Here is a 144,179-nt window from a genome sequence, read left to right as displayed (position 1 = left end):
GAACTTCAAATCATTTCTGACAAATTCATCAGGCACTGACCTTCACTTTAGAAAGTTGATATTTTGGATTATAATATGTGTAACGTAAACTGTAGGCCGAACGCAACTTTTTTTTGTCAGGGCAAAATGGAGGCGTAATCCAGAATACTTCAGTACAGTTTCGCAAGAAAACAAATAGCAACAAGATAATGTTGATAAAAAAAAAATCCGTAGGGAGGACAAACACACCTAAGAAACAAGCGATCAATGTTTTGAGTATTTTACGATGGCTGCAGCGGTCCACGATATGAGCATGCTTGACTGTCCGAATATGCACGTCTATTTGCAGGAAGAGTATCGTTGTAAGCTAGGTTATATGGCACGCGAGCGCTAATAAAAATATTTCTTAACAATGTGTTAAGAAAGAAGCTCAAATATTTTTGCCACTTCAACCTCAGTACAAGGTAAATAAAGTAAAAGGAAGTGTGGAGGGCAAGTGTTGTGCGCTTCTTTTATGCGAAGAAAGCTATCGTAAAAAGCAAAAAAAAAATGCTGCTTTTAGCAAGCATCTGCGCACACAAACTGGACTGAGGCAGCGATGTTTACCATCGACAGAAAATGCGAAGGCAATCAAGGGCCCGTGTTTACCTTGTAGCGTACGTGGTGCTCGCCGGCGGCCTGGTTTAGGGCGCTGGTTCTGCGCTGCGTACTCGACTCCGCGAAAACTCTGGGAGCCCACCGGTGTGTGTGTGTGTGTGTGTGTGCGTGTGTGTGCGTGTGTGTGTCTGTGTGTGTGTGCGTGTGCGTGTGCGTGTGCGTGCGTGTGTGTGTGTGTGTGTGTGTGTGTGTGTGTGTGTGTGTGTGTGTGTGTGTGTGTGTGTGTGTGTGTGTGTGTGTGTGTGTGTGTGTGTGTGTGTGTGTGTGTGTGTGTGTGTGTGTGTGTGTGTGTGTGTGTTCTTGCAATAAATAAGTTTGCAATTCAAATACTGGCGGGTCAAGCCAACCCTTCCCTCCCTGCGACGTCTTCCGTCCTCACTGGGGGTCCTGCGACCAATATCGCAAAATTTAGTAAAAACGCCGCCGTCGACACCAGGAGGTGCTGGTTTCCGTTTCTTGTTTTTTTTGCTCGAAGACTGAGGTGAAAAAAAAGCTTCAACCACAGCACGGTGAACTCAATTAGTGAACAGTACGCATATGGACGCGACAGCTTCAAAGACCCGATCCACCCGGAAACCCAGCGTTGGCGTTGTCAGCGAAATCTTACGCGCAATGTTCCGGCAGGTGGCAGGTGGCATGGTCATGCACTGGTTAATATTCGGGTGGCGTGACGTCACGAGACCGTGTGACATGGCCGAATTGGCAGAGGCTGGCCACTAGTGCTTCACCTTTGAGATAGAAAGGCGACATCGGAATTCAGCACGCCAGGACTTTTCGATCCCGAGTTACACTATCCCATGTCCGCACGTTCCTTCCGCTTGGCTAAGGAGGGGATTTATATTTACGTCAGGTGGTACTCTATCTAAGGGTAGGGTGGAAGGACGATTGCATGGTAGTAAGTACGTGAGACAGAAATAGGCGACTACAGATTAACCGAGTAGCGAAGAAAATGGACGCGAAGGAGAATCCGCAAGGGGAGCCGGAAAGCGGGAGCCATTAACGCTGTCTTATCGCACCTCTAAAGGCGGAGCTTAAGGGCCTTTTAGAGGCTCTTAAAGAAACGGCAAATTCTAGGCGTCACCGCGTCGAAGCTCCACAAGCACTATGAGAACCAGCGAGGAGTGCACCGAATTAGTTTAGAGCACATGGGGATTTTAGGTTCGCTAATGTAGCGATGGTGATGCATATAACATCCAGCGAAACACACCCAGCGCGGCCCAGATTCAAGAGTGCGACCTTGGATTCAGCAGCCAATGGTCATTAAAGGCTTTTAGGAGACATGACGCGTTTTAGACGCACTGTGCTTATATTAGGATGGCAATTTGGGCTATTTGGTGCCTTGATTCGCAAGAATCACAGCAGGGCCACGCGTACAGATCAACACGCGTGTAGTGGTTTTGTTGTTTCCGCTAGTTTCGCTTCTTGGTCTGTTGGCGCAACGTGATATTTAGCCTAACAGTATAAACTAAAGTTGCACGTGGGAACGCCTTTGCACTCTGGAGCTGCTTGAACCTGCCTTTACTTCTGCCTTCGAGACCTAACTGCACTCCTGCACCGGGCGCACGTGTATTCAGTTCCTTGGTCTACAGTCTGCAGTAGGGTTATAAGTACCTCGTGCTCAACACAAGCAAAGCTGTAGCGCCCGAGAGTATCGCTAACGTGTGTTGTACGCGATTGCTACTAATTGAAACAAGTGTAATGCGTAAAGGTAAATGCTAGTATAGCATGCCTATTGGTAAGGTCCCAACTTTGCACCTGATGAACTAGCAAGATAAGGGGAAAGAAAGTCATTGCCTACAAGAAAGCCACCCTGTGCTGACGCGCAAGGTTTGGAATTGTTGGAAAGAAACGAAGGGTCATTGGGAAAAATGCTGTGGACATCTTAATGGCTCTCCGAGCGTATACCAGGGCGAAAAAAGAGGAAGTTTAGGGCTGTGCTCCACCTCTGTAAGAGGTGGCGACCGCTCATGTTAGTGCTCAGAGGTCCCTGGCTAGAATAGTTAGTGTGCTCGAAGACCAGGTTTGGTCGGCACACAACAGAAATGAGTAAAATGGCTAAACATAAAAAAACGCGCGTGCCCAACTCGACAATACCATTTTTCTCGGGCAATAGGCTATACCCAGGTTATAAAAGAATAAAATGATACGTGCGGAACGCAGGAATAAACCACAGTATGTATACATACGCGAATGAGATAAAGTATTAAAATTTACCGTTTTTGTTTGAAACTTTACATCGGTTTTTGTTTTAATTCGATGTGCCATGTCGGCGAAGTTTCTGCAGGTGAAAATTACAGCCGCTAGCTCCAATTCGTGAATTGGCCGCGAATACCCGGAAAACACCTCTACAACTATACTCGTACTACAACATGGCATACTTGTAACATGGATCTAACAAACGATTATTTTTTGAACAGGGAAACAATTGGAGCTTTGAAGAAATACTCCTCCCCTCCCCCCTCTCCCCTTTCCAAAAGCAAAATGCTCTGTAATCATTTTCGGGCATCAGTAAAAAACCGACATCAGTACAATTTGTTTATTGGTGAACCAGGGATAAAAAGCAATTGTTTAGATCTTTTTTGCTTTGCATTGACCCCTGAGGGCATCAATACAAAGGAAAAAGGTACTAAACAAAGCAAGAGCATTGCGTTTTTCCGTGAGGGAAAACAGTTTCCACGATGGATCCCAACGCTGCGAAGACGCCGGAATCCGCTTACACGGGGGGGCAAGGAATGCAAGGGATATTCACCCGTCCAGGCAGTTCACAAGGCCGTAAGCAGAGATCAAAGGTCAATACAATTTCACCCACGAGTGCTCAACCTTACAGGCACTAAAATAGATGCTGAGAAAACAGTGCAACGACGTCGACAGAAACACCATACTATAAAGAAAAACAAAAAGAAATGAAATGATGGGGACCATTGTTAACATTCTCTTCATTCTGGTGAACGGTACTCCGAGTAAAGTGAGTGCATGCATGCTTCGAGAAAATCAGGCTTAGGAAAACACAGAGCTGCATTGGCTCCACTTCACTGATTGGCTCCAAGATATATGTACATATTCCCACCAAAACAGGACCGTAAAGCGGTACTATATGGATTGGTAGGTAGGAATTGTGATACACCATGTCACGGCAGAAACACTTTCGCACCAAAGAAGAAGAATAATGCAGAGGTGCTGAAGTTGGCGAATATTAACCCCAGCGCAAAAGGTTTGTTTTTCGATTTATGTAGTGATTTCATTGTTTCTATCTTCGTTGCACTCGAACAGTGTCACAAATAGGAATGTTTTTTGTCGACAACCGCATAGGAGGGACAAGTGCAAGATATGTACATTTTTGTTTCATTCTTCGTGGCTGTGGATAAGCGGTTGGGACACTCGACTGCAGAACTCAAGGAGGCGGGATCAATACCGGCAGCGGTGGGCGATTTTAAATGCAGGCGAAATGCAAAGCGTCCGTGTACTGTGCACCGTCAGCGCGCGTTAAAAAAACCTCAACTGGTCAAAATCTCCAATGTTTCTCTCTACGAGGTCTTGCCGATGTCGTTTGGGGGCATTCATTCTTATAAACCATCAACGATACCATGTTTCTTTATTTCTTGTCTTAACTTGCTATACATTACAAGCTATTTTCTGTTCACACTGTCCCCTTCCATATTTTTTTTCGTCGGGTTCAGCGTGGCTGCAAATTAATGAAGCGCGCCACCGATTCAATGTTTAAAGCAATGAAGATTTACGCAATGACTGAGAGTAAAAAGTGTATCAGAGGAGGTCCCCCCTTTTTTTGTAGCGGATGGTCAATGTTGTATGTATTTCTCCGATAATTCGAAACTAATCATGATGCAGTTGATGACGTGTATCAATGACTCATTTCTTTCTCTCCTACTTCATATCAGGGAAATTGTCGTAGGATAGTATCTAGTCGCCTTTGGAGCATGCAGCCGCATTACAGTGGTCGTTTGTTAAAGTGAGGCTGTACTAAAAAAGCTACTTTATAGCAATAATAATAAGGTAAGGTAATAAATGGCGTTGAAAGGAGAGATATAAGTATAATATTTCTCCATTGGTGATTTACCTAGCCTATTGATACTTTGCCGACAGATACGACAGGGCTCGTTTTTTTTTCTTTTTGCGTCTGCAGTCGCGATGAGGTTGGACATACAACTTCGCAGCACTAGCACATACGACGACGGTCAGGGCCTGTGAATGTAAGATAAAGTTCAATAAATTAGATTGCTTAGTATTCAACATGTCCACGAGCAATAATATATTGCCTTGTTGAAAATGAGTCCCATCGACTCTGTTTGAAGTCCGCTGATGTAATATGAAAAAGAGATTTAAACCACCGCCCGCATATCGCCGTAAATTTTCCCCTTTCAGTCTTGCGATAAATCACGGTAGATGATGGGAACATGGCTACAAAGATTGTTAAACTGAACAATGATTAAGCAGCAGCCTCAATTCGCATGACAAGCCGACGTTTCAACAAGGGGACACGTGCGACCAAAGAAAGGTCCCCTTGTCGAAATGTTGGCTTTCCTTCTAAAAAGGAGGCTCCCCCTGAACCCTCTTTCGGTTCTGTTTCAATCAGCATACTCAGCCATGTAAAGAATGTCGATAGGCAAATTTATTCGCTGTTACTGCTGTTAGAATTTCTTCAGCGCATGCTTCAATCGTTTTAATAACAAGAAACGTAAGAATTCTTAAGTTTTGATCGACTCCTGTTGTTAATTAATACGCACCCATGACACAAATACTTGCCGCTCTGTTAAGTTCTTCTCACTTTGCGAAACTGTCCGTTCTCAGCAATAAAACGTTTCAGCTGATCCTTCTTAAAGATCAGGGCCTGCTATAGGGGTTCCGGCTTTTCATGTGTATACAACGCCTACCTCTAGTCCTCTCAAAATTGTCTTCCCTCCATAAATTGTTGCGAGCGCTTGTTCCCCAACACTGCGAAAAAGCTAGCTCCACTGGTTATATAATGCTTCCTGCCTACTAGTTAGTTAGCGAACAGTATCATTACTAGCGTTACGTACGAGACCACGCCTTCTCACTGCTTTTTCCTCAATACGACGGCGAGAAACAAGGCAGACGCGGCGCTATCGTGTTCTCTGTCTGGCACAGACACAGCGCGGTAGAAGCAAAAGTTGAGCAGCCTCCCGGGCGCTGTAAGGACAAGCCTAAGGTCTCTGGACGCCACACTTCAGAGCTGCGCCTATAATCACGTACAGTGCCCGGCGGGCCGACATGATTAGTGGTGTTTGCGCGCAAGCCTTGCTCGCTTCTCCGCAATTTCGCGCCGCTTCGCTCTTTATCTGCGGCCCCTCCCCGCACCGCTTGCTGTATCCAGTTGGCGTCGTTCATCTCTGATTTCACTCAGGCCGCTCTCGGATTACGACGCGAACGTGAAACGCCTACTCCCGTGCACGGCGCTGCTCTTACGGAGGCACCGTCGACTAGGAGTCCTGTTCATCAAATGTGTGCAGCACCGCCGAAGCTTCTTCTGGTGGAGGCGCGCACTCCCTTGATCGTACTGCTGGAGTAGCTCAAGCGTAGAGGAAGACACATTAGGGTTGATAACGGCGCAATGAAGGGTACGCTTATTCATTTGATAGCACCTACCACTATTATGCTTTAAGGGTGTGGGTTTATGGTTCGGCGTGGAACGCGGGGCTTGAAGTCCGGAAGCGAGTCGTGTTATGAAGGGGGCGCGACTGTAGTGTGAAGCTCCCAATTATTTGTGAACGTCCATATATCGTTAACGCACACTCCCATCGTACAGCATACGACCCCGGTTTTTGCGTTTCGGCTCCATCGAAGAGCGATCGCCGAGGCCGGTGCGCACTCGAGTACCCCGGCTCATTAGCTCGGCGCTCTTACCATCGAACCGCTCTGGCGGGTTGGTTGTGAGTTATAATAAATCACGACGTGGTTATGCTGTGGTTATAACCAGGTCGGAATATTGTGCTGCTGGGTGCAACAATGATGGCGAAATAGATAACGGCACTTGGGCATTCAGAACTCTCAGCGTTTCGGATATCTACTGACGCACAGCGCGATCTTCTGTTGTAAAAAGAAAATTATGCCATCACAGGTTCTAGGGGACGTGATATATGTTTAGAGCTAGTACCTTCTCATTCTACTCATTTCAGTGCCCCTTCGTATGCTGCGTTTTCTGTTCCCCAGTTATAAACTATAGGAAATACTGGGAGCAAATTAACCTCGAACAGTATGGCTTTGTGAGACAAAACAGACAGGACGTTATACTGCGCAGTGTACTGATGAGAAGAGACTAGATGTGGTGCGCTTTCACGGCTGTAATTCCAGGAATGCCGCTTTCACTGCCGCAGCACGCAATTTCTTTCAAACCAAGGCTATCGTACAGTGAGAGGGCGCGGCTGCTCCTCATTCGCGCGGAAAACAAGCTAAATCACGCCGGCTCCAGAGAAGCAAGGAGCGAGAAAGAAGCCAGATACTTACAAATAAATAAAGGACTTGTTCTTCCTTTCGCTACACTCTGCCTCTGAGCTTCGCGTGAAACTTTACCTTTGCACCGCTGCAGCCTTCATGGTTTCGGAGAAGTGTACGACGCCGGGCTCAAGGGCCGGCGTTGTGTAGCGGCGCGCGCTGTTGCGTCCCTCGACTCTACTGCTTTCAGGCCTCCCGCACTGCTCTCGAGGAATCCGTGCAAAGCGGCTTTTAAATATGAATGCCGAGCCGTTTCCGAAGCCGTGTCGCCGCGCATCACGCTGCTGCTGCTAGGATGTTGCGCGTACCTTCTCCACCTCGCCTAATGTTTCTAGCTGCGAAAAATGTTTCGTTTCTTTTTTTGTTTGCTTGTTTCTGCCGGGTTTTCTCTACCACTCAGCTTCCCTCAAACTGCGCTTTCTGCCAGAATAGACAGCCCTCCGGCCCAGCCCAGTCCGTGCTTTTGTCGGTCCATGCACTCTTACGTTCAGCCGCTTTTCTGCGAACTGCGCTTTTTGTCCTTGCATTTTGAGCCTTTGCTGTTCTCGCCTAGCTGCTGTTTCGGTATTTACTTTATGTTTTGTTCCTTCCCAGCAGAGTTCGTTCCTCGATGCCACGGTCGGTGTTCCCCGAGGAAAGCAGGTATAGCATAAGAGGATTGGAGTCGGTCTCCCCGTTGCCGCTGGTGAGGACTTTGCCTCCCTCCCCCTCCTCTCCTCCGCTTCCCTCAGCGCGCACATCGAGCACGACCGGTCTGCCTTAGGCCGGGCGTTAGCTTGGAGGCACAGACCCAATCAAAGCAAAGTTATAGGGGCATGCACTCCGTGGCGGGTCCCTGCCAGGCGCAGCTGCCCCTCGCTCCTTGCCTTTCACCGCATTTTCTCCGCGTTGCTTATTTCTTGTTTATACATCAGAATGGGCATCCATTTTCATGCCGTGCACCTTCAGCGTGAAGTTGCCTGGTTAAATCTCTTACAATTGTTGTTTACGCTAGGACAGGGGCTTATTTTTTTCTTTTTTGTCCTTGTTTGATTTCTCCCGTTTTCTTTATTCTAAGGAGAAAGCAGCTGTTCCTCTCATCCTTTCATAACAGGCTGTGGGTGTTTGTTTTCTTTGAATAGTTTTACCTAGCGCCGGTCTTCTGTTGCGGATAGCCTTCGCCCAAGCCTTTAGGCATATACGCATTGGCTGCATTATCTGCGTGTAAAAGTCAAGTAAACTGCCGGTAAGTGCCGCCCGGAAACGCTGGAGCACATTTACATATACCCGACTCAATATATTCGATTGACATTTGCTCCCTGCATTTCCAACCAGAAAGAGAATATTGCTGTCGTCCTGTAAGCGATATATTAGGGCAAGAGAAGGAGGAGAACCTACCACTCACAAGTCCCTTTTTTTGCTTCTCTACCCCCTCCCTTCCCCTCCTCCCCTAATTTTATTGTCACCTCCACATAGGCGTCACGTGTATGTTTCCTTTTTTATTATTAACTATTTCTCGTCGCCTCTCAACGCTAGCCACGCCTAACACTCGTAACGCACAAGTTTCCTTTGAATTTCTTGTTAAATTTCTATCCTCTATAACTGTTATATATATTCACGCTTCTCATTTGTTTTTGTTTTCTCAGAGTTAAGCTGATAGTATGAAAAAAGCTGGAATTTCTGTTTTATTACTTTTTTTTTTGTAAACACAACTCATGCTCACTGTTATTCGGCACTCAAACTCAGGCAGGACTTTACTGCCTTTGCAGATTTACTTCTATTGCTTATATATTCTAACATTTTTGCTCTAATGTGTCTTTTTTTTTTTTCATCTTTAAATTGCTGCTACTTTCATAACCATTGGACATCGTTTCTTCATTTTTTGTCAAACATTGTTTCACGACGAGGAAACCCAACCTGGGAGTGCTTTAATATCAGCGTGCTGAAAGCGTGACTGGTTGAAACTCCATTTAAGCCAGTGCATGGCGAGCAGCGTAGCTTGAGTTGAAGTTATTAAAACCGAGAACAAAATACCTTTAGATAAATAGAGTAACACGTGTTTAAAAATCACAAATCACGTGTTCACAAATCACAAATGATGAATGCGATTCGAGGAGCAAGGTTTGCTGACAAGGCCCGATCCGTGAATTGCCTTGAGGGCCGCTGTAGTCCTTTACACTTAGTCGAACCCTCGACTCTGACTGGCGACTGTGGTGTGCCACTGATCACGCGTCGCCTACCAGTTGGAATGAAAGACCCATTTGCCAGGCAATTCTCCTCAGCCAAGGCGAACACCGGGCCTGGGGAAAGATTGTACCGATTGTGTCACAGACAGGTACCCGAAACCACTGGAGATTGAAACCCACACCTGCCGCGTGTGAGGCGGACGTTGCTTTCCTCTTGCCTATATGAAAAGATAAGTGGCCGAAGCAGGAAGGTGACGGCTGTGGAAGAACAACTAACTAAGGGGAAGACAGCAACGTGTAAAGAAGAGTGGGATGTGATTTCGACTCAATTTAGATGTGATAACGCTCTCATTGTTTGTTACCCAAAAAGAGGTAATTCTGTGAGAAAGATGGGCTGCTATTAAAAGCCAAGCCGATGTTAAAACAGCCTTCACTACCAGAATTGCTAAGCCCGGCAACTTTGTTGTTGCTTGCCTAGCTCAGAAGTTCTTATATGCTCGAAGCATCCATGGACGAAAATCTTTGCTTTAAAATCAATCATCACGTTCTATTGCTTATTTTATAAAAGCGACAGGTAAAAGGGAGACACTGATGACATATAGGTTTCGAATTTTGGATTCGATAGGGTACTTCAAAAGCAGACATCATCATCATCATCATAATCATCATCACCCTCAGCCTGACCATACCCACTGCAGGGCGAAGGCATCTCCCAAATTCCTCCAATTAATCCGGTCCTGTGCGAACTGCATCCACTTGATCCCTGCGAACTTCTTAACCTCATCCGTCCACCTAATTTTCTGCCGCCCCCTGCTACGCTTTCCTTTCCTTGGAATCCAGTTTTTTACCCTAAGCAACCATCGGTTATCCTTTCTCCGCGCTACATGTCCTGCCTATACAATAGGTAGAGTTTTCAGAGCATGCGCATATATCAGTATCGCGTACTGCACTTTAATAACCCGCTTTTTTTTTTAGAGCGATATCTCTACTCAACGCAAAAGCCAATGAAATTTCATGTCGTGCCGCGCATTTGACCCTCAACCGGCAAGGATGTCAAGCCTTCCCAGTGAAACGACTGTAACACCAGCCTATAACCATGTCCTTGACGAAAGAACGACTTCCGAGTTTAACTTGTAACCCTAAGTGCTAGATTTATTTTCACGGTGGTATTGGCAGGTGACACGGCTAACCACTGCGTAGTTGACGGGTTGTGTGACGTAACGGTAACACATGCTGTCACAAAGTTAGGAAGAGCTGCCGACTCGGCTTACCCCACTGAGATAGACATGTAGGAGAGGAATCAATTTTCCAAGGCTCCAATGATGGAGAATCAATTACACTACTCCTAGGCCATGTCACCAAAGATTTGAGTAAATCGGAGCAGTATATCACTTGTGTGGTGATCGCTTACCGTCGGGAGCTTGTTAATGGGGTAGATGTGGTAGCTGACGACTATCACATTAATACCAGGAAGCTGCTAATGCCACAAGAGCGCGGGATCTCTTTGTTTACACAGGCTACAGAGCCTCTGCCTCACCACTCACGAATAAAGAGCTGAGGACGCCGAATCATGAGGCTTACAATGCTGCTAATGAACAGCATCACCAACTAATGGCATGTATATCCTTCTAGAAATTGAATCGGCGAAGCAGCGACAGCGAAACCAATTCCGTAGAGACAGGGAAACTTCAGTACAATGAGAAGCATGACTCGCAGCTAACGAGGAGTTGACCCGTGAACGAAGCTGCGTAAAGCTCGCCGCAGAAGCTGTCGCTCAGGCCAGCGCGCAAGTATCTTATGCCGCCATATAGTGGAAAACCTATCCCATAAACACGATAAGCTATCGTTCGACCTTTGGTTTCATCAAGTTGAATCGCAGCTACGTTTTTTTTTTCTTTTTTTTTTTCATAAGTGTAGACCCCATGGCCTTTGCGGAAACAAGGGACGTCTCATGCGTACGGAAATGGGAAATATCACGCAGAACGTTTCAGGCGATAACGCACTTTCTTCTCCCACTAAGGCAGCAAATGAAGAACTGGAACAGAGAGCACATTTTGTTTTGATACACATTTGGGGCTGCCATTGCGGCCAGGCCGCCGCAGAGATAAATTCCAGACTCGTCCCTCAGATGCGCCCACTATATAACTGGTTTTGCCTTGCGGGCTAGGAGAGATACATTTACAAGGTTCTCACGGTGCACAACAGCTCGACAATGTTTGCACTGTGCACAAACGCTACGCTGGAAAAGCCTCCAGCGAAAGGACCATGAGTTCAGCGGTACAGTGGACGGAAAAGATGGGTAAGGAGAAGAAAAAAATTACAGCGCTCCTTCAAAATGACGGCGAGCGAAAAACAGTCGAAAGGGATATGATACACGAACATCACATTTCGAGGGAGAGACAGGACGGTGTGTAACGGTGCGTGCTGGGAAGTGAGCCTTCGTGGAAGGGACGAGATAGCAAGACAGAAAGAGTGAGGGAAGAGCGACGGGAGGAGCGTACAGACTAGCAGGTTGGATAAGAAGAAGAAAGAATGAAAGAGACAGAGCGAGAGTGAAGAGAAAGTGTGGCATGAGTACGCGAAGAGAGAGGAGGGAAGCGTTGATAGAGTGACTGCCGCAGGCGCCTGGGAGCAGCAGCAAGCCGCGTGCGCGTGGCGGAGAGCGTCATCATTTATCCTGATTTAGTAGCCCTGAAGGATGTTAATGCATCCCGCAGAGAGAGATTCACCTCGGCCGCCCACGCACGCACGCACCAGCGTGGTGCCCGGCGGCGCCGGCGTGAAAAGCAGGCGCGGTGCCGCCAGCGCAGGGACGCCGCCGCCAGCGAGATCGCGAGAGGCTCGCGTTGCCGGCAGCTGCGGGGAAGCTCCTCTGCCGTCCGGCGATGCTGGCAGTGGCGCCGTGAGGAGTGGGCACCGCCGCACGAGGTGCCCGCGGAAGCGAAAAGGCGCCATCTTCATCGTCTCGTTTCGCTGCCCACAGCAGCGGCGAAACACGCGTTCTCCCTTTCTCGGCTCTTTCGCTGGCGAACAGGGAGTTTGGGCATGTCTGTTCCCTGGCCTAGAGCTTTATCTTTTTCTGCGCTATTCCCTCGCTTCTGCTCCATCCCTTTGTTCTTAATTTGTTTCGGGTCCAGTATCAGGGAATACCGAAGTGATCACTACGGTCCTTTTCAACAGGCGTCTAAATATTGTTACGTAGAAAAAATGAAGAATCAAGACAAGTGAGTAAAGTAAAAATAGGGACGATATTTTGATTTTGGTTTGTGGGGTTTAGCATGCCAAAACGCAGAGGTAATGGAGGGGCGGTAGTAGAGGGCTTCGGAATTTCTACCGCCTGTTTATTTATTTATTTATTTTTTTTTACGTGCTTTGGCATTGTACAGCATACGGGCGCCTTGCTTTTCGTCTCCAACGGAAAGCGGCCGCCGCGGTCAAGATTCGATCTCGCCTCCTTGGGCTCAGTAGTTGAGCGGCCGAATCACTGCATCACCGCTGCGGGGTCAGAAAGGCGTTATAATCGGCGCGCTTTTTCCTTAAAGGGCAACTCTGGTGCTTTTTTTTTTTTTTTGTCGTCATTTCAAGTTATTGACTGCATTACATTCCTGGATGTGTCCTGCCTCCGACAAAAAAGGCAATTTTCGAAATTTTAATCAGAAGACCTTTTTAAAATGAAACAACAGCAAATCGAAGCCGAAATTGGTTTCATGGCCAGAAATGACGTTCCTATTTACGAAACAGTGACGTCACAAAGAACCTTGTAAAAACACTAGCACGCGCGTTGGGGTCTGGAAATAAAGCCTGGAAATCAGAACGCACTACATGATATGCTCGAGATAGCCTAACACACGCCTCAAATATTATGATCACGCGGGTAGCGGTCAGTAACACGGATAAACTGTTTGCGACGTCACAAATGCAGTGCTGTCCGCAAAAATCGTCTGAATTAAGACCACGAAAACTACAGATTTTGAAATCGAGTTGCGCGGGAATGATTTGGCGTACGACGCCCAAATGTGGCAGAATTCTTGAGGGTGGAGAAGAAAACCTACAGTAAACATCTCGCTTGAATACGCAAATGTCGAAAAGCTTCCGGAGTTGCCCTTTAAGCTTGGATCAAATGGTTCGGTTTAGAAGACTAGCTTGATCGGTTTTGGCAATGTTGACTTGGATGGTAAGCAAGAATAAGCTCCGAAATACTGCGATCACCCCTTTGTAGAGTGTGATCAAGCGATGCAGCAGCTGAAAGGCAGACTTATTTTACTGGTGAAAGATACCGGTTTCCGCGGGGAAAGCAGGGCTACCAAGAATCTTCTTTTCAATAAATGATGATGAAAATAAAACATTCTCTACGTTACAAAAATTAAGTGCGTTTAGTAGTCACTCAGTTCCGTTACTATTGTGTGAAAAGCAGTCAACGAAAAGAAAAATATTAGTAGTAAACTTGCCAGAAAATTAAGATATTGTTACCGGGAAACGCGGAACCAAAGTGATGTGTTGACTGACAAAGACGACGACCGAGGAACGCGGGCACGACGAAGCGTTGAGAAAGAGGACGACGCTGTCAGAGTGGATACTGCAAGGCTACTGGAGTCTTAGCGTCGAGTTCAGCCCATCGCAGTGCCGTTACATTAAGTACATCCCCGTAACAATATGTTAATGGGCAGTCGCCGATTAAAGTTTTTAGTTTTGTATGTTATTATCACCAGAGTACATATTTATGCCCTTAGTGCAGCGTGGCCGCAAGCATTACCTTTTCTGCTCTTTTAACGTTGATGCAGATGTTTTGTTGTTCTCCCAGCATCAACCGTGTTAGTTGAGGAAGGATGACGCGCATCAATCTACCTTTTGCAGCGAAAATGTGCTATAAATACGCTCCGGAGCGCAAAATATATTACCGCAGGGGTTGCTTTGGATGTTCCTGCAGCAATGCTACTGCTCCCTTCCCTCCACCCGGCTAAAATAATTGTTTGGCGCTAATGAGAGGAAACTACGTATTTCTGAAATATTTTCCATTAAGAAATGTCATATGCACGGGCACAGTGTAGTTGGAGGAAGTGCCTCGATTTCTATGGTGGCGAAGTGCAAGGCATTCTTGTACTGTGAGATGCCAGGGCTCGTTTAAGATGTCCACATGATAAAAATTAACTCTGAGCTCTGCAGTGTGATGTACGTCGTAACCCGAGCCGCTTTTATTACAATCAGTCCAATATACCGGTGTCATGTACGACTGCTGCTCTCATTAGGGTTAATAGCATAGAAGCGAACAGTAGTTGCTCGCGAGCCAGAAAGGAAGAAGGAGTGAGAAGCATCACGAAGAAAGTATTTACGCTTGCTCCTTATTTTGCGGGCGTCAGTAGGGACTAGCATCATGTTACTAATTTCTTTCTTTCATCTTGCTCCTTGTCGACTCGTCGGCAGTTGCTTTGAAAATAGTGACGAAATTTCACGCACTCAGTAGTGCCTTGCCGCAAACAAGCATTTCCTGCCTAGTATGGATTGCGCACTCTATACGTATCTAACAGCAACGCTCAGCGGTGCAATTGCCAAGAAAGCGAGACAGTGTCTCCCAGGTGGGATCAATACTCCATCAGCGGAGCTCTCGTTTTGTTCAGCGCTATCTTTTCTTTATTTCCTGGACCGACACTTGGAAAGGAAAGTCGTGTACGCACAAAGCTCCTCATGAGGAATTCGATAGTAGCGATCCTTCTTGAACAGCTTTGCCTGCCGCCATTCTTTGTTACCAGGCAGGAAAAAACGTGTGGGAGTCGCTGGTAATATGAGCTGTTGTTTTATTTTAGCTTCTAATCATTGTCACCTATTCGCAGACATGGAAAAGAAGCAAAGGCTTCTTGTGTCGCAAATAGAGAGGAGTTTCTTGCTGTCAAATACAATGTTCTATGTCGGCAACAAGTACTGCTTTCAATTACCTCAAAGCAGAATTTAGGCATAGAATAAGCTGAAACAGGTATATAAAAGTGATTATAAGTATTTCCAGTGTTTCGGCAACTGTTATTACTATCAGGTATTTCTTAGACCCCTGAGAAGCTCCCTAATATTGTTCTGACGCCTCTAACTGACGACACCTAAATTCTTGTAGGATAATTCAGATGATTCGTATACTGGACCGAAGACGTTCAATCCTAAAATAATCTTACAACCTATGCTTTTATGAATATTAATTCCACAGAAAAAAAGGGAGCATTGCAATGTATTGATTGAAACGAGTATTAAAGGTAGTATTTTTATTTCATGGCCGCTTTTTGATGCGCCATTTGTCGAAACTACTCAAGGTCTTCTGAAAGTTCCGCACCAAAAAAGTGCGCCATGAAAATTGACTTTTCTGCTCTAACTTCAGGCTTCAAAAAATCGCCAAATTCATAATCTCATGTCTTTTTTTTATGCTTTCGGTGTGACTATTACTCGACGCTAGAAGAATTCAATAAGATGTATTTACGAAATATTAAATATTTTCTGACATGGCCAGTGCTTGTGTTTTTTTTTTTTTTTTCTAGCAGTTGAGTGCGGAAAACGTCTTGCTGAGAGCAATAATATAATTCTCACCTCAAAAAAGTCAGAGTGGGGCGGTGCAAACGCTTGTCTACTCTGACAATTCAATGCCTGTACTCATGGTTAGGTTCAAAGCTAGTCTGCGTTTTTTTTTTTTTTGCCGTAAATTAAGCATTAAGCAATGCTCGCGCTCGCGCAACAAATAACAGAACACGAGAGGGCGAACTATAGGCAATGTAGAGAAGGACGCCTCTCTCTCACGGCGACACCGCGACACGTTACGCGGTCGCAACGAGCAAATACAGTGCAGAACAGGGCCCGGAGTAGCCGTAATACAGATCCTGGCTCTACACGTCGCAAAGCGCCATTGGGAAACGGGCAAGAAAAAGGCGGCTTAAGCGCCGCCTTTCGCGTACCCGCTTTCCTCTGTGCGCACTACTGTAACAAACAGACAATCGCGTCCGCTATAAGCCTCCGCTTAGCCAGCTCTGCTTGGGTCAGGCAAACACACATGCAGATATAAACACGCACCCCCTGCCCCCTCCCTCGCGCACACACTCATACACACGCACACACAGACACACGAACACAAATGGTAGCATCCAGTGTCCGCGGCGGGTTGTCGATAATGCAAGTCCCCGGGCCGCTTCAGCAACCCATGCTCTAATGGATTCCGCGCGCCCGTGTTTGGTCAAGGGATCGCATCAAAACCTTGCCTTTGCCTTCCTTTGCTTGGAGATTAGATTGCGCATACGAGGTATTCCATGTCGATCCACGGCTAGGCCCCGGGCCAGGACCGGCGCGTTCTGTATTAACCACCGGCTCCTGGCTGTCTTCAGCCTTTAATCATGAATGGACGATGCACATAGGGCACTGGAATGCTTTTCTGCCGATGGCATCTTTTATTTTGGTTCACTTGCCTTTTTTTCTCCCTGCGTTCGTCGGTGTTGCGAGATCTGTATAGCGCAGCCAGAGACTTGTGTCTGTTTATAGAAGACGTCACGTTCAGGACAAAGGTTCCTAAATAGACCGACTAAGTCCGTTGTCCTTTTGCTCAATACAAACAAGTCTCAAAAAGTGCATTGTGAGGATTTGTTGGCTGCCTGTCGGGTCGAGCTGAATATAGGCCTGTAGAGTGGTCATCGTATAGGCTTCGAATAAATGAGTCGCAAAGTTTAAGAAGCGCAGAAGACGGTCTCTAAAATCCGTGCAATGCTATTTAAAAACCATTTAAAAAAATGATAGGAAGATCTCGTTGAGCTTTCCAATTTCGAACCAAGGAGGCTTGAGCACAGATTAGCCAACGAAACTCGAGCTGCTAAGACTGTCGCTGTTTTTCTCGTTCACTTTTTGCCTAGTGCGGATGGACTGCGGAACGCTTAGCTTAGGAGCAGAAGACGAAGCAATTTTCTCAACTTGGCCCGTCCCGAACAAAAGAGCTGAAGTTTAGCTTAACTACTGGAAACATTTTTGAAAAGGAACTGCAATTACCTGAAATGTGTAATGCTAAACATCCACCCCTAAAACGCCTCACCACTCCTACGTGGACAGATATCGAGTGGTAATAAAGCACGAAATTGAGCTTGATAAAAAAAAAAAATATTCACTGCATGAAATTTTGACGCACAACAAGAGACATTATTTGGAGCATTGCTTTTAATTGCGCCCTCATCTTTGCTTAGGTTATACTCTGGGTATCCTTAAATTACCGTAGTGCCCCGCCGTGATGGTGCAACGGTTAGGGCGCTTGACTACTGCGCCCAAAGATGCGAGATCAAATCACGGCTGCGACGGCCGCCTTTCGATGGAGGCGACAAAGCACGGCGCTAGAGTGCTGTGCGATATCAGTGCACATAAAGAACTCTTAGGTAGTCGAATTTTCCGGAGCCCTCCACTACGGCGTCTCCCATAGCCTGAGCGGCTTTGGTACGTTAAATCCCCACCATCCAAATCAAACCAAACCTTATAATGCAGTTGTATTAAAGTCCCAATCGACAGTGGGATGAGGCGTCAGAGCCAAGCAAATTCATTCAAAATAAAACTCGCTGGACAAATGCTGGAATCAAACATCTTTCCCTTACCGTGAGCTACCAAGGAACGCCGTCTCTTAGCAATTCTAAGGTAATCCTAAGTGTACTCCTATTTTTTTTTCCTTTCGCATGCATCCGTATGATAACCTAAGTAGTAAAACTGTTCAAAGAACGTCATAGACTCGACTCGGGATTCAACTTAGCATCGCTAAAAACGCGATTTGTCGTAGTACTTTTGCTTTTAGTGCTTAACGTCCCAAAGTTACTCAGGCTATGAAGTTCACCGTAATGAAGGGTTTCGGATAATTTCGACCATCTGGGATTCTAACGTGCACTGGGATTGTACAGCACACGGGCGCCTTGCTCTTGATCTCCATTGAAAAGCGGCCGCCGCAGCCAGGTTCGAACCAGCGTCCCCAGGATCAGCAGTCGAGAGCCATAATCACCTTCCACGCGGGGCTCTGAATAGGTAAACGGCGAGCCAAAATAAAAATTAAGCCTTGGCTTATACCTCTAGCTCGATTTAAATAAATAAGGTACTTTCACTGCCTAAGATGGCGCTTGCACTTATTTAGGTCGGATATTTAGGGGAACCCCTTCATGGATCACTGCCTTGTCGTGGCGGCGGGGCTTGCGAAACTCGATGAAGTCGTGAGCTCTGCTGTGTAGGGCCACCCAAGATAGACAGGTCACGGCAGAGAGTTCTGACAAAATGTGATTCACTGGAGAAGGTAATGGCAACCCACTCCAGTATTTCCTGCCAAGAAAACCCTATGGCCAGTCACAATACCATTAATGATATGGCGCCGGAAGATGAGCCCCCCAGGTTGGAAGGCGTCCCACATGTTACTGGGGATGAACAAAGGGCGATTCCTAGTAGCTCCAGGACGAATGAAGCGGCTGGGCTAAAGCCAAAAGGACGCTCAGTTGTGGATGTGTCAGGAAGCGACCGGAAAGTCTGATGTTGCAAGGAGATGTATCACATAGCAACATGCAATGTAAGATCTATGACGCAAGGTAAACTGGATATCGTCAAGCGAGAAATGGACAGATTGAACATTGATATCTTGGGTATCAGCGAGCTCAAGTGGACCGGAATGGGAGAATTTAACTTCGGCGACCATTATGTCTTTTATTGTGGGCATGAATCCAAGAGAAGGAATGGGGTCGCTCTCATAGTAAACAGAAGAATGGGCAAAGCAGTGCTAGGGTACAACCCCAAAAACGACCGAATGATTTCACTTCGAATCCAAGGTCACCCTTTCAACATAACAGTTATCCAAGTCTATGCACCGACCACTACTGCTGAAGAAGCTGACGTTGAGAGATTTTATGCGGACCTACGATGCCTTTTAGACCGCACCCCATCATAAGACGTCGTTTTTCTCATAGGAGACTGGAATTCTAAGGTAGGAAGTGAAGAAATATCCGGAATCACAGGCAAGTTCGGTCTTGGTGAGCCAAATGAAGCTGGGCAGAAGCTAGTAGAGTTTTGTCAAGAAAACAACCTGACCATAGCGAATACACATTTTCAACAGCACAAGAGGCGCCTGTACACATGCACTTCACCGGACGGTCTGTACAGGAATCAGATCGATTATATAATTTGCCGGCAGAGATGGAGAAGCGCTATACAAGCAGTAAAAACAAGGCCTGGGGCCGATTGTGGCACCGATCATCAGCTTCTTGTTGCCAAGATTAACCTTCGATTGAGGAAAACGCAGAAAACTAGAAGGCCTTTCAGGTATAATCTGGATCAAGTTCCATTACAATATACTGTGGAAGTGAGGAATCGATTTCAAGAATTATATCTAGAAGACAAAGAGCCCGAAGAGATGTGGACTGATGTTCGCGATATAATACAAGAAGTTGCTACTAAGGTAGTTACAAAGCAAAAGAAGTGCAAGAAAGCAATCTGGTTATCTGAAGAGGCTTTGCAAATAGCTGAGGAAAGGAGGATGAAAGGAACAGGAGGAAAGGAGGAAAGGAACACAAGAGCTCTGTATAAGACAATCAAAGATATCAAAGGAAGCTTCTGTGCTAAGCTGGGCATGATAAAGGACAAACAAGGCAAGGACCTCACTGAAGCCGCAGAGATAAAGAAGAGGTGGCAGGAATACACAGAAGAACTGTACAAGAAGGACCCGAATGTGCAAACCCAACATAAGACGGTTGTGATCACTGATCTCGAGCTGGGCATCCTGAAGAGTGAAGTTGAATGGGCCTTAGCCAGCCTTGCTAAGAACAAAGCTAGCGGAATCGATGGCATTCCAGCTGAGTTGCTTCAAAACCTCAACCATGACACTGTTAACATTCTGCATACATTATGTCAGAAGATTTGGACAACCCTGCAGTGGCCACAGGATTGGAGGAGGTCAGTTTACATCCCCATTCCAAAGAAAGGCAGTGCCAAAGATTGTTCCAACTACCGCACGATCGCGCTTATTTCGCATGCTAGCAAGGTGATGTTGAAAATCCTCCAAGGTAGGCTGCAGCAGTATGTGGATCGGGAGCTTCCGGACGTGCAAGCTGGGTTTCGCAAGGGCAGAGGAACTAGAGACCAAGTTGCCAACCTTCGCTGGATCATGGAAAAAGCAAGAGAGTTCCAGAAACCCATCTACTTCTGCTTTATTGATTATGCGAAAGCGTTTGACTGCGTAGATCACAGCAGATTGTGGCAAGCTCTCCAAGAGATGGGAGTTCCAATTCACCTCATCTGTCTCCTCAGGAACCTGTATGAAGGGCAAGAGGCCACAGTCAGAACTGGGCATGGTCTTACTGATTGGTTTCCGATTGAGAAAGGAGTGAGGCAAGGCTGCATACTGTCACCCTGCCTATTTAACCTATATGCAGAGTGCATCATGAGGAAAGCCGGTCTGGACGAGTCTTCAGCTGGAGTGAAGTTTGCTGGAAAATGTATCAACAACCTTAGATATGCGGATGATACCACTTTAATGGCAGAAAGTGAAGCGGAACTCAAGAGACTTCTGATGCGCGTACAAGAAGAGAGTGAGAAGTTTGGGCTTAAACTGAACATTAAAAAGACGAAGATCATGGCGTCTTGCCCTATCAAGTCCTGGAGCATCAAAGGACAAGAAGTGGAAGCTGTGACAGATTTTCTTTTCTTGGGCTCCAAGATTACCTCGGAAGGAGACTGCAGCCATGAAATTATGAGACGCCTGCTTCTGGGAAAGAGAGCAATGGTTAGCCTTGACCGCCTAGTAAAGAGCAGAGACGTTAGTCTGCCAACCAAGATCCGTATAACTTGTGCTATGGTCTTTCCAGTTGTGATGTATGGATGCGAGAGTTGGACTGTGAAAAAGGCTGACCGCCGAAGAATTGACGCGTTTGAATTGTGGGGCTGGCGAAGACTCTTGAGAGTTCCTTGGACTGCCAGAAGATCAAATCAGTCGATATTGTCGACCATAAACCCTGACTGCTCATTGGAGGGTCAAATTCTAAAGTTAAAGCTCAGCTACTTTGGTCATCTGATGAGAAGAGAGGAGTCGCTGGAGAAAGATTTGATGTTGGGAAAGGTTGAGGGTCGCCGGAGAAGGGGTAGGCAGCGAACGCGATGGTTAGATGGCATCCTCGAGGCACTGCAGATGAAGTTATGTGATGTTAGGAAGATAGTGAGAGACCGGAAAGCGTGGCGTGACATGGTCAATAGGGTCACGAAGAGTCGGACACGACTGAACGACTGAACTGAACTGATTTAGGGGAATCTCTCAAGGTTGAGTAGATTTCTAGTAAGGGAGTAATTACTCACTGACATCCACCCGAGCGCAGCCATACGGCTGCAAAGGAAACTTACACAGCTTTCTCAGAAACGTCGTAGTTAAAGAAAAATGTTATGCCAGTTGTTCGTACTGCCTAGGTTTCACGACTGTCTTGCAGTCCTATGGCACAACTTGATGGCTGGCTGGCCGACCAGCTATGCAGCAGTGTCTCTTTCGTGTATTATAAGCCGGAGATTACAGACTGTTCTGTTGAATATGTAAGGCTTGAAAAATCAAAGGGGTAAAAAAAAGCAGGGAGGTGAATAATACCTTAAAATGGGTGTATCAGAGCGTGCTGTCAATAGACCTTAGGGTTAAGACCACGTAGTGTGTGCTGTCAGCACCATAGCAAAAAGAAGATGACAAAGAACTTGCTGTGTGCTTTGCCTAAGTTAAAGAAGAATGACTCCAGCCCAATCCTCGGTGGCCAAAGATCCGCAGTACGTACGACATCTTCCAAAACAAGATAGTTTTAGAGGGCGTGAGCCAATTTCCACAAAAATGCTCTTCATACTTCCCCGCTACAAGAGAGTGGAGGGCAAGTGTACTTCAATGGCCAATCACCCGTGGTTACGCTCTCACTTGATTGGCTTCGCCAATTATACGCCTAGAGGAGGTTTACGTGTATACGGCTTCTCTGAATTCCTTTGCTCGCCGGATGTCGCTGTATTTTACGACACATTGCTGAAACCACAGAGTGTGTTTCTGCATTTGGATTTGCATTTAAATGTTGTAGCTGTATTTTTACTTCGCGACAGAGCAAGTGGGACAGATGCTGCGCCTTTCCTTTCTGTCCCCCAATTACATCTTCTATTGTGATCGTGTTTGTGGAGTAGCGCGTTTGAACTGCGGAAGGGGCATTGCTTGCCGTACAGTATAGCGTGCTCAACCTGCAAGAAACCTGTAATGTGCTCAGAAATATACTAACATAGGTTGACGCGGAAAAATATGACAACTGGCTAACTGGCTTGAGAAGCATGTTATTGAAGCGTGAGGCTGCATGGAAAAGCTCGTCTGTACAACGGTGTTAACACGGCCCTTTTCCATTTCTCCTTTTCTACAGCTTTGTTTTAGAGTCGTTAGTAAAGAAGCTTCGCACTTCCCTCCAATATCAACTAAAAAAAATAAGCTTTTCTTTTTTTCTTTTTCTTGGTAACAAAGAGAACACTAGAGGCTCTAGGAAGCTGGTTTGGTGCGCCTCAGGCTATGACAGACGCCGTAGAGTAGGACACCGAATTTCTACCACCAGAGGTCTTTTAACGGGCACTGACATCGCACAGCACATTGACGCCACTCCGTTTCGCCTCCATCGACATGCAGCCGCCGGCGTTCCGGATCCTACTCAGGTACTCCGGCACAGTAGTCTTAACCACCGCACAACCGTGGCGGGTCATCTATTCATCTAGGAAGCTGAATATTTAAAAACAAATAAGGAGGGCTTAGTGAATAGTTAAAATTAAAGCATCCTGAGGGGACGCAGTAGGGTCATGCAATTATTATGAATAGTTTCTAGCACTTCGTCGCGCTGAGTATTTTATTGTGCAGTGATATTAGGCAGAATCAGTCATAATAAAGCACTTTCCGTGAAGTAATGAAGGTTATAGCTTTAATTTTTGTATTTAGTACCAAGCAGTTTAATAGACTATGTAACTGAAGTAAGCGTGGGCAATTAAAAAGAAATAAAATAACGTTGCCCAGTCTGCACCGCCAAAAGCACGACGGATTGAAACCAGTATAACAAAAGTAAGGTATAAAAACTTGCATTGAGAAAAATAAACAAAAAGAAGGAAGAGGGGAAGGGGAAGTACATGAAAGCTATGAAAGTCTACATGAAGTCTACATGAAAGGTGTTGAACGACAGTGTTAAAATTTCTTAACATTTTTCTTAATCATCTTGCCCTCTCTCTTTTTCATATCTTGGTTGCCTTCCCATTTGTTTATTTTGCCATCATTTGATAATTTGCCCTTTGTATGTTCTAGAAAAATGGACTTTAGATTTATTACCATTGTAGAGCCACTATATGTCTATGCAAATTGATTATTACTGAATGAAAAGAGAGGCGATCATTTAGTTATACCCTCAGCATTTAATTGTTCTTCTAATATGTCTCGTTGCTTAATATGTCTCGTAGTACGGCAAGAGGTTCTGAATCGTTACTCTATTACTCAATGTAACTTTGGATCCGAGAGTATATCTAACTAGTGGAACCATTAAAATGTAACTCGAGCCCCGATGAGAGCGCTTTTTTATGGTGGCGCAAGCACGTGGTGGATGTCGCCGAGCAGCGCTGCAACTTTCAATGTGTAGTGCAGCTAAGATTTCCTGTGCATCGCTGGCTATGGTTTCATGCAAAAGAATAGAAACTGGGGCAAGATTGTGTCTTCTAGGGGCTCATTATTAAGACCCTCACTTTCTGCCATTTATATGGATCATTTGACCAATGATGTAGGCAGTTATATATATCATTACGCCGAAGATGCGGCTGTTCTATCCATGGCAACTGATTAGTGTGATGCAGCAGCTTCCTACAAACTAAGTCAAATATAACTGTGAGCTCGTTCGAGGCTCATTTATTCCGCATCAACCCCAGTAAAGTACGTCTGGTATGTTTCCACATAACTATATATCCATGAAGGAATTATCAAATTATTGCTGTTATCTCTCCACACCTTGGAGACTACGCATGGACTTAGAATACACTTAAATACGCGTCTTAAGTTAAGTATCTGGAGTTGTTTTTGGCGGTGTTCTTTTGGCGGAACTGTAATTTGTTTCACAGTGTGAAAGGGTGAGAGTGGTTTCCAGTGTAATATACAACATGCGATGCCTCATGCCAATCTCCATGCGAATGATTATCGTTTATTCTTGAATTTAGAGCATGCTGCACTATGAGTTGACTGTTTATGGTCATTGTATACTATCGAATAGAGTTCTAAAATTACGTCATTTTTGTTGTCCGTGTTCTTGACAACCGCATGCGATTTGCACCCAAGCAAAGATACAGATGGGTTAAGGTGGCGATTGTACTGAGCTTTAGATTCCTGATTTTCAAAACTGCTTGTAAGTTTCACTTTTGAAATAACGGTTAGAAGGAACGGTGCAAACAATCTCGTTGCCCAAGATTCTATAACATCATCCCTAAGACTGCAACAAAATACGGCAGAGGAATGTGCCACCAATGGATTTGGTTTATGGAGCTGAACACCTCAATGCGACTCAGGCGTCAGGCTATGAGAGATGTGCTGTAGTGGAGGGGTGCGAAATTTTCGACCATTTGAGGTTATTTAACCTCAACTGACATCGAAGAGTACACGGACGGCTTCCCCTTTCGCTTCCATCGAAACGCAGCCGCCGGAAGTAGGGTTCGAACCTGGGTACTCCGGTACCGTATTCGTGCCTCCTAACCAATGTATCTCCACCGCGTGGCTATTTTTTATTTAGTGCAAAAAAATCTTCAAGCCCTTTTCGAACACTGTTTTATTGCTGCGTACGCAAGTCCTTCTAAGAAACGCAAGCACAGTACCAGCACAGAAGAGCAGAGTTATTATACTTAAATGTTTTTTCATATTTTCCTGGCGCCTAAAATGGACACGTAAATATGACCAATTTTAACGCGCAAACATCCCTGGCTTAAATAACAGAAAAAAGCAGCGTGGTGCGTATTTATCCTTCACTGAAAAGCGGTCGCCATGGCCGGGATTCGATCCCTTATCCTTGGTCCCAGTATTCTAGTGCATTAACCCCTACGTTACTGCGGCGGGGAAGGTGCCAGTATTACATATCTGCCGTAATTAGTAAATTACCCGCACGTGTCCTAAAAGCAAACTTAAGACATGCAATTAAGAAAGAACTCGAGGCAGCGCTCACAATTTCATGCTCCAATAGATCTGCCTGCCCACCGGTGAATGCAGACCAATAGGAGTGGTGATCGTGAGGGTCCTGAGGATCGTTTTGTATCGCTTCGTGCTGATAGTGTTTTGTAATATAACGCGCAGTCCTTTGTCACCGCTCAAGTCGTCTGTGTGTTTTTGTGGATAATACTGGCGATATCCTAGCCACCACCAGGCAGTACTGAAATGGTTCTCAGTTGAAATGTGGACTCTTTCGTCACTCCAATAAGCCGTATATATGCGCAAAATCTCTAATTGTTGTTATTATTTTCGACAAAACCATCACATTCTTGATCATAAGCAAAGGTGAATCGAGAAAAAAAAACAGATAAGAATTAAAAAAAAAAGCACTTCTCAGGAAAGTTGATTATTTAAAACCAGTCAGCTTCCAATTTCGTACTCTTGCATTCCAAAATCCTTTTACATTTTCTTCTGCATTCAGAAAGGTTAAGGGCCTCTTCGCAGTAATCAAGGGTATGGAAAAGGTGTGTTCGTTTGTCGACAAGTTTGTGTCCGCGCGAGCATTATCAGAAAACGACATCTTACATCCTGAAAAAACTTCAACACATAGCTGACATCAAGTCATTTTTCACGCACATCAAGGTAAAAAAAACAAAAACAGAGATGGCACTAACGATTGTAAACGATCGCGAATTATTTTCTTTTAGAGCTAATCGGTCCTCGGTCGTTTTTGGATAGCATTAAGTTTTAAAGCATTTTACTGCTTTTTTTTTTCCGCCCCCTGAGCCTGAGAAGTTTGAATGCTCTTGGCACCAAAGAGGAAGACTGCATGCTCGCAATTAGCTAAGACATGCTAAACTTGTAGTAATTAACACGCAGCATAACATCTATAGTGTGACTGCATCTTACAGCCACATTAACTAGGACGCGGTTAATGTGGAAATAGTATTGGGATGCTGTCATAAAGCTATCCCGAACAGCACACTCGCATCCAATAACTTCTTATGCAGCCTTGTCGTATAATAATACAAGCCCCCTTAACCTCGACGCATGTTGATCGTGCAATGAATATTTGTGCGGTAGTTATTTTCCAGATATTTGATAGTTTTGCACCATTGCAGCTCCACTACTAAGCCACATTCAGTTCCAGAGAGATGATATCGCGAATCAAGTTCACATCAAAGCAAGAAAAATATATTTTTTGCAAAACTTCAGAAAGCTCTTCGAAACGGCAGCGTGCCTAAAGCTTCTTCACTTTGCTAGCTCGTGTGCGGTGCGTCTTCTGATGGTTGTATCCCCCTTTGAACGCATGTGAGGCGCTCTGCGAAAATCAATGGTGACGGCGTCCGCCCGATGCAGGATGCCTATAAATGGCTGCCAAGAAAGCGGTTCTCCGCTGTCTCACACCTGTCATGGATACATTGGCATGAAGACTTCTCCATTATATTGAGTACATGAGACAGTTTCACCGGTCGGGCAAGGGGGTACTAGAAAAAAAAAAAAAGCAAATATAAGCCTTAGGCAATAAACTTTTATATACCAATATCAGTCCAGAAAAGAAATGAGAAAACGCACACTGAGAGGTATAACCGCCTATATTTTTTGCGCTGCATTCTATGTTTAAAATAAAAAAATAATGTGATATTTTTGTTCTGATATTTGAAGGTGTATGTATTTTGTTAAGGCGTGCACTTGCGTACTGCTAGTAGGTGACGCTAAAGAAACGAAAATACAGGACGTGACATAGATACAGAGGGTAGTTGAAATATTATTCAGGGGTTCAACAAGCTTTGCAACATTTTTTTTTTAACTTCTACCGCAGTTGATGAAATCACGCGGTCGTTTGGTTTCGACAAACAGAAAAATATAAGAGATGCGTTAACAGGGAAGGCCTCGCCCGATGGCCGCCGAAGCGCGAGTTGAAGAGGCATCCGCTTTCGGAAATGAAACTAGAAATAGAACAAGCAGCTTTCGAATGCAGATGCTTTCCACTCCTAGCCTCTACTACACGCAGTCTTATAGCTAGCGCAAGGAACGTGCGAAAAAAAGAATAAAAGGTGACAGAGAAGGTGCAGTGCGTTGATGTGTAAATATCGCGCAAAGTTTGATTTCGTGGTGCATGTTTCGGCGAACAAGAAAAAAAAAAACTGTTTGACAATAACGGAGCCGATTAGTAAGCAGGAGAATGGCTCAGCGTGAGCAGCCCGAAAAGTAGAAAGACGAGTGTGATTCTGTTGTCACAAATGGTGGGACAGGAACACTCGGTAACACAATAGTTAGGCAGGGAACGTGAACGCTTAGTTAGGATAGAATTAGGCCGGCACAGTGGGTTCCCCTTTCTCTTTCTCTACCAATAGAGTCATGTTGCAACAGGCCCGTGCAACAAGATGCGTCGGACGTTTTGATTACCCATTCACGTGGACGGGCGCACGTCGGACTCAGGTGTCACCCGGAAGCAAACAGTGTCACGCTGCGAGGAAAATAATCAAACAGGGCTGTGGGTTGTGTTTTTCCGGGCCATGACTACGGGCCTGGATGAGTTTGCAACCTCGCAGCCCTTCCATATAATGAGGAGATGGAGATTTGTTCTGTAGCGGCGTATAGTAGCGCGACTACGAGAGAAGTATATCTTGCTAATGAAGGTCTTTCTTTCGTAGCACAGCACCGCCTGTGTACACAAATCATAGCAGAATGGAACTGGCAAGGCTTGCATATACACAAAAAAAAAACGCGCCAGCGTCCGAAACATTAACGAAAGCATAAAATTAAGCACTCGTATTAAGGAAGAACAGGTGCAGAGATAACAAAAAATGTAAAGTTGCTGCCCTGACCTGTTGGGGAACCGGAAGGACTGTATACTCGACAAACTTTACCCGAGTGGAAAGGAATCGTGCAAAGATATATAAAGAGATTTAACAGGTGTATCTTTAGTTGGGATTTGGCAGTTACATTTTTGACGTGTACGTAGTTGTTTGTCAAAATGGAAGGGGACTGTTTTGTTCTATCCATAAGAGTGAGAGACTAAACACAGTGTGCTCTGCGCATTCATCAAACTGGCAGTTTCCCCGCATAGAAAAAATAGTGTTATCATTGCACTAAAGTATCCACTAAACAACCTTCAAGTCAAGAAGACATAATAAAAAGCGGCTTTGAATGCTCGGAAATGTATTAAACAGGAATAGCATCGTTTCATCATCTTTCTATTTAGGAAACGTGCACGTAGGACTTGCAAGTTTATCCACATTTTTGTTTTTATTTTTTGATTCGCTACATTTGTTCTTATAAAGAAAGCACTTCGTTCGCAAAAAAAAAGCAAATATCTTAAAAGTTGAGGGTGCGTTGATCAGAGATTTATAGAATCTTCAGGAAAGAGTATGACGCGGTAAAAAACTGAACAAGATGTATTGATTGATGATTAATTGATTGACTGACTGGGTTTAACGTCCCCAAGCGACTCAAGCTATGACAGGCGCCTTAGTGAAGGATTCCGGAATTTTTCGACCACCTGGGGTCCTTTAACATGCACTGAGATTGCAGTGTACACGGTCACCTTGCTTTTCGCTACCACCTAAAAGCGGCTCTCACTGCCGAGATTCGATCCCGCGTCTTTCGGTAAAGAAAGGGGACAAAGAAGACTGGTGGGAAATAAATGATGAAGCGGTAATACCATACATTATAACCCAGCGTCTCTCAGATTTAAAAAAATAAGGGCGCATCTGTCTGTACATTATCGGCGTGCTAGAGCGTTGTGAACAGATACCCTCTAAAGAATCACCTGCAACTCGTGTATGGACAAGCAGTGCTATCCAAATTTAGCATAAGTTAAATTTACTTGGTACTACTTCCAGCAGACAGCGCAAAGCCCGTTAAAAATGATAATCTGCCTCAATTCTTTTATTATTGTTTACCAAACAGAGTATATCCTTGGAACCAGGCGTAGTTTCTTCGTGTTAATGAAAAACAAATGTTCTTCGCGGGCTCTCCAGCCTGTATAACGAGATGGGGAAGCGTTGACTATCATCATCAGATGCCTAGATGCCAAACCAAATGGGCATGCTTATTACACGTGGGAAAAATGTTCTACTTATTCCATAACCAAAGCAGGAGGGTTGGGATTTCAAAATTAGTACATAAGGTCGAAAGGTAACTTTATATGAACGCACTGAAAATTTCGGAGGCTCATCTAGGGTTGACAAGCGTCACCTTGTATTTCGTTGGTTTTTAGCACAGCACAAAACAAAAACTAAAAACAAAAAAATAGACGGATTTCACAGACTGATATGTAGAGCATAAGGGTCCTTGCACTGTTGAGATTTTTTTATGCAAATAAAGCTAAAGCAAAGAAGCGCATCATATGGAAGTATTGAACGCTGCTTTCATGTGCCGCGGGAGCATGTTACCAGCAGATCAATTAAGTGGAAATGAGGGTGCTCGTTATAATACATGAAGGAAAGAAAGCCAACAGTCGGCGAGGCCAAGGAAAGCGTTGGGGATGTTACTTTATGTCTTTTTTTTTAATGTTTACTTGGATAATCACAGAAATTAGTAATGTAATCTTGTTTAGGGGAAAGATAATTACACACAAAGTAGAAGAAAAAACAACGTTGTTATGCATCGTCGCCGACAACCCTGTAGTGACGCCTTCGTGTCAGTGGTGTGCAAACGGGTTCTCCGAGTACGCATATCTCGAAGTATCCCGTCTCCTACATGATGATACGTTGCTTTTCCTTTACGTTTAGTCACTGCTTTCGCAGAAAGTTGAGAAAAGCGACAAGAACTATATAAACATCGAATCATCGCCTCCTTTCAGCGCCAGCATCTTAAGGAAGAGCTCTACTCCACCTTTGAACACCGGGTCTCCTCTCGAATACAGCCTAAAAACGCGAACCGGCGCTCGCTAGAGCGTGATCCGAAGATGCACGTACTCGGAGCTCGGCGAGCGCTAACATACAACGCGCGTTTATACGAGCAAACACGCACATTAGGGCCGGGATAACGCTCTTCAAAGCATTTGTGCTCAAGAAAGCTCGAACTTCGTTGCATCGTGTTTTTTTTCTCGCCCGACCCAACCGGTTGCCGTGCTGACACTCAATACGCCATCCTTCCCCCCCCCCCCCCCCCCCTTTTTTTTTTCCTCTCTTAAACTGCGATCGCTCTGCGCGCCTGGAAACCTGAAGTTAAAGGCGCGCACGGTCCTCTGCGCGACGTAGTCGAAGATACAGCTAGGAAGTGGTATCGAGAGGCAGGACTTTTAACGAAACAGGGAAAAAAATATGGGGGAGTCAGGTAAACTCAAGATGAGGAGAAGGAAATAACACATTGTTGGGCAAAAGGAGGCAGAAGGAGGACAGGCCGCTCGTCCCCGCGCGTGCAGGCGCCACGAGTGGAAGGGGAGTGAAAAACAGAGCGTGTCAAAGTGCCCAGGCCCTTTACTCGCTACGGGCTCTCCTCCCCGGGGGCAGCTCGGTGGCAAAGCAGCTCCAGCACGTCGCGGGCCTGGCGGCTCCAGATAGGACTCCGGTGAGCGCACCGGTGCCGTGGGAGACTTGCCTGTGGCACAGCCTATGCTCAAAAAGTTCGCTCTTTAATTCTTGCTTGCCATTGTCGGTGCGCCTGCCTTCCATCTAACCCTTCCCCCTTTTTTACCCTTTTGTCATTTATTTTAAGTTTCGACTGCTGATGTTAGGGCAGGCTTCATAACACCTGGAGGCATCGGTGCGGGACCCGCATTGCGAGTTTCTGCGTTGCGATGCAGTAAAACCTAACGGCTTTCGAATGTGTCGCGTTGAAGTCAGGTAGAAAAGTTCTCTATTCTAGTCTCTTCTAGGCCCCATAATATAGAGCGTAGGGAAAGGAAGGAAGAGGGGGTAGGGGGCACAAACCTCGCGCCCATGAGACGCAGCTTATAGAGGTCACCTTTTGTGGCATCGAGCAGGCAAAAACGAAATTCCAATTTGAGCACGAAGAGCAGCCTAAATTTTGCGTGTATTTTAAATATGATAGCATTCAGGCATCGCGACTGCAGTGTAGCATTAAGAGATAGGAAGCGTGCAGAGTGGGTCAGAGAAATAACTCAAGTTCCCGACATTCTAGCGGAAATTAAGAAGAAGAAATGGACATGGGCAGGACATGTAGTGCGAAGAGAGGATAACCGATGGTCGCTGAGGGTAACAAACGGAATTCCAAGGGAAGGAAAGCGTAGCAGGGGGCGGCAGAAAGTTAGGCGGGCGGATGAGGTTAAGAAGTTCGCAGGGGTCAAGTGGATGCAGCTAGCACAGAACCGGGTTAATTAGAGAAATATGGGAGAGGCCTTCGCCCTGCAGTGGGTATAGTCAGGCTGATGGTGATGATTATGATGACTGCAGTGTCATGTAAATTGGAGTGTTTACCGCTCAAGTGCTGAATAAAGTAGCTCATCATTTTGATCAACGTGCGTATCGACGTGCTTAGGGAAGTCTCGAAGGCGGAGTAAGTAGGAAACCTTAAGGATTACCTTCGAAGGTGGAGTAAGTATGAAACTTTGGAGCCCTATGGCTATGCTTTGACAGATGCATATGAGCAGTTCTTCTTTACTTCGAAGTTTATATGTAGTAATTTCTGCTCATTTATATTCCATATCGAATTCCCGCGTTAAACTGAGTTTTCGGGCTCTGTAATTCATTTTCCTGCTCAGACCTGCAAATGAAGGGATGGAGAAATGCTGTTACGATTATGAAGTTCGCTGTAAAATGTTTAATGCTTGATTTTTTTTTTTATGAAGCCTTTGAAATTTGTAACTCAAAACTTACAGACAATCAGTATAATAGAAAGGCTGTTAAAGCTTTGACAGTATAGTTTGTCTGTCGTTAACGCCTGCAGCAGAGAGTTTCAGCTGCTGAACCACTCACTGGTGCCCTTAAATTTACTTTTACCACGTCTCGGTCTTCGGAATTTTGCCTTGCTTACTGGCGGTTGGGCGGACGCACGTGGGTAGGAGGTGCACCTTCCAGTCCTGAAAGTTGCTCAGAAGGGTCTCACATTGGAATCCCAGTGCCGCAAACGTTTAGCGAATATAGGCGCTCTTTACTGCATTAAAATGGATCACGTATAATTGCACAAGATAGCAGAAAAGTATACATGTCACTGCCAATGCTGCCTTTTCGGGTGCTAATGCAACGCAAGCTTGCCTTCGCAAACAAACCCTGAACTACAATTGCACATACGTGCAAATCGCGTCATGAGGAATATCTATTGAGAACGAACAACCATGTACCAGTCTCAGTGAACAGGTTCCATCGTGTAAACACTGGGTAAAATAACGCATAGAGTTGAATTGACTCCGCGTGCTGTGCCCTGTAATGGCACCTTTACCGACTTGTCCTTTTAGAACTTCATTTATGTGGCTATCAAAAACTATGAATGCCATTTTATTCTGCGTCTTCCAAATTTATAGTGGTCATTGCCAAATAAATTAGCGAATGAAATTATGAATATTGTCTTTTTTAAATCCACAACACATATATTTTAAAAACTTAGCAAATGGTAATATAGCCGCTAACGCATGAAGAAGGCTAAACTAGTTACTCTTACCACTTGGTACTATAACAAGACCGATATCGTCGCCTTTGCGTTAAAGGTGGAAGGTGCGGCGGCGGTATAACATTTGCTATTTATGCGAATGGTGTGGACTTAAGCAGGACTTCCTAAAAACCCTGAAGAGTGCCACTTCGATTCTGGATAGTTTTTCTTAGATGACGTGACGGAAGTATATATTGGTGTGTTATACAAATCTTGGACAGCACAAACTTAAGCAGTAAAGCAGAGTAAAATCATGCAGCTACTCAGTGATGACAATCACACAATAAAATTCACCTATATGTAAGCTTCTAACCCTGCAGAAAAAACTACGCATAATTTGGCTTTTTAGATATGAGTCATCATAATATTAAATAGCACGTAAACTAGCGCTAGGTGCTTAGAAAAAAAAGTCTATAAAGTGCTACTGCATCGCTAAATATGCCAGTTTTCTGTAAACATGTCTTGCTGACCAGATGTATTACGCATAGGTAAATGATCAGAAGTTTACGACACCCTAGGATTAAAAAATACTGGTGTCGAAACTTTTCTAAACTGTTGTCCACGCCTGCAAGACAGTATTAAATAAATCCTTCTCCTTACATGCTAGGCGCCCATGTTGAAGAACCTTCGCATAGCCTTTAGTATTGCAGCCGCACGCAGTTTCTTGGTAATATACATGAGCTATTTGCGGCCGCTGAAACATTTTTCTTTTCCCTGATCACACCAACCCTCGCGAACCTTTTTCTTAATGGTGCTGCGTTTTAGTTTCTCGAGCTGTCCAGCTCAGGAACGAAAATTATTCTGGTCTTCGCAAACACAGCGCTTACCTCGGACACACAGTCGCGGCCAGCGTCACTTTTTGACGCCACGTCATTAATTAGGGATAAATTTTCGACAACATCGAGTACTTCAAATCGCGGACCAAATTGCCTTCCCTCCCCCCTTCTTCTTTCTCCCCTTATGGACATGGCAAGAGCCACGTGCTCGCGACGTTCGAGCCGATGGCGAGCCTCTGCGAATGGCTTGATTAAAACCCACCGGCTCCTACTTCTTCCCGCACTCAGCCTGCGCTTCTGCAGCCACGTACGGCCACCTTTCTCATTAGTATTTTCATTCATCTCCACATCGCGCCACGCGCCTGTCCCAGAGCGCAACCGCCACCGCTCAGCAAGCGGGAACTCCTTCTAATTTTTCTATTTTCGTGACGGGATCTTTTTGCTTTTTTCCCTCGCCTCTGCTCAATGCTTAACTGAAAAGTTTAAAACGTCGGTACTTTAAAGGCGCTCTCCGCCCCGTCCTTTAATTCGCCCGCCGCCTGGTGACTTACGGAGGTAATTAGTAGAGCCATCAGACCTGAAAGGAGCGATGCCGAGAAATCTATGATGGTGCCCTAGCTCCTCCTCAATACGCGATCGTGGCAGGTCTTTTTCTTGTTTCGCTTTTTATCCCACTGCGCCATTTTCGAGTTTGTATGAAAAGCTGTCAGGAAATCAAATTGCGAAAAAGAGCACTAATGCATGCTGAGTAGAAGAAGAATTAGGAAAATGAATACTTGCGCAAACTTTCGACCTCTTTCTTTCCTTCTTTTTGGGAGCGCAGTTTAGAAGACATGAAGAAAAGATGATGATAGGTTAGATGTGTTTCAGAAGTGCACTCCTTGTGCGTGTACATATTCGGAGATTACGCATTTTGCCTTGATGCGTGCAGGGCGAAATTTTTCGTGCGTACTCGCGGAAGCTGGGTGAGGTCAGTCAGCGGCGGCATGATGGGGCGACGAAATTCTCGGCTTTCTTGAAGTGGGAGTTTTGAAACATTTCTCGAGACCTTCTAAAGCAGCCTTCCTGCGAGAGCTTTTGAGCAACCATATGGAGGCACCCCTCTTTTGAGAGTTCGTTGATATGAAGTTAGGGCTGGTTCTGTGTCGAAATCCTCGTCTCGAGGATGAGAACTAAGAATCGCTAATGGGCACCAGCGCTGCAATTCTTACAAAAAGAGAGCGCTGGATGGTTTGTGCAAAGAAAAATGCTCTCGGGTTTCTTTTCAGCCACGTAAGAAAACGGATCTGAGACGGCACTGTTAAGTATCAGGCAGGCTGTTCTGGTGCGAGGTGATTTATTTTTACTTACGCATCCTGTGCAGCCTCACCATAAATCTGCTTCAAGGGTATTGGGGTGTAGCTGAGGAGTGGCTCTTGCAGCTAGTTTTCAACTCAAGATGTGAAGCAGAAACAAGTGTTCTGTTTGTTCTTCATAGGCATGCGACGCTGGAATGCAGAGCAAAGATACGTCATCATCATCATCATCATCACCACCACCACCACCATCATCATCATCCTCAGCCTGACTATACACACTGGAAGTCGAAGGCCTCTCCCATATTCCTCAAATTAACCCGGTCCTTTGCTAGCTGCATCCACTTGGCCCCTGCGAACTTCTTAACCTCATCCGCCCACCTAACTTTCTGCCGCCCCCTGCTACGCTTTCCTTCCCTTGGAATCCAGTTTGTTACCCTCAGCGACCATCGGTTATCCTCTCTTCGCACTACATGTCCTGCCCATGTCCATTTCTTCTTCTTAATTTCTACTAGAATGTCGGTAACTTGAGTTATTTCTCTGACCCACTCTGCACGTTTCCTATCTCTATGGGGCTGAAACGTGGAGGCTAACAAAGAGGGTACTACTTAAGTTGAGGACAACGCAGAGGGCTATGGAAAGAAAAATGATAGGGATAACGTTAAGGGATAAGTATTGGGGTTCAAATAAATTATTGTAATGAGCAGGAAGCCAGATATAAGAAAAATGATAAGAAGAAAGCAGTAAAGCTGTTAATGATAAAATTGCTAGCAAGAAGGATGGACGAATTTATTATAAGAAAAGAGAAATTCGGGATGACAAAGAAGTCGAAAAAAAGATAATTTAAACAAAATGGGACAGCACACACCCTCTTCCTCCCTTTTTTCTTCCCTCCTTCCCTATCCCTCTCCAACCCCCCTTCCCCTATGAAGAGACTTATAAGGCCAGCGTCCTGCAAATCGAAAAACAAGTTCAAACGATAGTGCTTCGGTGAAAGAGAAGAGATTAGACGAATATGCTACCATTAGCAGTGGTACTTGACGCAAACGCTTCCACTCTCAAATGAAAATTTTATACTAGTGTTAGACAGCCCTAAAATTTGAGAGAGTTAGCAAGATAGTGAGAGACCGGAAAGCGTGGCGTGATATGGTCCGTAGGGTCAAGAAGAGCCGGACACGACTGAACGATTGAACTGAACTGAACTGAAAATTTGAGAAAAATACTTTGTTGCGACAGATACTTACAGACGGATGTGGACTGCACAGCGACGTTCTCTATTTGCCGCACATGCATTTCTAGATGAGAGGCCGCTATTCATTAGGTTCCCACGTAAAATAAGTGCTTTGGCTAATCTTCACTTCACAAGAACCTGGATGCAGGCTTTCAATTTTCTTCGACTGGACGCGGAAGATATCGCAAGTTTTGAATTTTGCGACATGGTTTCTTGCGCGCTGAAGCGGTCACGTACGTTCGTTCTTTTGTCCTGCATTTTTGCATTCACTACATTACCAGTAAATACAACTAGCGGAAAAAACTCGCTCTTTGTACGTCCGTGCAGGGCACCCTTCACCTTCTGGTTAACTCCGTTTAAAAAGGCACATGCTCCAGGTCGTCCACCGACCACGCAGTCGCATTTCCTCGTAAGCAGCCCTCGCCGATCCAGATCTGCCCATTACCCAACTTTCAGAAGGCCTCCACTCCCCACTTTCCCAAGTACTCCCTTGAACTCCAGAAGTGACGGCTGACCTGAAGCCGACGACGATGGCCACTTGAAGGAACCAGTATTTAAAAAGATGCACAATACCGCTAACGTAGATTTCTCTTAGCACACTGACTTTTTGATAGAAAAAGCTATGTGATGACTGGCGTATCCACGCGGCCCTAAACGTATCCTGGAACCTAAAGCGCCATCCATAGGACCATAACTATACAATGAAATAAAATTATTTGACTCTTATTAATAAATACAATCAATTGGCTCAAATTGAATAGAATTCAGATTGAAAGTAGATCATATATAAACTACCTATCACGATTAGCGGATGGCAATGGGAAAAGAGGAAAATCCCTCTCTCCACTTGATGATGCCGAAACTCGGCTGCCACGAGAGAATGGATGAAGCCCTCACGGGGGTGAAGAGTGCTCTACCGAAGTGTTGTTGCCTCGGAAACAGCCTGACGGATGGCGACCGTGTAACGTTGAAGTACTTTACGATGATGCCGAGGATGGAGAGAGGCTAACAATTTGTAAAAAAATGCGAGACGTCATTTCGACTGACAAGGCTATCTTCTTTCGTTGCTTGAAGGAATGAATGTTTATGAGCAATGTGTGCGGCTAAATGGATAATCCAAATCTAAAATAGCATCCGCGTATTAATGCGCTTGGCCGACAAGCTAAGCTTTAAAGGTATTTTGTACTGCTCTCGCCAGAAGAATAAAAGAGCTAGGATCGTACGTACGGAGCAGCACCTACGGGTCTCATGGAGCGAGCGCTGCGGAAGCAAGTAAAAGGTCGAAATATCAGATGTCCTTGAGATGAATAACTGGCTTTGCTTGGGATACCAACGCAAGAAAGCATGGCAGCCTGATGCACTAAGCTATAGCCCCAGACATTTTTCAAGGTATTTCCAACAATCGAAGTATCTTGAATATTCATTTGGTGCAACAGGATTCATTTGGTGCAACAGGCAGGCATCAGCTGTCACCTCAACAGCACTTGATTACTTTAGTCAAGCTGTCTTCTGGCTGCTTTCAATTGAATGGATTTAATGAACTATGAGGCATTCTCAGGGACACTAATTATACCCTATCCGTTAGATTATTATTTTACCTGACCTTTAAAACTAACCAAAGACATTTAGATGCTGCAGTAGGCGCTGTACTGCTTTTGTTTTCCAAGCTCTCCTTTTTTTTTCCTTTTTAAATATGTTTCTTTTTTTCGCCCTACCGATTTTTCAGAACTTCGTGCACGATCCCTCGGCGAGTAATTATTACCAGGACACGTTCAGTGGTTTAATACGCTTGCGTTTGCAGGTACCAGCTAGTTGTTCTGGTTAGTGCTAAAAGAAAAAGATAACATAAACACAGGCTAGCATTTCGTGCACCGCATGCTTGCACTGAGTCAATTCTCTTGCTATTCAACAAGTACTAATGAAGATGTCCTTGTCCCCTACCATCCTTCAACTTCTTTTAGCCTCCCTTTTATTTAGTTCATGGCTTCGCCTATATCCCCTGCGTTGAAGCAAGGATCGTGGTAAAGATTCGAATTGTGAGAGAGCTAGAAAAGAAGGACACAAATAAAAAAGGTCGACTTTGTGATAGGGCTATCTGAACAACCTGGAAATTACAGAGCTCACTAATGGGAAAGAAAGAGATTGACGCAGAATGCAGGGACGTGCAGGCGGCTTTTTGTCAGTTTACACGAACTTCCCCCTCAAGCTTGTTGGAGCCTTTTTCGTCCACATGTTGCGACGAATTGGTTGCATTAATTGTCGTTGCACTTAGGTAACTACTTATCTCACCAGTAATTAATAGCCAAGAATAGTCATCCAGTAACAGGAGAACTTAGTTTTTCTGAAAGGTAATGATATTCGAGAAATGTAACGAGCAACGCCGAATTCCATGGTTGATAGCCCCGGCCCCAGATACGAAGGGGAGCCTATGCTGTTTAAAGCTACGTTTTGCTGTATTAGGCGCTCTGAGTATATACGGGGCTCCAGAAATGAGCGATGATTATGATGAACCTTGATATTACCGCAACGCCATATACACTTAACAAATTAATGCTTTAAGCCAGCTATTTCACTACATTTTTTTTCTAATGCTTGGTTACATCATCAACAGCATCAGCAGGACTATACCCACTGAAGGGCGAATACATCTCCCATATGCCTCCAATAGGCTTAACCCTGTGCAAGCTGCATCCACTTGATCCCAGCGAATGTTTTAGCCTCATCCGCTCGCCTAACTTTTTGCCGCTCCTGGCTACGCTTGTCATCCCTTGGAATCCGAGTCCTCACATTTAGCTACCATAGATTATCCTCTCTTCAAATTACATGCCCTGCCCATGCCCACGTCTTGTTGATTTCGTCTAGAGCGTCATTAACTGGGATTTGTTCCCTGACCCACTCTTAACGCTTGCTATCTCTTAACGACGTACCAACCATTTTCCAAGGCATTAATGGGGAAGATTGAAGAAAAATCACAAATAACTTCGAATTTCCGGGCTGTCGTGGAAGCCAACAACATTGCAATAAAATGCAAACGCCCCGGAAGCTGTTGTAATCACGAAGTCGCCTATATAGCATTGCGAGACGAGGCCGTTCGCAGTGGCGTTAGACGGGAGACACAGCAGTGGACGGCAGCCTAGGGGAGGGCGTCGCTGTACGTGCAGCAGGCGCGGTGGTGGTAACGCCCCAGGGGCTTAAGGCGGTCACTAGGCACGAAAGACAAAGCGAGGCCCCGTGCCAGATTACTGTCTTACGCTGGGATTAGTGCACAACGACTTGAACGCGATTGTCCGGGGGCCTGTGGAAGGAAGACAGGTTGTTATCGGGGCCGGCTTCTGGCCAGTCTGACCTGGCAGCTCTGTTCTTGTTTCCCCAAGACAGAAGGTTGGAGCGTAGGGAGGGTAGGGAGGGTGGCGTGTGCTCCGCGCGCCAATCGAAAGAAAATCCGGTAGGGATGGATGAGGAGAGCCACTCGGGCAGCAAACGAAGTAGATACGGCTAATGTGGACCAAAGAAAAATAAGAAAGAAGGAAGGGAAGGTATTTCACCGAGCACAAGACCAGGGGGCGTTTAGTCATGGTTAGTGCAAACAACCTAACGCAGCTGTTAGTAAGCGATGGAAGAAAGGAAACCTGAAATAGAATGAGGGAGATGGAAAACCGAAATTCGGATTTAGGTAGCTAATCACGATCCGACTCAGCATCGGAGCAGCACGACATTTAATATTGACAAGCTTAACTATTGTGATGGCGCTTGCTTTTGGTTATACACGGATGATAGGAGGAAAAGTGAACGTATCTTTTTCGTGTTTGGTTACATTCGTTCCTGTGTACCACCTAAAGTCTGCTCTCTCTGGAGACGTATATCAACACCAATTTCGGAAAGGCTCATCTGTGCAGGCGTTTTCCAGTTTGAAGCATAAACAGCTCCTGTCTTACTCGTCACTTTCTCCGCTCCGTAGTCCGTGATGCGGCTTCCATTTTTTTTTTTTATCGGTACGTAGGAGCAAGGAGTCTGACTAAACAATGTTCATTACCCCTGAGAAAAGGCCCAGGTGAAGATGGCGCTGTGCTGTTTCATATGGGGTCAGACGCCCTGAGTACCATGCTGTATACAATACTGTTTTCATTTGAAGAAACGAATGCCCCGCTGCTAACATCTTGCTGGTGCTCATTGCAAGCCTTTTCACCCTCTGTCATTATGTATAAGCCCTTTCTACTGAAGCAAGAATGCAAGAGTAATGAAAGCCGGCAGATGTAAAGAAATTACCTCGCATTATTGAGGCTGAGGAATCTTTCCTTTACCTTAGATACGTGGCTTCGCATTCGCTGGCTCATACCACTGACTCAACAGGTTATGTTAAAAGATAACCTTCACTTTTCGATGCTTTGATTAAACCAATGCAGATATCTTTCTAGTTTCACCTCTAAACGCGAGTTGGAAGTCGAAATGAGTTGCGCAGGGCTGTGTCATTTATGCCTACTTTCTTCACCCCAGACGGATCCTGTTTAGTACCAATACCCATGTCCCGAAGCAATGCGTATAAGCATAGAACAGCTACTGCTAAAGCCTTTGTCCTGTACATTTACGTGCAAGTGCAGATACGCTTCTACGGATAAAACGTTCCCGCGAGAGCGCCAAAAACACTGCTCATATCACTCTTACGGTAGCTCTCATGATCCGGTGACTTTGCTGTGGTAGAGTTAAACCATATAAAAGGCTAAAGCCACTAACTGAAATTGCCCAAAAGCAGTCTGCATAAAGCAGTCCGCTCAACAATAATACAACCAACCTAAACGCACCCTCGGATCTTATTTAAAATGCGAAATCGCGTCGGTACATTTTTTTTTATTCCCCCTGCTTATTTGTTTGCAGCCTCTTATCTCAGTTGAACACAGCTCGCAGTGAGCGATAAGCTCATAGCACTAGCTGGCGTCAATTAGTCAGGCAAGTGAGTCAGGCGGCTCGCCGACGGTTATTTACATACGTCGGGTAGATCTACAGTCGCGACCCGAAATACGTGCGAGGGGTTTAACTTTGATGGCGTCCGGCGCGATGTCGCTTCGCACACCGAGTGTGTTCGTCTGTCTGTGCGCGAGGGCACATCACAACTCGAGAGGAAGTGGGACGCCATACAGCGCGGCGTTCCAGTGCACCGGACGGAAGGGCGAACGGCGGCGGTCCGGCGCGCGCCATCACGCGAACGCTGTGCAGCTAGCGCGGAGGCCCGTCGAGCTCGTTACGACCAGAGGCCGGACGGTCGCTCAATCATTAGTCCTTTTCAGAGGCCTCACGGGGCACTCGTGCGTTTCGCGCACAACACTCGCAGTCGAGGCGGCGGTCGTCGCGCCCCGCTTGGTAGTGGTTGTGTACGGCGGCGGCGGCCTGCGGCTCGGCTTTCAAATTGCGGCCGCATAAAGGAGCCCGGTGGGGAAACATGCGCGTTGCACTTCAAAGCTCCCCGCTCGGCAGCCGCAGTGGTAGGAATGGCACGGGACGGATGTTAGTCTTGTTGCAGACTCTGTTCTTCACGTGTGGGTGTGCGATAGAGTGAACGGTCCACGGTGATCCCTTTTTTTTTTTAAGGAAATAACCCTAGCTTCTACTAAACAGTCAACTGGATCGGCTGTAGAATAGCAACGTGCTTGCCAAATTTCGGTAACTGCAGCTTCGTTTGATGACATACCCTATAATGACACACACTAACGCATGCACTGCCGGTCTGACTGCGCGTGTCTATGCATTTTGAAACTTTTTTTAGTTCTTCAAGAAACAAATATTCAATCAGAATAGAAGCAGTTCGTCAAATGCGCGAAGCTCCACGCGTTGATGATTTTATTGCTTCAGCACATCAACCCTGACTGGTCTTCTCGGCCTATATTTTGTTTGATATTATTGTTGTTGTTTTTTGCGTGGCGTTCACAAGTAACGCTCGCATTATTACTCATTTAATGAGCAAGCAGCTCGTCGAACTTGCTGCCTCCCTCAGTGCCCGGACTTGATATGTAGCAAGGGAGCATAAAGTTCTCTTGAGCTGCCAGGAAACCTCTGGCTTCCTCGCGGCTTCTTTGCTGTGCCGCCTGTGGGTTGGTGTAGCATTCACAAACTCGCATTCTTTTATGATAGGCGTGGCAAACAGCCCTACATGTACTGTGGATGCGACGAGTCTATAGGCCACATTCTTTGTGAGTGTCCGATATACTGTGAGGAAAGGCAGTGTCTGTGCCGTTCGCTGGAGCATCTAGATGGACGCCCATTGAGTGAAACTAAGATTTTAGGTCCCTGGCAACGGCGATCGTCTGCGACGAAGGCCTCCCAGGCACTGCTCCGCTTTACGAGAAGCACAGGCCTAATCGAAAGGCTATGAGTTTGCTATGACATGACTGTAACGTGATGTGATGTGGCGTGTCTGTTATGTGACTGTATTAACTTCAACTATCCCTCTCTCACAACTTTTATATCCACACATCTCCTTCCCCCAGTGCACGGTAGCAAACCTGTTGCTTTTAGTGGTTAACCTCTCTGCCTTTCCTCTTCCTCCTCCTCCTCCTCTGGCTTCGAGCGCATTTTGGTCTAATGAGAGATTCTGCACTGAAAGCCTGTCTTCTAGTAACATGCACATGCCTTGGCTGCCAGCGGAAAGCATTCACGCTGAAAAGCGTAGAAGGGTTAGAAGGAGCAGAAGACTTCATTCATATTCAATATTCAATATTTCTCAATAGCACATCGAAAAGATGTGAAATCGAGAGCCCGCAATAATGAAGCTGTTGTGTGATCCTAACGTCATCTCGGGTATACTCTTAACCAATCTAAGCCTTGAAATGGATACTCATAAACTCTACAGTATCTGTTAAGAAAGTATACCGGAGTCGGTTTGTAAAAACGAGTTTTGTTGCATTTCTCTCACATTCGAATGCAGCTTTGAAGCCTCATTTTATTTCCGGGAGTTGTATGCATTAAATTTACGTAAACTATTGAAGAGGTGTAAATTTGTACGAGATTGACTGCATGCGAATAACGTTCTCGCGCGTCATTTAAACAGAGGCAAAAGGTTTCCTTGGAGGCTGAATTTTTCCTTAGAGAAATGTGGAACATCGGTGATAACTAGCTCCGTGGCATGAAATGCACAGTGGAATAAACCCGTTCAACGTCTACAACACATAGGCATGAAAGGAAATTTCTTTTAGCACACTGAATAAAGCGCTGGCAAGAATGTTTGCTGTCCGAACAATAAAACCCCATTTGAGATTTTGCCGAAGAAAAAAAGAAAAAGACAGCAGGTATGAAAGGTTTGAACCGCCAATGCATACGCGGGATTAGCAATATAATGTGCACGAAAGCCCATTAGTCGTTAGAGCCTGTGCGCAATGTAGCAGAAACAGGCTAATAATGTACAAAAAAAAGTAAGAGAGTTTAGCTCCCGATCACTGCGAAAACTGACGAAGATTAGCGAAGCAAACGCGTTCAGCTTAGCGGCAACTAGTCTGCCACGTCACCCCGATGCCGCGCTTACCGTAACATAATCCGCTTTTGTACAGTGGCCGTTAGTACTTGATTGGGTGGCATGACAAGGTGGCTGTACACCCCAGGATACAAATAAATCATAAAAACGAAGTCAAATTAATCGGTTGAATTCAAAACGTGCTTTTTCTATTTTTGTCTTCTTTCGCCAGCTCCCTAACGAGAGCTAGACGGTTCTGAGTTTAAGCCATAAAGCTCGTGTTTAACCAGATCGAGCGGAATTTTTTCCGTGTCAATATGGCAGCAGTTGTAGATGCTTCCCACGACAGCTGCCAATAAAAACTTGACGAAGCTAATTCCGACTCTTAAAATAGTGCTGCATTCTAGAGGAAGCCGCACGTGTGTGCGTGTGTGGTTCATCATGACTACTGAGGACAGGATTCCAAGCCAGCTACAAACAGTTTACATGTGAAAACTGTCTTGAGCGTCTTTTTACTAGTTTCCGCCAAACGCTCCCTGAACTTGACTACATGCAGTTCATTTAACGGAGCTATGTGAACCTGCTCATGCGCAGAGTAACAAAATCTATATGCCGCTTACCATAAAACTTTTTTACACAAAATTGGGCACTCACGTATTGCAGTCAAATTAATTGCACTAATATATTTGATTATCGACAATCCTTACTTCAAGACACAGAAAAAAAATTTAAAAGCTCAACGTATACCCAGATTCAAGCGTTCGGGTGTCTATGCTCGCTGCAGATTGAAATTAGATTTTTTTTTTTATTTTTAAGCGGTTAGGTTCAAAAGAAAAAATAAATGTGCTCTGGCCGCTGAAAGATTCTTGCACACTGATAGCAGAAGCAGCAAAGACAGTTTGTAAAAGCGTCCAGGGGATGTTTTCTCACCGACCCAACGGGCCGGGATAATTGTCCTGAATTCCTTCAGTTGCATAACCTCAAGCAAAATGGAGTCGGCCTTGTTACAATTTTCCAAGCCTCTTCAAACAGCCAACATATGAAATACAAAAACAAAATTTCCAAGCATCGGCTCACTGCCTCGTCCTAAATGAAACACCTTACTGCATGCTTATTTGCAGTATTGCAAATGTTTCGTTTCATGGCTTGATCCAACGCGTGCAAGAGCCTAGCTCGGACCAAGGCTCGGGCCGAGGCAGTCTGTCGCCGTCGACGGCGAGACGAAGCATGCATTACGACGGCTTAGCGCTGAAGAAGAATATCTGCTGAGTGGAGCTGTCGTGCGGACAGAAAAAACGTGAACAGGAATAAAGAAAAAAGAAGAATTCGATTGTAAATTGGAAAATATCGCGGGGAGCTAAACGTGCGCTCCATGCCCTTCCACGTCGAGCGCTGACTTAGAAAATGCTCCCTAAACGAAAAATAACCCAATAATGAAAAGAGGCCCTGTACCCCTATCGGCTTCTGCCTCTGCCCCTTGATTTATATTTGCATGACGTTCTTAAGATACGCGTTCCTGCTTCCTTTCTACTTTTTTTTTTGCCTTTATTCTATTGGAGAAAATATTTCGTCTGACACTCTGCTTTTGCTCATGGTCCGCTTTTGCCGTCTTCATCGAGAGAGGAGAGAAAAGTTCTGGATCTGGATTTAATCCGCACAAACCCGTTCCACGTAATGCTAGGCTTCAACATCTGCGTCTGTATACCACCTACTCTGCTGCACGGGTTAGAAGCATAGCAATGCGGACAGATGGGCTTCTGCTTCATTCTGCACTCTCATGGACGTTTTCTTTTGATTTTTCTTTCATGCTAGACTTTCTAGTCAAGTTATAATACTTATATGAATTGAATGAAGGAGCACTAAACGAGGGTAAAGGACTTCTGCTTATATTCGCTTCCTGCGGTGTCTGCGTCCTCTTTCATTTTTTTTTTCTTTCACCGGGACAGCAGAAGCAACAAAGTCTCAGAGTACATTATACTCACTTCCATCTGTAATTTTGTACAGTGCTCTCAGAGCTTAGTTGTCCAATTGGTCAGGTGCCCCTTTCCTTCACTCATTTCTGCAAGCTGCTTTCTTTTTTTTTTTTTGTGCCGTATTCATGATACGACAGCGAAAGCTTTGCATGTAATTGGGTACATAAGCTTTTCCCAGGCTGCCCAATAGGAGAAAAATAAACAAAAAGAGTCGGTGTCTGTAACATTCAGAGCTGGGATTAATTAGATGAAATTTAGTGTTATTCCTACCTTATTGTGCGAAGAGTAAATATGAGGAAGGAAAATGCGTTTTATACAGTGGCAGGTGGAAGACAATGAATGGATCAAGTATAATTATGGAATTGAAAGCCTAGGAAAGTTTTACACTGCGGTAACGGTTATATTAGCTTTCAAACTTTAATAATATTATGTGACATTTTGGTTACGCTGTAAAGAACTGAGCTCCAGTTTTACGTCTTCTGAAGGAGAAATAACGTTAACTTTGGCTTATAGGGAACATTCACTTCAGAATTTCTTGCCAGTTTTCTTCATCTCTGGTTTCTTTGAGAGAGAGGTTGCCCAAAGGAAATGTCTTAACGCGTAAGGCTAGCTTGAAAAGATATTCACAATATCAATAACTACATTGCATAGCGTAACTATGTACATAAATGAAACAAGCCCGTCTTATTAGGATTTCCGTTAGGATGCAGGCGAGAGGTACAGGTAAAACATGAATGAGGCGAAGCGAGAGTGAGCGTTCATAATTCAGAGGATTGTGTCACGCTCTTGAGAAAACGAAGTAAATAAAAAAGCCTTCCTTGTTTGTCTAAGAGGTAATAGGAAACGACTATAAGAGCATGCTTATTCTCAATACGCAGCGGTTGTTCGAGGCAAATATAGGAACGCTTATGCTTACGCTTCATCAGTACTTCCAAGTCGATTCCAGCTTGATATCTCATGTTTTCTGATGACCGCTTGGTTACTCAGCTTTTTTTTTTTTACACAACATGAAGTCACGTTGCATAATGAGCTTCTAATACGCATATTTATTGCAAAGCATAACTGCTAGCTCCGCTATTGAATGAGCTGCCTCAGTGATATTGTATCAGAACACGCACCGTGCAAGCAATCTTACCAGTTTGATTTATCACATACTTTAAAAGCGGTTCGGAGACTTGCGCCTTTGTTTGGCACATGTTGTTTGCAAAAGTGGAGGCTTATGCTTAATATACATTCGAAAAACTCTGCATTATTTGCGAAATTCAGAATTTGCCATTCTTGATCTTCTCGGAGAATACAGAGAAAAATATTATGCTGCGAATGATTGACACATTAAGTACTATCTAGGATAAGTATGCCTTAATATTCCCTTTTTTTACTGATTGCAACAAACAAGAAAAGGAACACGAAGATAAGTGTCCGACGAAATAAGGCGGTCAAGTTGCTGCAGATGCTTGCACATGTTATGTGTGTATATATGATTGTCAACTAGTAATTAGTGTAGGTCATAATACAGCCACTGAAAAGAAAGGTAAATTATGCAAAAAAACACTGGTAACCATAACGTAGAGTGGAAGCTATTGGCGATGACGCACCGTGCGGGGTCTTTTTCGTTCTTCCTTTTGGGTACAGCCCATAACATTTGACACACAAAATAAGCCACTTTTCGCATTTTGTCACATGATGTGCTGTATGTTCAAGTTTGATAGTGTAGCTTTGTCTGGCACGTTTTCTCTCTCTTTCTTTTTTTTTTTTTTGTGCGAAGAATCTCGAATGTGAGCCACGTACGTATTCACGAAACCCTTCATAACTTTCCATAGTGGGATCGGAAAGCAGCAAAGTAACCGCTTGCTACCCTTTCAAGGGATGACAACCGCTACCTAACAGAAAAAAGGGGGTCGTTATATTGCCGGTATTTATTATAGGATTACGGGCACTAACTGAACTGTGCCCGAGTAATTCAATAACATGGCTTTGGCTCGTTGGTGGAGATTTTAAGACTTATTATTGCATGTATATTTGCACGCCTTTCTTATGGCAGCAAAATGAGTTCTGTGTGAAGGCACTTTTTGGTGGCTGCTCTCGACGCGCCATTACAAAAACGAGCTTGGCGCAAGCACTAACTTCTAGAGAGGAAACAAAATATTTAACATTCCCATGAGCGCGATCGATGCTGCTACAGCGAAGCGCTTGACGACAACGTACCATACAGAGCTGGGAAGTTAGACAGAGGCAAAGGAACACGGCAAATACCAGCTATGCGGATTTAAAGAAAGCCTTGAGATCCCTTTGGCGCCGAGCTTGGGGGATGGTCGTAAAAGTGTAGATCGTCCGCTCTTCTAGCTGTAAGAGCTTGTCTTCTGCGTGAGATCGGCGAGACATGGTAATAAAGAGAATAAGGGAACAAACATGGTGAGGCTGCGTTGTGATCCAGAAATTACCGAAGGAAATTACAGCACGCTTCTTGTAACTGGCTGTGCTGTTCCAAGCTCCTGGCGCTCCGCCAACAGAGACTGGGTGGCATCAGCTATTTCCATTGGCGGTACATTTTCAAGCACGCGGTATCACTGAGGTGAGCAACGCGGGAAAGAACGTTGTGCCTACCACCCTCAGGTGAAGGCAGAACGTGAAGGTGAAGGAGCAGCGCACAGAACAGGACGAAACTTGGTAGTAAAAAATAGCGCAGAGGACGGGACAAGACAGTAGACAACACGAGCGCCATATTAACAACTGAATGTATTTAAAGCGAGCGTATGAATACACAAAGCGGCAGATGCGCTGGAATGAAAAAAAAAAAGAAGAAGAAGAATCGCCACAACGTAAACACACACAAAAAAAATGACATGCTAATTATTAGCACTAAAGACAGGCTGTTTCGTTATCGCGCCATGAGATTGCCTATCTTAACTCCTAATGATTAGCATGGCATGTGTACATTAGCATGGTATGTGTGTATGTATTGACGTTGTGGCCCTTCGTCTTCTTTTCCCTCCTGAGCATTTGTCGCTCAGTGCATTCATACGCTCGCTTTATATACATTCAGTTGTTAGTCTGGCACTCGGGTTGTCTACTGCCTTGTCCCGTCTTCTGCGCTATTTTCTACTACCATGATCAGTCACCAATTCGCCCAGCAACACACCTTGACGCAGGACGAAACTTTTTGATCTCTACAGTTAATAAAGTGGAGCCTGGAATAAAAAAAGATTGCGATATCGCCACAAACTCTGCGCCTCACTAATCTAACACTGCGCCGCGCATTTGTTTTTCATAATAAAAACAATATGAATTGCCGTCCTTGGCGAGCCTGCAAGGCCGAATAAAGATTGTTCAAATAAGCAAATTTATTATTATAACATATATAAACCCGTCTTACAAGGCGCTATTCAAGGACATATCTTTTATCATTGATGCACTCATCTTCGAAACGAGCCTCGCCGGAAAGCATGAGAGGAATTACAAGTTTGGACGTAAATAAATGGTGCATAATTTTCCTATCGGCCGTGAAGAAAAAATACTACTCTATGAGCGAGTTCACTGGCATATGCCTCCTGTCGGCAAATACCTTATCTACCTGTTTAATTTAGGAAATACGTGAGAAATGTAAAAGGAACCAGCATCCCATCAAAAAAAAAATAAAAAAGACAAAAAAAAAACAACAGAACCGCGTCAAAAATACGAAATATTCTGCAGTTTGGTCATAAACGGAAACATTTTCGGCAGTTCTGTAGTACTTTCCTCTACCTATGTAATTTATTTTTTTTTTGTGTGGTAATGCTCAGTTGTCTCTACTTCTGCAATACGCTTCTGTTGTAACTACAGAAAATTCTAATCTTAAAAAAAATGTTCTTGCCTCGACAAGTTCAGTGTCAAAAATGGCAAAGAAATTTTGGTGCGACAGCCGAAAAAGTTGTGCCCATTTTTCAGACAGAGATGCGACGTTCCTTTTTCCTGTGATGCGAAGGAAAAGTACATTCAACGCAGTAATTTACTGAGCTATTCGAGCGAATTAGTGTTAAGTCAGTTTTTGGCGTAGAATATATTCCGCCTCACTGTCGTCGTGTCCATACGAGGGGCTGCGATAAAAAAAAAAAAGTGTTTTGTTTTTGTCTAGGCGTATTTACTTACATCTCATCTCTTGGTCCCTGTTTTAGCAAGCCAGTATTCTGAACTGTGCAGAGCTAACAAGATAATTTTAACGCGCGCGTTCACCTGGAACGTGGGACCCGAGAATGCAGCTATCCTTAGCTAAGCTAGATGGAATGTCTAACAAAGAAACAATTCACAGTATCTAGAGACGCACATCTATTTTCCACCGTTGTCAGAATATATCATGCTGCAAAAGAGAGGCGAAGAGAGAGACTATAGATAGGCTAGGCCTAATTGCTTTCAGCCCTTCCAATCTTTATATTTTGTGCGCATGATAGCCATAGTTGCGGCTATGCTTTATTTCCAAGCCCCATATGCTACATTGTCGTTTAGCGGTTCGCCACTGCAGCATCGATTGCTAACAGGCGAATATTTTATATGCTATTTCTTCTGTAGGCGACACATAACTAACTGACCTTCTTCATACTTTCTTTCTCTTCTGTTCACTAAACAGTTAGGTAACACTACCCAACAGATTGCCGACATTTTGGTGGCTGAAGACAGCTTCTTCACCCTCGTGCGTAGTTATCCCAAAACGTATGCAGTAAGGCCTCAAAGATGAATTAAAGATAAATGAAAGGAACCTGTTTCGCAAGAAATAGTACAGCGAAAAAAGAACAAACTTAATTATTCGTAAAATGCACCAGATGGCTATTTTAACAACCAAGCAAAAAAAGAAGTAATCAGCGTGCAGTCTACATTGACTTCTCTGATGTTTTGAGCTGTAGAAATCTTTATTAACATACTCGCGATAGAAGCATCTTTTCATCCGCATATTCCGGATACTCTTCTGGTATAGGTTAGGGGAAGCTTGACGACTACGGAAAATTTGCTTTTTTGGAGACGACCATCGACCGGTACACTAAAAGAGGAATGAACACTGTACATGAAAGACTTGGCTGAAGTTGAACGTTCCTTTGCATAAAACAGTCTGGCTTTGCTTGGGCGCCTCTGCTGTGAATACATTTGAATATTATCAGAGCAGCATGTTGAAAGTTTCCACAGGCCGTCCTTACATCCGTAAGGAAGCGTCTGCTTATCTCTACTTCAGAGGCTGATGAAAGGGTATCTTGCTCTCACTCGCTTTTATTGCGAAATCTTCAAGAATAAGAGTGAAAAAAAAAAAACAAAACTGTGTCTACATTGCTGTTTTGTTTATATTTTGCTGACGACCTCGCCAAGTCTAGGTCACTTGTCTGGAATAATCCAAACTGCGAGTCAATTATTTTATGTGCACATAGCAACAAACGCCGCTTTCTACAAAGTTATTCGTTCAGGCCAAATCATGTTCTTCATATTTGAAATGTGGTTATTATACAAAACGTTAGGCGTTATCATCCAGCGGCGACAGCTGCATGCGACAACGGGGTATTAATTTTACTATCGTATGCTACCATAGATGTGTGGACACGAGTTGCGTAACGTCTGCACTGTTTCGAGACGCAAGCTGAAATGGGTTGCAAGTCAATACTTTTATTCCCAGTGCCTTGCTTTTCTGTTCAACCCGAAGTACTGTGTAGAAGCGCAAAAAAATGCCCTCGACATCTTGTTCCTCAGCTCGCCATGATAGTCACGACTCTGCCTTGCCGCGTCTGTTGGTTGGCAGCTTATAGGTAGTGGAAGCAAGCAAAACTTATTGAAGGCGAAATAACCCAAATTGATTTACACCGTTAGGCCATTAGTTGTAATTAGTTTTAACACGCACAATAGGAGCACCCTCACAGACTGGATATTATTTCCAGGCGTGAAGGGACCGACTTCGCCACTTATTCCTGCCTCTCTACTTGCCGCGGGAATGGAGAAAACATGCCCTTACCGGCGCACGTCGTAAGCATTTACCACGCAGATCCAGGTGGGCGAAAGGCGTCGCAAGACGAACATGCACTTCAATCCTCTGTGCGTTCCAAATCAACGTCAAAAGGGGTGCAGCGTTCGCTCGTCTGTGCGTGCCGATGACGGAATCCCAGTGAAGTTGGGCTGATCGACTCGCGGCGCGTCACCCGACACACGTCAGAAGTTTGGACAGAAACTCTCCTCGCCTCCGTAGTCGTCGCTTTCACGGATGATTTGAGAGGGCGTGCTTTCTTGAAGAACGAAGTGATTCCTCAGCACGAAACACGTGCCTGTCACGAACGCTACGCCCGCCGGCGCAGCCGGCAGCGACTGACGACACCACTAGCCCGCATCAAACTGTCACATTGGATGAAATACCCTCGATATTCAATAAGCAGGTAAACTTCTTCGGGTCCTTTCCAGCGTTCCTTTCGACCCGTTGCAATGGGAAAACAGTCCGCACCGCACACGTTCAAAACAAACGCACAACTTATTCTATGCGGGTCCGTCCTTTGAAGGTGAGAAATTGAGAGAAAGAAACGCCTTTCTCCGCCCTTCTTCTGAGTAGCGCACTGTTTGAAGTAAAGCGAGAAGCTAACACATGCTGTTCAGAAGCTTTACACGATTAGACTCCCACCAGAAGTGTTACTATCGTGTTGCTTTAGCACACGACTGGCTGGCAGCGAGGTCAACGGCACGCAAAAACACAACCACGCACGCACACACTGTGCAGAGGCAGCAACGAGAGCAGCACAGCGCAAGAAAACCGCGGCGACAGCAGCAAAGAGCGGGTTCGAGAAAAGGAGCTCTGGAGCTGGGGGCAACTCGGTCGCGCCGCGCGACTGACGGCGATATCGCGGTCGGGGCCCGGGACTCCGCGATTGGTTGCCAAGTTCGCCACAGAGCGGCGCTCCTCTGCTGGCGCTCGAAGCTAATGGGGATGGAGGAGGATGCTCGTAGCATCCGCCGCCGCCATCTCTCCGCTCCTGTCCCTGCTCCGGCATCCTCTTTCCTTCTTGACCCTTCTCTCCCTCCGTTCCTTCTTTCTTTTTTCCCTTCTACGTCGGCTCTTGCTGCCGGTGCGAACGGTGCTGGCTGGGAGCAGTACCTTTTTTCTGCTCTTTCTTTCCTTCACTACCTCTCTTTCAGTACCTTAGTGTTCTATAGAAGCTTTGCATTTCTTTTTTTTTTTTTTTTTTTTTTTTGCCGCCCGCTTATTCGGCGGAGAAGCATGCAGAGTTGGGAGGAAGGTATGGAGGAGAAAGGACACCTACCACGACGGGTGCACCAGCGCCGGCCACCACTGAATGTTTTTTATTGCGCCACGTTACGCAGCACCCCCCTCCCCCCTTACACCCCCCCCCCCCCCCACACACACACACGCGCACATCCAACTGACGTGGTCTGCCGCCCGCTGTTCATTCTCATTTGTTCCTTTCCACCTCTTCGTCGTTTTGATTCCCTTTAACCCTCACCCACATCCGCCCCACTTCCCAGTGCTTTCCGACCCTGCACGTCTTTCGGTCGCTTCACCGGAGAACTCGTGGCCGCCTTTGCAGTATGCAGAGCGGTGAGCGGCTGCGCAAATGAATGGAAGGCTCTTGGCGCTATTCCGCCTTCTCCCGACATTTAATTTCTGTGTTTTTTCTTTTCTTTTCTGGCCCTGCTCTAGGTGCGCAAACCGGTACTGTTCTTTTCCTTGTACTCATGGACTATTGTTTTTTTTTTTGTGTCCCTTCATCGTCTTGTTCGGCCTCTAATTCGGCCAACCGGCCTCCGCTTCTCCACGTTCTGTCCATCGGTCGGCGCGTGGGCTGTTAACGTTTACTTTCCTGGATTATGCATTTTTATTTTTCGCCTCTCTTTCGAATGCATGAAGGCGCGTTGCGCTTTTGCTGCGCCGCTCGTACGTGCCCGCGAATGTTTGGATCAAATTGCGGCAGGACTGAAAGATACAGAACGAAAACTCAAGATGAGAGGAACAGGGGTAAGGGGGGGTGGGGTGAGTTAGTTTGAATTCTGAGGCATACCACTCACATCATCTGACAGCTCGGCGAGCAAAGAAAAACTGCTTTCGCGTAGGCATGGCTCTCGAATGCGCGCAGAGCTGCTTTTATCGTAATTGCATGGTCAGTGAAGTAGTGAAGTTGTATAGCAATATTGTTTTTTCCTTCTCGAAACACATATAAATAAAAGCACCTCGCCTTGATTGCTATAAAATTGTAACCATTTTCGAGCTGACTAATTAATTAAAAGAAACAGATTAACAGGCGATGAGCTCTGTATAAACTGCGGCATTGTACTGGTCTTGGTACCGAAATATGGGTAGATAAAATGGGGATTCGGTGTTATTGGCTGAAGTATAAGAAAAAGAAACAAATTATATCAATCTCGGGGCCATCAGTAAGCCCATAAACTAAAATTCATAGCACATTTTATGCAATACATAAGCACGTACGGAAATTTCAGTCTCAACCTTGGAGAAGAGGGTGAGGTTAGAGTGCCGCATAATGATGGTTGGAAAGAAACACAAATGTTTTTCTAATGTGATTCGCGCATTGATTTTTACAAGCAAAAATATTTCCAACTGCGTACGCCCTCGTGGCGGATAAAGTTTCCTAAAGTAAAAACACCGCTACATTAAAAACGTATACCTTACGTGACGTCGTAAGAGCAGTAAACTCTTTCTCAATGCCTTTGTTATATTAAGAAACATATATATGTGCTTTCATGAAGGCATGGTGGAAGAAAACAGCTTCCAATTTGAAAGTTTTGTTTACTGTTCAGCGCCACATTTTAGCCCGCTCCTTGCTTCAAATTGTTTTTGCTTTGTTTTGGACAGATGCAGTTACAGACCGGATAAGTAAGGTTCTTTTAAACAACTTTGCTGGTCCCCGCTATGAGTTCTGCACTAATAAGAGGGACAGTTGACAGAGCAGAAGTAAAAAGAAGTGCTAGTGGAATTACTAGAGTTTCTTCTTTAGCAAATGGGTTTTAGAAATCAATTACTTAGGAGACACTAGGTAATCAAAATTAAGTTAAAGAAGTCAAGAGTTGAAAACCTACATCGTGGTCTTCAGGAGCACCGAGGTAGAGGTGTCTAAACCACACTTGACCAGTCGTAATTTTTTAATGTACATGAAAGTGGGCCGTTTTGAGAGCACTTCATTTATACATCAACCGAAACGTGATGACAGGGTCCTGAAAAATGAAGTTCCAGGCGGAGTTTTTACATTTAGCGTTCAGAGTCATAGTGGGTTACTAATGCGGAAGGCTTACTTGCGCCATTAGGAGAAAATTCATCGGAGTAGTTTTTTATGATTGAAAGGTATTCTTAAAGATTTGTTATCAATCAGAAATATGAAGAAAAAATTTTAAGCGTTATAGTCTTGTGACGCAGAACCATCCGACAGAAGAGGCACCGTCCCTTGTATATGTATTTTTTCAGGACTGCGTACCACCACGTAATGAGAGTTTTAATGACACTGATGGCAAAAATTTGGTGCAACCGTTCATTGCACACCATCCTGGGAGGTGTAGTACCACTTTTAGCTTCGTACAGTATTCATCTCCTTGTTAAGTCAGCATTGAAGCCAGATTTTGACACTGAAACATTATAGGAGAGTTTTTCCTTCATTAAACTTAGAGGACGAAATAAATAAGAAATTTTGCATGACCTTGTCGGGTTTGAAATTTTTGTCAGCATCGCTACCGATGAGTTTTAGACCTTTCTGGGGATATTGTGGCTGCCAACGGGCGGATGCGTACTAGCTTTGTTTAAAAATGTTCTGTTTTTAGTTTTTAAGTATCTTTAGGAAGAGGCCTTTGCATCCTTGCTGTTATTCCTAATGCATATATTATAATTCAGTATTCCTCGGCGCAGGCACTCTTAAGTAGACTACGCTTCCTGGGCATTCTCTGCATTTCAAGGTTGTCCAAACGTGCGGTAACACGTGTACTGGCATCTCTCTCGTTGTTCAGGAAATAATTTTTTCTACCTCTTTCCAAGGAAGTGATTTAGTTTTTATTTTTTTTCAAATTGGTTCCTTAATTGTAGCATATTTTTCCGGGGACGCTAAAAAAACAGGGCGCGAGAAAACAAAATCCAGCAGATGAGCATACAAAATGCGGCAGAGCGAGCAACTAGCACCCCCCCAAAAAATACACAGTGACAGGTTAACGCTTTGAAAAATGTTACATCATTTTGCGATAAAGGGCTAGGGGAAAGATAAACTGTTATAGTCACAAACCATACGGCAGCGGCACTGTTAGGTTAGATGAGGTCACCGTAGGCTGAATAAAGGATGTTCTCTTAATTCTCGAAGTGAGTCAAAGTGCTTAGACGACTACATGATAGAGAGAAATTGCGTTTTTTAATATTTACTTTCTGATTGTCTAGAGTAGGAAAGCGCGACATCTTGTTTAAGTACCGATGCGCCAATATCGGACCTTGTAACGATTCTACGCACTGTACTATAATTAAACGGGGAATTTCGCTGCTGTCTTAAAAAACAAATAATAATTCAGCTGAAAATTACTTGCGATGTGGCCCAGGGATTAGAAGGAAAGTGGAGAAAGAAAAGCAGCTTAATGTCCGGGTCTGTTTTATTTTTCAAATATCCAGATTCTGGTGGCGTAATATACAAAAACTAGATCATTACAACCAAGCAAGTGAAGGCTGCAAAGTCAGTTGAACTGTCATAAGCACTATTCAAGCAACGCTTTGCTGTTTCGTGTTTTGCGCGGTTGTGTCTCTGCTGCCTTTTTTTCGCAGTATGGTGTAGCAAGGCTGTGTTTTCTTGTCGCTAATTTACTCCTATGCGTATGCGTTGTGCTAGTCTAAAGCATGCTGTTTATTCGTGTGCTGTCTTTTCACCAGGCCATATCTTTGATTTGACCGAGAATTCTTGCACGTCAAGAGGAAAATAGGAAAAAATGCGTTCCTAGAGCCACTGCTGTACGGAGCGGAGCGCACCGAGAAAGGTACTGCAGCAAGGAAATTAAAACAAAGTACAAATTACACATGGGTATCACTGAGGCTTTTATAAATCTGCGGTACTTGTTTCCGCTTCGACTGTAGCAACTTCACACACTTGTTAATCATTATCAATAATATTATTTTGGCTAATCTAATGCAAGGCAATATGGGATTAAACGAAGAATATGGCAGAGGCCTTCGCGCTGCAGTGGGTGTAGTCCGGCTGATGATGATGAATGCAAGGCAAATTCCCCCCTCTCCCTTCCCCCCCACTCCCTATAGTTCTTCAATTAACGTGTTGGTGTGCCTGCGGCGGCTAACGCATTCCCGCGAACTCACTCCCTAAGGACATACGACCACCTAACATTCTGCCTGCCCATGCTACGCTCGTCTTTTCGGGGAGGTGGAACCCCGTCCATTATACTTAAAGCAATTTGTTTTCAAGCCTTCGCACTAAGTGCACTGCTCATGCTCATTTCCCTTTCTTGATTTCATGCAACATATCATTGACTCACTCAAAACTCGGCTCTCTGCCTGCCGCTAAACTCCAAACCTGCCTTTTCTTTTCCCTAGTCCGCTGCGTAGACTTAAAGGTGATCCCTTTTCGTTAGCCTTTACGTTAATCCATGTTTAGGAATTTTTTGCCACTTCGCGTCTTTTTCCAGCTAAGGTTCACGTGTAAAATGTGCATAGCAGCTGAAGGCAGCGAAATAAAGTTGTACCAACCCCAGACGTGGGATGAAAAGAAAATACTTTACATCATCAGTCTTAAGCACTTTTCTTTTCCGCAACTTATTGCCATAATACACCTATTGTGAGCCTTCTGTGGACCTTCTTTCATTTGTACATGCCATCATCATCTTCTTTCATTTGTACATACCATCATCATCGTCCCGCGGCGCCGGCTCTGGCGCGTGCCTGGGTTGGTGACCGGATTAAAACGCTGGACAAGGCTTCGCTGTGCTTGCCGCCACGACCTCGCCGTCTTGACCTAGCCTTCTTCCACACTATTTTCATTCTGTTCCTAATTTTGCATTTACATCGTTAGGGTTAACAGCAGTAATGCTGACACGCATAGCTAGATCGCGCTGCCCTGTTACTGTTAGCTCCTGTGGAACCTTTGGTTAGCTCCAGTGGTCAGCACGCAGTTCACGTTGGAATTGACTATAGAGCGTGCGGAAAGAAAATTGATAATTAAGCAAAATAAATGCGCAATCCATCCAATGAACAGTTTGTAAAGACACTTCTTAATCACGGTTTCAGTACTATTGATATATGTGCCTTGTTTTCCAGTCCAGATGACATTTTATTTCTTCTATTTTTGTACAAGCTGTGTTCAAGAATTTAGGTATGACATTTCTTTTTGTATTTTTTAGCGAACGGTGAAAAGAATTTAAACAGACTATTTAATTCGCCATCCCCAATATGATCCTTTTATTACTATCCAACAACACACGTCGTTCAGCCCCTTTCTGCATACAGGGACCCTACTGCAGAACAATCGTGAAGATTATGCATACAGTGAGATTGAAAGAATAAGATGGGTAAATAAATCTAAAACGTGAGCACTGCCACCTAGAAACGAATAAAATTGGACCACAGAAAACCAGTTGAAGTGTAAAACAGTTATCAGAAAAAAATTATTGAAACCACAGGCACCAAATGCCAAGGCATAAATTACTGAAAAACCACCCGAGACGCGTTGCGCGCTAGAGGTTTTCGAGTTCTCCTCATACTAGGTACACGAAGGCAGACAACTCATGACAGATAACCCGGACGGGACGATCTATCAAAGTGCACTTTGAATGTTGGCTGACGGTACCACTCACTCTTCGTCTAGCGGGAGCCGAATGTATGGAAATAAAATCACACTAAACCTTTGCGGCCGTGTACTTAACGTAACGCACTCTATAAAATTCAGCGAGTGACGGAAAGTGACATTGGATTTATGTGGCTACATTTGACCTTCGGGGTTACATAGTAAACTTATCTTACAAGCTTAATTTTACAGCACGATATGCCTGATTTTCAATGCTCTCTTTGTAGAGAAGGTGTGACTCGTACAGTAGCCGAATAAAGTCCTTTTTCAGTGAGGATGTGCTGCTACATGAATTGGATCACGTGGAAGAGAAATCTGTCGACGTGATGCTGCCATTGGAGATCAGTCGCATGGCCAGCTCCGTTGAGAGATACCCATCAACAGTTCTTTTTTGCTGATATATGCTACAGAATCTGCTTGAAAAAGAGGAGAATAAATTGTTTGTGTCTACAAAACTTCATGCCGCACTTTAACTATCATGTACTTCAGATTACTTGCTGGTATGTGTATGTTAGGCTTTATTGAACCTATTTGCGGTCACCCAACTTTAGCAATGTGAAACTAAAACTTGGCTATCCCTGAAACTATTCATGTTGAAATTTGTGTTCTCAAATAGCAACCCGGTGGTAAGGGCATTTTAAACATTATAATGCCTGCGATAGCATTATTAATTTTACAATAATTTCAATTTCGGCACATACCTATAACATTTAGGGTGGTATCATTAAATGGTTAATTTGTCAGGAAATCCGGCGTCGGCGCCGGCGCTGTGAGAAAATAGTGCGGGCCTGGCTCTGGCAGGTGGTGGTTGGCAGGTGACATGATCATGCACTGAATGGTCATCACATTGTGTGACGTCATAAGACCGCATGACGTAGTCGATCTGGCAGGCGCTGCCAGATCGTGCTTCGTCTTTAAGATGGGAGCGTGAAGTCGGAATGGAGCCATCTAGGACCCTTGTGTCCCTAGTTTGATTTGCTGGACCACACACGTATGTTTGTAGGATTTGGCTAAAGAGGGACTTTATATATTTTGCGGATGGTCTCTCACTAATGTGGCTGCTTACGACTGTATGATAGAGTATATATGTGTCAGATAATAGAAGCAAAAATTTAAATATTACTAATTAAGCGATTAGGAAAGCGCCTGTAAGCGAACGACTATATTAAAGAGTGCTGCAAAACGGGATCAGTTAAGACTCTAGCGACACAACCGTAAAGGCGGAGATTACGTGTCCCTTAATTTTTTCTCAGCTCGGCGCCTCTCTATTTATCGTTCACTTCGGACGCATCCTAACTTATCAATTGAGACTAGCGCCGCACTTTCTTCGGCATCCCCGTTACTGCATTTCATGTAGGGTCGTATATCTCCCACAAAAGCCTATACACCGGCATATCATGACGCCATTACCATATTCGATTTCACGACAGCGCTCATGGCATCCGGAACCACAGGAGGCATTAAAAGCGTCTTTCTTGTTTATTTGCAAAAGAGAATCCTGCGCTGGCCAGCATCTCCCTTGTAGTAGCGCGCGATGACAGTCATGTATTTTGAATGACATAAAGAGTTTTACCGCAGGGCCAAATGAAGAAATCTAGGCTTTGGTTGGTTGTGTTTAACGTCCCAATGCAACGCTTGGTGCGGCCACGTAAACGAAGAGAGTAAATACTAGTTTACACCGTGAAAAAGAAAACGAAGTTGTGCCACAAGTAGCTGCAACACAAAATCCGAGGCATAGATAGGCTTTAAGTGTAAAAAAAAAAAAAGAAGGCATTAGAGTGCACATTGGTGGCAAGAATGCGAGTGAAGGAGCTACAGAAAGGAATTTCAGACGCTTTCGCGATTGAGCGCCAAGAGAGGTATAAGGCAAGAAGCTTTACTCCTTCGGTGAACTTCATACTGATGTTGTTGATGGCGCGGAGGCTGTTTAAGGATTGAACGAGCGAAGCTTCTATCCGTACTGAGTGTTTATGTACGATGAGAAGGAGTCTACTTTAGATGCAGTTGTGTCCATCAGCACGACAACGCACAAAGTGCGCATATTTTGTGTGGCATCGTGGCATAGAAGTAGAATATATGTTTGGCATGCAAGAAAAGTGTACTTTGAGTCTCGGTGCCGTGCGATTTTCCAACGATTAAGTAAATATTCGCGTGTCGATTCGATAGCATTAGAAAGGCTTGGGGTGCGAATTCTTGCCGGTGAACACCTCCAGAAAACGAATGCCTTCACCAGAACCGAATTTGGCCCCTCTGGTGTACTAATTAGTCACAAACTCCTGTGGAGTACACCGATAACCCCCCCCCCCCCCCCCTCCCCCTTCCCCCCTTACCCGTCCTCGGACTCCAGCGGCTGTGGACAAACCGACCACGGCGGCGGTCAAACCTTTTAACGCAGCGGAGGGTGCTAAGATTGTTTTGCTCCGGACACGCAGCCATTGGAAACGACCTTGACGAGGTTTAACGCTAGAACCCTAGCTAGTGAGGCTAGTTTAGCAGTGCTGTTAGAAGAACTAGCGGGCTTGAAATGGGATACTTTAGGGCTTAGGGAGGTTAGGAGGCCAAATGAGGCATATACTGTACAGAAGGACGGGCATGTATTGTGTATTCAAGGTCTACTGGACAGACGAGAACTAGGAGTAGGGTTCCTTGTGAATAAACACATAACTGGTACATAGATGAATTCTATAGCATTAATAAGGGAGTGGCAGACATTGAAATTAAGCTTCATGGGCGGTACAAACGAAGGTTGTACAGGCCTACTCGATTACATGTCATAATGAACAGGCGGTCAAAAGTGGTTGAAAAGGTGTACAATCAGCAATGGGGCATATAAAAACGCAGTACACTGTACCGATGGGCGACTTTAATGCTAACATAAGCAAAAAAGCAGGCTAGAGATTAAGCAGTGAGTGACTCTGGCATTGGCTCTAAGAATAGCAGGGGGGAGTTATTAGTTTGTAGAGAATGCTAACTTAAGAATCACGAATACCTGTTTAAACAAACGAAAGAAGCGGAAATGAACAGAAAAGAACGAATGGGGAGAGTAAAATGAAATTGACTTCATACAGCGTTATAACCTGACATTGTGCTGATGTAGAGGTTATCGGAAAGAATCCATGCAGTGACCACAAAATGGGCAGGTCTCGAATTAGCCCATTAACGAATTAGCGGCGAGAGAGAAGGCAGAAGAATTCAGGATATCGCTACAGAATAGATATTCGAGACATTCAGCTCGAACCGATGAGGACGGCCTTTGTGTAGGAGCTATGAGTGACACGTTCATGTATATTATCACTCGGTGCACGGTAGAAGTAGGTGGTAGGAAATTTAGAGATGATACCAGTAAATTATCTAAGCAGAGGAAAGATTATATTGAAAGACGCCAAAGTATGAAAGCCTCCCACTCAACACACAGGATAGAACTGGCAGAGATATCAAAGGCAATCAATAGATGCAAATTGGCAGACATAAGGAGGTATAACGTGGAGAAAATTGAACATACTCTAAAGAACGGTGGTGGCCGCAAAACGGTAAGAAGGCAAAAATCAGATGTATGCGCTAAATGAGAAGGCAGGAAATGTCATCGCTAACACGAAGAAGAAAATAAAAGAAGCCGATGAGTTCTACACCTAACTATACAGTAGCCGAAAAAGTCATGACAATAATGAAATTGGAGGTAGTGAAGAGTATTCAGACGATCCGCGAGGGCAGAAGAACGAGGTTAAGAAAGCTTTAGCAGCTATGAAAAGCAGGAACACAGCTGGGGAGAATCAGGTAGCTACAAATTTGTTTAGGAAGGGGGAGAGGGGAAGGGGCATCATGCTAGAAAAACAGGCCAGCCTGTACAGGCGATGCTTGCTGACATCGAGGGTACCAAAATCATGACCAAACGCCAGTATTATCCTTATTTATAAAAAAAGGGGACGCTGACCTGAAATACTACAGGCCAGTCACCTTACTATCTGTTACAATTAAGGTGTTTACTAAGCTAATCGGTAGAAGAATGGGGACAGTCTTTGACTTCAGCCAAGCAAAAGATCTAGCAGGATTTCGGAAAGGGTGCTCTACTATCAAGCATGTCCATGCTATTAACCGTGTGATAGAAAATTTTTCAGAATATAACCAGCCCTTATACAAAGCATTCATCGGTTACGAAAAAGGATTTGACTCAGTCGAAACCACGGCAGCCATGGAGGCATTGCAAAATCCGGGCGTAGATGAGAAAGTATTGGAAGGCATTTATAGTGGCTGGAGAGCACTCAGAGTTCTTCATAAAGAAATACAATTTTCATGAAGAACAACGTTATGCAAGGAGACACGATTTCCCCAGTACTCTTCACAGCTTGCTTAGAGAAAAGTATTCAGAGACTTGGAATGGGAGCGGTTAGGAATAAGGGTTGATGGACAATACCTAAGTAACCTGCGATTTTGCTGATGACATTGCCTTGCTAAGTAACTCAGGGGATGAACTACAAATAATTATTGATTACCGAGACTGGAAGAACAGAAAGGTAGGCTTGGAAATCAATATGCAGGAGACTAAGGTAATGTCCAACAGTCTTGGGAAGGAACAGCACTTTACAATAGGTAGCCAATCACTGGAAGTGGTAGGCGAATATATCCACTTAGGAGAGACATTAACCACATATACGTACCATGAAAGGGAAATAGATAGGTGAATAAGATTATGATAGAGCGCTTTTGGCAAGTACTCGCAGATTATGACCAACAGCTTTGCGGTATCGCTCAAGAGGAAAGTATAAAACAGTTGCATTTTACCTGCACTCACTTATGGGGCTGAAACGTGGAGGCTAGCGAAAAGGGTTCTACGTAAGTTGAGGACAACGCGGTGGGGCATGGAATGCAAAATGGTAGGTGTAACGTTAAGAGATAAGAAGCTGAAATGAACATGGGGAGGCGATATAGTGCAAAGAAAAGATAACCGATAGTTGAAAAGGGTAACAAGTTAGATATCAAGGGAAGGAAAGCGTAGCGGGGGCGGCGGAAAGTCAAGTGGGCGGATGAGGTTCAGACGTTCGCAGGGTTCCATTGGATATGGCTAGGAAAAGCCTGGGCTAATGGGAAGAATATGGGTGAGGCCGTCACCCTGAATTGAATATAGTCGGTCTGGTGGCGATGATGATGATGATGATAGGCCCGATGTTCTCGACTGTCTTTTCTGCTACAGCCAGAGCGGGCTGTTTGGGTATGTTGTAAAATAAGCCCTTCACATTGACTCACTGGCGTGTTATCGCATAGACTTCGCGCATTAATGTGATGATTTCATTTGAATCCTAAGCCTCAAACGGATGTTCTTACTAGCAAAATATACTTATCTTTCTGAAAATACCTTGCATCATGAAACCCCCGAAATCCTGTCTTCAAGAGGAAACGGAAAGGAATGTGTTTTCTTTTCTTGTGAATATGACTTATAGAGTTAAGGATTTACACTACCTCACGTCTTTTGGATGTCTATCAGGGCTTGCTGCCGCTTGCCTCTTTTAAGTAGACCCTGAAAATTTTTCTGAACAGCTTCTGCGACTTTGAGTTCCTTCTCTTCTCATTTGAAAACCATAAAAATTCTATTTATACCTAAAGCCTGTAGAAATTACACTTTATTTACTGTAGAACAGCTGCTCGCCGTTGTTTTCAGTACACTTTGAGGGTGACTACGCCTTTACGATGCTGGTTGCTTGACTATGCCAAGGAGGTGCACTGGTGTTAGGTGTTGTAATAGGAACTTAAGACCCTTGTTGAGGATAGGCCCGACCTTAGATCAGAACGTAATCAGAGGAGGTTCTCGGAGGGTCTAGCACCTCAACAATACTTACTAGAAATCCAGACATCCCGCGCACTAATGTAAGAACTGCAAAACTCCGACAGCAGGCACATGTTTTTTATTCTTCTTAACAGTGGCGGGCCGAACATTTATTCCCGATACATTTGAAAACAAATTCACCGCGATTTGTAGTAATGTGCACTAAATTTTTTTGAAACCAAAGAAGAGTGAAGAGAGGGTTGGGCTACGCAAACGGTAGAACAGGCGCTTATTGTGCACAATAAGCGCCTGTCGCACGCTTGAATTTCTGGCGGTTGGTTTCACTGTGAGTCGCATGTGTAACGTCAAGTACCTGCGGACACAATCGTAGAACTTGGGGATGGCTTGTCGTGGATTGAACAAAAACCACCTTAAAGCGATTTCCTCCAATTTTTATAAAATAATGCATAAAACAAACCGGTAGCTTCAGTGCGTTTCTTTTTTTCTCTCTCTGGACCTTGTCAAACACCGAAAATCGATGTTTTTTTTAAGTCTTTTACACTAAAAAAAAACATGGACTTCGATACTGAGCAGTTTGCAACCCACTTAGCATATAGAAAATGTATGGTCAGGGTTCCTCGCTTCTAGGTACCGTAATTGAGCTGATAATGCTTATGAAAACATCGTACGCAATTTAGCGTGGTTAGACCAATGTGACTTTAGTGCATACACGTCAAGTTTCGCTTCGGTGTTGATTTCAGCTTGAGGCTCGGACAAGCTTCGCAAAAAGATCGCCGAAATCGGTGACTCAGTGGTATCGCACTATGAAATTTTGGAGCCACTCAACGCCTCTTCAGAGTGCGATGCGACACTTCTGCATTCCAATCCCTTGCGCACAGATGGAAGTTGATGAAGATGACAATATATACAAAGCAGAGCGCAAGAACCTTGCACATAAACACTCGGGGAATTAGGCTGTGGTGACATCGTAGCGCTATCGCGTAGTGGCGACCGAAGCTCATCTGTTTGCGCCACGGCAGCATCCAAACCCATTCGCGGCCATGAAGTATTTTATATTTTAAGGTCAAGAAGATGTTTCGGGTAGAAAAACATCGGCGAAACCTGAGTTTAGGGTTTTAGTGGTAGCTCAGCAAAATAAAGTGGATGAAGGCCATAACATTTGGAGAATCGGTGTTCAACAGGATGTTAAGGTGTGCCACCCGTGCGACTGAGTCAGAAATACTTGTTGCTAAGCGTGGTGTAATGTACGCGGCTCCTATTCACGGCCGCTCTACCTTTTCACACTGTTGCGCCCCCAACAGCTACGTCCACGCCAGCGCTGCGTAATGGGCTGGAACTAGAAATCTCAGCTTCGTATTCTTTTCTGCTGTAGTAACCGCACGTTCTGGGGAAAGAAAAAAATATATATTTTAGAGTAACAGAGATCTAGCGCATATTGACGGCCGCTCTAACTACTCACACCGTCGCTCTCCCAACAGCTGCGTCCACACCAGCCCTAATTGGCCGGGAATTGAAAAGCTCACCTTCACATTCTGTACCGCTGCAGTAACTGCACACGCCGGGGCAAGAGATGAAAATATTAGTAGAAGTAACTGAGATCTTGCGACGTTGTCCGCTGAAGGCCTTTCCACAGTCTGGGGCTTTATCATCTACGTTTGTTTCGAAAGCCCATGACTCAAGTTTGGTGTCACAGTTTGGTGTCACAGGCTGGTATATGTAGCAAATGACAGAGACAAATTAGAGTTACTAACAAAAGGAATTTGCATTTGGTGTACTTACAGCCTGGGGATCCTACCACATGATTTACTTTGAGTGGTTGCGCTTCTGAGAATGGGCCACTTACTTTGTTTATAACTGTTTTGAGAGAGCGAGTGCTTCATTTCTACACAGCAGTGCTTCTGGAACATGCTCAAATTCTTATCATACAGTTTGCAGTATTTCGCTGAGCGACATTCATGAATCTGTAACAAAGAATAGCATTGTGAGGATGTGGATCAACCTGTAAGAGGCGAGACTATTATAGTAATAAAATTATATACATCAAAATATCTTTTTATCAGATTCTTCAAGGATATCCGGGGTTACAGTTAAAGTTGTTCAGCAATCTATTCCGCCAAACCTTGGGCCGGTCAAAATGCTGTTTTATATCTCTACACTCATAACAGTTTCCAGAAAGAGGGCAAGCGGGAGGTGAAGTGGAGTAAACCTAATTGTCCTTATATTTAATACCGGGTTCAAACTAAAATAAAATTGACAGCACTAAAAATGCGAACCCTATATTTAGAGAAGGAGACCTCCTTGGATTAGAAACAAAATTCATTATTGAACTGGTTTGTTTTTTTTCGCACACCGTGAATAATATAATAAGAAACCTTATGAAGGAGCGCGAAGGGGTGGTTTTGCAATAATAGCACGTAATTATATCAGAACGAGGCATACGCCGGGTATGATCGTTAGGCAACACATTTCTTACTCAATAGCAATGATGACACGGTAGCCTTAGCGTATTATCGGAAGTAACAATGAGCACTGTTATTACGAAGAAAATTGTGCCGATGTAACCTTTTGTGACGCAATACATTCTGCTGGCTTGCACAATCTAACGACCGAGCAAAATGTGTTTGCTGCGACCTTTCTGAGCTGTCGGGGAGGCTTTCCCGGCAGCGCTTGAATAATGCTTGGACACATTATGTGCTGACGTGGCCGCCTATCCTTTATGATAACAAAGACCGTGCAAACACAGTGGCGAAGGCTCTTTTGTTTCCTTTAATTATGCCGCGACAGCAGGACAGTTGCGGTCAAGCCAGCTTGTTGAGACTGATGCGACTAAGGTTACTCGAACTAGTCCAACGTTGTCTGTTGTGGTGGCACTGAATAGAAGAAAAACAAATCTGTGACAACTTCATTTAAACAGTACACACGAGCGCTTGGCAAGCGAAAACCACGAATACATCTACTTAGTCGTCGTGAAATAAGACAGACACTTTCCGTTCATGTATTCATAAAGAAATTGAGCAAACAAGCGATGAAAAGCTTGCTTTCGTTGGAAAACTGGCGCGTTCCCGGCAGGCAGTCGGGAATCGAACCATACTCCTGCGGCGTATGAAGGTAATGCTCGAACAACTGGGCCACCCCTACAGTAGAAGCAATGCATAACGATTACTAGGAAAGCCCGTGGTCCCATGTTACGCCGCTTGTATTTATGAGCATCACCAGCTTATTGTGATCTATTCGCAATCTATTGATCTATTGTGATCTATTCATTGTGATCTATTCTCAGTCTGTGTGGATCAAGCAAACACTTGGAAAGGAAACACAAACCACACAGAATTGGTAGAGAACTCAGTTTTCCGTTGTTGCTCATTTAAATGTGAAAACAAATTTTCATAACGAACTCACCATTTCAACCTTTTGGCTGGAACAGCTGTGTTTTACAATATTCAGCAGTTCTTTGAGAAACTAGTTTGAGAACACTAGAGAACACGCAAATGTGCAGCATATAGGCAGGGACTTTGACAGCTCTCGCAGTATTAACGTGTAGTCTACCGGAACAAAGTTGCGTAAGCAGCGAAATAAATTAAGTGTTGATAATTGCGATGTAGATAAGGTTGGTAAAAGAAAATCATACGAATTCTAGAGGGCGTGTTAAGAACAAGCAGTATAATTTTTATTGTAGCAAAAAATATCGAACTGAATTAACGCTCGTAAGCTTCTGCATGAGTACTCTTAATAGCTGAAGACAAATGCGAGATGTTTCAGCGGTAGTCAAAATAGTAATGCACGAATGCGTGCAACGCAGTGTTTTCAACGACCTGTGTTCATAAAAAAAATTAAAGGAGTGAACTTAAGCCTCCTTAATTGCGGTAATTCGAAGCACACAGGGACGTCTTGCGTTGGCTTTGGTTGGCTTGTTATTTGAATGCTGAACTGATGTTGGTATGCTTGAATTAGGGCTATCACTGATGTCGCAAGTCATTATGGATTGCCTAAAGGCATTATAGCCAATTAATCACGGATGGATTCAGTATTGCTTCCTATGCGGATTCTGGATTTGATTTTTTGGCTATGGCTTGGATGCGGGATATGACTAATGTAGTTACCATTATCGAATTTTATTAAGGAATTATGGCCAGTAATCGTTGCTGGATTCGGTATTTTGTCTTTTTTTGGCTTGTTATGTGGGACGTGTTGAAATGGCGTTAGACCTATCTTTTACAATACAATACAATGAAATACAATACAATACACGTTATAAACACCGTACCATATACATGTTGAGGTGAAGGAAGAAAAAGCCGCGTGATAGCAGTGTGATGATGCTCTCCATCACCTTGATGTGTTCAGCAGTGCGGGGCTCAACAAGTGACATCCAATATTAGTAATCATATTAACAAAACACCACAGCAACAATAACAACATGATTTCGAAAAACAGAAAGGCTCTTTAATAGAATAAGTACGCAAATTTAGAAGCTCTCCACAGACAGGCACTTTCTGCTCACGCCACTGATGAGCCGAGAAAGGCTTTTGCCCTAAAATGTTTGGTCGGGTCTATTTCCATGCGTCTTCCTAAGGCATGCACAGACGATCGAGTTTCGGCTTAAAAATTAATTAGAAGCTTTCGTTTCTTAGTTATTTTAAGTGTTGGGCAATTATACAGAGAGCTTCAGCTGTTCCAACCAGGCTGTCAAACCACAACCGAGCCTGAATTCGAAACTGGGCTTTAAGCCTGGAACCGGAACCGAACCGAATCCTTATACTATACTCGCCTTCTTCGAAGTGAATATGAGCCGAAGCCATTAAGAAGTACTACTCGAAACCAGTACAGGACAATGTTCACTTTCAACAAAAACAGCGCGCTAAAACAGGACACAGAAAGAATACAACACACAGACACAGCACTGACTAACAACTAAAGGTTGTAAGTCACCTTCAGTTGTTCCTTCAGTTGTTAGTTGGCGCTGCGTCTGTGTGTTGTATTCTTTCTCTGTCCTGTTTGAGCGCGCTGGTTCTGCTGAAAATGATGTACCAATTTGCCCGGCAACTTTCTGTAATACAATGTTTACTCTCACGTTTCGTCCACCAGGACATACTATTTGTGTGTTTTACATTAGAAATAACAAAAGTCCCAACGCATATGTTGATGGTGATGGTGGCCGCAACGTTAAGGTGGTCGCCCTAAAGTCACATGGCGACCACCATCACGTGACCTTTACCTTGATAGTGGTCACGGGCCAATTGGTGGTCTACGTGATTAGGTCTAAGTCACATGGCGACCACTAGGTCACATGACCTGGATCTTGACAGTGGTCACGGGCCACTTGGTGGCATATGTGACTATGCTCCAAACTAACATGACGACTACGAGGCTTAACACAAAATTTCGACCTCCAAATATCCCTCAAGGAGAAACCCGTTCATACCTGACGGCTCCAACTACTTGGCGTAGTGAAGCTTTCACTTAAAAAAAAAAAAAAAACATCGACTTGACTACTAAACCACGGTACCCGGGGTTAGACGCGGTCGCAGCGACCGCGTTTCGGTGCAGGCGAGAGGCAGGGCGTCCGTGCACAGTCGGATATCAGTCCACGCTAAAAAATCTCCTGTATAAGAAATGATCGGAGGCCTTCGTTATGACATAACTCGTAGCCGATGTAGTTTTGAGTTGTTAAACGCCGTGAAAACCTCGTGGAAGCCTGAAAACAGGCGATGACATTTGCTCTCTACTTTTTCATTAAGGTATGCTGCAGGGGCTTGCCAAGGAATACAATGGGCCTAAAATTAAAGCAAGCAGTCATAAAGCCTCGAGATTGCAATAAAACCTTTGTTGTTGTTTTTTTGTTTTCACTTCTTTTTCTATAAAAAAAGCATTCTTTTTCTAAAAATCATGCTTTTTTTTTCGGCCTTCATATCTCTACATGCGCCATGCTTAACAGCTAGAAAACGCTTGTAAATACCCTGTGGCAATTTTGTATTCATAAAGGCGGACTTTGCATACCGGTAGGATTACAGGCTTAGAAAATAAGAGGTCATCAGGGCGTCCATAGCAGCAGCATCAGCTGAACTTTAGGAAGAGCTCACAGAAGTAAATTTCTACAGCGCCTCGCTGATATTTCGTGAATAAGTGTGGCAATTGAACCTCTCGGTCGCGAAGAAGATGCTTTCCGCGATGAAAATAGAGAGGAGCTGTTGTTTGGGTGCCACTGTTTGTCGTAGTCTTGTGGGTTCTTGCTGCATGTTAAGTGCGGCCTGTCGTTTTGCGCTGCCTGTCTTCCGCTAATGGCTAAGACCCTGATTAATGTCTAAGGCCTACATACTGCGTGTCAACTTATCCCGACATAGAGGTCCCAGCGGAAACACGGTTTTTTTCTTTGCGCTGGTCACGCAGACAATATTGATCATGTGGTCACCTACTACCTCAAAGCGGTCCCATGACTGTATGATGACGGCGTGAATCTAGCGGGAAGGGTTTGGAACATAATCGTTCTCCCTAGGACGTTATCACGCTTTAGTGCCGAGTAGGGGCCGAGCCATTACCTCCGGAAAAAAAAAATATTTGTTTGCGGACACTTTAGACCGTAGCGGCATCAGCGCTGCCTCTGACGATACGTGCTTTAACAGGATTTATTTAGCTCTGTGTATTCGAGATCCCCTTCTTTGTCTCTGTTGTTTTCCGCGGCACGAGGTTTTAGTAAGACCTGTAAAGGTCCGAAATGATTTGAGTAAGTTAAAAGGTAAAATCCCCGCCGTGGTGGTGCAGTGGTTAAGGCGCTTGGCTACTGTGCCCAAGGATGTGGGATCAATTCCCAGCCGTGGCGGTCGCTTTTCGATAGAGGGGAAAAGCAAGGCGGCTCCGGGCCCCTTAAAGAACCCTCTGTTCAGTCGTTCTGTCCTGTCCGACTCTTTGTGACCCTATGGACCATGTCACGCCACGCTTTCCGGTCTCCCACTATCTTCCTAACATCACATAACTTCATCTGTAGTGCCTCGAGGATGCCATCTAGCCATCGCGTTCGCTGCCTACTCCTTCTCCGGCGACCCTCAACTTTTCCCAACATGGTCGAAATTTCCGGAGCATTCCACTGCGGCGTCACTAATAGCGTTAGTCGACTTGGGATGTTAAACCTCACAAACCAAACCAAACCAAAAGGTAAAAGTAATGAGAGACGTTGACTGGGCGGTCAAGCACGTGTATAAAATGAATTCTGATGCATGCGGTGACACATACAGCACCAAAACATTAAAAGAAGCCAAGGACACTGTCCAGTTTGAAAAAGGCATGTAAGCTCCTGCATTTGCGAAATAGTCAGGTAACCATGCACGCTTCTCAGCACGCTGAAACGAAAGAGTGATGTTCAGCAGCCCGAGTACCTGGCTAATGAAAGGACTTCAGTGTCTGTGAATAGCCCTAGATGCGTTAGGCCACCCACGAATGCATTTAAACACTTCCATATGCTTTTGAATAGAAACGTTGTGACTTTATGGGCTCTCGTAATATGGAAAATAAATCTTTGAAAGGGATACGTATCGTGTTTAGCAGAATCTCTAGGGTGGAGCGAATTTCGCACGCACGAGCAAGTAGTTATTAGAATCCTCCCAACCACAGCCATACGGCTGCAGATGCCAGCCATGCAGCTTTCTCAGAAACTGCAGAGTTAAAGAAAAAATTGTCACGATTTGGTGTTCCAACTCGAGACCATCGCAGGCTATGGGAAATCGCTTCACCAGCTGAGCCAAATTTATATAGTCTTGATGTTTCTACAAAAGCTGTAAAGATTGTGTTTGCTTGTGTATTGCGGCTCTTAGGTGAATCCTAATGAGCGATTATTTCTTTATTACCATATAAGGGAGAGTTCACATCGTCAACGTTTCTTTATCACCTGGTTTATAACGAGATTAGTATTTCTTATCAGGTGTCCTTTCCAAAAACCCGCTTGTTGCTCTGGTTAACTGATGTCTAATGTATCGATTTTACGATCACTTTCGCGAATACATTGAAGTGAGGGACAATATGTGAATCGGTTAACATCTTGGTAGCCAAGCTGGAGCAGGCCAATCTTAGTGCATATCCATGCTTCCGTAGGGTTCAGGTCATGAAGCATCTCATATACGGGATGATAGTTCGCTTCCTTACCATCGTTGCTTTCATCTTCTTTCTTCTTTAAAATACCCCGAAATGTTTATGCATATTTCTTAGGTTCTTTCGAGCACACGAAGTTAGTTTCCAATTGTTTACAATTTTCTATTTAGTGCGTTTTACGGCATCTTATTACGCGGGTAAGTATATCATTCGTGTATAGTAAAGATTAAAACAATAATAATAACACAATGTTTGTTTTTGCATCAAAAAGATGAAGAGGGCCGTAGGTAAAAGCTGCTAAACAGCTGGCACTGTCTCCCGTCTGCGCATTTTGCGGTGAACAAGAAACATTAGATCACTTTTTATTGTTTTGCCGCCGCTTTACTACGTTGAGAAAACAGTTGATGGAAAGGCCATTGCAACAGCTTGGCCTTAGGTTAAGCAGCCCGACATTGTTATCATTTGGCGCCACCATCCTTGGGCACAGTCACAGGTCTGTTTTTACCGCCACGCAAAATTTTTTTACTGGACTCAACTCTTTTGCCTTGCTAAATATTTAAACATCAGTTGTTCTACAATTATAGTGTCAATCTCCCGTGAGTGTTACCACTTTTCATTTTATATTTCACTTATTTCCCGTTTTGTTTCCTTTCGTCTACCCCTCAAATCATTTTTTTATGCAAGTATATTTAAAAAAAGAAAACTTCTTTGCTACCCAATTCTTGGCCGATCCCCCTCTGTGGGTATGTGCCATAAGCTTTTTGGACAACAACACCAACAACGACAAGAGCCCACGGTCCCTTCTAAAAGGCGACATAAAGGGACACGTGAACACAGACAATACAAATGTATTATTTATGGCTGAAAAAAAATGAAAAAAAAAAATAAAGCTGTTAACATTCATAACAAACAAAGTGGTGTAGCTCGCGAAAAGTAGCGTGACGTAAATCGTTTAGCTCTTTAAGGAAAGTAGGTAGGATATGGGACAGTTTTTCCAAGCAATGTTTGGCACGAAGAGTGGTGACGGTAATAAAATCTGTGCCATAGTGATATTCCTGCTACAGACGCTATGACTTTTGCGAAATAGAGGAATCAAGGTGTACATGCGCAAACAACAAGAGTTTTGTCTTATTTTTTTATTTTTCGCTTTTTACGCACGCAATAGAAATAGACGTTCAATTTTACAGGCTAAATCATTTTTCGGAATTTATTTGAATCTGCTGCGCCATTTGTAAATATCATATAATTTGCCGTATATTTGTCATTATTTGCCAGTAACACATTTTGAAATGTCTCACCGTTGCACCTTTCACTTTGCTTTCAGACGCCATCTAATGATCATCAATATGATTGATTAAGATATAATGTTTATTTTAATATGTTAACGCGATATCTTCCCGTTATGCGGAAAACCAGGCGCTTATTTTGTCCGCAAAAAAAGAGGAGGCTCAACCATTTAATGCAGCTGAATTGGAATCACGAAACCATTCACGGGGTTTAAATCGCTCTGGAACCAGAGATGGTCGCCGAATCGGCATACGTATCCGGAAGGATTGTTTCTAAACTGTTGGGGGAAACGGGCGGAGGCGGTTTTGCTTACAGCGAGTTTGCAGGCATTGGCTGCTGCGGTGCAACGCGGCTCAACCTACCTTACAGAGCACAAGCTCGAATTAGCATGGCCAGACAGAGTTTGCTGTGGGTAAACTGCCTCATGGCTGCGTGCGAACGTCAAGGAAACGCCGACAAAGCCCTAGTTCCAGTGCGGGACTCCTCCATGGTAGTCTGTGAACAACGACACCACAGCCGGGTTGAGACAACACGATAGTGTAGAGGACATTTTGAAAGGTGAAGTCCAATTAGGCGAGTCATATATGCAGTGCTAGCGGGAAAGGGTAGCGAGGGAACTGGAAACCCTGTGTCGTTTCGTGCTAAGCAGTATTGTATATTTGTGTAGATTTCAACCTGTACGAATAAAGTTTGGCAGGTGTGTGAAGTGCGCGAAGTAGAAGCGAAGCAGAGGAAGAAGCTAGAGCCGCCTACTTCAAAAATACATGTACTTCCGCCATGCGGTTTCGTGCGCCGCAGCATATTGCGATTCCCTGAAATCTGCAGCAAGGGAAAGGCCGGGTGGCGTCACTAAAAATAGAAAACAAGAAAAAGGAAGTCAATAAAGCTATATGCCTTTTTGAGCATAGATTGCAGTGTATAATTTAAAATGCATACACAATAAAATAGTTTACTGGTATAAAATTGCTTGCAGTAATCCTCTGATTATGCCAGTTGCGTCCGTCGCTCCATCTTAAGTACGTCAAATGATGTTCCCCTTTAGGTTGCATAATACCATGTTTTTGTTATTAACAGCAGCAAAACCAGCCTCGAACGCAGCCAGGATGTGACGATATAATAACGTTTACACTATAAAATTACCTTCATCGTAATCAATTCCTGTCTTCAGTAAGAGTATGTTACCTGTAGGTTGCGTTCAGAGAAAGCTATCAGCAACAATCCCCTTTTAGAATACGTTAAACTTTTTTAGGCGGATTTACGCCGCAGCGATTTCTCAAGTTAACTTATTCAACGTCGCAAAGATGGCGCGACGGACGCTAAATATGTATTGCGCTCTTTACAGGAAGTATTTTTAGTTTATGAAACTATTTTATTAATATTGCATTTCCGTTTCCGTACTGCGCTTCATGATCGAAAAAAACGCAACCTTGCGTTTCATTTTGAGTGACGCGCCCGGCACTACCGTTGCTGCTATTTTCGGGGAACGGCAATACGCTCCGCCGCATGTACCAGGAAAAAGACGTGAGCGAGCAAACGGCTCGTGCTGCACCTAAAGTGAAATCTCGGCGTCTGACGGCCTTCAAGAATGGGAACAGTAGAGATAGAGCTTTAAAATCAGAAGCATGCTTCTGGCAGGTGACAATGCCGGGCGCTGATCAGTCAGCGAGTTGTAAGAGATGTCGAGACCAAACGATCTGGCAGAGCTTGCAAGAGAGTTTCCAATTGTGGCAGCTTCTTAAAGACAAAAGGTTGAGATCAGACACTATGCTGTGCCGTGTCATACAGCTGCCACGCTGCCCCTAGGTTTAGCTTGCATGCTAATGGGGCTTTGTTAAAGCTGAGCTTTATATCTATGCGGCTGGTCTTTCGCATGGCGTGATAGGTTGCGACTTTATGCAAAATAATGTGTGTGTCATAATAGAGGCACAGATTGAGGCATAAATAAATAGTAAATAAGAGAGTAGCGAATTGCATGTACGCGAAAGACCATCAGACAGAGGAATAGCAGACGTTACCCGTTGACGCTATGGTGTCCTTGCCTTGCACTATGCCTTGGGCGGAGCATTTAAGGGCATTAGTGTGTCATTTATATATTCATCTTAATTGTTTCGAAGTCATTAGTACCTCTTTTAATCTGCTCAAACCAGTTTCAAACTGAAATGAATGTATCCGCGCTGCCGAACATGGTATGCTCATGACCCCAAAGGTGAGAAAAAATACCGGTTTGGCATATTTGGAACTACGCACGGTTTAAATTACCACCTAGAATAACTGCATTGAGGGGGCACAATACACATGCAATTATTGCACCGACAGCGGCAGCGGCAGCCATTGCAGTGGTAGCCATGCGCAAGAATCACCGCGAGTACATCGCGCAACGTACCAGTTAGATATACCCTCATCCTTGATGTGTAGGAACCAATGAGCGTTTGCACGCTTGTTGGGCATGTCACGGCAGGGGCAGCGCATGCGCTGTAATAAATGTCTGTATTGCGTTTTTACGGGTGCTTGCGTTCTCCTTAGTTTCCCTGCTAACCTCCTTCCTTCCCTAACGGTATCGTTAATTGGCCAGCCCGCAAAACTTGTGAGCGTCCGTCGCACTCTCTCCACCCATGTCCTGCGTGTGTGCAGCAGGCTGTCCACAACGCAGTACACTTCTGGGAAACGTATACTCGTGGTCTACACTCTCGCCGGTCGCACCTGCCCTATGTTTTTCTAGGTAATCTGGATTGAATGTGAACTTTGACTAGCTTCTGAAAATCGCTCTCGCAAACCTTATTACTACACTTAACTCGGGTGAGCATCGATGGGCTTCTGCAGTGGGGTTGTCAGGAAGTAAGATGCATTGTACAGTCAATTTACGAATCATTAGACTTTTTAATCACTTCCGTAATTTAATAGCTCTGCTGAATAAAGACCATGATTTTTATTTCTCGTATTTATTGTAGGTGACAATGCTTGCATGTTGTTGTTTTTTCTTGGAGAGTAGAACTTGCAGTCAATTCCTGTTCTTATGAAAGGATCTGTCGCAATAAAGATTTATTTCCTCAACTCTTCAAAATCACCTCTCTTTTTAAATCGGCCAGCAAGGCAAACTCTAAGCTATATAATTATAATTTGCATCTTAAAACAGCGCAGCAAGGAATTTTGTATCTTTATGCATAAAAGTTGCTCCAACAGCCAGACTTTCTAGATATAGCAACAAGTTTGATCTTCTATTCAGTTTGTAAAAAGATCTCCTTCATTTCGAGAACAATTCTATGCCACATCACTTCTTTACTACATTCCCCAATATTATTCGCTCTTAGTAAACATTCACGTTTTAGAAACGATTCCTTTTATTCTTTATATTGAATTACGGGCATTTCTCTAGCAATTAGAAGCATGGCCGGTCGAATCTGCAGCTTCAGCCATTGTATCTATACAAGAAACATTTTTCGTGAAGGGCTGATGTCGTCGAGCTTCTGTATATATTTGTATGCGCATCAAATGGAAGACTGGTAATGTTTCGCGCTTCTAACGGAATGTATTTCTCATCTCACTTACTTGATTCTTCGCATATCAGATTTAGTGCTTCGAATGATTTGCAGAGTACATGTTATTATCAAATTGTGCTCAAGTAAGTTGCTACTTATAGTTCGTATTACCCGTTATTTCGTTACACAGAGAATTTGTTTATTCCTTGTCTCACTTGTGTGCTTCTATTGTCCGGCGCTCTTATGTATTCATGGCCGTGGCGGCCCCATTTTGATGGAGGCGAAAAGCAAGGTGTGTGTGTGTGTGTGCGTGTGTGTGTGTGTGTGTGTGTGTGTGTGTGTGTGTGCGTGCGTGTGTGTGTGTGTGTGTGTGTGTGTGTGTGTGTGTGTGTGTGTGTGTGTGTGTGTGTGTGTGTGTGTGTGTGTGTGTGTGTGTGTGTGTGTGTGTGTGTGTGTGTGTGTGTGTGTGTGTGTGTGTGTGTGTGTGTGCGTGTGTGTGTGTGTGTGTGTGTGTGTGTGTGTGTGTGTGTGTGTGTGTGTTGACATTAAGGAACTCTAGGTGCTCTCAATTTCCGGAGCCTTCCACTACAATGTCACTTATAACCTGAGTGGCTTTTGAATTTTAAACTCTAAAGACCAAACTAATCTAAATCGTTTGCATTCAGATTAATTCGGCGTAATATATGCCGCCTCACGTTTACTATCAAGAAGAGTAAACTTTTTGCCTCTAAATATGCTTTAGTTAGTTGCGATAAAAGAACTGTAGAGCCACTTTCCTGGAGAACAGCACTACAAACTGCATTTCTGAAAGAAGAGGTGTCACCGTCATTGAGGCCATCGCTTCCAAAAAAAGAACAAATAAAATTCCTCTGCAATATATTTAAAAAGAAATAGCCGCCCCAAACAATTTGCTCAAAGCTTTCTTCGAAAAGGTTGGTTGACGCTGTCAGACAGTTATAAGATTCCGCAAACATCGTGCCATGTTTACCAGCCCAATCTGCCCACTGGCATCTTTCCAGAGGACCTATGAAAGAAGCTCCGATGACAGGACAACAGGTTGCTTGTCGCCAGGCGGCGTCTGGGTCCACAGGGTGGCTTTGTGCGCGGCCCCACGGTGCCATATTGAACCCTCGTGTCGATTCTTTCTGGCCCCACTCTCGGTCACTGGCGAAAGTCGAAGACGGCCGGTACGGGACGTTCATTCATCATCCGACCGCCCTGGCCAAAAAACGCGCCGTCGCCGTGCAGACCGTTCCCGCGGGAGGGCCGCCTTCATCCTGGTGTGAAAACACTCGCATCGATCATCCGCCGCCGTGTTTGTCCCGCGGCGGTTTGCGGTCGCCAGTAAGAAGTAAAATGAAGGATCTATGGGCGTCAGAATCGCATGCGCGACGGCGATGGTTTCGAGAAAGCACATGAGAGGCAACAGAGAGAAACAAAAAGGAAAGTGCGAGAGCAATAATGTGGCTGATGCGCTCAAAGCTTTTTTACGCCTCGAGTGTGCTAAGAAAAACAAAGATTATGTAAATCGCGGCAGCATTTTTTGCATGGACGACCCTGTTCAGCGTAAACAGTATCTTTGTGCAAGAACACTACAAGTGAAAAGTAATGAGCTCTACTGACGATCAGTTATGTCGTGACCAGAAATGGCCCGGGCAATGCGAACTTTGTTGTGGACTCTATCACGGGACGATGGTTGCGTTGAGAAGAAAAGAATTCTGTAATATCTCTCTCCAGCGAAGTTACCGCGAACAGCTCTCTCCCATAATGAAAGGTGTTAGGCAAGGAGACGCCATCTCCCCAGTACTATTCACAGCTTGCTTAGAGGAAGTATTCAGAGACTTGGAATGGGAGAAGTTAGGAATAAGGGTAGATGGAGAATACCTCAGTAATTTGCGATTTGCTGACGACATCGCCTTGCTAAGTAACTCGCGGGATGAACTGCAAATAATTATTGATGACCTAGACAGGAAAAGTAGAAAGGTAGGCTTGAAAATCAATATGCAGAAGACTAAGGTTATGTTCAACAGCCTCGGGAAGGAACAGCAGTTTACGTTAGGTAGCGAAGCACTGGAAGCAGTAGGCGAATATGTCTACTTAGGACAGGTAGTAAACGCAGATTTGGACCATGAAAAGGAAATAACAAGAAGAATAAGATTGGGATGGAGCGCATTTGTTAAGCACTTGCAGATTATGACTAGCAGCTTACCAGTATCGCTCAAGAGGAAAGTATACAATAGTTGCATTTTACCTGTACTCACCTATGGGGCTGAAACCTGGAGGCTAACCAAGAGGGTTCTACTAAGTTGAGGACAACTCAGAGGGCTATGGAACGAAAAATGGTAGGGGTAACATTAAGCGATAGGAAGCGCGCAGAGTGGGTCAGAGAAATAACTCAAGTTACTGACATTCTAGTGGAAATTAAAAGAAAGAAATGGGCATGGGCAGGACATGTAGTGCGAAGAGAGGATAACCGATGGTTGCTTAGGGTAACAAACTGGATTCCAAGGGAAGGAAAGCGTAGCAGGGGGGGCAGAAAGTTAGGTGGGCGGATGAGGTTAAGAAGTTCGCAGGGGTCAAGTGGATGCAGCTAGCACAGAACCGGGTTAATTGGAGAAATATGGGAGAGGCCTTCGCCCTGCAGTGGGTATAGTCAGGCTGATGATGATGATGATGATGATGATGCTCTCTCCTTGCGCCTTTTCCGTCAAAACGTGAAAAAACTGAAACGAATTAAGCTATTTTCGCCACGGAGATCAATACTAAGTAGCTTTCTGTTTAAGGTAATTATGTATTACGAGTGAGACGACTCTCCTACGATTTATGAAGAGGTTGAGATTGGCGACCGATTCTGAGTACGACGACGTGAGTTCAAGACAGATTAGCACTGCAGAAAAATTCGTACAGCATTTTCGTCTCTGACAGCGGCATAGACTGCAGCTAATTTGGGAAGTGTTTGGTCCTTTTGCATTTTTATTGTAGATAGATTTGAAGAATACAAAATAATGCACTCCCTTCAATGTTACATAGCTCCTTGGAGAAATTACTGCAAGAGGCGGTGAACCAACCTGCTGAATGTCAGCGAACGCTCTGCGTGTGAAGCAACAATTCTGCGCAGAGCTGTGAAGCCATCGTCATCGAACATCTGTGGTAAGGAGCCGAGAAAAGCGGGCCGGGAACCAACCGCAGACGTGTCGTAGGCCCGAATAAGTGCGACGTTCTCAGAAATTACTTTGCCTTTTGCGACCGATTGGGCAGTTGCTCTATGCCAAGCTATCAGGAAACGTACATACGTACCTTCCACGGCGCTTACCAAATCACAGTTCATCTGCTTCGCCGAAGTCATCGTCACCATTTGAGCGCACGTTTTTACATTTTTACGAGCGTGAGCTACTAAAGAAAGCCATAGTATTTTCTCAGGTTACCTCCGATACTCACCCCTAACCACTCCGCTAGGGTGGCGCAGTGATTAAGGCGCTTGAACACTGGGCCAAAGGATGCGGGATAGAATCATGGATTTGGTGCCCGCTTTTTCGTGGAGGCGAAATGCCAGTTGCCTGTTTTTTGTGCATTGTCATTGCATGTTAAAGAACCCCGGGTGGTCAAAATTTCTGGAGTCCTTAACTACGGCCTCTCTCATAGCCTCAGTTGCTTTGGGATGTGAAACCTCATAAACGAAACCAAATCATCACCCTTAACGCTCTGAAATAAATTTATCCTGGATGCTAATCATGCTTTACTCGACTAGCTTCGCTGCTTTTTTACAGCCCAGCTTGAAGCCACTGCTGGCATTCGAGGGCCAGGTGTTTTCTTGGGCTAAAGCACGCACTTGTCAGAAAGCTCATCGGATGTGCTGCTCCTCCATAACGCTTTCTTCGTCACTGACCAGAACAGGCTGCCAAGAGCTCCAAAGCAATGATAATGTGCCGCATCGACCCAGGTCCGTGAAATCCTTAATATCATAGGGCGGGAATAGCCAGTCTCCTTTTTTCAGCTCTACTTTCAGCAGCAGGTTGTTCCTTTTAAGAATGTCACAGTTTTAAAAAAAACTGCAGGACAATTCTGAATTCCTAGTTAGTCTTAGCGAAATTTCCGCTCGAAATGGCGTGACCTTCATCATTTTGTCTCAAAAAACAAAACCAAATGATTCAACGCAAGTGCTGAAGAAAAACAGACTTTACAACTGGAGGTAAAGCTTCAATTTCGTGCTCAGTAGACAATTCCAGAATGAACTGTTGAAGAAACTTAACAACAACAGAAAATATAGAAGGAAGATCCGGCTCAAAATTCTGGCATGTTCTGCTCCGCACTAAACCATTAGTTAGGGCAAATGGTAAAAAAACGATCAAATATGGCAGAGTTCACAGTGTGGTTCGTCTAGCCAGAAAACCACATAAAGAAAATGAAGGACACGAACACCACTATTCCAGACAGAACCACCGCCGCCGGCGCGGTGCGAACATCTGCTCGTGAAACGCCTCAAAACTGGCCGATCGTCCTTCGACGAAAAGCGAGGTCATAACTATTGCCACGTTAGGAAGGCCAAAAGAGACGACGATGCCTTTGGGGCGAGCTAACGGCGCACAGCAACGCAGAAGACGAGCCACTAACGACAGAAAATACGTACAACCAACAGGACTGTTAGGCGAAAGCGAGGCGAATAAAGAACAACGAAAGAGCGAATCAGCGCCCACCGGCGCCGTGGCGAAACGGCCGTAGCGCAGGAAGGCCATAGGTGATCGGTGCAAAAACGTGATCGCCCCGCCGAAACAGGAGCGCACTGAACGCCTCGCAGCGCACGTTTGCAGAACACCTGCCCATGAACGAGGCCCCGCAAACGAGCGGCAGAGGCGCGCGCTCCGCTTCCTTCGCAGCCTCCCTCTTCCCGGGTGCGCCTCGGGGTGGCCCATCGGCGGCGAGCTCGGTAGCGCAGTCAAAACTGTATATACGGCCTATCTCCTCAACTGCAAGGCGGACCGGCCATCAGGTACAAAGAAAGAACCCAGTGCAAAATTTCAAGGTGCTGCAGAGCAGCCGCTCGCCGCCACCGTTTGCTGCCTGTTCCGCTGCCGACACGAGCGCAGCACGCGAGGTTCTTAAAAAGAGCGTCAGAATGAAGCCGCGGAGGAATCTTTGCCGCGCAGGAGAAGTGAAGGCATACAAGGCATGAAAACAACAGAGACGCGGGAAGTCACGAACGATGAGAAGAAACAAAGGCCCGGGAAGAAAGGAAAGACGAAAAGATGGGCAGGAAAGAAAATGGAAAGGGGCTCCTTAGGAGCCTCGCTCGCTACCATCGCGTTTCCTCCCACCTTCTACCCCGCCGCCACTGCAGCCGCTGCCGCCGCGGTGGCATTCTCGCGTGCGATAACAAGGCCAGTTCTCCGCCGAGCGAGCAGGGAAGACTGCGATCGCGCCGTAACGGTAAATGGGGCATGCCATGGCGCGACTCCCCCGTCGAAGCTTCAGCTTCTGCCGCTGCTTCTCTTCCCCTTCTCTGCCCCTTCTTCTTTAGCTGCCTGCCTCCTGCCCTACCAAGTAGGGCGGAACGGCGGCAGCGCTTGCGATCAGGTCGCCCAGCGCTCGTGCGGCCAGACGCTTTGCCTCCATTCCAGTTTGCCTTTCTTAGCCACGTTCTCTTTGTCGTTTTTTCATTTCTGTTATGTTCATTTTTCCCGAGTAGATTCTGTTACAGCGTCTTCGACACATTTCGGTCAGCCCCTTAACCGGCTGCGTCGCGTCTCTTCGCTGCCTTCGCTGTGTCTTGTCCTGCTCCTGTTACAGTTGTTCCGCCTAACTTTGACGCCTTTATTGCGGACCCTTATTTATCGTTTCACTTTCTCGCCCATTTCACCCGAAGCTTCCCAGCGACACTGAGCCCGTTTCTAATTTTTCCTCCTTCGCTGCTACCCGCTGTTGTCGTTTTATTTTGTTTTGTCCCTTGCAAGTCTGCAGAAATACGTAATCTCGTGTTTCCACCAGGTCATGCCTACCAGAAGGCAGCAGTGGCATAGAGATACGAATAGCAAAGCGCTTGCGCAAGTTGAATGTACAGCAAGAAACATGCAGCGGTGTTTTTGTGGAAAAGAATGTAATCTCGGTACATTGCGCTCCTGCTTACGGTTTCAGACATGTTGAGAAAGTGGGCCACGTTATCTTTCGGGCGCGTCCTGCTGTACGCATACCCAAGTTCTCGGAGCACTCCTTATCGGCTAACTTCTTTCCGTGAAGGCAACCAGCGCCGTTTTGGGGAGGCCCCTCCAATAACTGTGATACTCACTGTTGACCTATATACGAGACTGCAGTCTGGAAACTTGCGCAAGTGTGTTACAAAGTCGAAACTTGACACTGGCAGCTGGGTGAAAAAGAGAACACTTTGCAGAACTTTCTGGCCAGCCTTATCTTGTTTGTCTGGCCTCAACGAAAACCTTCAAAGCACAATATTACCTGCAACTTCGCTTTGATCTCCAACTGCCGAAAATACCAAACGGGAATATTCTACATTCATTTAGTATTTCTGCAGAACATTTGAAAACCGAGCCTTAAGTTTCAAACTCAGTGTGTACGAATTCTAACACAGTCGTTGTGGTGACGCTCCTCAACATATTTCCCCAAGATTAGACCCACTGGCCAGCATTCCTGCGGCAGTAGGAGTTTTTTCAAACGACAAAATATGAAATCACGCCGAGAATTTTATTTTATTGATATAGTGTGGTCGTTCAGAGAGTGCTGTTCAAGAAGGAAAGAGAAATTTCGGCATAGCAAATACGTATATCCTGCGAACACGTGGATGGGGCGCTCTATAGATATTTGGAAACTCCATCTTCACAGGCAAACTGGACGAAACAAAACAATTTAGGAACAACAACCTTAAAGGAAGTAAGCTGACTTCTAACAGTTTATTATTACACAAGGCGGTATAAACGAGAGGTAGGGATACAGGCAGTGGCGCTCCCATAAGTATAAATGTTTAAGGTATTAAATTTGCCATGACAAAGGTAGTAAGATCAGAGTTTATCAATACAATACTTCTGAACTTGCCCTTTTCTCCAATGAAAAGTTTAGGGCCTGATAAAAACAGGATTTTACCAAATTTAGGGCGCACTTTGACGAAAAATTAAACCAAATGGTGGGAACCAATTTGTGTTATCACCTGCATCCACTGCCCATAAAACACGCAGGAAAGCAAAAATGGGCCGAAATAGTTTAAAAACAAGTTTCGGAATCCTATATATGTATATATAGGATTCTATTATATATATATATATATATATATATATATATATATATATATATATATATATATATATATATATATATATACCATTTAGGTGGATCGCAAAAGGATTAAGTGTAATTAACGTAAAAAAACTGGGCTAAAGAGTCTTTTACAAGTGATTCGACATACTGCGTCCTAAGTGGTGTAACCGCAGTCGCTGTTGGCATGTTTGAGCAGCCAATAAATTGGGCTCGACATGATTATTGCTCCCTTCACTGAGATGCTCTCTTCACAGCGTGACAAATACCAAAATGAAATGAGCGATGACGTTAGAACAGCGACGTTTTGCAGCTTTAATGCCACCCCTTCGAAAACGCTCTCTCCCCTTAAAAGCTCGCCCACGCACGCCCCCCCCCCCCCCCCCCCTCCTCCTGCGAAGGAAATTTTTACCTACGTTATCTCTATCGTTGTTCTTGTGCCGGACCACTTTTTTTAACTTCGGAAGCGTGAAAAATTTCCGACGTTTTGTTTGCATTCACATTGTAAGTTTCCGTTTTTTTTTTGTTTTACCAGGTTTCCAACTTTGATGTCGCGCCATCGGTTGCTATTTTAAAAAAAGGAAGCAAAACCAGTAAGTTTACAGTCTGACGCTCTTATTCCTGCCTCATCGTCTACAGTGAGAGGCGTGTTCCTTTTTTTTGCATTCGTGTAGAAGAATCTGACTTTCTTCCTGTTTTTTATACCACGATTAAAGAGTGTTTCCTGATTTATCATATTTCAAGGTACACCAACTCAACAAAACATCCGTTAACAAATGCAAAAAAAAAAAAAAACTTCCTAAGAACGTCTGGTCATGGTATTTCGTATGAGAAAAGGTCTGTTTCACCAAATCGTTCACTTCTAATTTTTTCTATGCATGGAGGACATTGCATAATCACGACTAAAGCAATTAAACTTTAGAAATATCCATCAAAACTGGCTTACTATTTAAAACCTCCTCAGTGCAACGAAAACAAAAAAGGATCTCACTTTGAACACAAACACTTAAACATATGGCAATGGTGTCTTTTTAAATTAAGCGGGCAAAGATGAAAACTGCAGTTAATTTTCTTGATCTAGTAAAGGTAATATTTGCTTTCGCAAAATCATTGTGATGATGTATATTGCGATGGCTTGGTTAGGTAAGGAAGAGGCCGCAAAGAAGTAAAAGAGCAGCATGTGCTTGTTTGAAGAGAAATGGGTTATGCGATGCATACGACTGGGGACGTGAGCCGTGCTATGCCGATGCATGACTTGTGCAAACTGCATGTATTCGGTCTGCTCGCCAAATTCGTCCGACTGGGCATGAATCCATTCTATAAACAGTTGAGTTCTCTGAGCAGTGCCGCTTAGCGACAAATAACAGAAATATTATTAACACTCATAAGAGTACAATTAAAGCCCGCCATAATCGGCGCTTCTGAGGCGCGCTGAATAAACGCTACATATTTCAACGCTGAAACACATTAGTTCGAATTCGCTTTGTAGAATTGGGTCTGTTTTACATTTTGACCATTTACAGCAATAGAATAAATAATTACACATGCCCCGGGGTTGTGTTCTCCTTTAGGTTGCATTAGGTTACGTTCTCTTTTTTATTTAAGTAGCCGCACGCCCAGCCGGGAGCAGAAACGGAAAAGGTCATCAAATGTTGGGGTATGGATACGGTCACATAAAGCAGTAACCTTCGCCCCGCCGCGGGTGTGAAGTGGTTGGTGTGCTCGACTACTGTGACGAGGGATCAAATCGGGACCAGGGCGGCCGCTTTTCGATGGGGGCGAAAGCAAGGCGCCTGTGTGCTGGGTGATGTCAGTGTACGTTAAAAAACCCAGGTGGTCAAAATTTCCGGAGCCGCCTTCGACTACAGCGTCTCCCATAGCCTCAGACACGTTGGGACTTTAAACCCCACAAATCAAACCAAACCAAACCGTAGGCGTGTGTCGCTTTTTAAGTTACTTTAACAGACACTTCCGAGCCAGAACCACAACATAATTCGCTGACAGACAACCGGTGAGATGAAAAAAGAACTTGGGGACCCTACTGTTGAGAGATCGAAACACTGTAAACGGACCTCCTCCCACCAGGCACAGAACCGCGGTACCCGGGCAGTCGCCCGCCCATTAACAGGCGGCGCTCGCTGCCACCTCACACCTGTTTTGCAACCAAACGCGCACTCAAGCCGTACACCATCGTGATTGGTTGTGGATGCCAGAGCCGACGCGTACCATTCTGCTCCGATCGAGCCCTTCGACGGCTGCAGAAGGCACGTCCGCCACCCGTCTTCTCCGCGGAGCACCTATCTGTATATCCTGCATTCCCATTGCTTCTAGATCCGCGGGAAAGCTTGTAGAACGTTTATTTCCTGTTATGACACCCGTGTGTATGTCCTTTTCGTTTCCGTCTGCATCTGCGCTACATTAGTGACGTGTGCGTGCGTGTGTGTGTGTGAGGGGGGGGGGGCGGAGTGTCAGGCTGCCTTTCTGGGTCCCCTAACAACATCACAGTCGTACTTAAATGTTTTCTGAGAGAAGTGGCTGTAGTTTAGCTGAGGTTGCATATAAAGGCCGAGCGATCGAAAGTGATTAAATTGCTATGCTGAATATAGCAGTGGCACAGGAATCAAATTTTGAATCAAGCCAAGATTCCGCTTTGAAATTCTCCCAACATTTTATGTTACATAACGTCTCTACGGTGCACTTGTAGTGCTACGGAAATGAATGTTTGCAGTACCTATTGACGTGAGTGTGTATAGTTTCACAGTAACCCTCGGTCATTTTATTTTCAGTTTCTCGCGGTGGTAAAGGCGTAACGAAAGCTTACCAGTACACCCATATTCGCAACTATTCGGAGGTTTCTAAGGCACTGGAAAGTGTTATCATACTTCAAGTAAAAGAACTGTAGTCGGGTTTGCGGCCTGATACGCTGTCGTAGCTTACAAGCAATGCGACAATGAGATATTACGATGTTGAAAACTTTGTTCTGTAAAGCGTGCTTTGCTGTGAGACAAGCGTGTAATGAGACGCGGCTTATCTGTTTGAGTATACATAATGTTTTAAATGGCGGCAGGAATGAACTAAGTATTAATCCGACTGTAGATGAGTAACGAGCGAAGAAGCGGAAAACATCTTCAAGTAGATGGGCATGAAAATACTTTGCTAGCTTTATTGGTCGATAACATGACTGCCACTTTTTATCCATTTGTGCTTTTTTCCCTTGAATTCGTAAAATAAGTTTGCAACAGTTCAGCGCTTAACGTAAATAAAAAATATAACAGAAAAGTTAGCGTTGTTAGACCAAGTACGAATTGTGTGCTAGCACATCTGGTTTCACTTGGGTTTCGGTTGAATACTACGTGTTCAAGTTGAAGCAGGACTCAAAGATTGACGAAATCGGGAATTCGGGGCCTACGGGTCTTACTTTGAATGACCATTTTTGTACAGAAATACTTTTAAAGCAACCGAAGCAAGTAAAAAGTTAAGGCGAAGGAAGCCAAGCATGCGATTAGCATTGTTACTTTCATGATCGATATGCATTTTCTATGAGAGGTTACTGCTGATGTGTGCGCCAAAATATTTATTTACTGAAACAAAGTCTAAAGGGCGCCATTGAAAACATGGATACGGGTTAGCCTCGTTAGTAGTTCGCGTTACTTTCATTGCCTTACATTTGAATACGTTAAGTTTCATTAGCCAAGTTCCACACTCCGCAGAAATGTTATTAATGTCGTGCTGGGGAACAATAGTGTCAGAAGGTTTGGAAATTTGTCTGTACATTAAGCAGTCATGAGTGAACAGCCGGATAGATAATGTAACAAGAGGAGGAAGATCATTAATATAGATTAGAAAGAGGACAGGTCCTAGTATAAATGCTTGAGGAACGCCCGATATTACTGAAGGAAATTTTGAGTCACGCTCATTACTTTTCAGATATAAGGTGCGACCACCCAAAAAACATTCGATCCATTTTAATACGTCGTTGTCATGTTGACTTTACTAAGTTTTAAACGTGGGTGAGTAAGGCACGGTGCCAACGGTTCTAGCAATAATAAAGAAAATGCAATTGCTGACTGAGAACGAATCCAAAACTGAAAAAAGGTGAATAGTAAAAGGTGTTTTACTCTGTTTCACAGGACTGATTACGTTAGAAATTATGCAGATTGGCTGTAAAAAAGGAAGTGGACTCAAGATGATTCGCAAGGACAGAATAGATAACTTGTCCACGTAGTTTGCAAGAAATAGATGTTAATGATATTGGTCTATAATTTTAAGGGCAGTGCACATTACCGGTCTTACGCACCGGAATCACCTTTCCCATCTTTCAGTAGCAAGGAAGCATACCGGACTAAAAGGATTGAGTAAAAATTTCTGATAAATTAAATGAAGAATAACTAATGATATTTTCAAGAACTTATTGCTGATACCGTCAGCGACTGCAGATCATGCCATTTTAAAATTAAAAATAAGTTTCGGAATCCTCTCCCAGTCCGGGGTGTTATGTCAAGAAGGCTAGCCGGTGTAGCTATCGAGAAACATGAAGAAAATTTATCATTTGGTAACGTGGAGCACTGCTTCAATGGGACTCTACCATCTCGGTTAATTTCCAGTACGATAGTTTTCTTTTTTTAATTCGATTCAAGAATAATTCAGAACTTGCGCAGGTGAGTTACCAGTAATGTAGGCAAGGTACTTTGAAAACGTTTCGTTTTGACGTGAACAGGGCATTTCTTTAATGCGAGGCCACAGCACGATAAGAATTCCATCTCTCAGTAGAGTTATATGCCGTGAAGAAACAAAAAATATCTTTTTTTTTCTTGTTTAGGATACATTTCAAAGAAATATTGAACCATAATAAACGTTTAGTGCGAAAAGGGATGTACTATCCAGTAAGGGCTTTTAACGTGTCTTTATAAAAGAGGCCAGTTATTATGCAGGGAGCGTTTCCATAATCTGGCAGAGAATACGTCAGAAAATCTAGTAAATTGTTAATTGCAGAATGAATTTTAAATACCGAATTATTTTACGATATAGAGAGAATGATAACTGAATGGCCGCTTAGGCCTGATGGAGGTGTGAGCGATGAAACAGAATCAAGGCTGGTGATTGAAACGAGGTCGAATATGCTCGCAGTTGATGTTGCAACGCGTGTTGGCTCTTTTACATGTTGAGAAAAGATGAACGTTAAAAATAAGTCGATGAAGGCTGCTTATTTTGAAGAAGAGAAAATAGCAGCAACCGCCGTCATGGCGCAGTGGTTATGACACTCAGCTTCTGTGCCCAAGGATGCTGGATCGAATCCATGCGATGGCGGTCCCTTTTTGATGGGGCAAAAAGCAAGCGCCCATATGCTGTGCGATGTCAGTGCACGTAAAAGAGCTCCAGGTTGTTGAAGTTTCCGGATGCTTCCACTACGGCGTCCCTCATAGCCTGAGTTGCGGTGGGACGTAAAACCTCACAAACCAAGCCAAACCAAAATAACAGCAGGATAGGCTTCAGTCTATGAAATGGATCGGAAATTTAAGTCACCCAAAAGCTGACCCTTCCGGGAACGTAGATCAATTATGTATAACATTCCTAATTGTAATGACTAAAACTACTCGCTGAATGCGGCCGTCTGTAGCAGACATCAAACACGGTCTGTTTATGGTTTATCTTGATACAGGTGCAAAAGCAATTCAAGCTCCGATGGTATGAGGACTTCATAATAAAATAAATCATCCGCAACCGCAATCACAATCTCGTCACTTGAGCGCCTAAGGCGATCACATCTGTGAACAGCTTAATGCCGCTCATAAATCTGCTTGAAACAAGTTTCAAGGACAATATGGCACCGCGTCTGTTTAAAAGGTTTGTTATACTCGTGAATCTGACGTCAGGAGTTCTCTTTGCTTCAGTTCAGTTCAGTTCAGGCGTTCAGTCATGTCCGACTCTTCGTGACCCTATGGACCATGTCACGCCACGCTCTCCGGTCTCTCACTATCTTCCTAACATCACATAACTTCATCTGCAGTGCCTCGAGGATGCCAACTAACCATCGCGTTCGCTGCCTACCCCTCCTCCGGCGACCCTCAACCTTTCCCAACATCAAATCTTTCTCCAGCGACTCCTCTCTTCTCATCAGATGACCAAAGTAGCTGAGCTTTAACTGTAGAATTTGACTCTCCAATGAGCAGTCAGGGTTTATGGTCGACAATATCGACTGATTTGATCTTCTGGCAGTCCAAGGAACTCTCAAGAGTCTTCGCCAGCACCACAATTCAAACGCGTCAATTCTTCGACGGTCAGCCTTTTTCACAGTCCAACTCTCGCATCCATACATCACAACTGGAAAGACCATAGCACGAGTTATACGGATCTTGGTTGGCAGACTAATGTCTCTGCTCTTTACTAGGCGGTCAAGGCTAACCATTGCTCTCTTTCCCAGAAGCAGGCGTCTCCTAATTTCATGGCTGCAGTCTCCTTCCGAGGTAATCTTGGCGCCCAAGAACAGAAAATCTGTCACAGCTTCCACTTCTTGTCCATTGATGCTCCAGGACTTGATAGGGAAAGACGCCATGATCTTCGTCTTTTTAATGTTCAGTTTAAGCCCAAACTTCTCACTCTCTTCTTGTACGCGCATCAGAAGTTCTCTTGAGTTCCACTTCACTTTCTGCCATTAAAGTGGTATCATCCGCATATCTAAGGTTGTTGATACGTTTTCCAGCAATCTTCCCTCCAGCTGAAGACTCGTCCAGACCGGCCTTCCTCATGATGCACTCTGCATAAAGGTTAAATAGGCAGGGCGACAGTATGCAGCCCTGCCTCACCCCTTTCTCAATCGGAAACCAATCAGTAAGACCATGCCCAGTTCTGACTGTGGCCTCTTGCCCTTAATAAAGGTTCCTGAGGAGACAGATGAGGTGAATTGGAACTCCCATCTCTTGGAGAGCTTGCCACAATCTGCTGTGATCTACGCAGTCAAACGCTTTCGCATAATCAATAAAGCAGAAGTAAATGGGTTTCTGGAACTCTCTTGCTTTTTCCATGATCCAGCGAAGGTTGGCAATTTGGTCTCTAGTTCCTCTGCCCTTGCGAAACCCAGCTTGCACGTCCGGAAGCTCCCGATCCACATACTGCTGCAGCCTACCTTGCAGGATTTTTAACATCACCTTGCTAGCATGCGAAATAAGCGCGATCGTGCGGTAGTTGGAACAATCTTTCGCACTGCCTTTCTTTGAAATGGGGATGTAAACTGACCTCCTCCAATCCTGTGGCCACTGCAGGGTTGTCCAAATCTTTTGACATAATGTATGCAGTGTGTTAACAGCGTCGTGGTTGAGGTTTTGAAGCAACTCAGCTGGAATACCATCAATTCCGCTAGCTTTGTTCTTAGCAAGGCTGGCTAAGGCCCATTCAACTTCACTCTTCAGGATGCCCGGCTAGAGATCAGTAATCACAGCCGTCCTATGTTGGGTTTGCACATCCGGGTCCTTCTTGTACAGTTCTTCTGTGTATTCCTGCCACCTCTTCTTTATCTCTGAGGCTTCAGTGAGGTCCTTGCCTCGTTTGTCCTTTATCACGCCCAGCTTAGCACAGAAGCTTCCTTTGATATCTTTGATTGTCTTATACAGAGCTCTTGTGTTCCTTAATTGGCTGTTGTCCTCAGCTGCTTGACACTGTATGTTCAGGAAGGCATTCTTATCTCTCTTTGCTATTTTCTGAAAATCCGCATTGAGAACCTTGTATCTTTCTCTTTCCCCCATACCTTTTGCCATCCTCCTTTCCTCCTTGCAAAGCCTCTTCAGATAACCAGTTTGCTTTTTTGCATTTCCTTTGCTTTGGAACTACCTTAGTAGCAACTTCTTGTATTATATCACGAACATCAGTCCACATCTCTTCGGGCTCTTTGTCTTCTAGATCTAATTCTTGAAATCGATTCCTCACTTCCACAGCATATTCTAATGGAATCTGCTCCAGATCATACCTGAAAGGCCTTCTAGTTTTCTGCGTTTTCCTCAATCGAAGCTTAATTTTGGCAACAAGAAGCTGATGATCGGTGCCACAATCGGCCCCAGGCCTTGTTTTTACTGCTTGTTAGCGCTTCTCCATCTCTGCCTGCAAATAATATAATCGATCTGATTCCTGTACAGACCGTCCGGTGAAAACCATGTGTACAGGCGCCTCTTGTGCTGTTGAAAATGAGTATTCGCTATGGTCAGGTTGTTTTCTTGACAGAACTCTACTAGCCTCTGCCCAGCTTCATTTGGCTCACCAAGACCGAACTTGCCTGTAATTCCGGATATTTCTTCACTCCCGACCTTAGCATTCCAGTCTCCTATGAGAAAAACGACGTCTGATGATGGGGTGCGGTCTTAAAGGCATTGTAGGTCCGCATAAAATCTCTCAACGTCAGCTTCTTCAGCAGCAGTGGTCGGTGCATAGACTTGGATAGCTGTTATGTTGAAAGGGTGACCTTGGATCCGAAGTGAAATCATTCGGTCGTTTTTGGGGTTGTACCCTAGCACTGCTTTGCCCATTCTTCTGTTTACTATGAGAGCGACCCCATTCCTTCTCTTGGATTCGTGCCCACAATAAAAGACATAATGGTCGCCGGAGTTAAATTCTCCCATTCCGATCCACTTGAGCTCGCTGATACCCAAGATATCAATGTTCAATCTGTTCATTTCTCGCTTGACGATATCCAGTTTACCTTGCGTCATAGATCTTACATTCCATGTTGCTATGTGATATATCTCCTTGCAACATCGGACTTTCCGGTCGCTTCCCGACACATCCACAACTGAGCGTCCTTTTGGCTTTCTCCCAGCCGCTTCATTCGTCCTGGAGCTACTAGGAATCGCCCTTTGTTCATCCCCAGTAACATGTGGGACGCCTTCCAACCTGGGGGGCTCATCTTCCGGCGCCATATCGATAATGGTATTGTGACTGGCCATAGGGTTTTCTTGGCAGGAAATACTGGAGTGGGTTGCCATTACCTTCTCCAGTGAATCACATTTTGTCAGAACTCTCTGCCATGACCTGTCTATCTTGGGTGGCCCTACACAGCAGAACTCACGACTTCATCGAGTTTCGCAAGCCCCTCCGCCACGACAAGGCAGTGATCCATGAAGGGGTCTCTTTGCTTCAACGATTTCATAGGACCAATAAGAGGCGAGTTGAAAAAGGCTATTTGGTTATGGGCAACTGAAACAATTCGCAAGGCTATAACATTTTCAATAATTTCACAATAACAGTTGCATTTCTTTTCGCGTATAATTTGTATAACGGAAGTCATACAACGAACCAGAGCCTTTTTGAAATTTGGTAAGCTTTTTCCGGGTTTGGCTGGTCATCTGGGAAAAATCTTCGAACCAGAGCCTTTTCCAAATTCTGTAAGCTTTCTCCAGGTTTGTCTGGTCTTCCTTTATCTTGAGCGAAACAAATTTAACAATTATCGGGCGTCATTTGGCTAGTACAAATTGCCCCAATCCATCCGCGTGTTAGATTTTCTCATGAATGAGTTGCAAAGATGGGGTACCTGTTAAATAATAACGCACTTTTTGTTTACTTTGAGCCCAAGCTTCGTCGTCTTCTTCAAATCCACAGAAAATAAATCACCTCAGCATAACCCATCTTTATACTCATCGAGAAGAGACTGGGTCACGCCATTCTGACCTTGAACAGCTTCCGTGACCACGTAGGTAAATTTTACAGTATCAGGAAGCCCTTCCAGAGAGTCGATTCTGGCCTCGACCACCGCTACCCTAAGGGTGATATCGAAACACGTTCCTCGAGCATGTCTACATGTCACAAGTAAAAAAATCGTATTCTTTTGTCCTAAGTCGGCTTGCACTACATTTATCTTCGACTTTAGAATCGCAGAATGTTTCTCATGCTGCTGCAAAGTCAGTCGACTTCGTGCTGAGTTACAGCGCGACCTCGTATGTTGCTCTGAAGTACTCACAGAACGGCGCAACAATGTAAAATGAAAGGGCGAACAACACAATTCGGTTAGACAAATAGGAAGAGAAACGTTGCATCTACCTTTCTCTCTCGACTTCGAACATTGCGCAAATGGTAAGCGCACTCAGACTCTGAAACTTTTGGCATCACTTTAACGAAATAGGCAAAGCAACAAAAGCGTACAAGAAAATAACAGAACGGGTGGCATTTCAAAACTCATATCTCAAGTACCGACGAGATAAATAATTTCGAGCAGGAAACAAATACTGCCCGCAAGGCATGCAGATCGTGTATTGCAATATCGCATCAATAACGTTATTTACTACGACGTAAAACTAAATTAATCCTACAACGTAGCGGTGTGTGAGCTCATAAATTCCGCACACGTTTCATACTTGTGAGCGTCAGGCGATAGGAGTTGTCGCAAGAGCCCGCAACTCTATTTGCAAACGCAGTCAACCTCTGAGAAATGTAGACGCTCTCACTTGGTTTTTATCGTAGTTTCAAAGGCAGACAGTCGATGCCCTTTGCTGGAAGATATTATCTAGGGCACACTATCCGCAACACGCCGCCGCTCCCCAAATTCTTGAGGAATGAGTTCTTTCAGAGACAAAGCCAGGAAAAATTTGCGCAAACACTATGGCATGTTACCATTAGGTTAAGAAGTGCACGTCGTCCACGTTCTTTTCTTGATTAAAAACAAACAGATCTTTTGTGGCTCTGTTAGAAAGTCTGAAATGTGTTGTGCAACTAACAGGCGCCAAGAGACGGCATAGTTTGACAGCTATCGCGCTCATGATAGCAGCGCAGGTGTAATAATTCGTGAGCTCCTTTTGTTGTTATAGTATTCGTTTCTGCAGCAAAAGCCACCCTTTTTGTAGTTGAGGCATTGTTGTCTTTGACGCGAGGTGTTCTGAATAAAAGGTTTCAGAGCAGCGGCCTGTACGTATTTCGTTTGGGCCAACTTCTAACTCATAAGTTGCAAACCCGAGCGCTGTCGTGACTCAGTTGAGCCTGTATTTCAGGTTTTTCTCGGTCGAGAAGAGCAAAAGTTGTTGGCTGAAATCTACCTGTAAACCTCTCTATATGAAAGTGAAATTTATACTGGCTTATTCTTATTGTTGTTAACTGAATATTCACCAGCCTCGAAGTAATTAACCTATTTTGAAGTAGCTTGATAGGAGGAAAAAAGTAAGGAATCACAATAAAGAGGAAGACAGCGAATAGAGAGGTTTCAGAAGGAGCACACAATTTTCTGTTTATCAAAACGGACACTCAATGCAGCATACTTAGCGTAATTCGTGGACATCACGGACACATAGGAGAAAACAGGCCCCTTTATATTTTGTCAACAGCTAATCTAAGGGTTCACATCCAAGTTCTTCTTCTGAAGAGTCGTATCTGCAGTAACGACTAAGTAGCAGTCGAATGTTGTATCCAGAATTGTTTAAGGATTCGCATTTATTAGAAATATGAAATATGTTTCATTTAAAGGTTTGTGCCTTTCATTGAAGTTCTTACAAAACTTTTCATCAGTTTAATAAACTTGAGATAATATATGAAAACCAAAAATTTGCGAAAGAGTCCTAATGCATCGCACTGTTCCTTCTAAACACAGAAAAGGGTTAGAAGTAAAAACGCGACAGAAGTTACTTTTTTGTTCACTACACAGCGTGCGTTATGCAAAATTTCAGTGTCTGTTCAAGCTCGAGGTCTGGGCTGTTGATGTAAATCTCACAATTAGAGCGATAGTGTAGATTGTGCAATAAAAAACGCAATAGCGCCTCCCTTCCAGAACACGGTAGAACCCTGAGTTTTGCAAGAAGTGCTTACGTTCATCTGCAGTCTCTATTTAGCACTGAGGCAGCGCGTTCTTTTGTTCTGTGTCTCTATATTCATTGAGAAACCGGCGTGGCTCGCCTTCCTTTGTACTCACAGCGCGACTTCTCGTGGGTCCCTTTTTGTTCAGCGTTGGCTCTCTTCAGCGCCCTATTTCGCCTGGTGCCAGCAGCAGGCATTGGGAAGAATGCTGAAGCGTCATCTGCGCAAGGCGCTGCTAACAATAGATTGGAATGACAAAAGTGGTCTTGTGCTTTGGTATTGTTCTTACCTACCCCCTTTCGTCAGTTAGACTATGCCGCCCTCTTTCTTGTGGTAGCTTTTTGCGGTTGCTCTCTTTTTGTGCCCTGTGCGTCTTGCGGCTTTCGTTTGTCGGCGGGCTCTTCGTGGTGACAGTAATTCGCTCGCAGTCTTCCAGACAAACCCGAAAACGAAAACGAAATTCCAAGCTCTACTAATAATTACGTTGTATGAAAACTGCTGTGGCGGTTCCTTCTTTCATGATGAATGAACACTGTACTTCGCTAGCCGGTCAAAAAAGAGTGCATACATCTCATGTAAACAACTTCAGACTATTTGATTCCTTTTGCTTATCCTACATTTTCTCCACGAGTTTATTTTTACCTCGCCGAAGATATTTCTCTGCCATGCTCGCTTCATCCAGATATGGCTCTTCATTTTTTAAAAATATTTGCATCAGCAGAACAGTACTAACCACAGGGACCAGAGCATTTTCCTTAAAGTGTTACACACACTCACACCCACCACCCCACCTAGAAAGATTGGTTCCGCGAACAAAACGTCGAGTCCAAACAAATGTTTCTTTAAAAAAAGCGTACACTTCTCTCTCTCTCTCTCTCTCTATATATATATATATATATATATATATATATATATATATATATATATATATGTGCACGCTCACAGGTTTCGGTTAGACAACATAAATGCCCAAGCCACCCGTCGATGTTGTTCAATTGGAAGAACACTTGACGCGACATTCAAAGGTCGTCGGTTCGACTCCCACAATCGGCGCGTTTTTTCTCCCGCTTTCCATTTAATGTTATTAATCCCGATAATCACCATAAGCCTAATGTCTCTTGCCGACAGTATAAGCAAAAAAAAAAAAACCTACGTTTGCCATGCGCTCGTAGACTTTACGCTCCTTCAAATTCTTTAGTAATGAGCCCTTCATTTCCCTTTCAATTGTCTCCTATATATATATATATATATATACATACACCCCGCTTCCTGCTGAATGTATGTTGAATTCTTCGAGCATTTAAAATAACAAGAGGAAGCCGGTGCTAAAGTGTTTAGTCGACACACACATATGCGCTCGCTCGCGCGTGTGTGTGTGTGTGTGTGTGCGTGTGCGTGTGCGTGTGCGTGTGCGTGTGCGTGTGCGTGTGCGTGTGCGTGTGCGTGTGCGTGTGCGTGTGTGTGTGCGTGTGCGTGTGCGTGTGCGTGTGCGTGTGTGCGTGTGCGTGTGCGTGTGTGCGTGTGCGTGTGCGTGTGTGTGTGTGTGTGTGTGTGTGTGTGTGTGTGTGTGTGTGTGTGTGTGTGTGTGTGTGTGTGTGTGTGTGTGTGTGTGTGTGTGTGTGTGTGTGTGTGTGTGTGTGTGTGTGTGTGTGTGTGTGTGTGTGTGTGTGTGTGTGTGTGTGTGTGTGTGTGTGTGTGTGTGTGTGTGTGTGTGTGTGTGTGTGTGTGTGTGTGTGTGTGTGTGTGTGTGTGTGTGTGTGTGTGTGTGTGTGTGTGTGTGTGTGTGTGTGTGTGTGTGTGTGTGTGTGTGTGTGTGTGTGTGTGTGTGTGTGTGTGTGTGTGTGTGTGTGTGTGTGTGTGTGTGTGTGTGTGTGTGTGTGTGTGTGTGTGTGTGTGTGTGTGTGTGTGTGTGTGTGTGTGTGTGTGTGTGTGTGTGTGTGTGTGTGTGTGTGTGTGTGTGTGTGTGTGTGTGTGTGTGTGTGTGTGTGTGTGTGTGTGTGTGTGTGTGTGTGTGTGTGTGTGTGTGTGTGTGTGTGTGTGTGTGTGTGTGTGTGTGTGTGTGTGTGTGTGTGTGTGTGTGTGTGTAAATGATCAACGGGATCAGCATACAATTCATTCATTCATTCATTCATTCATTTTTATTTCCTTAAAACCCCTTTTGAGGGGCATTACATCAGGGGTGGATATAAATTTTGGATGAGATGGTACAAAGTCATGTGCTATGATGATAAATAGCTGTAGGCTTTTTGTGCGAAGCTTATTGGACAGGTTGTTGTTGCAATCTCTTCGGGAAGGCCATTCCAGTCCGCAGCGGCGCGTGAAAAAAATGAGTTTGCCGCGGTCTCCTCGGGAGCACGAGCACCGAAAAATTCATGGCGCTGGGAGTCCACAACACGCTGGACGAAATAGCCGAAGCACAGAGAACGGCGCAACTCGAGCGTCTCTCTGAAACGAGAACCGGAAGACAGATACTGCGGGACCTTGGCCTCGAACCGAGGGAAGGCAAGCAGCAGAAAGACGTACCTATACCAGATAGCATCAACAGAAAGCTCAGGGTCTTCCCGATCCCGAAGAACGTGAACCCCGAGCACAACAGGGAGCGGAGGTTGGCGAGGGCCAGGGCTCTCGTAGACCTCCACGCCAGAGAAGAAGGCGCCGCCTACGTGGACGCGGCGGAGTATCGAGGGAACACCGACGCATACGCGGCGGTGGTTGTCGGGGCATCGACGGGTGCAACGAAGACCGCGGTGAGCGTCCGGACTCGAGAAGCGCACCGGGCGGAGGAGGTGGCCATCGCCTTGGCCGTTTCCGACCCCGGATGCACTACAGTGTTGTGTGACTCTAGAACGGCAGTGAAGAACTACGCCAAGGGTAGGGTATGTAGTGAGGCCGCGCGCATACTGCGCAAGGCCGAAGACATCGAACGCAAAAGTCCTGTGGTGATCAAGTGGTTTCCGGCCCACATGGGCAGTGACGTGTCGGAACGCGGAAACGTGAACCACAACGAGACGGCCAACTCGGCCGCGCGAGGACTAACCAACCGCGCGGCTGCAAGCACGGCCGACTCGGAGTCTTGGTCGCGGCGCAGTGCCAAGGACAAGATGACCACCTTCAACGAAATAGTGAAATGGTACAGACTGAACAGACAGACTATGCCGCCACCTCACCCGGGGCTTACCCGGAAGGAGGCAGTGTTATACAGACAGTTACAGACAGGGTCCCTGCTTACCCCGGTGCTAGCTAAGCACATGTGTCCGAGTGTGCACGCGAGCGACATGTGTAGACTATGCGCGAAGGAGAGAGCCACCGCGGCTCACATCCTTTGGGACTGTAGAGTAAATCCGCGCGAAGCCAGCGAGAAGACGACGATCCCGCCGCAGCTAGAGGCTGCAACGAGGAGCTGTGATCAAGAGACACAACTCAAGGCCGTCCAGCAGGTCTCGGCAGCTCTAGAGAGGCAGCGACCGAGCGAAACCGAGGAGAGGGGGGGCAGCACCCCCAAGAAGGGGGCGGCGGCCCTCTCGAACCCGCGGAAGTAGCGAGGGACGTAACAAGACCTCAAGGAGCACAACGCACGAGACTGACGTAGTGGCCGCGTCGCGGTAAAAGCTCGTCCTCCCTGCGTGGAGGGAGCCTAACCGATTCTGCAGGCATTTTAAATAAAAGTTGTTCTCTCTCTCTCTCTGCGAAGGTGACGGTTCGTGCACGTGGACGGCTGATCTGGAGATGGTGGAGAGTGCGGTGAGATATGCGTGCTGGTGGGACCATATAGGGTGCAGTTTGTAGATGGCTGTAAAAAAAAACTTCTGAAACAGTGAAAGACTGGCTATGCGGCGGCGTATCTCGAGTGGCTGTAAGCCTGAAAGGGATTTCAGATATGATACACTGGTGCTGTAATGGTATGACGAATGAATAAATCTGACGGCGCGGTTCTGCAAAAGTTCTAGTGCATTGGTGAGGTAAGCTTGATGTGGGTGCCAAATGGGTGATGCATATTCTAGCTTTGATTTCACAAGTGATTCGTAAGCTAGTAACTTGACGTGCACGGGAGCATCGCGAAGATGACGTCTTAGAAAACCAAGGGATTTGTTAGCTGAAGAAATGATGTTAGTTCGGAGTTTTCCAGGACAAATCAGCGCACAGAGTTACGCCTAAATATTTGTATGATAGCACTGGTAGCACGGGAACGGAGGCAATTTGATGGGTTTAGTGTGAGGGTTTAGTTCCATTTGCCATTTCCATTTGGTGTGAGGGTTTAGTTCCATTTGCCAAATTTCACACCACTCCTGAATCTTGTTAAGGTCGTTTTGGAGGTATAATTGTTCAGAGGTGTTATTAACTGCTTGATAAAGAACACAATCATCAGCAAACATACGGATTTTACAGGACATTTGATTGGGTAAATCATTTATGTATATTAAAAACAGAAGGGGACCTAGTACGGAACCTTGAGGGACGCCAGATGTTACAGGAAGGGAGCTGGAATTGAAGACGGATTGAGTGCGGTTAGTTAGAAATTCTGTAATCCATATAACCACATTTGGATCGAGGTTAATGTGAGATAACTTGTGTAACAGGCGTTTGTGAGGAACTTTATCGAAAGCTTTTTTAAAATCAAGAAAGATAGCGTCAGTTTGTAGGTTAAGATGTAGGGTGGCATGCAGGTCATGTATAAAAAGCGCTAGTTGAGTATCACAAGAAAAGCCTTTCCGGAACCCGTGCTGCGCAGAATGAAACAAATTGTTTGAATCCAGGAAGGCAATGATATGGGAGAATATGACGTGTTCCATGATCTTGCAAGGCACACTTGTTAAAGAAATGGGCCGATAATTTAATGGAGAATTGGTGTTACCGGATTTGAAGACTGGAATGACCTTCCCAACTTCCCAGTCAAGTGGAAGTTGGCCTGTAGTAAGTGATTGCTGGAATAGCAAGCATAAATATGCGGCACTGATGGGTTTAGTACTCTTAAGGAATTTAGCGTTGATATTATCAAAGCCGGCTGAGGATGAAAGTTTCATTTTATCAATCAGCGATAGAATCCCAGAGGTGTTAAATTCAACAGGTGACAAAATATTATCAAAAAGTTGTCTGCACATCAGATTTGTCAGTGAACACTGATTGAAATGCAACATTAAACATGTGAGCAGAATTTGCATGACTAAGCACTTCTCCCTCTTCATTTGTGATAGTGACATCGTTTTGTGTTTAGGGTTGATGATGTTCCAGAATTTTCGAGGATTGGTATTAAGTCCTTGTTAAAAAAAAGAATGTTTAGCCTTCCGAGCAGTTGACGTATATGCCTTTTCGGCAGCGTAGTATTTATCCCAGGCTTTTTGGTCAGTTTGCGCTTTGGCGGCGCGAAAAAGACGTTTCTTTCGATTTTCCAAACGTTTTAGTCTTTTAGTGAACCATGGTTTCTGCGAATTCTCTCGAAAGGTGAACTTAGGAATAAACTGATTAGTTAGTTCAGTAATTTTATTCTTAAACATTGTCCAATTTTCTTCAATGGACCGCCTATGAAAATTAGTTTGGAAAGGTGGAAAGAAAGCGTCCAGTTCACGATTAATCTCTGTATAGTTGCCTTTGTCGTACAAACGGATGGATTTTTTTTTTAAGCTTTGGGTTCGAAGCGAAGTTAGGACTATATCGGCATGAAGTACTTCGTGATCACTTATTCCGGGAAGGATCGTAACTGATTTAACACTTTCGGATGGCTTACAAATAACAGGTCTAAAATGTTTGCGCTCGTTTGTGTTATTCTGGTAGGGGTCAAAATAACTTGTGTAAGGCCAAAGTTCAGACAGACTTCTATGAAATTCTTTGCTTCCAATGTGCCTGATGCTGTAACAGTGTTTGTAGTCCAGTCAATGTCCGCAAAATTAAAATCGCCAAAGAGAAGTATATGTGACTTTCTATATTTAGCAGTGAGTTCACACAGCAAGTTATTAAGCTTCTCAGAGGAGTTCGGGTTGTAGTGCGGGGGCCTGTAACAAACACCAAGAAGAACCGACTGAGGAGCACAACGGCAGAAAAGCCACATTATTTCAAGGTCAGTATGAACGGAAATTATTGAAAATGGTAAATAATCAGAAAAGGCACTGAGCACTCCTCCGCCACGGGACCCTTGACGGTCTTTACGAAAAAGCCTAAAGTTCGGTAAGTCTGACAGAACCTCACTGTCGTTAATTTCGCTAGTTAGCCATGTTTCGGTTAAAACGAGGATGTCGCTATTGGATGAGCGAACAAGACTGGATATTTCTTCGCGCTTGGAAATAAAACTGCGGATGTTAGTGGAAAGTATTGAAAAACAAAGGGTAGGCTGAGGTGTACGTCCAGGCGCGGGCCTGGAGTGATGTTGTGGGATGCCATTTCTAGGCAGCTGCTATATGATTTCCGTAACAGTGTGCGAGGATTCGTCATAAACGTACCGTGTGCGGCCGATAAGTAAGGTTTTATAACTCAGCTTATAAGCTGTAGATTTGCTTTTTGCAAATGCGATAAGTTGCTTCCGTGCCTTCCTAACCGCATGCGAGAAATCTTCACCGGCGCTGTATTCAGTATCTTTGAATTTTTGAATTTTTTTCCTTTGGACAGGATGTCCAGCTTCGTTTTGTGGGAGAAGAATTATCGGTCTGGTTTTTCCAGGTGCGTGACGTCAGAGACGATGCGCGCGCTCAATATTTTTGGGATCGACCGTTATATCTAAAACTTCGGAACAAAGGCGGGTTACAGCTTCTTCAGACTGTGTGTAAGTTTCACAAGGGTCATTGTCAGGGATTCCATAAAACAGTACATTGTTCCGACGTGACCTGTTTCCAGCGTCGTCAACATGAGCTTCAAGGTTTTTTATATGAGCCGACATCAGCGCTGTCGCTGTCTCCATCGAGTCCAGTCGCGACCGCATTTCAGTGATTATTTGGTTTTGTGATTCAAGGATAAGCATGCGTGTAGTTAAGTCTGCTATTGCAGCGTCAGTAGCCGTAAGTTGTTTTTTCATGTCTTGGATCTCAGATAGAAGTGTAGATGCCCGGTAGATAGTTTCTTTAGCTCAGCAAGCACGGCATCAGGTTCAGGTCCCGGATTAGTTTCGATATCTCTGGCCAAAAGCAATAAGGATCGTACAACCAGAACACATTCTACACCAATACAAATACAGCTCTGTGGGCTCGGTAGCTGTAGAGAAAAATAATTGCTAGTTTTCTTTGCGTATAGGCTGTAGGAATTACCAACCTGCATGACGAAGATGAACGGGTTAGACTGTGCGGTTGCACAGCCACCGGGCCCACAGAGCGACGTGGACAGGCGTTGCTCCTTTATAGCTTGTGCTGTTGATGTCGCTCGCAGTCCCACTTGCCAGTGATGAAGTAGGTTCCAGTGCTGCGCGAAAGGCGCTCCAGGAGATGTTGGGACAATGACGGTAGGATTGCAGTACGAGCTGCTGTTGTCCCTTGTATCGGCGTTCGTGGGGAGCACAGGGGTTCCGGGATGCGCAGACAGCAGGACGGGAATAGCCACGCGAACGATGAACGGAAAAACCTGCATGACGAAGACGAACGGGTTAGACTGTGCGGTTGCACAGCCACCGGGCCCACCAATTGTCCACTAACTCACTCGATTGTAGATAGTATTAGCTGTCTTAAACATATAAGCATATATTACTTGATTGCGGCGAAGTCTAGTGACTACGTGATATCGATTTCGAAGGGCGGGGTATGCTCATGTATAACTCAATCAACGGTTCCACGAGCGCTTTCGCTTGCTGGGAAAAACCTAAAAGGAAAAGTGAGGAGATAGCCTTGTACGCAGATAACCTGTCTCACAGACATGATATATCATTACTACAGAACAACCAGAGAAGGCATCATTCTGGCTCGAATATATCCTACGGCTAGGCAAGTGCACAATAGGATAATTTTTGCATCTCTCCCTTGTCACCCGGAAATGAGCGTGCCAGTCAGATGGCGAAATGTTATAAATTATTGCTACATGTATCACAAGCGTACAGTTGCTGCTCAATTTTAAATCGCATTTATTCTCGTTTCTTGCTCTGCGGCATTCGCATCGCACCATTCAAACACAAGCAAAAAGAGTCGGCACATTTCTGTTGTTTGCAGTGCCGTACCATTACTGAAATAGCTGTTGTGCCGCTTCCTGTTATCAAGTATGATTTAATGTCTGTAACCGTGCCCTAGTAAAAGGCACAGCTTTCCTATGCACTTTTAAGCCAAGAGGACAAAAACGGAAACAATAAATAGATAGATAAATAAAATAACTGGCAGTCCACTTCATGTTGAAAACAAGTCACGGCGGAAACCAAAGCAAGAAAAAAGAGAGCAGCTTTTTGCGTTTCGAGCTAAATACGATGAATAGCAGCAAGAAGCCTTCGCCGGAAGGCCAATTATGATAGTGTTTATTCCTGATTTCGTCAAAAATAAGGATAAGCTTAGAATTTAGTTATACAAGGACGATCATAGTTATTTCGGCCGTTATGCCGACATGCTGCTGTTGAAACATGCGTTACTTAGGGCCCAAATAAAAGACATTGGGGGGTGCGAAGTGGAAACTGTTATAGAGGGTTCGTTATTGGTCAGGCTAGATGGACCATCAGCGCAATGCAAGTAAAATAGAACACCGAAATCCCCGCTGCTCTTTTTCTGGAAACACTATACACTCGTTTTTTAGAGTTGTCATCTACTTTCGAAGAAAACAATTACCACGCTTCTTCTAACCAGTACCATCATAAAAATAATTGGATTTGCAGACAGCGTTGTGCATTTCAGTTATTGCTTTTTATGTCAGTCTAAGCCTAAATAACAGGCATTAATGTAAACCCAGTGGTCTAGCCGCCATGGCTCCTATCGTGAGCCTATGACTCCGTGCTCGCCAATAGGCAGCCAAGCTGAAAGGAAAAATGCACGCGGTGCATATAAAATAACGCCTGTTAAGCTTGCTCAGTATAAAGCTTCCGCACAAGAAGAAGCAGGTGAGCTATTTTTCCTCTTTAAGCTCCGATGGAACAAACCAGCTTTGACAGGCCCTTGAAGGCCACGTGTGTACTATTCTGCCAGGTACGTGCCGTTGAGAAGAATACGTTCTCAAGTAATGAAAACGAGGAATTCAAGCAAGGACAGCAGACTGCAGAATGACTTTGTGAGCCTAAGAGCGATTATTAATAGTATTACCTTGAGACACGTGAAATAAAGCCATTTATTAGGTTATGAGTTGTATCGTCCCGTATTTTCTCTTTAGCATGTCCCGTGGGAGCTTTATGAGTGCATGTGTTTTCGAAGTAAGCTTTGTGGCGAGCTTGGCTAGTGCGAAGATTCCTCCAATGCGTTTCCCGTTACGAGGAGCGTCCTCTCTACGGAACCCGAACTGTTCTACGGGGAAGAAGGGGGAAGGGAAAGAGCAGAATAAACGCTCTCCCCGCGTACAGCGAGGAGGGCCAGTCTGTCTCCCGCTAGCAATGTGTGCGGTCTTCTTTCTGGTAGCCTCTACCCGCTCCTTTCTTAGGGCACGTAGGTAACCCACGCATAGGCACCTTGAGGCTCGGTCCCCTACAATCTCATAATAGTTAGCAACGTCTGAAATTTTCTAACCGCATTTGAGAGCTTATGAAGCATCAATATGAAAATAGGCCAAACCAGCCAAGCATAACAAGCTCCTCAAAAGAAACACTTGCTCTTTCCTGAGCAGCTGTGCCACACAAGTGTCATAATGAGAAAGCGATGTAGACACGAACGCGTAGTTTGATCTTAGATTGGGGGCAGGGAGGACCTTTTTCACGGCAGCCACATCAGCTTCGGGCTATTGTTATTGCAGCCTTGTCGTGTACACCTTGAATTGCAGTTATAACTAGGCACGGTTAATCTATAGTACTCGCTTTATCAAATAGTAATTACAATATTTTTCAAAACCATTAATTGACGTAGATTGCAGCGGCGACAAAAAATGAAATCCTTAAAAAATAAGAAAACTCTCCTGTTCATACAATGCTCCGTCACACAGCGTTACTGATATTAGTGGGATTACGGCCCCTGCGTCAATATTTGTTTCGTTCAATGACAGTGGTTTACTTGTTCATGCTACAAGGTCACTCTCTTCGCCTTACTGAGTCAATCAAAGCTGCAGTAAAGTTACAAATGGAATTAAGATAGCCACCGCCTGATTGCGTCTTTCATTTCTATTTTCTTTGTCATGTGCCGAAAAGAGAAAGAACACAGCACATGTGTTGTAGTTTGTTTACGCTATCGTGGTAGTGCCGCCGTTTCCGAGCATAATGCTCCAACTCGCTCCGCAGTCCGTTATTCCAAAGCACCTCGTTAAATCATGCAAGCATTGTAATTTACTGCGCTTATGTGTTTTCTTTGTGTGTGTGTGTGTTCTTGTCATCCGCTTTGCAGCATATTTAGACGTCGCAGAATACACAATAAAAATCATACACGTTAAGTGATAAGTGTGCACCATACGACCATCATAACCATCTTCATACTTTCTAGCGCTCTAGAAGGGTGAATGGAGAATTTAAACACAGCTTCAAGATATTCAGTATGCTGTTCTCAAGATGGAGTCACGCAGACTTGGTGAGGAGCAAGCCTTATGAACTCGGTATTTTTAGTACTGGGTAAGATAAAGAGTCATTTATCAGTAAACCTGGGGCAACGTTACCGCCACTCTACATGACGCTCCTGAGAGTTGGTAGTCCTTTCGCAACTTTAACTGCGATGCAGGAAATGACAGTTGGACCGACAGGAACTTCTTTGATGCGTTGTGTCAACCCTGTTGTTATAATTCTTTGGTACTTAAAACACACACTCAACAGGCTCAAACGACTCATAGTTTTACGATCTCGGCAAGCACGGCGATCTGCCGAGCCAAACAGCGGGGAGGGAAGCTAGTGCTGCTCTCTTGACATCCGACATGGCAATGGAAACGCCCTTTCCATGTAGGGCTTCAGTAACGTAGGAAATAATGCGACCGAGCGCGCGCCAAAGAATGAACACGCTTTGGATGGCGTTGTCAACCATTCGGCTGAAGAATAATTGAGAAGATACGGGCTTCTCAACTTTTTCATAATATTGAGAAAACTAAATGAGTGAATGCGGGTTATTGTAAATAAAATTTCAATGTACAGAAACGCGGAGTGAAACTTTTGATATGCGTAGCCTTGCTCCGATGTCACTCGCAACTTAAGGAGGTAATAGGGAGGGGATATTTGAGGTTGAATTCAATCGCTCGTGTCTTACGATGTTCGGATAACACATCCCATTCTCACCATCATGATACGATGCAGCCATAATCAATTTATTGTTAAGAATAAAAAATGCTTGTTCATGTCACTTTTTATACCCTCTGCTACTGGTTGCAAAATTTTGTTGAAAAGTTTTAATTTGCTTTTTATATCATAGAACGTTTGCAGCTCACCCACAAGTGTTCGTTGTGTGTTCTTGAGGCTTTTATTTAGAACAATAAACGATATTTATTCCTATCGGCTTTTTCCTACGCAGCCTAGCTAAATGTTAATGATAAATGCACCCGAACTGTTTTGACGGGCTTACTGGTTTCCCCAGAGTCAGCAGAGAGGAAAGGGAACTACAATAAAATCTTGAATAGTAGCTGGTTGTCAGCAGGTAATGAAAATATCGCCAGTGTCAGACAGGGAAAAAATACTGCAGAGGCAGCGAGATAAGTTTGTACGATTAAATTAGCTTTCATAAGGCATACTGTTACGACCAAGCATCCGCAATTGCGCGCTCTATTGTTCGCCTGTGGGCATGGATAAGTTTTGTGAATATGTGGTGATGGTCCAATGGCTCTAAGTGAGCCTGTTTCCAGGAATCCTGTTTTGTAAGCATGTTTTGCTTTGTGGACAACCTGCAAATGCCAAATTGACCTTGTCAAGAGAACGTCTGGAAAAACACAAAGAAACGTCCCCCTGAGGGAAATAGCAGGAAGTGCTTTCTTTCTTTTGTTCACCCTTCCAGTCGAGAAGTGCTATCCTCCAGTGATGAATGCCTCCTATCCAAAGGAGACGACAGAGTGACATGTCCGCTGACGTGCAGGACAAGAAAGGAGCATGACTCATACGGCCATTAAGTGATTTCCCGGGAATGCAGGAAAGATTTGCAATTGTCGAAAAGGGACCATGTTGGGAGCCCTATGCGGCGCCACGTGCACTCGGGTTTCTGAGAAGTAAAACCCCTTTTCAGAACCAGCCTGTGGTTTCTTTGCTGAAGAATAGAAATGTTCCTCCTCTCCTCGCCGTTCCCAAGCTTTTCCCGCCAACAAGTGATCACGCCCAACGAATGAATGCCGGACCAGTCAGTGCTTCAGACCATCAGTGCAGTGATGTGTTCGATTGGATGCCGATACCTGAGGGGCGTGCCCTGGATTTGGTTGGTCAGCATCTTCAGAGAGGGGCTGGACATAGGGGGGTTTTAAGGACGCTGCAGAGCACGAAATGTCGCTCTGGGCCCTGGGTAAACGGCTCATCCAGTCGCTTCTCGCTATGAACTCTTAACGCTTGTCATTTTGCTGATGTACCCTTCTTCTTCATGTAAATATTCTTGTAAATACGTTTTCTCAAAGTGCCAGTAAACCTGCTTGTACATATTTTACCAACTTCGAAGATTCAGTCCTTCTTCAACCCGGAGTCTCTGCACGCTACCAAGTGAAGGCCGGGTCGCCATAGCCCCAGCGTCACGACAACTGGTGGCAGCGGTGGGATATGAATCTACAAGCCACAACATCTGGTGATTGGAGGTGGATCTGAAGCTACAAGCCACAACACCTTGTGATCGGAGGTGGCATCTCAAGCAACAAGCAGGAGCAACAATCGGCCAACAAGAGGGCAGCTCGGAACATCGATCGCATGTGTGGGTGAGTGCTTGGCTTTTCTTCTGATGTGGACCAGGTTCTAGAACAGGGTTAGATTTTAGAACTGGTAAAGAGAGTGTGGAAACGCCTTTAGGTTTGGTAGTTTGCACTGTTGTTTTGGAAGTAGCCGACACTCGGAGCGATCATGGACCTACAAAAGCTGCAGAAACCGGAACTGTTGCAATTGTGTGAGGAATTGGGAATTGATACAAGTGGTTTGGCACGAAAACCTTTGATTATAAAGGCAATCACAGATTTGGGAGCCGATGATGAGGAGCTCAGTGAAGCATGGAACCTCATCGGTCAAAAAAAGGAACAGCTCAGACAGCAGAAAGAGCGGGAAAAAGAGGAAAAGGAGCGGGAAAAAGAGCAGAAAGAGCGGGAAAAAGAGGAAAAGAGGCGTGAGCGTGAACTTGAGAGGGAAAAAGAGGAAAGGGAGCGCGAACGTGAGTGGGAAAAAGAGGAAAAGAAGCGTGAAAGAGAAGCAAAAAAGCTGGACCAAGAAATTGAGCTCCGGAAATTAGAACTAGAGTTGAGCAAGAGGTCGGGCAATTGTCCCCAGCTAGCGGTACCTCTTCTCAACAAGGAGGCAGATTTCAAGATGTCAAAGTACATGCAGCCATATGTGATATCAGGGGATATCGGTCTGTATCTGGCTAACTTTGAGCGAACCTGCGAAAAACTGTCCTTCCAGCGAGACACTTGGTCTCAGAGATTATTGACGGTTCTGCCCTGCGAGGCAGCGGAGGTTGTCGCGCGGCTAAGCAAGGAGGACGCGGACAACTACGAGAAGGTCAAAGCTTGCCTTCTGAGAAAGTATAGGCTTAGCGCCGAGGCGTTCAGACAACGTTTTCGGAAAGCTACTAAGTCCAGGGACGAGAGTTACCCTGAATTCCTGTACAATTTAAGAGTTAATTTGGGCGAGTGGCTAAAGAGCACAGATTCCTACAGTGATAGGGACGCTGTAGTCGAGCAAATTCTTTTGGAGCAGTTTTATAACTGCCTCCCAGAAAAAGAAAGAAATTGGTTACAGGACCGAGGCGAAATTAAGTCGGCAACTGAAGCTGCCGAACTTATTGAGGAGTATGCTTCGCGCCGACAATTCAGCAACCCAGCAGTGGATAGGCCCCGCAATCCCAAGTTCAGTGTGAAAAACCGTCAGGAAAGGCACTTTGCTAGAGTTGGAAACGAAGAAATGAAGGTTTCTTCAGGCAAATTCCCTAGAAAGGACGGCAGTGAGAAAAGTGGGGAAGTGACCAACGTGCAGAACACAAAGAATAAGCTTGAGGCTAGGAAGCCGCTCACATGCTTTAGGTGTAATGAGCAGGGTCACATTGCCGTCAACTGCCGGAAAGAAAAGATTGCTTTCTCGTATGTCAGGGACTGCGATGAAAATATGCAGCTTTTAGAACCCTACCTGCATGACCTAGTAGTCAACGGGAAGCCTTGCAAGGTACTGCGCGATTCGGCCGCAACGATGGATGTTGTCCATCCGGCGTATGTATCGCCTTCCGACTATACAGGACAGTGTGCATGGATCCGACAGGTAGTTGAGGAACAGAGTGTGTGCTTGCCGATCGCGAACGTGGTCATCGAGGGCCCTTTCGGCGAATTAACAACCGAGGCTGCCGTTTCAGGAAAGCTTCCTAAGTGCTATCCGTATTTGTTCTCCAACAAATCGGACATGCTGCTGCGAAAGAGGGGCATCCTTTTCGGAGACAGAGTTGTGCAAGCCTTAACACGTTCAAAGGCGCGAGAACTAGCTACACTGCTCATTCCAGAAAAATCCACAGCGGAGGAAACGGCAGTTAAAACAATGGTAAATGCGGAAGATAGCAGGTCAGAAAACTTTGAGAGCGAGGCATCTCAGATAAGTCAACTTGAAAGTGAGCTTGATGAGACGCGGAATGAGGACGTTCTTGAGAGTAACCTCTTGCCGCCAGTGTCTAGTAATCTCACGAGACTTTTAAGTGGAACCCGAGAGGACTTAGCTATAGAGCAAGCCAATGATCCCAATATACAGGAGATAAGGGAGCGCCACCGCGCCACTAAGACAGCAAACAATATTTCTTTCGAGATGAGAAAGGGAGTGCTGTATCGCTTATTCAAGGATAAGCGCGGAGTAGAGCGGGACCAATTAGTCGTTCCCCAAAAGTACCGCGGAGACTTACTGCGACTTTCCCATGGCAGCTCGTGGTCATGTCACCTTGGAATAAAGAAAACAAAGCAGAGGCTGTTGCAAGAATACTATTGGCCTGGATGTTTTAAGGACACGGAAAATTTTGTACGGTCATGCGACACGTGCCAGCGGGTTGGAAAGGCGCAAGATAAGTGGAAAGCTCCGATGGTGTTAGTACCAATCATTACCGAGCCGTTTCACCGGTTAGTAATAGATATAGTTGGGCCACTTCCTGTGACCGAGTCAGGGTACCGTTATATCCTCACTATGTTATGCCCAGCCACAAAGTTTCCAGAGGCTGTTCCGCTGCGCGAGGTGACGTCCGAGAGTGTAGTGGATTCGCTGCTGTCAGTGTTTGCACGAGTTGGATTCCCTTCCGAGGTACAAAGTGATCAGGGTAGCGTTTTCACGAGTGTCCTCACCACCTCATTTCTCGAGCGATGCGGCATTAAGGTAGTGCATAGCTCGATCCATCATCCGCAGAGCAACAGCGTAGAAAGATGGCACTCTGTTCTCAAACGAGTCCTGAGGGGACTGTGCTATGAAAACAAGCGCGAATGGGATACCTGCCTGCCTGCAGCGCTTTTCGCTTTGCGGTCAGTGCCGCACGAATCCACTGGATTTAGCCCAGCCGAGTTGGTGTACGGAAGGTCACTGCGCTCACCTTTGCGAATGGTGCGCGAAGCCTGGGAGGGGCGCGGAGAAGACCCCACAGTAGTAGAATTCATTCTGAACCTCTTGAATCGCTTACATAACACTAAGGAACTCGTTGAGGCCAGCATGAAGTCAGCCCAGGCTCGTTCCAAGGTGTACTATGATAAGTCAGCCCGTCAAAGGACGTTTTGTATCGGGGACCAAGTGATGTTGCTGAGAAGTTCAAGGCAGAATAAGCTCGAAGTACAGTGGGAAGGACCGGCTGAAGTCGTTGCAAAGCTTTCTAACACTAACTACGCAGTGAAAATTCCCGGTAGGCGTAAAGAAGTGCGCATTTATCATTGCAATCTTATGAAGCCTTATGTGCAGAGGGAAGCCGTGGTAAATCTAACGTTAAACCTTCCCGAGGAGATGGGGGACAACTTGATTTGCCTCAGCGGAAAAGGAAGCAACGCTCAGGAGCTTCTCAAAAAGACGGAGCAGAGAGGAGAACTAAAGAAATCCCAGCTGTCCGATCTGGGCGAGATAATAACAGAGTTTGAGGCCTGCTTCGTGGACAGGCCAGGCAGAACTGATTTGACTGAGCACGATATTGAGCTGACTTCAGACGTGCCAGTGCGATCAAGGTGCTACCGATTTTCTCCAAGGCAAAGAGAAATTCTGGATAGGGAAGTAACTCGCATGCTGGAATTGGGAGTAATAAAACCCTCGGAAAGCGATTATGCTTCGCCTATGATCTTAGTAGAAGCTCCAGGTAAAGACCCTAGGCCTGTGGTAGACTACCGAAAGCTAAATTCTCTCACCAGGGATCAAGTGTATCCTATTCCGAATATTGAGGAGAGAGTAGAACAGGTCAGTAGAGCGGCATATGTGACTACGCTGGACCTTACTCGAGGATACTGGCAAGTACCGCTCACTGAACGCGCCAGCAGATACGCGGCTTTCGTCACTCCGACGGGCAGCTACCAGCCAACAATGATGAGTTTCGGGCTCAAAAATGCTCCATTTTGTTTTTCCCGACTCATGGATAGGGTTTTAAAGGGGTGTGAAACATTCGCGGTGCCTTATTTAGACGACATTGCGGTTTTTTCCGACTCATGGGCGGACCATATGGTACATCTAAGAGCTGTACTGAGCCTTTTGCGTCAAGCTGGACTAACCGTAAAGGCCGAGAAATGTTGCCTGGCAAGGGCGACCGTGGACTACTTGGGTCACAATGTAGGTCAAGGTTTCAGGAAACCCAGCGAGATTAAGATTTCTGCGGTAGCAGACTACCCGCGGCCGAGCACGAAGACGGAAATTCGAGCATTCCTGGGTCTGACTGGGTACTACAATCACTACATCCCTAACTATTCAGCTTTGGCTAGCCCTCTGACCGACGCTCTCCGCAAGACAGAACCGACAAATGTAGTCTGGGACGAACAAAAGGAAGCCTCCTTCGTAAACCTGAAGGCTGTGCTGATTAGCCGTCCGGTATTGCGAGCTCCAGACTATGGCCGAGAATTCACGGTCCAGTGTGATGCCAGTGATCGAGGGTTAGGTGCTGTTCTCTGCCAGAGAGATGACGACGGTAATGAGCACCCCGTGCTCTACTTGAGCAGAAAACTGAGTTCTAGAGAGAGGGCTTATTGCGCGTCAGAGAAGGAATGCGCTTGCATTGTATGGGCCATTCAAAAATTGCAGTGCTATCTTGGAGGGGCCAAATTCACCGTAGAGACGGACCATTGTCCCCTGGCTTGGCTGCAAACTGCGACATCGAAGAACAGTCGCCTTCTTAGGTGGAGCTTGATTTTACAGCAGTACAATTTTGAAATAAGATACAAAAAGGGGAAGTTAAATGGGAATGCGGACGCGCTTAGCCGCTCTTTCTAAGCGGTCCGAGATGTTCCTCACCATGTATCCAAATTGATAATCAGGTTATTTTTTTTCGTGCGCTTGAATATAGATGACTATGTAAAGCAGCACGTTTGGTTTTCGAGGCATACGTGGGTCCTGAACGTCTTGAGAGTGGGCTTTTCTCGAACAACAATGGCAGTTTTCTTTTAACCTGGTCTCTTCAGACGGGAGCCGAGTGCTTGCTTCGACATGTGGTTGAGTTTCAGACAGCTCGAGCAATTTGGCCTACCACAATCAAGACAACGCGACAAGCAACAGCGAGCTTCAAGCGTTCACGTGCAGGCCATTAAGTCGTCTCTTCATGCAGCAGCTGGGACTGCTGCCCTCCGAGTCTCTTCTGGCGGGGGAGGAGGCTGTTACGACCAAGCATCCGCAATTGCGCGCTCTATTGTTCGCCTGTGGGCATGGATAAGTTTTGTGAATATGTGGTGATGGTCCAATGGCTCTAAGTGAGCCTGTTTCCAGGAATCCTGTTTTGTAAGCATGTTTTGCTTTGTGGACAACCTGCAAATGCCAAATTGACCTTGTCAAGAGAACGTCTGGAAAAACACAAAGAAACGTCCCCCTGAGGGAAATAGCAGGAAGTGCTTTCTTTCTTTTGTTCACCCTTCCAGTCGAGAAGTGCTATCCTCCAGTGATGAATGCCTCCTATCCAAAGGAGACGACAGAGTGACATGTCCGCTGACGTGCAGGACAAGAAAGGAGCATGACTCATACGGCCATTAAGTGATTTCCCGGGAATGCAGGAAAGATTTGCAATTGTCGAAAAGGGACCATGTTGGGAGCCCTATGCGGCGCCACGTGCACTCGGGTTTCTGAGAAGTAAAACCCCTTTTCAGAACCAGCCTGTGGTTTCTTTGCTGAAGAATAGAAATGTTCCTCCTCTCCTCGCCGTTCCCAAGCTTTTCCCGCCAACAAGTGATCACGCCCAACGAATGAATGCCGGACCAGTCAGTGCTTCAGACCATCAGTGCAGTGATGTGTTCGATTGGATGCCGATACCTGAGGGGCGTGCCCTGGATTTGGTTGGTCAGCATCTTCAGAGAGGGGCTGGACATAGGGGGGTTTTAAGGACGCTGCAGAGCACGAAATGTCGCTCTGGGCCCTGGGTAAACGGCTCATCCAGTCGCTTCTCGCTATGAACTCTTAACGCTTGTCATTTTGCTGATGTACCCTTCTTCTTCATGTAAATATTCTTGTAAATACGTTTTCTCAAAGTGCCAGTAAACCTGCTTGTACATATTTTACCAACTTCGAAGATTCAGTCCTTCTTCAACCCGGAGTCTCTGCACGCTACCAAGTGAAGGCCGGGTCGCCATAGCCCCAGCGTCACGACAATACTCAACTACTTTGTGAACTCTGTCCTTACCGCATGCAGTCAAGCAGATCCTACTTAGGCACAGCTTTGGGGTGAGGCTGAGGGGGAGGGGATGGGAGAAAACGTTAACTGCATTTAAGTGTCACAACGCACAAGACATAATCTCTTTTAGACGGTCCACTACAAACCCTTTCTAAAATTGCCTCGTGACATTTCCAGTGTCTGAGTGGGTATGCAATTACACAGCACACCGAGGCCCTACAGCTATCTTGGGAGTCACCGGCCTAGGTTTTAGGGAATATTGTGCAAGTATATAAAAGCGTTCTCGAAGTAGACTTCTAACAAATGACTATATAATGCCGATGAAAGGGTTTGCTAAAATTTACATTGGAGTTTAGAAAATGAATTGCTTGAGCTCGTTGTTATCGATCGGTTCTCCATAATAGCGTACAACAATGTTTTCGCGCTTAAGTATAGCGACGCGGTAAACTCTGAGAACAACGATAGAGGACTTCAGTGTGCTCAGCGCCCCTGAAAGCCTACTTTCACAGCGTGCTCTTGTACAACGCACTCATTTAACAGGCTTTGTTTTAACAACTTTTAGATGCACCTTTCCACTCGAATTGAGTGCAATTATCCTAATTCACCTTTATTATGTATATATTTGGAATGATTAAACCATGTTTCAAGGCAGCCTTTAACACAAAGAAAAGAAAAGTTGGCATGAGGTTTTTGAACCTTCCGAACTTGGAATAGTTCGAGAGTGGTTTGTAGTTAACCTATCGCTCGATTGGGGTTTCCAGACATTCAGGAAGCAAGATTTCTTTTCAGCCCTTCCGACTTCCGGTACAGAATGCGCCCGACGCAAGTCTTTAGAGAGAAATACTGTGCTTTGCGTTTCTCCAATTTTTTTGATAGATTTTAATTGACGCATAGACAAAAAATTCCACGGCAAACAGAACTTTGGCACCAGTTGGCGCTGATGACTTTTAGGGGCATTGTGAACCGAAACTTTGCTAATATGGCACTTTGTGTTTTGGTGGCTGCGGCGTCTACACCGGTACAAGCAATTTGCTTGCAAAGTATTTTCGGTCGGGCTGATTCAAATCAACTGGACGTGGCTTGCTCAGATCTTCAATATCATCATCATAAAAAAGTCACAACAGAAAGAGACGTTTGAGGATAGGTAACACTGAGAAAAGGCGATACACCGTGGGATACAGTGCTAGTCATCAGGTGTTTCGTCCATCCCCTCTCACCTCTGTTCTAGTCTGTTAAATTTGCTAGTGTGTCACTTTAATAGGTTGTTCTTGAACAGTTTTGAACACTGCATCTTCTGATACAAGTAGAACGAATAACGGGTTATTTTTATGTTGAAAGCTAAACATTTCGACAGATATGCCTGTCTGGTTGGGTTGATAACTAAGTAAAACATGAAATTTGTCCAACCAACTCCTTTAATTATAGCTGCACTCAGCCCCGCGTCATGCACCCTTGAAGAAGGAACCGAGCCGGCTTAGAAACGTCGGGTTTGTAAAATAAAAGGTGTTGGTTGAATAAATTGCAAGTTTTACATATTTTTATGTTGTGCCTGCTCTCAACGGTGGAACGTGTTTGAAGAAACTTCATTTTATGCTCATTTCTCGGGGTGTCTGCTTTCTAGTCTATCTTATTAAGTGGTGCGGTGCGTTTCACACCTACAAAGATAGACGCGTGAATGTTTAGGCCTGTATTTTCCGAGCGACCAACCTGGCAATCCCAGCCCGTGCAAGCATGGCTATACAGCGCTGACGTCACAGGAGAACAGTAGAGGCAAACGAAGCTAGATGGGACGCCTAGTCGAGAGCGCGTAGAGCGTTTCAGAGTACAAACAACGAGGCCTAACTTCCCCAATGCTTATTTAACTCAGAGCCCTGAATATCACGCTGCATCTTCCAGAGCAGCTTTTAGTTGCAGTCGTCAACTTCAAAATAATAGGGAAGGTGCAAAATTGGGCTCTAGCTTCACACAGACGTAGAGAGCGGGTTGCTAAAGCGGGACAGTGTTCCGAAAAGAAATGCGGAAATGACGCACGGGTTCGAGCGCAAACTTCGATTGCTAATAGTGAAACAAAAGGACCCTTATCTTTCCTTTCGCCCGATGCAACCTTTCCGCTTGCGTTCCGGTAACAAACTACTGGCTTCTAGTTCTGACAGACTGCTAACCGTAAGTCCAACTTTAGGCCAGCGAGGATGTGTTGCTGCGTAGGCACATTGCACTACCGGCTGAAATGAGTGCACCGTGCAGATAGATCGCATTGTGAATACTTTTATTCAGGACGAGGCCTTTACGCCTACAATCGTTGCGCAGTATCCGCTAGCGGATTAATGGTGGCGCTTTTGCAGTACATGTAGAGGATTTTCGGTTTGGGGAACGTACGTGCGGGCGAGTGTGAAGTACGTTCATCGAAATTTTCTGACACGTTCACGTCAATGCGTATGCCATCCGTTCTCTTGGTGTATAGCCAGCTGTAAAATTTCCGCACTTGTCGTGCAAAGTAAATGTCAGATTGCCATACCAGGTGGAGTTCAGTGTCCGGGCGACAGCGCTCTTATCGGCAATGAACTTGTAGAGGTCCAGGAGGATAACAGACTTCGCGCTCGTTGCTCATATCCCGAGTGTTTCATTGAATAGTTCTGAAAATTATTGGAAATAGGATTTTCAAAAAAAGGAAATAAAATAATTTCAGGCATAAATTGTTAGCCGCTGTAGACGTAATTTGCTCTAAATTTGTTTTTTTTTTACCTATATATACTACTAAACGTCCCCTAATCAACTGTTAGATTAACGCGGTTGGTTGGTTGGTTAGTACCAAGGCAGCATTTGAAGCCGTGGACAGGACGATGGCTTGTCAGTTTTGCAACGAAGAAGAGCTCATTTTCTAAAGCTTTTCAACGAGAGGAAATCTGGCGCTTTTTTTGGCGCATAATTATCCCCACAATCGTAGAGTTTGAAACGTTTCTCAGTTACTTTATTTACATAGGTACATAATTACGTTTTGCTTTATATTAGTCCGTCACTGCTCATAGTTGTTTTTTTGTTCTGCTAAAGATATTGTATTATATCGCGAAATACATAATGCCTTTGCTGAAATACCCTGTATATAGAAATGCCAACTTATATCGCAAATTTCGCCATCACACTTCCTGCTGCACATTGTACAGTTTTAGAGCTCAGTGCTAAGTTAACAGATACTACGGTGTTAAATCGGCCGCACTGCGACGCAGTGTGGGGCAGCCTCGAAATAGAATCTCCAGACTAGCTATATCACGTGCATTCAACGCGCATTTCTTCTACCTATATACACGTCGCTTTCGCTGCATACACTAAGAAACGTAAATACTTGCCGGGCCGAACCCACGCCAAATATCGCAGTGATTTATGTTGCCGCTTGTTCATTTAGTATTTCAAGAAGCAACTTAGCACATTTCAAAGAAAATGCAAATAATACAAAAGGCAATGTAGGCTGGTGGTGGAACAGCGCGAGGCACGGGATGCAAGTAAATGAAGGGCACACACGGGCGCTGACTATCAACTGAATTTTGATTTACACCAACGGGGATTATGTAAGGAAAATAAAAAATAAGGGGGTTCTTTGAGTCTCCATATAATCAATTAAGAAACTGCTTCTCATCTGTTCTTAATGTCTGGAAAATACTGATAAACAGTTATTGATCATTAAAGACGAAGTCCTGCTGAAACAAATTACAAGGGTTCAGCGCTGCTGAACCAAATATTGAGCGAAAGCATTAGCTGCGGATGACCGAGCGTTCTTCTTCTTCTCCTTTTCTTCTTCCTCAGCCCCCATATAAAGCCCCGCTTTAACCAACCCACATGAACGTGCCTTAGTGGCCTATAGCGGTAACGTGAATGCCAGGGTCCTAGCAGGCCGATTCTGACATAACCGTCCCATGTGAACCGAGAGACCCAAGTTGACAGCTCCTGAAAGCCCACATATAAAGCCCCGCTTTAACCAAGCCATATGAACGTGCTCAGCTCTCACCCTAGTGTCACGTGGGTGCGACCGCGCCACGCTGAAGGCTCGAAACCTAGAGTAGTATTGCTTTCGCAATAAAATATTGGAGGGCACTAAGTTCCGCCGCTTAGGGCATGGAGCGACTGTATTAATGACGCCCGTCATATTTCAACAAGCGATCGCGTTTGCTCGTGAGCTCTCCAGACACTGTATCAAGAAGGCACCATGTCCAAACTGTTATCACTAAATAGGCTCCAGGACATGCCGGACTCACCCGAGCTGAAAGTTTCGACGCCACAGAACGCGCAAACATTATACAACGGTAAAATCTACACTGCAAAATGCGAAAGACTAAGCGTTGCTGCTGCACAGGATGCATCACGTTTGCTCTCATCATCATTATGAATGAAATGCACCCACATTATCATTGCTAATGTCTTTATTGCCATTATCACTAATTGCAGCTTCATTGCCATCGCTGCTATCATCATCATGGTAGACAACGAGAATTATGATGTGCGTTTCACGATACCCGGCGTGGTGCAGTTGGCTAAGTGCTCAGCTTGGGATCCAGATGATTGTTCGACTCCTGGTGCAGGCAGGAATTTACTTTTAACTATCGCGGTTGACAAGGATAATCATGATGTGTGTTTCCCGAGGAAGACTTTGCACAGCGCGTGAGTACAGCTTTGTATTCTTGTTTCGCCTTGAGTCTACCATCATTTGCAGCTTGGGAGTTGTTTAACCAACAAGTTGGGGACATAGCTATATAGAGACTGGTTCAGTCAGACCTTTCTTTATTAATGCTGAAGAAAAATGGCTTTTGCAGAGCCTCGGCAATATGCACGAGCTTGAATGTAAGGCTCCTGTATTATGCACAAAGAAAATTGCTATTGTATAATGCCATTTTCAAAAGTTCGATGCAGAGCGCTTCCGGGCGGCCCGCGTGCTGTCCCGTAGCAATCGTGCTTTGCCGTCTGAGGAGCCAATTAAATAGGCATTGCTTAGTGAACGTCACCACACCGCTGCCAAACGACTCTCTAAATGTTAATGTTGTGGTGCCTTGTTTACTAATTCTGATGCAATAGCAACCGAGTTTGCAAATCAGTACATTCGTCATGTTTCTGCCATTACAAGTAATTCTTATGAAGTTCATGTAGAGCGCGTTGTTTCTGTGATTAAGCTACTTCCCGAGGACGAATGTAAGGGGATAAGTTCTCCATTAACCTTAAGTGGAGTAGAAGACGCAGTTGACCGCTTGCCGTTTTCCAGAACTCCGGGTCTTGATGGTTTATCAGATGAATTTGCAAGACATTCAAATCTGCTCTCTTTCCTGTCCTACACCAAATTTTTAAGACTGTTGTTGATGTCAGGTTTCTCCTGCAGTCAATTAAAACTGATTGCTGGGCTAGTTGGGGCATAGTGCGCTATTAACCTTTCCTTTATGTGACTGCTGCAGTTGTTTGCCAAAAGTCATGTTGTGCCAATACAAAAACCTGATGATAAAGAAAAAAACTCCGATTTTTGGACGGCTACAGGCCTATCACGCTTTCAAATGTTTGTAATAATATTTTCGCTAAAATCCTCTTAAATCGGCTACAGATTTGTAATGCCTACGTTGAGTGGATGTACTCAACGTAGGCATTACAAATCCTACGTTGAGTAGGAGTGGATGTACTGAACGTCTTGAGGGGCCGGTCAATACAGTCCAATCTATATGTAGCGCGTACCATTTTGCAATATTTCAGTGATGCTCATGAGTAGTCGGCGCTGCTGCAAACTGACCTGGCAAAGGTGTTCGATTGTGTTTCTCATTCATTCCTTTTTTCTTTATTAGATCGTGCCAATGTTGGTTCAATTGTTTGTACTGGAATACGCCTTTGTTACAAATAATGTTCCACATGATTGATCACAAATGACTATCACAACCTGTCCCCATTGAGTCACCTGTTAAACAAGGATGCCTACTGTCCCCGCTCTTGTTCGTTCTGTGCTTGAAACCGTTTTGCATAATTGTCGTAAATAGCAGAGCAGTTAGTGGCCTTCGTATTATGGGCCATGAACTCAGGGGTTTCTGCAGATGATCTTGCATTTTTCTGCGCTGACAAACCAAGTAGTGATGTTGTTATTTGTTCAACGGGGGAATTCGTTTCAGTTTTAGGTGCTCGAATAAACTAATCTAAGAGTTGCGGTCTCTTGTTTGTAATTTGGGGATCGATGCCTGCTGAATATGCTGGTGTGAAATGGACATCTAGGCCACTCAAGTACCTTGGAGTCCCCTTGAGGTCCTATAAGAAGATTTCGCCGTATTGAAAATATCGCGTGTCGACATTTCAGACACTCAGACTTTCATCCCTCATGGTCGCTCTATTTCTTGCAAGACGACCGCCTGTAATTCGTTTCTAGCAGCTAAAATGTATTCAAAGTAAAATGTGCTGCAAAGTATTCACTGCGCCAGACTTTATATCCAGTGTTTTCACAGAGTGCTCGCTACGTTTGTATTAATCTCTTGAATCAATGAGGCGTGATAACCTTTTCCGGCTTGTAAGTGCCGGCGGCCTTGGTCTAGTCCACCTGTACGAATATGTCCGGCAGATGGTTTCGCGTTTCAAGTTTTTTCGTGACGCTTCCCATGCGATAGTACGTGCTATTTTGCAAATTAATCTAGTTCATGTTTTACCAAATCTTATAGTGCCTTCTAACGTTTCTGATTGTCCGTTCGTATGGGGTGTAATGCATGAGGTGTATTTATCTTTCGATTTATACTTCTTCGTTAATTCCCAAAGTTTCTGTTTTCTGCATCGTGGAAGCGTTGGTACAAATACGTAATTTATATGACCTTCCCTCCACCCATGTACCTTTCGGTGTATTTTGGTTTACCTGGACATGATGTACTCAAAAGAGTGCGGAAAATGCCGCTCTCGCCGTCTACGAAGACTTTCTTTTATGAGTTACACATGAGACTCTGCCTGTTAAAAGCTGGTAAGGGAAAAAGGGCATTCTTTATCTACAGTATATTGCCGCACTTATGGTTCTCCGGAAACCATTGAGCACTGTTTCATCGCTTGTAAAGATACATATTTTAAAAATACATAAGGATATCATCATCATCATCATCATCATCATCATTTATTTCTAACATGTCGTTGGGGGTTCCCAGACGAAAAAGCTGTTCATAAATAGCTTGAAGGTGCCCGGGGCCCGTACAATGCAGCAGCATACAATGCATGTCTGTGGATTAGCATCTAAGAGAAAAATCACCATTTTTTTTTAGTGTACATATCAAGATTACAAGCAAAACATACACAGATCACAAATATCGCTAAAAAGAAAAAGTAACAAAGAAACGTCAGCCCTCACAATATTTCACCATGAACAAATCAGCTTCAAAAAAGCAGCTGTCGTCAGTTAGGTAACAAAGAATTCGCATATTTGTCTCCGGGTAGCAGTCGTCAAATGGACACTTTGGTTTAAAAATTTTTTTAGTAAAATAGATAATCTGTGTTTTAGGGACTGGAACATGTAGTCAGTGCGCCTGTGAGAAATAAGCCACTTATCACAGCTGCGGGTACGGTGGTCACCACTATATACTATGAAGACACATATACATATACACAAGATATTTTGCAATGAAAATTAAAGAAAAGACATGATTTGACGCCGCATACTCTACAATATCTCACTGCATTCCCATTTGCTGATAAGCTTTTAGACATGTTCTATCTAATCGGCTTACACAGGCTCTGGAAAACGCACAGGATAGACATAAATTGTAAATATGTTGTTTCTATAGAAGGTCCCTTCTGTAGGATGACTGTTCATTTAAGGGAATTTTATGCCGAGGCTTACTTTGAACCCGAGTGCCACTCACGCTTAGTGATAGGCTCTACATTGCCTCTTGTTTAAAGTTCTGTTGAGTTGGTATCGTGTTGATTTGATGCTCTTTTTTTAAATCATTTTTACATAGTCCATATGTAAAAAGGACATTGTTTCAGAGTAATAAATATTATGTTAAAGAAACAAAATCCCTGTCGTTACGCAGTTAAACAAAACACTTGGATTGGGATCCAAAGGATAGAGGTTGGATTCCAGGTGAAGAGAGAATTTTTTTTTTATGGTGACGTCATCATGACGTCATTTGATTGACAGCTATGTTTAACGGCCATCAAACGGCCTGGCGAACTTGTAAATATATGTGCCGTATATTTTGTAGTTATGTACACATAACTACAAAATATGCATACAATAAATAAAGAAAAAAAAGATCGAACGAACGAACGCCGACAGTTTGAGCCATTAAATGCTTTCGTCACAAAACAAATTTGTTATAGCAAACGTACGACGACTTACTGAAGCACCCCATGGGTAGCAGGACACATTTCCCTACTCCCCATTTATATTCTGGGAGCAGTTGGTCTGCTAGGGTAAACTGCAGACAAACAGCATTTTCTCCTGCCCCATTGCAATTAAGTCTCCTATATTACGCACCATTTTCTTCTTTCGTGGCCTGCTTGGCTAGCCTTGGGTCAGCTGATGGAACCGTTTGCCTTGGTGACCTTGGCTCAGGACATTTTCGAAGCTTGACACTGCGTCTAATTAAACTTTTTATTCATCTTTCTAGTTATCAGTATTCCTAATAAAATCCATGCTACAATATGTGGGAGCAGACCAACACTCTGTCGCACAAAACGGACTGCAACAAAATTACAGCTGTCTCAAACATACAGAATCCCATGCTGGCGCAGTGAGCGGTCGCGCTGTCCAGCGAGGATCTAGAGCACCAAGTACAGCTTGCCGATCGGGAATGCACTGTGGCCGTGGTCCAAGGAGCCCTAGACTAAGGGCTGAACTGTAATTGAACTGAATCTGTTGAATTCAAGTTTGCATCCCCTTAAGGGCCAATGCAGTTCTCTCTCACTCGGCTGGCTGTCACGTAAAATATTTTTGCCGCCTAATGTTTCGCTCGTTTCATAGGCAAAGATGACACTGCTATCTTTATAACTATTGACACCTGCACCTATCTAAGCATGCACGGTAATCTTATATTAAATAATCACCTCTACGGGAATTCGCACTTTGTAAATGGGACAAAAGCTAAGCGCGTATTTTGCTTTTCGAAGAAAGTATGCAGCAGAAAAATAGCCAGTTTAGGAGATAAAATGATTGATTTACGTAAAATTAAACTAGCGTTTAGCTTCAAGGAAACACACAATTAGATTACTACGGCAATTATGTCATGCGGATGGCATCAAACGCCGTACGTTCTCTATCACTTGATACAAATATTCTTCCGAAAAAAATATCAAACTACCTTATATGAGACTCTTTTTTACCCCACTTTATATTTGCGTCTGCAAAAATTACATGCATATTTGCGTCTGCAAAAATTACAGATTCTAACCGACATTAAATATGTCCTTTTGTAAAAAATAAAGACCATCTTATAGGACATGGTTTAGCCCACAAACAAACAAGGTTCCCAAACTTGCCTCGGCATCAATGCCAGAACAAATATTTATCCTTATAGGCTTGCAGGGGTATGAAATGTATCACAAATGCTTTAGATCAGCTCATCTTTAGCTGCTTTGTTTCATATGGCCCGTCGCATTCTTACTGCCCCAAATTACACCTGATTTTTCTTATTATTAGAACTAACAACGCCATCAAAGCGTTAAATACTAGGTACAGATTTTATTGAATAGATTTTTTACAATCAACGTAACTTCCCTGTAAATAGTATGTCCTATTTCAGGAGTATTCTTGTTCTCCAGGTAATTGCTAATACATCATTTGTTGGCCTTTAAGAGGCTTTCTCGCCTTCATTCGGTGAGGCTTAGCTAGATGTTATAACTTCATTACATACAATATATTTCTGTGTACTCTGCTCTAGTTTTCATTGTACTATGTTTATTCCACTCTGTTTACTGTTGAGTATTGATGTGTCTAGAGTTACGCTAGGAAAGCTCTTCAGCAGAACTTTGCCCCTTCACACCCATGGCATTCACGACGCGAATGGTTAGCAGGGTGTTTTATTATACAGTATATGGATGGAAAACGTTCATTTGCTCTATTTTACAGTGGTTTTAGGGCTTCAGATGGAGTCTTCCATCTTCTCTTCAGGGTCGGTTTCCCTAGTTCCTCCTTTGGATGCTTTTAGACTAATGCTATAAGGAGTAACCCTCATTAAGATGCTTACTACTAACTCCAGTATGCAATAATACGCAAGTTTCTTATATGCTGCAGCCTTGCGACGGAAAGCCTCGATGAGATAATTTAGCAATGGGTCGATTCAAAGAAAACATTTTTGGACACTCCTTCGCTTGTCTAGCGCTTTCATCGACTTCCCAGTGGTGGCACAGCTAAAAGCCGTGCCCAGCATACTCGACGAGTGCCCCCAGTTAGGGCTTCCTCCTAAAGCAGAAAAAGATATTAAGAGAAAGATTAAAAACGCAGCTTTTCGTCCGCTGCTGAAGTGCGAGCTGCCGAAGAAGTCGACGCACGAAGTGCAGTGCAACGGAACGCTTCATCAGCGCCACAAACAGCGGGAACGCAACGAAGGGTTGGCGGCCCGCTGCTGTCAAAGTCAGTCGGCGAAACTAGGCCTTGTCCACCGGAGCCAACAACAGCAGTTTTGAGGGGGCGAGGAGATACTCGCCGGCGGAGAACAACAACTTGATGTGAAAGGGAACACATACACAAAATAAAACACCGGAGTCTCGCTTTTGAAAATATGGTTCCTCCGGAGCGGTCACTCAGTCCGTGCCTCCAGGGGGAAAAGGAAGGCTCGCTTTCTTCGTCTCGCTCCTTCATCTTGTTCCTTTTCGCTTCTTTCTATTCTTCCTGAGCGGGCGCGCGCTGGCGATATAGTCGAGCCGAGCCAAAGGCGAAGCGGCCAGCGGTGCTGCTGGTCGGTCGGCATTTTCCCGGGGGGACGGCAGCTGGAAGAAGGATGGTTTAATGGATTGCAGTCGGACGCGAAAGCCGGCCCCGCAGGGCCCCGTATACGGCTGCTTCATCTGCTGACACGAACAGAGAGCCTGGGGTCCGCGCCATCGGTGCCATTGGCGGCGGCGCAAGCAGCGGAGGTTTCGTTTCGGCCGGCCAGCGGCTATACCAGTCCGCCAGTCTGTGTGTGCAGTGTGCGTGTGTTGGGGGCGGTGCAGATGTATGGTTCCGATAACGCGCCAGCAGCCGCCTCCCTTCAGACACTGCGAGCGAGCTCCCGACACCCCGTTCACTGGCTCGGAACTATAGTCGGGTGTCCATCCTTTGTTTCTCGCTTTGTGTGTGTATATGTGTACATACACCAGGGCGGCCGCTCTGGCTATCATGTCAGCTACATAGTAGCACTGAGGCGGCCAGTGGAAGCAAGGAAGAAGCGGACATAAAACATTTCTTACTTCGAGCGCTTCGAAATAAATGTAATGTTAAGCTTCTACATTAAATATTCGTGCCCGTTTGTGCGCTTCCAACACCTCCATAAACTTTTCTGATTGAGTAAGTAAGGTTCGCGAGTCGCTTTGCGAAGCAACTGTTATTTAGCGGTCACGTGGTTTATTAAAAAGTAATGTTGCAAAATTCAGCTGACGCAAAAGCTGAAAAACTTGTTCCCAGCTTGAGCCCGTATGATTGCGCCATTATTAAAATGTATACGCGTATTTCCTACACATGTATCTCCCCCTCCCTTCACCCCGCCCCCTTTTTATTATTAAAGCTCTTCATTTCTCTCCAAAGCAGTCAACTGAGTGGGGGTCTCGTCATTGGCACGAAATGCACTATGGAAAAGATCAACGCCAGTCACTTAGGTAAAATCGCGAGAGCATTCTATGAGGCGAGCATTTGTACTGTGCTTTCGATAAGAAAGGTGGCAATAAGACTTCATAAAAAATTGTATTATTAGGATAACCGGAATCCTCGCCGGGGTGGCGCAGTGGATAGGGTGCTCGACTACTGTGCCCAAGGATTCGAGATCGGATCCCGGCCTTGACGGCCGCTCTTCCATCGAGTCGAAAAGCGAGGCGCCCTTGTGCTGGGCGATTTCAGTGCACGTTAAAGAACATTATGTGGTGAACATTTCCGGAGCCCTCCACAGCCTGTGTCACTTTAGGACATTGAACGCCATAAACCTAAACCAACCCAGTCGAAAAAAACTACAGAACCATGTCAAAACTACGACAAAATATTCTGTAGACCTGTCATAAACGTCAGATTTTTCTGTAGTTCTCTAGTACTGTTCTGTAGTTCTATAGTTCTTCTGTAGTATATATCTGTTGTCTGTAGTTCTGTAACGCTTTTCTGTCGCAACTACAGAAATTTCTGATGTTACTACAGAACGTTCTGTTGTCACAACATGTTTCCCGTCAAAAACCGCACAAAAATTCTGTCGTAACAACAGAAAATTTTCTGTGGTTATTTTCGACTGGGAACTAGTTAGAAAAACAGAAAAACGTGAATGGCACTTCAGAAGTATGAAGTAATCACCAATCGCATGCTAAAATTTGGTTTACAGTTTTGATATAGGGGCCTGTAAGACATGTAATAAACTGCCGCATTCTGACACCTGTCAGTAAAGAGAAGGAAGTGAAATGCCGGCATGTTAGCACTTAGTGTCGTGAAGAAAGCCGGTATGGGAATGTGTTAAGAAATAGCAAACCAGTGAAAAAACATATACAGACAACCCCCTTTGTTCTTCTGCAGCTGTCTACAAAAATTGAAGAACGGAGCTTAACCCTGGGTGAAACAATAGATGGTGTTAAAGGGACATTTTTACATCAGCGCGTGTTTGATATCTAGTCCACCCTATCTACGCAGCGCCAATTCTTAAGTTTCCCTCTGCTTTGGAAATGCCTGTCAGGTGCCCAAAACAAATATGGTTTTCGAAAAACAAGATCATGCAGCTCGATTTGAAAGAGGGAGAGCAGGCATGATGCTGCTGTATCTTTTTCTTCCATCGTACGTTTTCCTTGAGAGAGCAAAGAGCTAAGCTAGCAGCTAGGTGCGAGAACCTCGACGATCAAATTGTTATAGCGTTTTTCGCATCAAAACAAGCCTTAACTTGTTAGGTTTGAATATTTGTGGGGTCTTGATTGCCTGGCGTAAGGCGAACAATTGCCAGGGGATTGGATAACATGTTTCCAGGCATGTCTGTGTAGCTTCCGTTCGCTGGCAGGAAATTCTGACACCGACTTCGGGACCGCACTCGAAGACGAGTCATCTTGCTACTGATTAGGTTGGCCTCCGAAGTTTAGAGAGTTTATCTTTTTCCACGGTTACAATTGGCTGCAGTGATTTTCATTGTTCATAAAAAACAGGCTCTCACGCCTCTTTCCGTTTGTGACAGTGACTTCAAAGCGTTGTCTTAAACGATACTGCATCAAATTTTAGGGTGCCTACGTTTGTACTGAAATAAAAACCGGCGTTTCTTAGATGACTGAAATCTCACCGTTTATTGCACAAAGTTAGCAAAAGCTCTTTTTCTTATTTTTTGTTGAACTGGTGAACCTGGCGGCGGAGCCTAAAACTATTGCTCTTGAAAAGGCGTGACGTCACTCGCTCCAGTGCCTCCATCGGCCCCGCTCGCTCGTCAGCCTGTATGGCGGGCGCCTTTTGCAGCTCCGTGCGCGGTACACGCTGCCAAGGGGATGTGCTGGAGGTGCTGGCGCTTTCGTCGCATACGCTTGGAGCCTTTTGTACTCGAACTCGACCCACGCAGCTGTCGAGCCGGTGAAAGGGAGGGCTGCAAAATTACGGTTTTTCTCAACGTTCTAACAATTAGTTAAGAGCAGCAAAGAGATTACCGAAAAGGGACACGCACAGAAGAATACACATATTTGTGCCGTGTCCTTAGAGAAAAATCGTCCGTTTATGATTTTTTTCGCCGCCATTCCGTCCACAGCAACTGCAAAGCAAATTTTGCTACTCTGCTTATCCTCGGTCGGCGCTGCGTTCAGTGCCACTACGTCCAGAGTCCCATAGGAATGAATGTCATCAAAAGCCTTAAAATCATTTTGTTTTGATTTCACAGTGCAAGTATGTTGTCGGTATTTTATGAAGAAAAGCACCAAAGAAGATTAAAATATGCTAAAACCTGATTTCGAAGGCTTGGTATTTTTATAACACAGTCATCCAGGGGTCGGCACTGAACGGGAACAATAGAGACACTCATTCAAATAAAGGTTGCATAACAATTGTCTCATTGCATCGTGTACTCATCTAGACAGTCATTGTTTCACAGTTAGCATGTGCTTTCTAAAACACTCTAGCATGTGCTTTCTAAAACACCCTACAAAATATTTACTGGCTTTTAGTAGCTATCTTTTTAAAACGGCAAAATAAATGTCTGCTGTGAAGCCAGACATATCTTGACACATGTTCGGTGAGCTAGTGTTTCTTCTATCGTACAATGTTTTCCTGGAGTCCAACATGCTGTTAAGTAATAAGGAAATAATTACTCATTGGCACCCACCCAAGCGCAGCCAACTTTAACTAGGAAGTTTCTGAGAAAGCTGTATAGCTTTTCTTTGTAGCCGTATGGTTGCGCTTGAGTGGATGCCAATGAGTAATTACTCCCTTATTTCAAACTTCCCCATCTTAGTGAATTCCCCTAAATATGCCGGTAAGTACGCTACACTGGCTTAATAGTACGGTCGTAGAAAGTGTGCACCCTAAAGGCTCTATGCGATCATGGAGTTTCTAGGCTCTTTAGCATAGAGCATAGCATCGAGCACAGACCATATAATATCTAGCATATACTATCTAGAAGAACGAGAGGAAACAAATTGCGCACCGGTGCAGACGATAGCGCAGATCATACCCCAGTCGCTGAGTTGGCTCGCACCGTTCTGACGACGGTGATGACGACACCCTGGCCGCCCGCTCCACCGTCTGCGCTCTGAAAAACTCAATCCGTGAATGCTTATCTTGACGCTATGGCTGAATTTCGGTTGGTGAAGCGATACATAACTGTGGTTTCTTGATGTTCTAAGCTTAAGAAAAATCTTGTCCGGCGCATATCAGTATAGAATATAATATGCACAGCTAATACTTTGCAGAGTGTGCCGGCTTCACGAAATGTGTGACGTTCTCAGTTGGTTTTACTCTTCGTCACTTGATCGGGAAGAGGGATGGCAGTCGTATGAATACAGGGCCTGATCATCTCGATATGTAAGTGACCGAAGTTCGCACTGCCACTTATACGTTTAATTGTCGAATCTAGCAACTTTTCATGCCACCAGCTCGGAAACCAAAGGCGCGACAGCAGAAACAATAACACCTGGGTACGGCGGGAACAGGTTGCACGCCTCCCGCCTGCGCGGGCGGCGTCTGAGACACGCTACAAAACTTAGAAAGTAACGCCACCCGCTCAAAAATACATGAAATAAGTGCCGCACCCTTATATATAATTGCCCCTCTTGAATGCATTGTCAAACGTTTCACATAAGGGCAAAATATCTCAACAGTCATGCCGCGCAGTAGGCAAAAAAGAAGTAGCTATCTTCGGCTCGAAGAGCTGCAGTCTTGTGTAATATTCGATGATCTAGTATTGATCTAGCTTCTCACATGGGCCTGCATGTGAGATTACTTAAGCCAAAAATAGTATGCGATGCAGGCATGTCGGGCTGGAGCTTTGTTGAGTCAGGGAAAAATAGTCCACTAAGAACAGGGAAATTTGGACTCATGGACCGAGTAAGTCGGATTAAAATACACTGAATAGAGGTCGGTTTGGAACCGAAGCGGCTTCCACGGAAAAGGAGAGAGAAAGCTGCTTGTTCGATGGTGTGCAATTGGCACACAAACGGATGTTTCGTAAACACGGCTTCTGCACGCTGAACTTTTTTCACTATTTAAAAGGCTTCTTCAAGGCCGAAAGCGATCCTTTCTAAAGCCATCTCTGAACAGCTCTAGCGTCGGAAACTTTCTCGCAGCTGTTTCCGTCGCCTGCTGCCGTTCCTTTGTGATGCAAATGTACTCCCTTGCTGCCAGCGCTCCTGTGGTGCTTCTCCACGCGGTCCAAGCAATTGAAACGCCATAAAGGCGCCAAATATTCGATGTACACCAATGTGTTTATTTGATGCACGCTGGAGCAACCTATAACCATCAGGCACAGAGGACAAGAACCGTTCAGTCAAAAACGTTTCACATCATTGTCCCTCTTCTCGGTGGGTGCAATATAGTCGGTGTTCGCACTTCGAACTTTTTAACAGAAAATTGCTGATTAAAAAAAAAAAAAAAAACGAAAATGATTCGACAAAAACAGGTCATTCGCAGCAGCGAGGCCGGCTGCGTCCTCCGCGCTTGACAACGAAATGGCTGTCAAAGACGGTAAAAAATAAACCGGAACAGAATGGCACGTTTCGTAATGAAATGGCTCTTTCCGTTCAAAGCGCTTTGCTGTAGGTCTGCTTAGTTTCTTATCCTTTTTTGGCATAAATGAATGTTTCAAAGAGCCCTCCGCTATCGGTAGTCATTAGCAAAGCAGAGGGGCAGCTCAATGGTCATCACGTTTCGAAATGCGTACCAATTAAGGCGACAAGTTCTTTCGAGTAATTGTTTCCGGCGCTTCGGGCGTTACGTCAGCCGTAAAGAACACGATACCGATTAAAGAACAGAACGTGGAAAAAAGTAAAATGCTTGCGTCAGTTTTAGTCGAAGCTGCCGGATTGGTAATGGCTTCTTGAAACAGCGTAGGAATGACTTAAAACAGGAAATTTCTATGTTGCGTGTCAGTGTGAAAGGACCTTATACAAAATTTTAGAGGGAACTTAACTATGCAACACATAGTAAGACAAGCGTTGTTTTAACTGATCACTGTAATACGCCAGGGAGGGCTTGTGAATTTACGATAACTCGCAGAAATGCACAACCGATGCTGAATATCCACAGTTTTCATGCTAGCAGGAAATGACATTGAATCAATACAAGCAGGCAATACTTCTTTCGTCTTCCCAAAAGCTCGCGTATTCCTAGCTACATACAATATGTGACAATTTTCAATACAAGAAGCGAAATTGTTTGTATCATGATTGTAACTACCCTACCATTACGAGAAGGATCTGCTCCTCTAGGCGGAAAACATCAGGAGGTATCCAATTAATTTGTATTCTGAAGAACGAAACGAGCATTTCCTGTAAGTTCAAGATTGGTATTCTTGACTGCCTGGATCGCTATCTCTGCGGGAAAAGCTTGCTCGACCCTGGCTTCACCACTCCTCCCTCCCTTTTTGTGTGTGTGGTATCCTGTATAGGACAGACCACCCCAACAAATTCACACTGTGACATCATCACCCTCTATTCGCACCGTATCAATTCACCTCCCTTTCACCCGAGTGGAGTAGGAAGCTAGGTTTACTTTACTATCATTCGATCTCTCCACCTTTCCTCTCAATTTTCCATCCGTCTTTTTCTCCGTACGACTAAAGTTGAGCTAAGCGTCGCCGATATAGCGAAACCCCTGTGGTTACATTGTAAGTATCTTACCCTGCAATATGGGTTCTACAACAGCATGGTCAGTAGCCAAGAATATGTTTGACAAATTAGTCTGCATTTTATGAAATACCTTAAAATTATTAGAGGTGGTACTCACACGCTTTTTAAACTTGACGGTCGCAAGATAGTAATGTTCCCTAAAACTGCAGCTAACGTTACAGGTCTGCTAGTTGCATTTCTCGACAACAGTAACGGATGAAATCGCAATGCTGAAGTCAATACACTCCGCATAAAGAAATTAAAAGTGGGCATCCATAGATGTGCATCGCAGGTTTTCACAACAATTACAAAGAGCGCACGGGTACATAAATGTTCAATAATTTTGACAATAGCGAAATAAATATCTGTATGTTCTAAGCAATGTTCAAAACGAATTGAATATTTTGAGAATTTGTTTAGCATTTTGTCATTAGTTTACACGAGGTTCGAATAGGGGTCATAATACGTTTTGACGATTATTCAAAAAAAAAAAAAAAAAAACAAGTCAAATAATGATGCAGCCTACCACTCTGCTTCGATAAGTATTTGCAGGATAAAGCCTTCAGCGATGCGAAGCCTCCCTTTTTTAAGCGGCATTCCTAATGCTCATACATGACTTGCAATGCTGGAAGTTATAGAAGAGTTTAGGCCTTGGTGTCCGACCTTAGAGTTCATGGCTCATGCGTGGGTGAAATATGATAAGGGCGAGCCCCAAATCTGAGGAATGCATGGTTCTAGTACGTCTTTCGTCTTCAGTAGTGAAAGGTAGTGTCTCTGTGCGTATATATTGAATGTAACAAGCCCAATATACGGATGTCTTGTTGCGATCATTGAATGAAGAGTACTGCTGCGTCTTTTAACAGCTATTTTTAACCCCATTATTTACAGGATCATAACAGAACGTTTATGCTTTCAAAACATTACTGGTTTTATTTAATATTTGCACAAATACCGAATAAGCATTATTAGCATATCCTGTTCGCATTCTATTTGGTTTTGCTGCTGTTTTATTTGCAGCGTATTCTGCACTTTAATGCAGCAGCAATAAACGCGCTCCATTGTGAAGGAAAGCCGGTGTCCAGCCCCCAGTGTATTGTGCAAATCCCCAACCTGCCATTGTTGGCAGGTATGTAGTTTGATGAGGAGAAGAAAATGTCATTCTTAAGTTACGAATACGGGGTAGAACGAGAGAAATAAGATGGCTTCATGATATGAAAGAGAACTGAACAAGAGTAGAGAGGGGAGCCTCGGTTCGCAACTCGAGCCAACATTTTGACAAGTGGACTTGTCTTCGTCTCGGCCTTTACAAGACAAGTCAACTTGTCGAAACTTTGGCTCGACTTGCGATCTTTGTATTGCGGTGGAAGACCAATGCAAAATGAAATAAATTAAATTGCATCCCTAAAGCTTAAGCGGCTGACTTTGCGCAGGGTCTCCTTTTCATTTTACTAACTTACTCTTTTTAATAATTTAGTGCTCTCGTAATATTTAGTGGCACACTTTAAATTCGATTAGGTAGCGAATATACACAACTCGTATTCAAATCGCAAAATTTGCTCATCGCTATAAAATCGCCTATAATTGCAACAAACCCAACCTGTAATAGACCAGAAAACAGAAACAGGCTTCCAGAAAGCACTTGAATAAAAAGAGCCGTTCCATGGCGATATCAAAGAGCCAAAACTTATTTTCGGGCTGGTTGACAAAGGATTTAGTGGGGCCGCTCATGAAAACTTGGGTAGTAGTACTTGCATTGGGTTGCTATATTTAGTAGGTGCAATCAACGTCAACTACACAAAACTTCCTTTTTCTCGATATCTTAAGCAAATCTCTTTTATGGATCAAATAAATAATATACCCGCTATGGTACTTTCAGATATATACTTCTAAGGGAAGTGTAGAGGACGGCATTCTGTTTATTTTCGCTTGTGATTGTTTCTTCTATGTTGAAGCGATTTGTAGTGGCGGGAATGAAACGACTGGTTTCGAAAATACGTTAGGTGAAATGCTACAAATGCATGAATATTTAATCTTTTATATGAGTAAGCTTCATAGGATACTACAGCTACGTACACATTTAGTGCTAACACTTTGTGTTACGCACATACATTGGTATTTTATGTGCTTTAAATGTGATCAATTCAGAAATTGCAAGATGCACAAAGCCCGCTATGAGGGCTACAAATTATGAAAATCCCTTTTATTCAACTAGCTCGGAAGCAACACTGACCTCGACGGTTTTTTTTGTCCAAAGGGTTTTTTTTAAACTAAGTATTGAAATATTTGACTGTGTCAATGGGTGCATTATTACTGCGGTCATATTCGATACAAAATTTCTTATTACCGTAGGCCATGTTCGATTTATTGCGCAAAATTCTGGGGAAATACAGGCATTTTGTTTGGACTATCGTGTGTCATTTGTTTTTTTTTTTCCCCTTTTTGGAGGAGACGAGTAGCCGGTTCACAATGACAGCCAATTAGAAATGAGGCGCTTTAAGCGTAGCAGGCTGTTTTTTAACTACTTCGTTTATTTCTTTACTTAAGTATATTAACAATAATTGAAATTTGGTTCGATATCTTAGTGATTCTTTTTCACATGTTTTCTTGGTAAAAAGAAAGTTGTTTTGCATTGGTTTTATCACATACTCGGGAAATACATCGGCGCCTGAGTCTTGCTATGGTACGAAAAATTCCATTGAGCTTATTGATCTCTGCATACTTACTGATCTTGCAGCTAGTTTCCTTTATGTCTTCTTTTCTTATTCGAGCGATATTAATTTTGAAATGAAGCCGGGAAATTAACACATGATAACGATACTCTTTAGTACGATATTTCAGTGCAGCCTCAGGTATTTGTCTGCATTATGCTCAGGTAAAGAAATTTAAAGAGATATGGGTATGTGTGGGCTTAAAATACACTTAAATACTATTTATCAGTTTAACACGCAATTAACCTCCAACTCACACTCATTTCCCAATTTCTGACTGTTACAAAGGAGGCCTGTGATCTGACAAGTGGCAGATTTTTCATCTTGTGCCTGCAAAACGTCCCGCTCTGAAAGGCGAGATGTATCCACGAGTAACGCGAGGTCTCGCCGCACCTCGTCGACTTCGCCTCGAGCTGCTCGTGAGTACGCCTCTCTTCTGTATGCTCATATTTTACCATGACTCACTGCGCACCAGAGAGCGCAAACTGAGCGAGACTCCCCTCATCTATCTCCACCATATTCTTCTACTCTTTCGGTTTACACCTAACGCTTCCTCCGCCTTACCCTCTATTGCCACTGCTTTCCTCTGCAGCAGTCATTCTCGCCCTTGTGCTGGGACGTTATTCCGGCCTTGTCATAAACGCATGCTTTTTGGGTATCAGCCCTGCTTCTGATTCTGTTCCTCTTTGCCATCTACTACCCACGATAGGTGGCTGGTGGTGCGTTGCTCTGCTACCCGGGTTTCCTTAAGCTTCGCCTTTAAGTGTAGGGGGCGACAGCGTTAACGGGTCCCTCGGAACCCGGTGCTGACATTCAGCAGACTGCCAAGATGCCTGTGTTCCGGACGACCACGCCGGGTTACAGGAACCCGAGCAGAATCGTTCGTACCAGGTTGGTCAGTGTTAGCTGAGCTAGAGTAACACACTCGGCCATGCTATTTCTTTTTACAGGACCCCCTAGGTACACCAACGCTGGTCAAGCCAGGAATGGTAGTTTAAGGGCTGCATTCTAAATACAGTTTTCTTTTATTTGTCGTGTGTATACTCCTGAGCACGTTTGTGCCTTTACCTCCATCCTGTGCTTTCTTCAGTATTAAATGAGACAGAAGAAATTCAGCATTACACAAAGTTATCATGCAGTGGAGTTCAAAGAATTCGTTCTTTCTCAATCATTACACGAACATACAAGATCAAAGACAAATTCGGGTGGAAAAGTAACAATGAAAAACGAACACCGCCGCTTCCTTACAATCCCCTTGATTTCCGCCGCCTCACTTCAGGTGCTTCAGATATCAGATACCGGGGCTGGGAAATATCGTTTTCTTCCTTTTGGATGTAATGAAATAAGCACAGACTACTACTGCTTGACTCCAGGCTCTAGAAGGTTCAGAGTTTCCGATTCGCTGTATGCTCGAAATACTGCCTGACGTTTCAAATGGTGGTTTGCTGAAAGCTGCTCTTTTTAGTGCCAAATCAGAGCGTGATGAAACGAAAAAAAAAATGTGAAAAATGCGAAATGACTGCAGAAACTGCTATTGTTCATTAGTGAACTCGAATCGCAATGCCAGTTAGGAGCTCATAAAACCGACTATTTTCCCTCTGTAAATATTAAGAGTGCGGCGCCTGGTTCGGAGCCGTATATACTCGATCTTCAGTGAGAAACCGCACTGCGGCGACGGAATTCTTTTCAAAGCTCAATCCCAAATCTGGCCAATAATGCCTTCCCAGAATTTGCTTAAGACCGTTGTTAACTGTCGGTAAGTATTCAGCGTTAGTGGGCATGTCACTAAACTTTAACATTACCACTAATTGGGTCAGTTGATGAAAATCTAACAAATTGCACCCGCCAATGACACGGGAATGCAAGAAGCACACGCGATTACACTGTTTCTTGTACATTTTGTGCGTGTTACCGTGTTTGTTTCAATGTTTCTTTCTGAATAAGTGCTACGAATTGGGAGTTCAACTTCAGAGATAATAACAGCAGCCATGACTATACTATCATAACTGGTAAATTGGTTTGTAAAAACAAAGACTTAGAGACGCTGGCCAGCATTACCTGTGGGCATCTACTCTGGCGTTACTTGTAACATCATTTCCAAATAGATATCATGGAAAAACGAAAATACCATGTCAGTATAATTTGGTGCCTAGACACATTCCTATATCTACCTGATTTTGTTAAACAATATATTATATTGAATTGGGTAGTTATTATTTTTTCTCAGCGAACAGCGCTTTTTCTGAGAACTCGCAGCGCAAAAAGGAGGCCAGAAGAATTCTTGAGCATTCGAACTTGACAAACACGGAGGACGAAAAGATCAAAATCTATTTTTATAACTGACTCAGTTCGAATAGCGTCCGCCAGATTTGGGCATATTCTTTATAATGTTACCAACGCGCCATTTCTAGCATTCAATACAAAGAGCGAATGTAACCCGTTTCGCAATGCATATACGCCACTGCGTGCATAGTTGCTTCTTTATAAACATTCGAGCAAGGACTTTTGTAATAAAGTAAAAGAGGCGTGGAATTTGTGAGCCTGCCGTAAGTGTAAGCTAAGTGTATATGCCAAGGTGGTCATCAAAGAAAAAAGAAGCTTTACAAAATTTACGGAGCCAGTTGAAGTACACTGATATATACGACATTTAGGGACATGCGGGAACAGAGGTAGATCGGCATGCGAAGACTTGAGACAGTTTTTAAAGATATTACTTTCGTTTGTGTTCTCTTTACCGCCAAGCGATTGTGAGTAAACATCGACGTTGCATGACACAAATGTTCTTGCATAAATGCAATCGCTGTGTTGCAACATATCTATTTTGTTATTGGGACAGTATCATCATCGTATTGAAAAATGCGGTTTGGTACACCACATTAAACGGCTTAAGATATATAGAAAAGTTGGAGCCCTGTAGGCATAAAATTGTAGGCGCAAAATTCAGTCTCTTTCCTGTCTGCTATTTAATAGCAGTACTTCTATACATTTTTTTTATAGCATGCATATATATACACGAAAAAAAAATGGTTAAAAGTGGCACCATTACTCGACTGCTTATGCGACGGCAAAAAACTGAGGTCCCTAATTCAGGCTTGTCTTGCACACGAATAACACCTATCATTAATTTCTTTCCCGATAGCGGCAGCAGACCGCAATGATGCTCGAGCTCATAATGACCGCATGCCATTACAACATGGTGCCAGAAGGTTAACACTATGACCTGCTGATGAAACATTGTTTTTGCATCGTAGGAAGAACCAATATATTCTCAGCAGCGGTGTTGAAAACAGCCTCCAATACGAGATTTTAAAAACACGTCTAGTGGCTGGCATGGATTCAACATTTTGGTAACCACCACTTCCTTCGGTACTCAATGAGGAGAAAGAAGAGGTACAGGTAGATGCGTGACTGTACACTATGAGACAGCAGACTCAGGATAGTTTCGCCAGTTTACTTATTTCGAAGGGTGAATCGAAAGAATTCAACGCCGTGCAAGAAGCATGAGATGTTTTTCACATGAGAGACCAACGTTGGGAGTGAAAGTGTTATTTCGTAAATTGCATCATATTCGTTGCGAACACAAGGACCATGTCATGACTCTCTTGCATGTCTTGGTAAACCACATTGAATTCGGCGAATTTGAGCAGTGCCAGGACAAACGACAACATGACCAAAGCCATGTTATTGTTTTATAAGGACTTGAGATAAAAACGTTCATTGTGGCTTCCAATGGATCGCAAGCAATATCTTGGGACTGGCCGTGCGAGAGCACGCCTCAAGGAGACCGTTCAGCAGCAGCAGAAATATCTTCGCAACTCAACTTCAGACCAACGCTCGAGAGCTCCTATTCCAATAGAGAACGTGAAATGCTGCACATTAGAGGCGGTTGACGCGTCACCAAACCACTAAGCAAAGGAATGGCGCCTTTTCGCCAATCAGTCCCGACGGGCATTACACTTATCACGGAAGCTGCCTGAATCCCACTGCTGTTTGCCCAACGAGGTCAGTGAAGTTCAACAGCTGCGAAACAAGGGGCATTTCGCTGAAGCATGTTGCAAGCAGATGTCGATAGGCAACCAACGAAGAGCATCAGTGTCTGCCTTGTGGATGTACACGAAGTAAAGTTTTCTCGGAGCGATACAAACGCAACGCGCGCGCATGACTGCCGCGCATAAAATTGTGTTTTGAATCCGCTCCTGTGTTTGCGACCGCCGATACGGTGGCCGAGGTTACCCTGCTGTTGTCATCTTTCCTAGCATGTCCCTGCACGCTTAACAGACATCGAAGAACCTTTGATACGTGCGTATAGTGCACGTGTAATGTTCAGGGATAATTAAAGGACAAAAAAAAAAAGGAAAACGTTCTCGTCTAACGTCGTATTTTGTCAGGACGCTGCAACACGTCCTCGTTTTGTCTATACTATGGAAGCACCCCAAGTGGAGCTCAGGGGTCGACCCATTGACGCGAGAAGGCCTACTTGTACCGTAGAGCACCCTAAGGTTTCCAGTAATGTAGGTACCACGCCAGAAGTGTACTGGATAAGGCTTCGGCCATACGTAGTTACGTATGTTATAACCAAACCGCTCGCCGATCCTTTTCTGCCCAGGGATTTCTTCCGGCTCTGACTTGATAAAATGCAGAAAGTAATCGTAATTCCTGAGATAGATGGACCGAAACATCGGCGCAGCGGTAAAATACTAGCTATAGAGCCAAAAAGGACGTCGAAGTTTGTGCCGGTCTTCACAATCGATAAGGTGAACTCTAAAAAATCTAAAAGTTCATATTTCTTCCGGTGAAACAAGCATTCAGTCTTTCAGCAGGTGTTCAATTGTTTCGTAAATTGAACGCAATTTTTTATTTACATCAGATGCGAATAAGCAAGGCTTCAAAAGGCTTTCAAGAGACGTACTACTTTCATATTTTCGTTAGATCAGTCTTATATTGCCACGTTATCCTTCAGAATTAGCATTTACTTAAAAAAGATGGCCCAAAATTCCAACCGACCTCCCCGGTGTTGCTAGTTTCGGACAGCGTTTTAGTTTTTGATGTCAAGAAGGCACAGCCTGATTCTAGACTTGATAGCGTCCTGAGAAGGTTGGCTAAATTCGATGTAGTGTTTAAAAAATCGAACTGCGTTTAGGACATTAAAAAATTGCTTTTTGTGCTATGTCCAATGTCAAGACGGTGTCTAACCCTGCTCATCTAAGCAAAATGTTATAAGAGAGCTGGAGCCGTTGAACAGGGCAGTAGAATTATGCAGCATTTTGCGTGTGGCTAAGCCTTTTGCGACGCTTTTTGCCGCACGTCGAACACTAAATATTCCTTTTCGTGAGCTTTTGCGTGGAAAGCCTGGTTCCGGTGACCAGCGCACAAAGCTGTATTTGAAAGTGCGGAATCTCGTATCAGCGTGTGCTTTTTTGTTTGTAGCAACTTGTTTTGTTAATCTCGTATCTATCAGCGGAAAGCACGACTCTGTATGGCTCTTGCTTTCGTACGATTTTTTCTGGAGGCGCTTCGTCTTTCGGCCTCGGCGCCGTTCATTTCCGAATGCAACGTAAACGTAAGCGATGGCTGATAGCGCTTGCGCCATAATTGCTGACGAATACATGAGAGGGCCAGACGTGTTGTTTAAGACAGACCATCTTGTTTCTTTATTATAGGCAACACCCATTGACATGGTGCGGCCAACAATTCTACTGCTTTGACTGCTGTCCCTCCTTTTCTGGCACCACTAACAGGCGACAGGTGAGCAGGCCGAGAATCTACTATATTGGGCAGTTCTAATGCAGGGCCATGCATATGACAGATATTGTCACGTGCTTCGGTGCGTTAAGAGAAGGAAAAAGAAGCTGTAGAGAAGCAAAAGCTGGAGTGCTGTGCGTCTTGCAGACTAGCAGTGCTTAGACTATACATAAATACCCCCGCTACATACTGAGTACGTAACAGTTGTGATAGAGCTTGCGGGATAGATCAATACGGATCCCTGTTGTCTTCGACGAAGCCGCCGAGTCGCTGGTTTACCACCCCTACCAGCCAATATAACTCAAGATGGTGATGCCTGTCGAGCAACAACTGCCAGTATTACCGTAAGCCGTGCACCTTTGGTGGAAACTCTGACGAGGATGTCGACGAGTGGCTAACGAACTACGAACAGGTGAGCCAATACAATCGTTGGAATTCGACAGTGGAACTAGTGAACGTAGAGTTCTTCTTGGAAGGCACTGAACTAGTTTAATTCGGATTCCGGATTCGGAAGCCGGATTTAGGAATGAAAGTAAAAGAAAGCTTAATTTTTCAGAAACAAAGCCTTGGGGTCTTACTTACACGTTTCAAATATGTATGAGGGCATGTTATTGGCGAGATTGTATGTCCTTTACTAAAACCTTTAAATTGGTGAAGTATAACTACTATATTCAAGGCACCTGATAACTAAGTGCTTTCTCAAATTCGTTCGGCATAAAAACAAGATATAGAAATAGCATAAAAAGTGATTTGCAACAATAGAACCCGCTTTTTTCTTCTATATGTTGTTCCTAATCTATGCGAGATGAGTGTTTAATTGTAATGGCAACTGAAATATATATAGAAAACAAAACAAGTAATAGAAATATAAAGGTCACGTACCCTACCTAAGAGGCCTTTTTTTTTTCTGTCTGACCAAAAACGGTAATTGGTAAGTATTCCCCTGCAAAAAAAATATATTCATTTATATTTGTTTTTCTATAAAGCGGCGAAATTCTTCAGGGGGTTATATTTGGTCTGAATAGGAGCATCGAAATGCGTTATCAAGCAAACACCCCTAACATAATAGAAATAATCGCTATTTCAGAGGTGTATATTACGGTTGAAGTAGCGAATAAAGTTGAAAGTTGCACCCCGTCCTGTCTCCCTTGTCTTTTTTGTCGTCTTTTTGTGCGCATAAAACCTATCTGAGTCTGAACCAACGAGCCCCACAACGCATATTACTGTAATACTGGCGCCAAAATATGCCGGCATAAAAATGACTAACTCCCTACCTCCCGCTCAATGATTACGAAATATTTGTTTATTCCTGTTTTTATATGGCCGGAGGCAAAACCGAAAGGTCATCTACGTGTACCTACATTTCCTCGGGGTTTTAAAGAATGTGTTATGGTGGATGAAGGGTAAGGTAAAAAAGATGAAAAAAAAGTTTAGCTGTTGTAATGAAGTCCAGGAATGAAAGATGATGCGGTCCGTGCGTCCAAGCGGCAAATGACGACGGAGTGTGGAGGGGAGAGACCAGCTACCATCATGTGCCTGGTCCGCGTGGGCTTCAGCCCTGGATTTTACCACAACAGGTAGTGGATATCGGTTTCATCATCTCAGAGCATGCAGGCGAGACGTCTAGGGTGGGGTGCAAATCTCAAAACTTAGGCCACTTTTGAGTCACTGCAGGTGTTAAAGCAATCCGAACTCGAACCCTCCGAAGCGCAACCTCTTCTGCACAGGTTAGTCGACGAGGGAGGCTTACCGTGCACGGAGGTATAAGAGCAAGTGTGCAGTGTCGGAGGTGTTTCTTTCTTGTTAAAAGAAAGGTAGCACTACTGTTTCAGGAGCTTTGCAATGCCGAGGTGAGGTAGAATGGCTGGTCGGAAAATCCGCGCGGCTTTGGGAACTCAGATGATGACGCGGAATCCATTCAATACGAATTGGCTGCGGAATGCGTGCCGCTAGAAAGCGTATATTTTGACATATTTCTGTGCTGCGACTGACGCGTCTAAGCAGCTGTGTCACCTGAACGGCATCGGGGTGTACGGGGCCGTTGGGATCATGGGAACGGCGGTCACGGACAGAAGCGCCCCTCGAACAGCAAGCAGCTCCGCACAAAAAGAAGGTGTAGTCCGGTAATTGAAACCTTGATGTCTTATTCAGTGCAGACTTGCAAGGGCACTTAATTGAAGTTGCCACTTCACAGGCCTGGATGCTTGCGTTGGCGTAAATTAGTATGGAACCTTGTGGCAAGTGGGCGTCTTGTTAAATAATTCGGTCGTGAAATTACGACGCCGATGCCCGTGTTCTTGGTCCTCGAAAGTCCGTTGGTTTGTGGTCACTCAGCTGTATGAAACACCAGGGAGGAAGAACTGGCAGTGGCAGTGGTAGAATAGAATAAGACGAAGCATAAGCCCCGAGAGCGCACGTTGCGTGACAGAGTGTGGCCATATGCCTGCGAGATTGAAGTCGTTGCTTCACCAGTTCATATATTGTGTTCACCTGTGTGTTTTATTGGAGCACCATGATTGGGATAATGTGAGGAAGACAAGTGATAACCATCATTTATTTTCCATTTATAGCTTCAAGGTGATCTCATTAAGCACTTGTCAAATTTCGAAATTAGGCTTGATGAAGAAGGGGCGGTGCACAACTACTCGCACCAAATGTCGTGCAACATTTGAGCGGGCGTAGCCAGATTTAAGAAGAATGCGTCTGATCAGATGCAGCGTCTGGATCGCGTGTTTTTTTGCGCGAGACAGCCATGCAGTTCTAGGTTCTAAGCTGCACCTAAAAACGTCCCCAGAAAAAGAAATATCACATAAGATAAGGCCCTTGAAATAATGTTCCCGGACGAAAACACCCCTCAAGAAGCGGCCACTAGGCAAAAAAGTCTCCTAGGTGGCAATTGGCCCTAAGAATAAATTTTTCCGGATTGACGTCGCAAGAAATTACATTTTATAGTGTTTTTTATGATTTGGGATAAATGTAATCATCATTTTGGACCTCGGTTCTCATGTGTCTGAAAGGTAACAGTTATTGGAAAACACACTGCGATAAAACATGGTAAAAGAGCCATCTTGCTTAGCTGCTTAGCTCGTTAAGCAATCATTACGTGTAATGAACTTGGTAATATTTTTCACCGAGAAAGGTACAAGCGGATCGGCACGTGGCATTCTTGGGGAACCGCCTGAAAACAGAAGACGTCACTAG

Source organism: Amblyomma maculatum, chromosome 6, assembly GCF_055883805.1.
Source record: "Amblyomma maculatum isolate TAMU_Amacu chromosome 6, ASM5588380v1, whole genome shotgun sequence".
Classification (NCBI taxonomy): Eukaryota; Metazoa; Arthropoda; class Arachnida; order Ixodida; family Ixodidae; genus Amblyomma; species Amblyomma maculatum.
The sequence above is the reverse complement of the archived record's forward strand: the minus strand, read 5'-3'. Positions refer to the sequence as shown.